General features: G+C 41.6%; 5 protein-coding genes across 8 annotated transcripts in view; 4 read left to right on the forward strand and 1 right to left on the reverse strand.

Moving 5' to 3' along the window:
• The window catches only part of LOC124138071 (inositol polyphosphate-5-phosphatase A-like), a 156,286-nt gene extending 139,111 nt beyond the window's left edge, over positions 1 to 17,175 (forward strand). The window contains exons 11-18 of one of the 2 annotated variants that reach the window (XM_046504589.2): positions 1,787 to 1,871; positions 2,766 to 2,855; positions 3,339 to 3,416; positions 4,140 to 4,213; positions 5,142 to 5,253; positions 6,982 to 7,047; positions 9,159 to 9,195; positions 13,005 to 17,175. In XM_046504589.2, the coding sequence (XP_046360545.1) occupies positions 1,787 to 1,871; positions 2,766 to 2,855; positions 3,339 to 3,416; positions 4,140 to 4,213; positions 5,142 to 5,253; positions 6,982 to 7,047; positions 9,159 to 9,195; positions 13,005 to 13,162 (700 nt within the window). In that variant the 3' untranslated portion in view covers positions 13,163 to 17,175. Of the gene's footprint in view, positions 1 to 1,786; positions 1,872 to 2,765; positions 2,856 to 3,338; positions 3,417 to 4,139; positions 4,214 to 5,141; positions 5,254 to 6,981; positions 7,048 to 9,158; positions 9,907 to 13,004 lie in introns of both variants that reach the window. The other variant, XM_046504587.2, reaches the window with a different exon arrangement.
• Positions 17,176 to 24,137: 6,962 nt separating this feature from the next.
• Positions 24,138 to 71,368, reverse strand: LOC124138070 (protein SFI1 homolog). 2 transcript variants are annotated; one of them, XM_048393289.1, is made up of 30 exons: positions 71,022 to 71,368; positions 68,401 to 68,610; positions 60,947 to 61,018; positions 59,947 to 60,057; positions 58,631 to 58,725; positions 58,040 to 58,157; positions 57,753 to 57,855; positions 55,517 to 55,673; positions 54,613 to 54,774; positions 53,614 to 53,684; positions 52,234 to 52,326; positions 52,026 to 52,123; positions 50,988 to 51,054; positions 43,973 to 44,103; positions 43,230 to 43,311; positions 42,611 to 42,703; positions 41,529 to 41,614; positions 40,551 to 40,626; positions 39,054 to 39,226; positions 38,217 to 38,319; positions 37,437 to 37,533; positions 35,729 to 35,889; positions 33,103 to 33,252; positions 32,389 to 32,565; positions 31,463 to 31,815; positions 31,221 to 31,322; positions 30,114 to 30,544; positions 28,315 to 28,720; positions 26,975 to 27,086; positions 24,138 to 24,504 (listed from the first exon to the last, which is right to left on the reverse strand). In XM_048393289.1, exons 1-30 carry the CDS (start codon positions 71,276 to 71,278, stop codon positions 24,391 to 24,393), a joined length of 4,461 nt encoding a protein of 1,486 aa, XP_048249246.1. In that variant the 5' UTR covers positions 71,279 to 71,368; the 3' UTR covers positions 24,138 to 24,390. The 2 variants fall into 2 exon arrangements, with proteins under 2 accessions (XP_048249246.1, XP_048249245.1); XM_048393288.1 differs by having other exon boundaries at positions 28,315 to 28,750.
• A 2,786-nt stretch (positions 71,369 to 74,154) lies between these two features.
• On the forward strand, positions 74,155 to 88,260 carry LOC124138069 (short/branched chain specific acyl-CoA dehydrogenase, mitochondrial-like). Its single transcript, XM_046504583.2, has 11 exons — positions 74,155 to 74,296; positions 75,685 to 75,859; positions 76,556 to 76,656; positions 77,481 to 77,687; positions 79,010 to 79,180; positions 80,048 to 80,173; positions 81,321 to 81,413; positions 82,460 to 82,549; positions 83,323 to 83,460; positions 84,197 to 84,296; positions 84,759 to 88,260. Exons 1-11 carry the CDS (start codon positions 74,264 to 74,266, stop codon positions 84,833 to 84,835), a joined length of 1,311 nt encoding a protein of 436 aa, XP_046360539.2. The 5' UTR covers positions 74,155 to 74,263; the 3' UTR covers positions 84,836 to 88,260.
• A 7,440-nt stretch (positions 88,261 to 95,700) lies between these two features.
• LOC124138138 lies at positions 95,701 to 97,336 on the forward strand. The gene has a single exon (XM_046504675.2). It carries the CDS (start codon positions 95,764 to 95,766, stop codon positions 97,237 to 97,239), a length of 1,476 nt encoding a protein of 491 aa, XP_046360631.2. The 5' UTR covers positions 95,701 to 95,763; the 3' UTR covers positions 97,240 to 97,336.
• Positions 97,337 to 113,246: 15,910 nt separating this feature from the next.
• LOC124138068 (mitoferrin-2-like) lies at positions 113,247 to 138,609 on the forward strand. Of its 2 annotated transcripts, XM_046504582.2 has the most exons (5): positions 113,247 to 113,503; positions 124,716 to 124,935; positions 127,662 to 127,718; positions 129,387 to 129,969; positions 134,775 to 138,609. In XM_046504582.2, the coding sequence occupies exons 1-4, from the start codon at positions 113,381 to 113,383 to the stop codon at positions 129,950 to 129,952; spliced, it is 966 nt and encodes a 321-aa protein (XP_046360538.1). In that variant the 5' UTR covers positions 113,247 to 113,380; the 3' UTR covers positions 129,953 to 129,969; positions 134,775 to 138,609. The 2 variants fall into 2 exon arrangements, with proteins under 2 accessions (XP_046360538.1, XP_046360537.1); XM_046504581.2 differs by having other exon boundaries at positions 129,387 to 138,609.
• Positions 138,610 to 144,179: the final 5,570 nt, after the last annotated feature.

The following is a 144,179-nucleotide window of genomic DNA, read 5'->3' on the forward strand; positions in this document are numbered from 1 at the left end:
GATTGGACTATGCATAGACTCGTTAGTCCAGCCAAAATGTAACTCCATAATACAAGCCTAGTTCGGCAAGGGTGGAAACTGGACTTTAATAGTCAGTTAACTCCCTTGCCTCGGGAAGATGTGTTCAAGCTGGCATTTGAAACTAGCACAACTGTAAAATTTCACAGTCCTCCCTAATTTTTGTCAGTCCCAACTTTCAACAAATAAGAAAACGTATGTAAATTACCTGGTTTCAATTCTTTCAACATCATCTTCAATGCAATGACATCACCTCTGAAGTAACTCAATTAGATCTGCACGTCATTCACACAAAGTTTTTTTCATATTTTGAGACAAAGTTGCTGCAAATACTGTAAATTGTGATCACTGGCCCCTAGCCAAAAATGCGACTCAATATGAATGCAACACCCCCTCCTCTCAAGCATCAGTAGATTTATATCTTAAGAAAATGTCCTCTGTCAGGTTTACAGGAGAATCCTCACATTATTCCATCCTTACATTAATCCAATCACACACCAAATAGCACCGCTTATTTGCGCTGAGTAGAGTACTTCCGCTAAAACAATAAATGCACGCTGGCTTGTGTCGGCCTTTGATGCAGTCGCAAAGAACAAAGACACCGTGTTGCGTGGTAGGCGTCTGTCTGGACTTGCAGGTGTGATCAGTGATGACATAAGTGAGTAGAACTCTTGTCTTGACCCCAGCGGTGACAATTCACAGGATGTAATTAGTGTTTGAATGACATTGTGTATATCTCAATAAACAGTGGTGTGGAATACATAGTTGCTTGTTTTCAGCGTTGTCTAAGTTGGTAATTCTGCTATCCAAAATGATATAAACATATTTATTTCCATAAAGTGGAGGGATTGGCAAACAAGCAAATTTTGCTTATCTGAATGCCCCTCCCAAACATGATACATATACAAATAGAAATGTATTGATAGTGACATGAGAAAAAGCATACATTGTATAATTGGCATTAAAGGTAAGTATTGTTCTGTATGTGTTTAATTACTGGATTATCTTCCATAACTACAGTTACATTATTATTTACAGTCAGCACAACATCACAGTATCATATAGCAAAGCCATCATCTCAGACAAAATCTCTAAATCGGCATGAAGATAGAATAAAACTGTGCACCGATTTCAAAATTTCAAGATTTGTTACTGTCGTTACATTTGAATTACCATTTAGAATTGAATTTAAAAGTGAGCCTTTTACGAAATATTACATGTTTTGCCCTACTGTACTGTTCATCCAGAATGTCTTATTGTTGACATAAATGCGATGTTTAATAGTGCGAGCAAAGATCAATCGCTTTTGTTGCATTTAATTCACGCTCGCATTAATTTCAAGATTTACAGTATATAATAACCTCGAAGCAAAGGGAAATGTTATTTCCTTGCACTAAAAATAGACAAGGGAAAACCCCTTGACAAGCTAACAACAGACAAACTGACTTCGAATAATATACTTATATGAATATCATTGAAGTTTTGTCCAACAACAAAGATTTTTCAGGTACTTTATTTGCCGGTCCCCAGGGACATGATTTACCAGTCAGGGGCATGACTGCTCTGTTCCAATAAGAATGGGGGCGGTCGGGTAGTCTAGTGGTTAGAGCGTTCGCTCGTCACGCCAAAGACCCCGGTTCTATTCCCGACATGGGTACAATGTGTGAAGCCCATTTCCGGTGTCCCCCGCCGTGATATTGCTGGAATATTGCTAAAAGCGGCGTAAAACCATACTCACTCACTCCAATAAGAATGTGGTTGTTTCCAGGTTTGAAGGGGACAAGTATGACAAGGTGCCCATGTTACTATTCGGGGACTTCAACTTCCGTCTCGACACAAACCTTCTGATAAAGGTGAGCTGATAGTCAAGGCTGACAGATGTTTATGCCTGAAATACCACTGTCTGAAAGTATTTTAGTCTGCTGTAAGGACGCCATTGGGTTGTGTCTGTATTTAAACTTTTTGTAAGACAGATGTTATCAAAAATCTGATTGTATAGTCGGAGGAATACATAGAGTACGAGTGATTGTCCTTTATTGGGTTGTATAGGTATGGTTGGAAGAATGCTCTTCTCTGTCCATGCAAAGTCTTGGTGTGAATCCTATGGAGGTTAGCAGTTAAACATGTTATGTCAGATGCAACTGAATATTTGATGCACAGACATTTTAACATTCGCAACAATTATATCTTCCAAATGATTTCAAGGACATCTGATACTCCATAAAGTCCTGATATCATTGCTGCAATGGCCATTGCATCCTGCAATGGCCATTGCATCCAGCAATGGAAGAGACACTTTATCATCTTTTTACTAAGAAAAGATGCGGGTAGAGAATAGGTCTTCAACAACCCTTGTCTTGTCTTAAATTAAGAGACGACTATGCTTGACGTAAGAGGCGACTAAGTGAATCATGTGGACAGGCTCGCTGACTTGATTGATGCATGCCATCCTATCCCAACTACATGGATCGATGCTCATGATGTCAATTACTGGATAGTCTGGTCTAGACTTGATTATTTACAGACTGCTGTCATATAGCTGGAATATTGCTGAGTGTGGCATTAAACAACAAACAAAGACCCAAACTGCCCCAGATATTCCTAATTGCCTGAAATTGGACTCCCAAGGGGACACAACTCAATGTACAGATACCATCCTTTAGATTTCACCCTGTCGTGATCCTAAATTGGTCTGGCCATGTGGACTTCAAACAAACATATTGTGTTCACTGATGGTGTCTGTGTAGGCCCTGACAGCCAAAACAACGTCCGAGCAGACACTGGGCAAGAAGGACCAGATCAGTAAAATCGTCTACACCGAGGAGGGCAACGAAAAGGTGATGATGATGATGATGATGATGATACAGTAGCATTTTTCCTGATCATTCAGACACTTTAATCTTGAACTCGGCATTTTCAACTTCGAAATAATCAGAGTGTTTGTGTCCAGTGTTGTGAGACTTTGTAACATTTGTTCGTCAGATTGTATGGTACTTCAGACACAGATAATTATTAAATTTTTCACTCCATATGTCCCTCACTCGCGGACCCCTTCAGATAAGCTGCAAATTTGCATAAAATACACAAAATAAATCACAACAACTCAATTAACCGTGAGATGCTTGTGTACACGTACACAGTGACAGTTTCAAATTACAACCACACTATGCGTGATTGCGAAATTACCCTATGTAGCCTTTTCAGCCTGCATAACCAACTATATTTACACATCATTATTAATTTTACTGATCCAACGCAGGTATCACCTTTGCCAGTGTTATCCCAGATAAAACATTTGTGACATTGTGTTGATGTTTCAGGTCGTGCTGACTGTGGAGGCCAAGGGATTTGACTACCACGACAAGCATGAAGATCTGTTCTTCAACACCATCAAGTGGGTAGGTGCCACTCTGTCAGCCCAGGAACATTACAAGTTACAGGCTCGGAACAGAAAATTAGACATACAAGAGCCAAGATGGAGGGCGCTACTTGTTTCTATCCAACAGGCTGCCATTGTTTTTTTTAAGGGAATTTTGTGATTGCTGACACACTCAGTGACAACGTAACTTAAAGAGTGAAGAGAGAAGTAATTGTGACATGGTGACTATCAGATACCTAGTAGGGGTGAAACGCTACAGCAAGGTCACATTACGATACATATAATGATACGTCAAAATGCTTGGAAACTTCTTTCTATAGCTATTTCAGAGCCGGTTTAAAAGGAAAACCTAGCTGTAGTCACATGTTCATAGATCCTCCTATGCATGTTGTATGTACTGCTGTATTCGACGTAATAAGCCCCCAGGGCGCTCCAAAAATTAGAAATAGGGGGCTCTTATTAGAATATTATCTTGGTGAAAAAAACAGTTGAAAGAAATTTCGTGGTTTATGCTGACAGCCTGTTTATGTACGGCAGAGAGCGTATTATGCACGAATAAATAAGTCTTGTGTACATTGATCAAGCGGAAGGGTTGCTAATTGCGATCATTCACTAGCCGATATATTAGCAAATATCGCCATGGGCGCTTATTATGTCGAATACGGTATTGTTGATTTGAGAAAGAAATGATTATGTTTACGTTCTCCTGTTTATATCAAGCTCTTTGTTGTGTGTTGTTCAGTTGAAGCAGTATGACACCGAGATGACGCCATTCAAAGAGAGGTTGTCTGAATATGAAATCAGCTTCCCTCCAAGGTAAGTAAGTCCACTATATCAGGCCTTGATAAAGTAATCATTATCCCCCACCCAACAAAGTTGGTGGGGGATATAGAAATGGGCTCCGTCCATCCGTCACGTTTCGTTTCCGGAGCATAACTTAGAAACTGTTCAATATTTTTTCATCAAACTTTGCAGGTCTGTCAAGTACATGCTGAACTGGTGCCTTTTGCTGTTTAGAAATTTTTGAAATTTTTAGTTTTTACGTTTCTATGGCAACAAGATGGACTTAGGTTCTGTGAGGGTAGGGTTCGTTTCCGGAGCATAACTCATAAACCGTTCAATATTTTTTCATGAAACTTTGCAGGGCTGTCATGTACATGCTGAACTGGTGCCTTTTGCTATTTAGAAATTTTAGAAATTTTTATTTTTTACGTTTCCATGGCAACAAGATGGACTTAGGTTCCAAACTCTTCTTTTTTTTACAATTTCCATGACAAGTTCCACCTCGGTTAAAAAAGGTTAGGGTTTGTTTAGATTTAATTATGTCTTATATTCTGCAACAGGGGCGGGGGATATGGCCACGTTAATGGCAAACTCTTGTTAGAATTTAACCCCCACCTGCTCACCACCACCCATCCTCATTTTGGCATCCCATGAATCTACAGATGAAGAATATTGCTGGTGTGGTTCTTTTTTCCATTGCTTGATTCAATCCACCAAATGTGTAGTCCTACATAAACTCACTACCAAACATTCATGCTGCCTTTGAAAACACATCTGTCGACATATACATAGATGCCTTGAAACAGGTTGTTTAAAAAAGAAAAAGGTATTCATTACAAAATTATAATATTATTATAAAATAAAATAAATATAAAGCTGTTTTGATACAATGAACAGTAACAATTCTGGGATAGTGATCCAACAGACCTTGTTCAGCTGTTTCTTGTCTTTGTTTGGTCAGCTACCCTTTCAGCGAGGATGTGAATGATGGGACGTCGTACATGAAGACGCGCTGCCCCTCCTGGTGTGACCGGATACTCATTTCTCACAGTGCCAAAGATGTCATCTTCCAGGTGAGCTACAGCACAGAGAGTGTTTGGAAATATGTTCTCTTTTGTTGTGACACAGGATATGTACAAAAGATTCACGCCAGGCCACTGTTATTTATTTTCCTTGTTTTTTGGATTGTAATACTAAATTGGATGGATGGAGGCAAGAGAAATTAAATTCCAGATCAATGACAAAAACGTTTATTGGGCCATCTTCATTGGCTGGAGTAGAAAAAACACAACCTTGAAAATATTAATTTGTCCTGACTTATGTGGTAACTTCCGTTCTTTCTGACCGCCTCCGTGGTCTAGCGGTAGAGCGTCTGCCCGGAGAGCGGAAGGTCCTGGGTTCGATCCCCAGCCGCGTCATACCAAAAGACATTAAAAGATGGTACTTGTTGTTACCCTGTCTGGCGCTCGGCATTAAGGGGCTAAAACAAGGACTGGTCGGCTCGGGGTCAGTATACTGTGTCTGAGTGGGGTATTCATGTTAAACTGCGGCATGGTATCTCAGTGAACTAACACTTTAAATCGGCATCAGTCTGGACTAGTACAAGCAGCCACACAAACACACACACGTACATGCACGTCGCTATATAAGTGCAATAATCTTGGACGCGACGTTAAACCCCATTTCACCTCACCTCACCTCCGTACTTTCTTGTGTGCAGTGTTCCAAAAAACGATGCTGTGTAAAGGAGGGTACATTTAACACAGATGTACAATGAGTTCTGGTGTGTTTTCCCCAACACAAAGACACTACAACCGAATACTGATCTACAACAATACTGAATCTGTACCGAAGTGTAAAAGTTGGTTATCTTTTTTAATTAATTTTATTCAAATATCATTCAATGTAGTTCACATTACTTGTGTTGAAATTGTGTCTGAACTGATTGTGACAACTAACTGTTATTTACAGCAACCATGATCAGATTCCCGCTATTGATGCCTTGAAAGGGACAAAGAAATAAGAAATACAATTAAAATTGTAATGTCTACAATATTTGAAAAACAAGAAATACAATTGGAATGTAAAGCAGAACGTTTTATCGCTAAGTTCACATTTTCCGTTCGTTCATCTAAACCAATAACACTCAGTTTTTTACTGTGCACAATACACGAAATAGCATCTTTCCCAAAACTTGCACCCACAATGGGACTGCACATTATACACAAGTGTGCACTCATGAGTTCTCCCTTTCATGATGATTATTCAAGTTAGGAACTTTTGTCAGAATAGGTCTTCATATCCCTTGCTTCTCATAAAAGGTGATTATGCTTGTTGTAAGAGGCGACTTACGGGATCGGGTGGTCAGGCTTGCTGACTTGGTTGATGCATGTCATCATATCCCAAGTGCATGGATTGATGCTCATGAAATCAATCACTTGATTGTCTGGTCCAGACTCGATTATTTACAGACCGAGGTCATATATATAGATGGAATATTGCCGAGTGCGGCACTAAACAACAAAACAAGCAAACAAACCATGTTTAGACCCAATCTGTCCCAGATATTCCTAACTGCCTCACATTGGAGACCAAGGGGACGCAACTCTCTGTACCGAGACCATCCTGCAGCTCACCCTGTCATGACCCTTGGTCTGTCAGCATGACGATCCCCATCAAACTGGTAGCATGTCTGTGACCCATGTGGTGATTTAGTTGACAAGCTGGGAATACTGTTCAAAGCAGTGTTAATCCCAGATAGATTACTTATACTGTGTGCAATTTATCTTGTTTGTTTTCAGGATGAAAAGTTTCACCGGCCCGAGTACAGCTTAATAGGAAAGGAAGTTTGTATGGGCGACCACAAGGTTGGTGACACTCGATAGAATGTATATAGTAATTGTTTTTATTTTATTTTCAGTTTTATCAACTTATCAACTTACTCATGTGTGTATATTTACACCAGGAGCAAATTTGCATCATGTCTGGAGCAGGTGCAAATGTAAATGTAGATTTGCACTGTGTGTATATGTTGCAATGTGAACGTTTTTGTTAACGTAAGGGGATGATCTAATTAATATCTGTTCTTTTGCAAACACCAAACAAATTGTCAACAGTTGCCAACTTTTATCCGTATATACAGAGTTGAGCAGACGGTGTTTTCTTTTGGTTTCGAGGAGTCAAAACTTTGTGTACAAATTAAATCAAACACATGCTGCTTCATGCATAAATTTTCGGTGAAGTAACTCTCTTCCCATTTAACTTTGATTGGAAAACAACCTGTTTTGTGTTGGAAGTCGTAAACAGACTGACCAAAATGTGTGCATTACACAATTTACATACTTTATTTACACAGCTAAGTTGATTTTCATGTGAACGCATAGTAAATTTACATATACACAATTATGTATAGTTACACATGTGCAAAATAACTTACGTTAGTAAATGTTGTGCATGTGAACGGGGTATATGCCAGGTGTGTTGACATGACAAGCTCTGCGACATAGAGAACCTTACCCTTGTGTCTTTTTATGTCAAGTATATCAAGGCAGGTCTATACAAGTTTATAACTTTTAGCGACAAGTATGTTTTGATATCAAATGTATCAAAACGTGTCAATACAAGTTTTAAACTTTTATTGACTCACATTGATATATTTGATTTCAAAAGCCACTTATGTGTGATTCCATTTATCTTCCGAAATTATTCTTCCAACCTAACCATCTTCAGCTGCAGAAGGATGAGTGATGTCATGTGATTGTGGCGTCATTGTAGTGTTACTGCCATGGATTTATCGTTGATCCCACCCAAGTAATATGTCCCTTAGTGGAAGCCAGAGTGTATGATCATGCAAGAGCTGTTCCATTGCTGTGTCACGTGGGATTCCAGGGCAGGATCGGACCCCATGTCCAGTGTTTGTCAAAGAGGCACCAAAAGTGGGGAACAAGTCGTTACAATGTGTGACTCATAGCATCTGTTACGTCGCCAATAGGAACCACCCAGTGTGGATTCTGGGTAGAACTAGTCCCCAGCAGCCTTTGCTGGTCGTTAGAGGCGAGCAAATGGATCGGTGGTCAGCCTCCGTGACTTGGTTGATTGTATGTCTTCATACCCCAATGGCGTGGACTGGTTTTCACTTTATCAATCACTAGATTATCTGGTCCAGACTTTATTTTTTACCGACACCATCATATAGCATGAATATTGCTGTGTCAGGTGTTAAACAACAAACAAACAAACAAATCTAATTAGAACCCCTACCCTTGGATTTCAGTTGGTCTTCAGTACCCTATTGATTGTCTTAATAGGCCTCTATAAAGGATTGTGTTGTCTGGTTCTTTTACTTGACTGATTGTGGGTCATCTTACCCTATAGAGTAGATTATTCCACAGTAGAGACTGCAGATCTCTACTTTAAACCCCAAATTAAAAATATGTTTCAAGTTTTCCACCCTTATCTGGAACCCAAATCTGAATCATTTTTCTCTAGTTGAACCACAGCTTTTATCACCATCCTGTTTTTGTTCTAAATATAAATTTGATAAATTTTATGAAATAATGAAAAAAAAGACTTCTTTTTCTTAAAAATATAAAAATTATTAATTTGAACATTATCAGTTAAGTTGTAATTTATTATGGGGAGGAAGCTCATGAACAAATGTTACATGTATTGAAGAGGGGCGGATGGGGAGGTCGCAGGTCAAATGAATAGGATACAGCCTTGACACAAATCCCTTATATTCATTTGAAAGCCGACTTTTAATTTATAAAAGCCTGCAATTAATCTTTCAAGGCAAGAATAAATGAAAAAAATTGTTTCAGCTAACAATTATTTTGTTGATGGGCTGAAATAGAAAACCTAAAACCTATTTTTTAGCCTGATAACAATGCAGTAGTTAGGAGTGTAATTGTGAGTGTAATAGTGAGTGTATTGTGATGTAATCATGTTAATATGTGTATCCATCTCTCTGTTAACGCAGCCAGTGTACCTGTCCTTGCATCTGAAGCCAGGAAAAGGTAATCTCAATGAGTCGTCCCTCTCGTCCTCCACTAAAACTCCACGCAAAAAGGTGCTATCCATAAATGGGGAACATGTTGAGAGTGATGACATTACGGACATCAATATACATGACTATGCTGTATTTGAGAAAGAGAAAGATCTTGTTCCTGAATTCCGTACCAGTATTCGGACCCGCACAGAGTCTGGGACATTCATTCCTGATTCCTTGAAACCTGAACAAACTAGGGTACGCAGGAAATCTTTTCAGGAAATAGCCATGCAAGTTCGAACTTGCCAGAAAATATTAAGGGAATGGCCGCTGATTCGCATGCGCCATCATAGTTCGTCCTCGGAGGATTTCAGTGATGATGAGGAGAACAATAATGCTGAGGAAGACAAAAGTCCTAGCACCGACATCAAATCTGTTACAACTGACGTATCTCAGGTGTCTTTAGAAGTTGACGACTCGGTCCAAATGACATCTGTCTCCACCCCTTCAGCTTCACCTAGTAGTGACAATGCTAACATTAGCCCGTTGCATGGCAGTGTTACTGAGCATGCTAGGCCCAGCTTCCCTCCCAGCCAATCGTCTGGTAGCCCAACCTCGCCAGCACATGAGTGCTCCAAACTTGTTGGCAAATCGAAGGCGGACTCCGGCTCCTGCTGTTCTTCCTGTGTGTTGTTGTGACCTGATGGTGTTTGTTGTTCGTGCCTCTTCTGTTGTTATCGTGAGTTACTCACCTCTATACTTATTCCTTCAGAACAACATTCACAATGCTACACACTGTCCATACTTACCAATGGCATAGTAGGACCGCTCCAACAGCTCAGTAGATGGTGCGTCAGCTTGTCATACTGAGGTCTGAGTTTGATTCCATTTCGGGATAATTTCAAATTCTGTGCTATCCCGAGAAGCGTCTGTAAAGAGAACTATGCTCCTCAATTTCCAGTCTCTGTAAGTAATTAATGCCATAATAGAAAATTTGCCATTATCTTTGAATAAATTGGGTAATCATTACCTGCTAAGTGTATACTACTCAAAAGACACTGAAGAACACCTGATTCTTTCAAAATTACTATAGTTAATCTGTCATGCCAGAAAAAGTTGGGGTATCCTTAACTTGTTTTGAGTAGTATTGATACCTTCCACATACATGGGCATTTCTCTGTGTGAACAGTGTGTAGCAATGTGGATAACCTCTAGGAAGATATGTGGCATGTATACAGCTCAACGTGTGATAGGGATACCGAGTGTTTATTCTAGTACAATACTGTTTGATGTATCATGGAATAAGGACATCCCTATCAAGAGTTGAGTGTTATATCACCTTCTATTATACATGAATTCGCTGATGCTTTGTTTGAGAAAGCAGTTTGGAGATAAAGCTTGCTGTATGAAGCAAAGTGGAATTCTTATAATACACGACCATGTATCTTCCTAGAAGTGCAAGAACTGTAGAAATTGATGCTAAGTGAAACTGATTTGATACTTCTACAGTTCTTGTCGACAATATTCTGCTTGATTTTGATTTACTATGCAATTCAAATCTTGTGTTTGCTCAACTTTCGTGTGTATTTTCATTTCCTGCCATTTTGATTCTTTTGTCTTTTTATATGTGAGTTGTCTTTTTATTTATTTTTTATTTATTTTATATTCTATTTTTTGTATTTTATACTATATGTTACTATATTGGAGCTTGCTGAATTCCAGCTGACATATATATAGGCTGAGTTTAAGAGTTTGACATACTGGAATGACTGGCTTACTCACAGAGCATGTCTGATGTGTTGGCTGTCAGAAGGTGTGGTGGCACAGGGGGCAGTGTGGTCACTTATCATACACGTGTCCTGGGTTCTATTCCCCACATACATTGTGTAATGTTACCTTGGACTCCATTGCGATACGACACATTAGCAAGAATTCAAACATAACATTGTATCCACATACATTCAGCATTTTAGAAGCTGTAGTATCAATGAAGACAATTTACTTACAGATTTCAGACCGCCTCCGTGGTCTAGCGGTAGAGCGTCCGCCTGGAGAGCGGAAGGTCCGGGGTTTGATCCCCGGCCACGTCATACCAAAAGACGTTAAAAGATGGTACTTGTTGTTACCCTGTCTGGCGCTCGGCATTAAGGGGCGAAAACAAGGACTGGTCGGCTCGGCGTCAGTATACTGTGTCTGAGTGGGGTATTTATGTTAAACTGCGGTATGGTATCTCAGTGGGCTAGCACTATAAATTGGCATCAGTCCGGGCTAGTACAAGCAGCCACACACACGTACATGCACGTCGCTATATAAGTGCAATAATCTTGGACGCGACATTAAACCCCATTTCACCTCACCTACAGATTTCAAATTTATTCTTTCAATGAGATTGGTACAGATAATAGTAACTTTGTCACGGAAGAAGCGCTGAGTCGACTCTGGTTTAAGGTTTAAACAGTGGGGTTTCAATAGATTTGGACACAAACTGTATTAGAGTGAAGGATAATGGTCCCATTCTCAGGTTTGAAATAATTAACTCTGTTGTGATCCTGATGTAGTTAGAGCTATTTCTTTGCATGGGGTAAACAATATGGTACCATGTCCAAGACCTGTTTGTGTCGTGTTTATAGAATGTGTTGTAATTCCTTCATTTTGTCTTCCCCCCATTATCCCCAGGCTAATGGTCAACACCTGACTGGACATGACAATTTGACTCAACACCTGACTGGACATGACAATTTGACTCAACACCTGACTGGACATGACGATTTGACACTCCATCCTAAATTTATTTAGAACAAAAAAGGTGATTTCAGTATTCGTTCATCACACCAAAGACTTTTGTTCAAAGGTGCATGGGCACAGTTGGCCCCGTCGTCTAAGGCACCACATTTTGCTGTCCAGAGTTATCTCCCTTTGTCACACCAGAAGCCTATCATCATGGGTTCAAATCCCGTATCTGTCTGAATTTGTTCCAAGGTTTGTCAGCACCATACCAGTGCTCGTGGGTTTCACCTGCATCCTTTTGGGTTTTCCTCCCACATTAAGCTGACACGCCATGATAGAACTTGAATATTGTTCAAAGTGTGGTTAAACCCGCTTCACTCACTCACTCACTAACTCACTCCTACATGCAGTGCATGAATTCCAGTTTGTGTCCCATGAGCTGGAATATTGACAAAAGCAGTGTCAGACTTCTATAACTATTCCAATATTAGACTGGAAGGGTACATTGATGCTATGTTTCTCTCTCCACAAGTCTCGAGTCTGTTTGGCTGGGCTGGTATGTTATTATCTCCCTTGTGCTGGCTGTGGCAATACATTTACACTCATTAATTCTTTCATTACTAATGGAATGATGGGATGAGCGTGATCTGCTCGTAGTTTGGCTGGGCTCTTTGGCATGAGGCTTTGTAAATCTCTGCAAATCTTGCTCTACTGCCAGTGAACTGACAGTGTAATGTTCTGATCCTGGCCAGCACAGGAAGTGAGATTCCACAGACACACCAGCTACAGGTGAGACTTCACTATCTTCTCTATGTAATAAGGGTGGCCCAGTGGTCTTAGGCTATGCTATTTGCAGGGCAGAGTTGTGTCCCTTACCCCTGCCAGGATTTGCTGATTTGCCCTTGAGTAATGATCCTTGCTCTGTCAGCACCTTACTGGAACATGTGATTTACTCACTTACACTCTAGTACAGCTGAGAAATGGCTGAATAATGCTTAAAATCAATTCCTACTTGTCACATGTTTTGGGCAATGATACCTTGCACACAAGAACTTTGTTTTTCTTGAAGTTAGCTTCATGATTGTTATCCAGAGATAATGTCTGTTCCAGTTCCGACACCGAAGGCGGAGTTGGTGCAGCTCCCCGGGGCGGGGGATATCATCATTCCCAGTACACAGGTGAAGATCTCAGAGGTGGACACCACACGCTACATCCACATCAGGCAGGGGGACAGCTCCACGCGCGTCTTCCGGGAAACATCCGTATGACGGCAGAGTCTCTTGGTGTCACACAATTGTTGGCAGTTCTTTGGAGTGAGGTCTGTATGACAGTATGTCAAGCTCTTGGTGTTCTACAACTGTCATTCAACTTACAGATGTCGGGAGCCATGTCTGTATCTCCCATTCAAGTCGTTCAGTGATCTTTGCGAGGGATGTCTTCATGACTTTGTCCTTGACTACAACAACAGTGTCATGTAATCAAGTTTAGATGACCCTCTGACATCAGCAGGAGAGGCGATCTTCTGAAATCTACAGGGAAGACGACCTTCACATCTGCAGTAGAGAAAGGCCTAGTTTTGACTTATGCTGTAGATGGCAGCCAAGCTGGACTGTCCAACTATTGAGCACTTTCTGTGGGTCAGCATGACAGTGTTTTTGTGTATGACATTTTATACAGTGTCATCAAGTTGAATGAGATCATTGGCTGATCCAAAAGACAATACCTGTATGACAGCATAGTGGAGTTAGACAATCGAAACATGGACCTGTATGACATCATAGTTAGGTCAGCCAACAGAAGTAGGACCTGTATGACATCAGAGTGGAGTCAGCCAATAGAAGCAGGACCTGTATGACATCAGAGTGGAGTCAGCCAACAGAAGCAGGACCTGTATGACATCAGAGTGGAGTCAGCCAAGAGCAGCATGGACCTGTTTGACATCCATGGATGTCCCAGTTTTGATTCTTTGTGGAGCAAGCACCTGCTCTGGGGCTGTTACAGATTGTGTTGACATTGTACATGTAAGCAGGATTGGAGCCAGTGTAGTGTTTGGAGCCGTTCTGGGCAAATACTGTGGCATCCAGATCATGCATATTGTGAGAGTGACTCCAGGTCGTGTAAGAATAATTCAGATAAAAACAGCTCAGGTGTTTAAGGTACTGTGGTGAGTATACTGATGAAACAGTTTCACTTGCATATCTCTTAAATGAGTTAAAACCCAAGAAGTTGAAAAGCATCTCTTTACAAACTGAGACGTGATTGAAGCATTTGAAGGTCAACCCGGACGTAACCATGAAGGCAGTTCAAGGTTAATCCTTGTCACACTCGGACGGAACCCTGAAGGCAGTTCAAGGTCAATCCTTGTCATACTCGGACGGAACCCTGAAGGCAGTTCAAGGTCAATCCTTGTCATACTCGGACGGAACCCTGGAGGCAGTTCAAGGTCAATCCTTGTCATACTCTGACGTAACCCTGAAGGCTGTTCAAGGTCAATCCTTGTCATACTCGGACGGAACCCTGAAGACTGTTGGAGGTCAACCCTAGTTGTTTTTACACCATACATAGTGCCATATAGGAAGTCTTGTTTCTGTGCAATCATGTCATCTGAAAATTTGAGTATTGTAAAGAATGTGGTCATGTGTTTTTGTACTCCAGAAGGAGAAAAGAATTATTCATCTTTCAAGTAATGATCAAAATTAGCCTGTTGTCCAGAAAGCACCTGCTGTGTTAGGAAGGAGGGTCTAGTGTGGTGTGTACTCTCAGTGGACCAACGGTGAGTCATTGCAGTATACACCTTCCCAGCATAGGAAACATACCTAAGTCCGTTCTGGCAAATCAAGTTACACCACACATAGAGATGGGCACAGTGGATTTCTAGTCAGGTCTGTGTATCATGCCATGACAAAATTACTTCTATTTCTCAATTAAAAATATCATAAATTTGAACATTATTTAGAGTCTGGTCATTTATTAAAGGGGGAGGAAGGTGTTCATAAAATTATTTTTACATGTATTTTTTTTTTTTTTTTTTTTTTGCAGAGGGGGGTTGTGGTTTTGAAAAATGTAACTTAAAATTATGGGATGGGGGTGGGGTTGGTGTCAGCAAAATATGATACAGTAATATATAGCCCAGCAAATCTGTTAATCTGGTCTGAACATGGAATACCATAGCTTGCAACTTTCATTGTCATGTTTCTATAAATACAAAATGAAATGTACAGTGGTAGAGCGGCGCCGTGTATCACTCCACGATCTATACCAGCCTGTAATACTCCGGGTGTAAAACTTCACATCGTATACTCTTCTGGGTGTATAAACCAGCTCAGGTCATGTGTATATATATAATTTAGTCGTTTAACCATCCGTGTTGTTCATGTTGTTGTTGTTGTTGTTGTTTGTATATATGCTGTTAAAGATTGTTGTGTATTGCGGCCTGTTTCAGACTGGTCAGTAGCAGGGATGTGGTTGTAGAGCGGCAATTAATTAATGGCAAACATTTTTATGAATTTTTAGAGGGTCGACAAAACTAGAGGCATTTAGCCTGAGGTAATATATTGAAAGATCAGTATTTCTGTTGTTTACAATGGTTATGAAAAACAGTTTTTGTTAAGCATTCAAATATGTATTTTTAATACATACACCGTTAATATACTGATGGAAAGAAATTAGGGAACAGTAAGGGAATATTAGTTTCTCCTTCTTTTTTCTTTCTTTTCTTTTTTTTTCTGGGGGGGGGGGGGGCATTTGTCTGCTTGTCTGTATTTATCAAAAGGATAACCAGAGGTTGTTTCACTAATAGACTAATATATATACTATAGGCCAATATTTCAGTGATACTTTTTAATATGAAGAATCTTTATTGAAGTGGCAGTAGACAACCTCCTGTGATATTGTTGTGTTCCCTTATTTCAGATTCAGATTTTTTCTATTAGGGCTGGGGCAGGTCCAGGTTTACTACCTGGATACCCCGCCCCCCTATTGCCCGACCCTACCCGGGTACCCACCCCCCTATTACCCGACCCTACCCGGGTACCCACCCCCCTATTGCCCAACCCTACCTGGGTACCCACTCCCCTATTACCCGACCCTACCCGGGTACCTGCTGTAGGTCTCAAGACATAGGTACAAAATAGCCGATTGGGAAATATTTGACCGTACTCCTGTCAAAATAAATATAGATACACGTATAAACCGATCTGGTCATGCATACACTGAAGTTGACTGAAGTTATATCATTATGAAGGAAATTGTGTATAGTCTGAAAGAAATGTGAACATTTGTCGCTTATAATGTAACCATAGAGATCTCGATAATTTTTGCTTTTAAACAATATATCACGTGACTAACCATGGGTCCGGGTAGTCCTGTGGGTACCTGTGTCCTACTCAGTACCCACCTGACCCGAGTACCAGAGTTACCCGTCCCAGCCCTAGTTTCTATGTATATTCAGTATATTTCCAGTTCTGTTTATTCCTGCATGTGTAAAGTACTGCAGTGGGTTCTTCCTCTATACACTGACGCCTTGTTCAGTCAGTTTATTGGGAATAAACAAATCAATTTTTCTCTCAATCAATTTTCTGATAGATCAATCAACATGTGCAATGCATTTTGCCTTTGATATTCAATCTGTAATTGCATTCTTATGTGGATTTATTTTGATGAATGTATTACTACAATCAGGGCTAGTATTATGGCATGTTCAATAGATATTTTGTTTTTACTTACATACATGCACATACATATTTCTAAAATCAAAACCTTTTCATTTATTGTCCATGTGTTTCATATGCTTTCGGCATACCAAACCAATATTCTCATGTGTGTTATGCTGCCTGTATATACCTGTTTTATTGTGTTATCTACGGTTATATATTGTTGTTTCTTGTATACATCATCTCTCCACACCAGTGCATCACAAATGTGATACTAAATTGTTCTTTTCAGGAATATAACTAAAATAAGTGTGATCGAGATATTATGGCCATTATTTTGTTCAGTAATTACTCCCTTGATCACACTGCAGGAAAACGAACCGATTTTAATGTAAATTTAATGAAAGCTATATAAATATATAAAGTTGAGTTAGGCTAGTGATTAAAATCTTGCCTTGTCACGAAGACCCCAGTTTGATTCTCCATGTGGGTGAAGTGGGTGAAGGTCATTCTTCATCCCCCAATAGGGGGCACGGGTGGCCCTGTCGTCTAAGGCGCCGCGATTCGCTGTGCAGAGTTGCGTTCCTTGGGCACGCCAGAAACCTATGATTGTGGGTTCGAATCCCGGTTCGCCCCAATTATGTTTCTAGGTTTGTCAGCACCATACCCGTGCTCGTGGGTTTCACCGAAGTGGTAAACGTCTGAGACCTGCATCACTTCGGGCTTTCCTCCCACATTAAGCTGACACGCTGTGATATAACTGGAATACTGTTAAAAGCGGCGTAAAACCCAACTCACTCACCCACTCATCCCCCAATATGGTTGGAATATTAAGCAGCTTGATACCAAACTGAGTCTCCTGAAACTCTGAGAACACCGGTGATGGCTGTTGGAGCTGTTCAAACTGGTCCCTTCAGGTACAGGGGACGAGGTAGCCTTGTGGTTAAAGTGGTCGCTCGTCACGCCCACAACCTATGTTCGATCCCCCACCTGGGTACACGGTGTGATGCCTCTTTTGGGTGTCCTGCCATATTGCTGAAATATTGCTTTAAGCCGAATAAAACCATACTCACTCAAATACAGGGAAGGACAGATTACGAAAGACTTGTTATGTTTCGGCCTGGAGCTACATAGATTAATCAAAGGTTAACAGTGTGTTTCATCTGTATGATGGGTCACTGTAACTTGGCAACCCCTGAGGTTGTTAGACTGAGATTACAACACGGCCATGTTAGTCTCTGTTGTCTGGAACAGTGGTCCATAATTACTCATTGTCTGATAGTAATGATAGCAATCTCATGTCAAAGTGTTTTCGAACATGCGGATATTTTTACTACATTTTTTAATTCAGTTGTCATTATTCATTTTTGAGTTTTGATCAGCAAACATTTGTAATTGTATCCTGTACCCTAGCTTCAAGACTAATGAGACTAAAACTACAAAACTATAACCCAATTATTAATCAAGTTTGTGTTAACCATTATGTAGACACCACTCACAGCTGTAAAGTAGTTGTACAGAAAAATGTATCATTAATATTTAGGGAAATCCATTGGCAAAGAATACAATCTCCATCAAAGATCCAGGCTGTGGATCCTGATAGGGATGCTTAGTAAATCTAAGTACCAATAAACACTACATTTCTTCATTGAGTTTCTTATTAAGTTCCATCCTTGGATTTCACCAATGGATAATTCATCTGCTGGCCAGCTGGCCAGTGTGGGAGATGTCACTGCAGGAGGCAGGTGCTGCCCTCTGGAGGCATGTGCTGCAACAAGCTGTAGAGTTGCCTCCACTTACCTGCGAGTTGGTGCCAGGTTTGCAGTATGGTGCTTTGTCTATGAAGACTGTACCAGTTCCCCGGGATTGTACCATATCTGCAACTCCCTCCAACACTAAGATGACATGATGACTACCTGACACACTGTTCAAAGCAGCATTATTATCTCAGAAACCTTCGATTCATTGCTTTGTTAAACTTCCGTTCAAGGCAGCATATAGTCTGTGTCTTCAGTTGGTGTCAACATTTTAAAATTATCACCTCAATAAAAATCACTCTATCTGTTCAACTGACCAAGTTTGTGTCATTCTTTAAGATGATGTATGTATGTTTCCGGACTTGCCTGAAAGGGTTGGTCATTCAGAAAGGAGTCGAGTATGAGTGTACTCAGTTATGCTACACATAAATATCCTTACCTTTTGAATATATCTCTATCTGTTTTGCCACTAAACATGAAGTTCTATTGGTCTGGCAAGATCTTGGAATACCATAGCTTGTACTATCAAGATCATGTTTCTATAAATTTCAATGGATTGTACAGTGTCTGTTTTTTTGTTTTATTCATGGCTCCCACGTGGAAAAATTGACAAATTTGGGGCAGACAAACCATCCTCTAAACTGTGTGTCCCATCCCTTTAATCCCCCCCTTCCACTCTTGGCCAAACTCTTAGTTTTGTTCCAGTGGTCAGAGTTACCTCCCTTAGCTGCCAGGATCTATTGGTCGATGGTTCAAATCCCAGATCCATCTTGACCATGGATCAGAATAAATAATTTCCTCAAGTTTGTAACAATTATTTGAACCAAGTTTAATCATTATTGCCCTGAAATTTATCACTGAAAACAATTTTAACTTGTGTATGGTTTTAATAATTGACCCTTTTTTCAATTTTCTAAACGCTCAGGACATATATTACAGCGAATATGGGAAGTGAAATACTTTTCAGTGATGCTAGACCACACTCACTCAAGCTATATATGAACATTCAACTCCTAACACCTCTTACAAGTCACAGGGGCCGTCGGGTAGCCTAGTGGTTAAAGCGTTTGCTCGACACGCAGAAGACCCGAGTTTGATTCCCGACATGGGTACAATGTGTGAAGCCCATTTCTGGTGTCCCCCTGGCGTGATTTTGCTGGAATATTGCTAAAAGCGGCTAAAACCATACTCTTACAAGTCATGTATATCACTACCTCGACATGATTATCTCCCCTGATAAACGGTGGAGATTTCCTTGTGTGATGAAACAAAACCTGAATCAATAGATTTTAGGAAACCTAAGTTAATCCTTTCGCTTAGTTTTTCCTTGGTTCATTTTGGGGGGGCAGTTTACCTGTTTTTCTGGGGCCTATTGGTTAAAGCGTTTGCTCGTCACGTCAAAGACCCCGGTTCGATTCCTCACATGGGTTCAATGTGTGAAGCCCATTTCTGGTGTCCCGCGACAGAATTTTGCTGGAATATGCTAAAAGTCTTGTAAGACCATACTCACTCACTCACTCACCCGTTTTTGTAGCGCCAGATTGATATTCCAGAAGATGTCTGCATTGACTGTCCACTTAAAAACCTGGAAGCAAATTCAGATTAATCCCTAAACTGGGCTAGGTCATTAGTTTATCAGTTGGTACTAAAAACATTTTGTATATTTTGTTCATATGTACTTCTTATTTTCATCCATCTACATATACTACTCAAAAGAAGTTAAGGACCACCCAATTCTTTCATATTACAATAATTTATCATGACATTAACTGAGTAATATGAAAAAATCATGTGGTCCTTAACTTCTTTTGAGTAGTATATGTAGATCACTTTAAGTATGTATAATTTGATTCAAGTTGATGGCGTCCTGTTCAGGGAGTGTTGAAGTGTATGTTTCAGAGTCTGTGAAAGGGTAAAGTGTGCTGTTGTGTACATGTCATCAATTGTTTGTCCTTTTTTGTGCTCATCCTTGTTTTGCTTGTATGAAAGTTCCATTTGGACATAATATGAAAATGTATTGCATAATTAGATTCTCATTGTCATATAGAAACGAATGTCACAATATTGGACTGTGGTGATATGTCAGAGCTGACCCTGTTCCATGATTGTCAGAGGAGCTTATTCAAATGAGTTGTGGACGTCTTGGTTAAGCGCAATCTCATTAAAATCAGATCTTAGTTCTCGCTACTGCTAAACAAAGATCTGAGGACACCCTATTACGGGTCACGTCAGACCGACCTTTCGCGAACTTTGACCGACCAATGGAATGACTGACAAGAATTTGACATTAGCCAATCAGAAAGCAGCTTTCTCGTGCTTTACGGCACTAATGTCTAATTGGCGACTACGCTTAGAAACATATTTTGACAAAGTCTCGATTAAAAAATTGAAACCTGAATAAAAGAACATTCTGGAATGGCAAATAGAAGGTCTAGCTTGTATGGATTCAGTCGTATTAAAGCCTGTAACTATTGTTCGGAATACCCGTGTTAAAGTTTTCGAGGCTACATGATTAGGAATCACATTCCGACTGTCACTTTATGATCTGGGAAGCAACGCTCTGATTGGTCGGATGAAAGGTCGCTCTGACATGACCCCTCATGGGATGTCCGCAGATCTTTGTTTAGCGGTAGTGAGAACTAAGATCTGATTAAATGAGATTGGGTTAAGCGTTGCGTGGATTGTTGCTCATGCAAACCATGTTTGCCAACCAGGACTCATTTACTTACAGGCCGCTATGAATATTGCTGGACACCAGTGGTAAACAATAATCACTATACACTTGCACTTCTGGTCAAACCCCAATGAAACCACTTGAAGATCCGGGGTAGAATAGGTCTTCAGTAACCAATGCTTGCCATAAAAGGCAACTATGCTTGTCGTAAGAGGCGACTTACGGGATCTGGTGGTCAGACTTGCTGACTTGGTTGAGGCATGTCATCATATTTCAATTGCGAAGATCGATGCTCATGATATCAATCACTGGATTGTCTGGTCCGGCCCGGCCCAATTATTTAAGGATCGCTGTCATATAGATGGAATATTGCTGAGTGTGACGTTAAACAACAAACAAACAAACAAACACTTGTTTTACTTTAAGAGACAGCTTCAATAAACGGGTTCTCAGTCTCCTAGAACTGTGACAGACCATCAGTGTGATAAGTGACTTTGTAACCTACAGCAGCATTAGTCACTGTGAAGAGTTGCTGAGTCAGCATCATAGGTTAAAAAAATCTCAGCTTCCCTGGGAATACAAACTTCAGGACATATGTACTCGAGTTTAACCATGTAGTAATAGGTATTTCTTCCACATTTAGCTGGCCTGTCATGATATTACTGAAATATTCTTTTTACAGGAGTGTTTAATTCCCCTCAATTCAACAGATTATCTCTGCAGAACTCTCTGGGTATATTTGTGTCGATACGCTACGATATCCTCTAAATACAACTTGTATTGGGTGGAAGTGCCTGTAGGCTAATGCACTGGCTTGTCACGTCCTCGAACCAGACTGGTTGCCCCACATAGGTACAATGTTGGTATCCACCCCTTCACGTATTATTCATCTTGATGTCATGTTGGATATTTCCTCATGTCCTAGACCCTATTGATCAGGTTGTCCACTGCACAAACTGGACGACTGTGAAGTTTTGTCAGTTTCAGTGTTAATCTTTGACCATTACTGTAAATGTTTTTTGGCATGTGTGTAGCATGAGTTATGTCCCTTGAAGGTGAGATTGTCTTGGAGATTCTCTGTCCCAAGATGTTATGTCCCATAATTTAGTGTATGACATCACACTATGGGACGGATTCTGTGTGTCAGCAGGTTTAAATTTCCTCTTTTCTCTTGATGTTTATTCAAATTATCACTCCAATCTTGAAGTCCTGTTTTTTAATGTCAGTCTGTAAATTGCAGTTTGAGACTGAGGTAGAAATTTACACTTATGACACATTGAACATTTTGTATGCATTCATGACTTTATGTATAACATAAACATAACGTCTTTTTCAAGCCATCATGATCAAACCTGCAGTTACTTCAGTGTGTTACCATGGTTACTCGTGGCAGCACACATCTCCCTAACCTAAGTGCGAGCCACCATACTTTGTCTACATCAAATGGAAAGTAAAGCTTCTGTTAATACATTAACTTGTGTTGTGTCTTTTGTCGATTTCTAATATTACGTTTTATTAGACATGGAGAATAAGTGACTGAGGTCCTTGATTATCCATTGTATTACACCTCCATAATGATGAATACATGCCTGGACCCTTTCCCTACCATCACCAGTAGCCTGAACTATCATTGTGATGTAGCCTGACACAAAACTGACCATAGCTACATAGCCCAATATAAAACCTTTCAGAGCGACATAACCTCATACAAAACCTATCAGAGCAACATAACCTCTTACAAAACCTACCATAGCGACATAACCTCTTACAAAACCTACCATAGCGACATAACCTCTTACAAAACCTACCATAGCAACATAACCTCTTACATAACCTACCATAGCGACATAACCTCTTACATAACCTACCATAGCGACATAACCTCTTACAAAACCTACCATAGTGACATAACCTCTTACAAAACTTACCATAGCGACGTAGCATGATATAAATACTACCATAGCAATGTAGCCTGAAACAAAACCTACCATAGTGATGTAGCCCTCTTACAAAACCTATCAGAGCGACATAGCCTCATACAAAACCTACCATAGCGACGTAGCATGATACAAATACTACCATTGCAACGTAGCCTGATACAAAACCTACCATAGCGACGTAGCCCATGACAAAACCTACCATAGCGACGTAGCCTGATACAAAACCTACCATAGCGACACAGCCCATTACAAAACTTACCATAGCGACGTAGCCTGATACAAAACCTACCATAGCGATGCACCTGATACAAAACCAACCACAGTAACATAGCTACACCAACCATAGCCACCACCAAAGTTACATTGATGTGAGAGAGAGATCCTGTGCTAAGATACCAGGAGCACAGATGGAGACCACATTTCCTGAAACATAGCTTGTGAATGGGTCGAGTGTATTCATCATTATACAATGGAGACATTATGAACTGGTTAATCAAGGATGGCAGATGGAAGGAGAGAGTGTAGCTGACTCTGCTTTGAGCAGTTTTTCAAGGATGTCATCGTGTATTGCCTTAGTCACGACAAGAAAGCAGTTTGATCTGGGATTCAGACTCACAATCTGTAGGTTCCTGCCAAGGGACATAACTCTACATATGAAGTTCAGACAACTGTCCAAGCTATGCCCAATGTTAGTGGATTGTTCATGTAACCGTGAGCAGGTGGAGTGAGTCCGTGGGTGACTTGGTGAACGCCACAGGTGGTAACATATTCCAGCTATACCATGGCACTCTGTAAATATTCACCAGAAAAACCAGTGACTTGGAGACCAAGTAATATATCACCTACATCAGCACATGACAGGAAATCAGCCAAGTCACTGAGCCGGAGACCCGTGACGATCCAGTGGAGAATAGGTCTTCAGCAACCCATTCTTGAAGGAAAAGGCAACTAACAGGATCAGGTGGTCAGGCTTGCTGGCTTGGTTGATGGATGTCATCATATTTCAGTTGTGTTGATCGATGCTCATGATGTCAATCACTGGACTGTCTGGTCCAGACTCGATTATTTACACACCGCCGTCATATCCTCTTTAGTTGTTCGGTACCACAAGCATAGGATTATGCAAACTTTGCTTCCAGAATCAACACATGGCAGCCACAAGTCTGGTTAGACAGGACTAACACCAAGTTTCTGAAAGGTATGTCCCACAAGATGTGACAGATGCTTGAAGTCGTATTTGACATGTTTATTAATGTACAAGTATCTACAGAGATATACAAGTACCTCCCTATGCAGTGATTACTCTACATGGAAGACCAAGTAACATACATTCTGGTTACTACTCTTATCAGTATGTTGTCAGTTCTACAAAATATAGGTATTATTGTACTTTTAGACATGATTCTTAAAGCTGTTCATCCAGAACTTTGCTGTCTTCAGCTGGTTCATGTCATGTTAGATATTCGGTGACAGCTATGAACTGTTGTCCAGCTGTTGCACCAGCTGCTTGGCTCTTCCCACCAGCTGTTGACACACCCCCTTCTGTCCCTCAACTGCCACCTTCAGCTCCTCCATCTCACATGACACCTGTAACATATGACATCACTTGACATCTGTAACACATGACACCTGCAACATTTGTAACACATGACATCACATGACTCCTGCAACATGACATTCACATGACACCTGTAACATATGACACCTGTAACAGATGACACCGGCAACACATGACATCAGATGACACCTGCAACACAACATTCACATGACACCTGCAACACATGACACCTGCAACAGGACATTCACATGACACCTGCAACAGGACATTCACATGACACCTGCAACACTTGCCATCACATGACACCTGCAACACCACATTCACATGACACCTGCAACACTTGCCATCACATGACACCTGCAACATGACATTCACATGACACCTGCAACACATGACACCTGCAACACATGCCATCACATGACATCTGCAACACATGCCATCACATGACACCTGCAACACGGCATTCACACGACACCTGTAACATGACATTCACATGACACCTGCTAGGGTTGCGACCGGGCACGAAAACTGTACTCGAGTACCCGGCAGACAATACCCGAACCGGACTCGAGTACCCGTAGTTCAATGTTGTCCCACTTGTTTGTAATGCTTTTGCGAAAAAAAGGTCATCAAACATCTATTGATCTATTCTAAGGTATAATGGGTTTTTTTAAATGCCTGCATGGCTTACCTAAAACCACAAGTGACGCAGAATATCAAAGTAAATGCTCTTGTGTTTAAAACTTAGATGCTTTTTCATGGAACTCGTCGAACTACCTGCGTAGCTGATACATATGCCACAGAGACGGCATTTGGTCTTTTTCTTTGTGTCATCAAGGTCAAAATACACCCAAACATTCGAACGTTTGTCTGCTTTGTCGTCCATTTTGAAGTGACTTACGAGTTATCTCCCCTGAACGGGTACTCGAGTCCTGAAAATTGGACTCGAGTCCTAGGCTACCCGACCCGTTATCGGGTACTTGAGTACCCGTCGCAACCCTAACACCTGCAGCATTATGAAGCCTGAAACAAATGACCAGAACACACAGTTGGGCCATCTTTTCAATACACTACAATCATCTCATCTAAGACCACCCAGTAGACTTGTCTCTTCAGTCCAAGTATAGTCCTCTAACACAACCTAGTAGACCAGTCTATTCATTTCAAGAATAGTGCTCTAAGACCACCCAGTGGAGCAAACTATTCATTCCTACTATGATACTAAGACCACCCAGTATAGCTGTCTATTCTGTCCAACAATAGTCCTCTAACACCATCCAGTACATCAGTCTATTTAGTTCATGTATAGTCATCTAAGAAGGCCTAGTACACCTGTCTATTCAGGCCAAGTACAGTCACCTAAGACCACCCAGAAGGCGTGTCTATTCAGTCCTAGCATAGTCATTTACTATACATCTAAGACTACCCAGTAGAGCCAAATATTCAGTCCTACTGTAACATCTCAGATCACCCAGTACAGCCAACTATTCAGTCCTACTTAACACATGAGACCATCCAGTAGAGCCAACTATTCAGTCCTACTACAACATCTGACACCACCCAGAAGAGCCAACTATTCAGTCTAACTATGACATCTAAGACCACCAAGTAGAGCCAACTATTCAGTCTTACTATGACATCTAAGACCACAAAGTAGAGCCAACTATTCAGTCTTACTATGACATCTAAGACCACCAAGTAGAGCCAACTATTCAGTCTTACTATGACATCTAAGACCACTCAGTAGAGCCAACTATTCAGTTTTACTATGACATCTAAGACCACCCAGTAGAGCCAACTATTCAGTCCTACTATGATATTTAAGACGACCCAGTAGAGCCAACTTGTTTGTTTGTTTGTTGTTTAACGCCGCACTCAGCAATATTCCAGCTATATGACGGCGGTCTGTAAATAATCGAGTCTGGACCCGACAATCCAGTGATTTATATCATGAGCATCGATCCACGCAATTGGGATCGATGACATGCATCAACCAAGTCAGCGAGCCTGACCACCCGATCCCGTTAGTCGCCTTTTACGACAAGCAGAGTCACCTTTTACGGCAAGCATGGGTTGCTGAAGACCCATTCTACCCCGGAATCTTCACGGGTCAGTAGAGCCAACTATTCAATCCTACTATAACATCTGAGAGCACCCAGTAGAGCCAACTATTCAGTCCTACTATAACATCTGAGAGCACCCAGTGGAGCCAACTATTCAGTCCTACTTAACACATGAGACTATCCAGTAGAGCCAACTATTCAGTCCTACTATAACACCTAAAACCACCCAGTAGAGCCAACTATTCAGTCCATGCATTCAGCATTAGAAATTGGCACTAGTCCTTTAGTCCTTGTCAAACGGCACAATAGTCAAGGTACCATAAGGACTAGTTAAAATTTGCCATTTTTAAGGGTTTTGCTACAAATTTTATCAAAAGCGAAAGTAGACTTAAAACTTTAGTTTCTATCACTGGCATCACAGGGAAAGGTGTCTTACATCCTGTAGTTCATGTTTGGCGTTGACCACATCCTCATCAGCTTCGCCTCCAGCCTCTTGCAGCTGGTCCTTCAACCAGCCAGCCAGCTGCCGCTGTTGCTTTGTCAGCCTCCTATAAAACAACAAGGCGGAGATATAAAACAACACAGTGTACATGGAAACACTTTGTTTGTCTGTTGTTTAACGCTGCACTCAACAATATTCCAACTATGATGGCTGTCAGTAGATAATTGAGTCTTGACAAGACAATCCTGTCATTGACATCATAAACATCGATCTAGCTATTGGGATACAATGACATGCAGCAACCAAGTCAGCAAGCCGTCAGGCCCGTTTGTGGCCTCTATCAACAAGTATGGGTTGCTGAAGACCTAGCCTAACCTGGGTCTTCACAGGTGTAAACAGTAACAATGCAAGGTGAGGTGAGGTGAAATTGGGTTTAACGTCGCGTCCAAAATTATTGCACTTATATAGCGACGTGGATGTACGTGTATGTGTTTGTTCGGCTGCTTGTACTAGTCAGGACTGATGCTGATTTATAGTGCTAGCTCCCTGAGATACCATGCCACAGTTTAACATGAATACCCTACTCAGACACAGTATACTGACCAGTCCTTGTCTTAGCCCCTTAATGCCGAGCGCCAGACAGGGTAACAACAAGTACCATCTTTTAACGTCTTTTGGTATGACACGGCCGGGGATTGAACCCCGGACCTTCCGCTCTCTGGGCGGACGCTCTTCCACTGGACCACAATGCAAGGAGAAGCTCAGGAAGTATGACTAAGTGAATGTTGCTTTATGCAGCAATCAGCAACATTGGGTATGATGACACACAATCAGTCATACACACATTGTGACCATACCGTCTTCATTTCAGTATGCATTTTATGTATATTAGATCAAAATTGTCTTCCAATCACTTCACATACGATTTCACGGAAATGAATGTAAACAATATTGAATGAAATTTTTAATAAAATTAATAAAATAGATTACAAACTTAAGTCCAGAAATTCAATGAACATTTTTTATAACCAGACAGTGTAATTACATGATTAGTTTGCGTACTTCAGTACAGATTTGTTGACATGGTATTTCTGGTGTTACGTGCTCACAGTAATGTCTTTGTGTTGGGGGAAAAACATCAAAACTCTTCAACCCTGTGTACAAGATGACCGACCATGAAAGACCCCTAATTCTAGGTACCAAAAATCTTATACACAGCAATATACAGTACTCTTTGCAGTTACTTCATATTATCATGTAGTAACTATACTGGAAAAGGGTCTCTAGCTCTACATTTGGAACAGAAAATCACATGGTATATTTTAATAACCAACCTTAGCCTCTTCTTCATCTCATCAAAAGATTTCAACCGATCACGGATCTGAACAATTTCCTCTGCTGGAGACAGGTTGACCTTGACCTCTGACTGCTTTAGGTCCATGACAGTGGAGAGGTCAAGGTACATGTTGGTCCCCTTGTGTCTGTCTACGTTCCTGGCGCTGGGAGGGTGTGTGTCCGACGATGTGTCCAGGTGATACCTGTTCTGGGAGGAGTCAAACGACACTCTGTCCCCATTCCTGGCTGGGAACTCCTCCGGTCTGTCCGACTTCTTGATGAAATCATCTGGGGTGAGGAGCATGGGTTTCCCGGGAGTCAGGTCGTCAAGGTTACCGCTGATGATGTTTCTCTCCGGCCTCCATGACTGATCTGTGTGGTGCTCATGGCGCCTGCCGGCCTCACCTTTTGGGGAGGAGTATAGGAGAGGGTTACCTGTCAGGCAAAGATTGCTACCATCAAATCATAGTGAGTGTTGATTTTAGCCTGCTTTGAACACCTTTTTAGTTATGCAACAGCTTGTCAGCTTCATGTGGGAGTGAGTGAGTTGTGTTTAACACCACTTTTAACAGTATTCCAGTTCTATCGCGGCATGTCAGCTTAATGTGGGAGGAAAGCCCGAAGTGATGCAGGTTTCAGACGTTTACCACCTCGGTGAAACCCACGAGCACGGGTATGGTGCAGAGAAACCCAGAAACCAGGATTCGAACCCACGATCATAGGTTTCTGGCGTGCCCAAAGGACACAACTCTGCACAGTGAACTGTGGCACCTTAGACGACTTGGCCACCCGTGCCCCTGCTTCATGTGGGAGTCATGATTAAAACTGGATCAGAATTCTGTGAGCACTTTTCAGAGTTATCACTGTTGGGATCATACATACAAAATTTCATCCCTATCAGCAATGCGGTTTCAGTGATTTTAAGTGAGCTAAACATGACAGATTATTAAAGAGTACATAAACAGTGTTCTTGTTTACTAGTAATTACCAGTTTTTTACCAGTAAATTAGGCATGGACCAGTAATTCATGTAACTGTCAGTCTCTGTGGACTGGGAAATAAAGTACCTTATAAATCTTTGTTGTTGAACAAAAACATCAGCGATAATCAATAAAGCATATTTTCGAAAGATGTCAGCTTGTCTTTTATCATCAGGCCTTCGTGTTCTCTATTTTTAGTACAAGGAATTGACATTTCGCTTTGCTTTGAGGGTAAATATCAATATGCAATGACTTAGTCTCGAACCACAGTGAAACATTGTAAACGTAAAGGGAGAAAACTGTGACTATGTGAATGACATGAAGATCTAACTCAGCTCCTTTAGAGATGACGCCATTGGATTTGTCAGCCAAGAACGTACACTGCATTGAGCATGATGTTGAAAGAAATAAAACCAGAAATTTTCATATGTTTTTTTATTTGTTCAAAGTTGGGACTGACAAAAATTGAGGGGGACTGGTAATTTTTAGAGTTGCCAGTCCACTTTGGCTGGCAGTTTCAAAAGTCATTGGGAACACTGCATACCTGCTGCTTCTGGTATGGGACCAGTGTGGTGTGGGACCAGTGTGGTGTGGGACCAGTGTGGGATGGGACCAGTTTGGTATGGGATCAGTGTGGTATGGGACCGGTGTGGTGTGGGACCAGTGTGGTATGGGACCAGTGTGGTGTGGGACCAGTGTGGTATGGGACCAGTGTGGGATGGGACCAGTGTGGGATGGGACCAGTGTGGTATGGGACCAGTGTGGGATGGGACCAGTGTGGTGTGGGACCAGTGTGGGATGAGACAGTGGTTGACCTACCTGATGGCTGTGATCTCTGTGTGCTACAAGTGGGAGACACAAAGTTGGCAGGGGGAGCAAAGTCTGTGTCTGAGGTGCTGGAGAGATGAAGGTTGTGGACTGGGCCCTGATCATGCGGCCCCACCCTGGGGCTGTGTCCTGGGCCCTGACCCTGGTGGCCTACCCTGGGGCTGTGTCCTGGGCCCTGATCATGCGGCCCCACCCTCGGGCTGTGTCCTGGGCCCTGACCCTGGTGCTCCACCCTGGGGCTGTGTGAGTGTCGACTGGGGAAGGACACCTCGTCCTGGGCCAGCATCAGTGTGGCGTGTGGTTGGGATGTGGGTACTGTAGGACCAGGCACAGTTGAGGCATGAGGGGTCAGTTGCTGGGCTGCGTGGAGGTGAGGAGGTGGTGATGCAGCAGGTGGTTCTCTCAGCTCAACCACATCAGACCTGGACAAAGATGTACATGTAATCATCATACAAAGCAGGATGACACATCTAAAAACATATTGATCAATCTTTTATAAACATTTAAAAAAAAAAAATCATGTAATTTTTCTCAACATACCAGGTACCTTTGCACAAGAAATCTTAACCCTATGATTGTCATAAGCCCATGTTAAAGTATGGGAGTTAGACACTAAGATCCCCATGCATAACTTGGCCCAGCATATTTTGGACTGCATGAGTGCTGTTTACGCTAGAGGTCAGCCATATCATGACCTGTAATCAAATAAAGGGTCAATTTAACTTCTGGCCCATGGCCCATGACCAGCAAAAATTACAAAGGGTTTGCTGAAATGTAAAGTAGATGACCTGCCTGGATAGTCAAAATTTCACCCCTTCTCCGTGTATTATTTAATTTTTTGAATTGGATCATCATAGAAGAATGACAACTGACCACCATTTTGTAAATCTCAATGAAATGAGGCAAATGGGAACCAAAATTTAGTCACAGAGTGCAGGAAAAAACGTTTTAGGGGTGAGGAGTTCTTAAATCTTTAGAGCCTTTTAGTTGTAGGCCAGCTAGTTTCTAGAAGGGCCAGTAACTTTCAAAAGGAGCAAGCCCTGCTAGCAACACACAAATCTGTTGTTAAATATACCCCTGTGTCGGAACAATACTCACGTCTCATACACTGAAGCATACAGCCCTGCTCGCTTCAGGGACTCAATGAGGAATGCAGGTTGCCTTGGCCGCGCTCTCTCCCTCCGAGACGAAGGTGCAGGCCTGCACAGCAACACATGCATAAGAAGATGAAGACTTGACCGCAACACTATTCAGTCTGATTTTGAACATTTTCAATAATGTGTTATATCATTTATCTTTTTAATGTAATGTCTCATTGAAATTGTTGTAGTTTTACATACCCGTCACCTTGTCCTATCTCCGGTCTGTGGTGAGGTCTACATGGCGACATGGTCTGTGTCAGGTTTGGTAAGGGGGCACCTGCTCTCTGTACCGGAAGGGGAGGGTGGGGCACTGAGGCCTCTGGGGCGTGGGGATTAGGCTGGAAGGGTAAGGAATGGAAGTCGGAAAGGTGTTGTGGGAAGCTGGTCTGTTGAGAGGAATGCTGGACGTGGGGCTGAGAAGAGGGGTGGGGCTGAGAGGAGGGGCGAGGTCGAGGGGGCAGGGGACCACCCCTCACTTCCCGCCTACGAGCTGTCATGTATTTCCAGTGTAATGCACACTTCTGCACAACTTGGAAGGTGTCAAATACACTCTGAAAGAAGGAATATTCCAATTACAATAAGAAGGCAATTTTTTGATAATTTTATAAAAAACAAACAGTTTTATCCATAATATTACTGTCATGATCATACAACTTCTATATGTCTATAAGGTGATAAAAAATAATAGTCTTGGTTCTCAGGCACTGCCTACATCATCATAAAGTTCATTACATGTTTCGGTTTTGTTTCCATTTTCAATTTTTTTTATGCATTGTGTTTAAGTATAAGGATTTTTTGATTTTTTTTTAATGGAAATGAAAACAAAACGTGCAGCAGACTTTATGATAATGCGGGTGGTGCCTGAGAACCAAGACTATTATTTTTTTTAGCCTAAAGACTCTCATATATATTTACTGTGAGTCTGTGACACAAAAACAACGAATACCGTATTCAACGTAATCAGCTCTAATAAGCGTCCACGGCAATATTTGCTTATATATTGAATAGCTAGTTAACAATCACAATTAGCACCCCTTCCAATTGATCAATGTACACAAGACTTATTGTCTTGTACGTAAGTACTGACAAGGAAACTATGCTGCATGTATGTGAGCTGAACCTACCTTGGCTTGTTGTTGTGCTGCAAACTTGGCTCTCATGTCCGCCAGGTCATTCGAGACCCGCAGCCACTGGGCAGCACCGTCACGTAGTAGACGGAGTCGTCTCCCCTCCAGAGCTACCACAACCCTCTGCTTCTTTCTTTGTCTCTCCTGACTGTACACGTACCACGCCACCACAGACTGCAGATAGGAAGTCATGGCTATAGAAGTGTAAAACTGTTTGTTTGTTGTTTAATGACGAACTCGGCAATTTTTCAGCTACATGACAGTGTAAATAAATAATCAATTCTGGACCCAACATTCGATACTGTGAGTAACAATCCACACCTTGGAGGCATGATGACACACCAACAACGTCACCGAGCATGTATGACCACTAATCAAATTTGTAACCTCTAACAACCAGCGTCGGATGCTTGGGACCAATTCAAACCCAGAAACTCCCAGGGTTGTAATAGTAGGTGAGGTGAAATGGGGTTTAATGTCACGTCCAAGATTATTGCACTTATATAGCCATGTGCATATTTGGCTGCTTGTACTAGCCTGGACTGATGCCAATTAAGAGTGATACCATGTCGCAGTTTAGCCCCTTAATGCTGAGCGACAGACAGGGCAACAGCAAGTACCATCTTTTAACATCTTTTGATATGACAGCTATTATTACATGAGAGAACGGACTGTTGACGTATGCATGCACTTGTACAGTCATCCACTCACCTTCTTGAGAAGCACAAGGCTCCAGTGCCACAGAGCAAGGCCTGTTTTCTGTTTCATCTCCCCCGACTCGGCCATCCTCTCCTTCCACATCAGAAACGACTTGGCCGTCAGACGGACATTCAGGAACCAGGTACTCTGTCTCCGGAGAAGCTGAGGAGAGGAGCAGGGAGACTGACCACATGCCTGGACATCAACTCACTCACTCACACTGACCACATGCCTGGACATCAACTCACTCACTCACACTGACCACATGCCTGGACATCAACTCACTCACTCACTCACTCACTCACACTGACTACATGCCTGGACACTCACTCACACTGACCAGATGCCTGGACATCAACTCACTCACTCACTCACTCACACTGACCACATGCCTCGACACTCACTCACTAACTCACACTGACCACATGCCTGGACATCAACTCACTCACTCACACTGACCACATGCCTGGACATCAACTTACTCACTCACACTGACTACATGCCTGGACATCAACTCACTCACTCACTCACACTGACCACATGCCTGGACATAAACTCACTCACTCACACTGACTACATGCCTGGACATCAACTCACTCACTCACTCACTCACTCACACTGACCAGATGCCTTGACATCAACTCACTCACTCACTCACACTGACCACATGCCTGGACATCAACTCACTCACTCACTCATTCACACTGACTACATGCCTTGACATCAACTCACTCACTCACTCACTCACTCACACTGACCAGATGCCTTGACATCAACTCACTCACTCACTCACACTGACCACATGCCTGGACATCAACTCACTCACTCACTCATTCACACTGACTACATGCCTGGACATCAACTCACTCACTCACTCACACTGACCACATGCCTGGACATCAACTCACTCACTCACTCATTCACACTGACTACATGCCTGGACATCACTCACTCACTCACTCACTCTGACCACATGCCTCGACACTCACTCACTAACTCACACTGACCACATGCCTGGACATCAACTCACTCACTCACACTGACCACATGCCTGGACATCAACTCACTCACTCACACTGACCACATGCCTGGACATCAACTTACTCACTCACACTGACTACATGCCTGGACATCAACTCACTCACTCACTCACACTGACCACATGCCTGGACATAAACTCACTCACTCACACCGACTACATGCCTGGACATCAACTCACTCACTCACTCACTCATTCACACTGACTACATGCCTGGACATCAACTCACTCACTCACTCATTCACACTGACTACATGCCTGGACATCAACTTACTACTCACTCACACTGACTACATGCCTGGACATCAACTCACTCACTCACACCGACCACATGCCTAGACATCAACTCACTCACTCACACTGACTACATGCCTGGACATCAACTCACTCACTAACTCATTCACACTGACTACATGCCTGGACATCAACTCACTCACTCACACTGACTACATGCCTGGACATCAACTCACTCACTAACTCATTCACAATGACTACATGCCTGGACATCAACTTACTACTCACTCACACTGACTACATGCCTGGACATCAACTCACTCACTCACACCGACCACATGCCTGGACATCAACTCACTCACTCACACTGACTACATGCCTGGACATCAACTCACTCACTCACACTGACCATATGCCTGGACATCAACTCACTCACTCACTCACTCACACTGACCACATGCCTGGACATCAACTCACTCACTCACTCACACTGACCAGATGCTTTGACATCAACTCACTCACTCACTCACACTGACCACATGCCTGGACATCAACTCACTCACTCACTTACGCTGACCACATGCCTGGACATCAACTTACTACTCACTCTAACACTGACCACATGCCTGGACATCAACTCACTCAACTCACTCACACTGACTACATGCCTGGACATCAACTCACTCACTCACTCACGCTGACCACATGCCTGGACATCAACTCACTCAACTCACTCACACTGACCACATGCCTGGACATCAACTCACTCACAACTTCAATACATTGCATTGCCTTCATTAGTCATCAATATATCTTTGAACATAATTAATAATTTCACAGGACACAAAGTGTGTGTAGATGAAACTGTAATTTTATGAGTAAAACACAGAGTCCTGCTCTCTGTGCCGGAACCCAGGATTGAACCGGGGGCTTTTAGACCTGCAGTCTAGTGCTCTCCAAACTTAGCTATTCCAGACGATCAATATCACATCTACTACTTCTTTAGAAGTGACATTACACATGTACTGCAATTTATCAGAATGAAGTTACAGCCACATCAACTGGCAATGATCAATCACCACCTCACACAATTTCACTCAACTTTCACTCACACACACACAGACATGCAGACAGATAGACACACACACACACACACACACACACACAGACAGACAGACAGACACACACACACACACACACACACACACACATGCAGACAGATAGACACACAGATGCAGACCTCAAACACACACAGATAGACTCACTCACACACACAACACGCACATACACACACGCACGCACGCACACACACACACACTCGCAGATAAATACACATAGACTCACAAGGACACACCGACTACTCACAGTTTTCCTGATGTTCAGTTTGGTGTAATCCCTCCACTGCAAGACAGCTGCTCTCATGACAACATGTTGGTGATGTTCCACAGCTTGCTGCCACCGGAGTCGTCCAATAACAGCCGCATCTCTGGCGTCACACCATTGCTGCAGGTACCGCCGCAGCTTACCTAATACACACCAAGATAAACGCTGATGGGGGATACAAAACAACGGAACCGCTATAAATATAGGATACCTTGGAAAAACTACCCATTATTGTTCCTATAAAAAGAAAATCACAGAATCATCCCCACTAACCGAGTTCACATGCCCCATGGAGACTATTTTTCAGCTACTGCTATTTCAAAGATGTTTGCATGTCTGTATTCACAGAAGATACTAAGATATAGTATATCAATGAAATATGTTGAACGTTTTTCAAGTTATGGCACGGAAACGAACCCTACCCAAGTTTGAAACAAAGTCGAATTTGTTTCCATGGAAATGTAAAAAATACAATTTGGAAAAATACAAAATAGCAAAAGGCATTAGTTAAGCTGACAAGTAAGGCATATGCCAAGTTCCGTAGAAAGACATTGAATGTTTGTCAAGTTATGGCTCGGAATAGGATGGGAATGCCGACGCCCACACCAACGCAAACAGGAACCGAGCCAAAAGCTCCCCTTCGGGTGGGGAGACATAATTATCAAGGCAAAGAATAGTGAAATTCAACTGAAGTAGGTGATGTAGTCTGTGTACATTGAAATAAGGGTGTCACTTGGTGCTTGGTGCACTCATTAACTACCGCCCCAAATTCAAACTCCAGCTGGGAGGTATATATATGGAAATCAATGACAGAGTTAACAGTAAAAAAAATTCAACCATTTATATCTCAGAAAACATCCTAATGTCTATATGTTAATGTTTTAGCAAAACACATACTTTCACTTTCACATGCTGCCCTCAATTTCTAATGTGCTCCAACATTCTGTTGATGATGCTACACAATTCCATGATGTCATGCATGCGGTGACAATACAGTGACATTAAAGTTACATTACATTACATTACATTACATTACATACACAAGCACACAGACCAACAGACACATGCATGCACGCACCCACGCACTTGCCGACTACGCATAGCGCTATATATAGCACTAAATTTCCAGCTCACGCTGCTTAAAAGCGCTGTCCTACACATTACACTCGACCCGGGGTAGAATAGGTCTTCAGCAACCCATGCTTGTCGTAAAAGGAGACTGACGGGATCGGGTGGTCAGGCTCGCTGACTTGGTTGATGCATGTCATCAATCCCAATTGCGTGGATCAATGTTCATGATGTAAATCACTGGATTGTTTGGTCCAGACTCGATTATTTACAGACCGCCGTCATATAGCTGGAATATTGCTGTGTGCGGCGTAAAACGACAAACCAAACCAAACACATTACACTCATTCACTTCACCATAAGCAGTATGTGACTTGTCCTTAAATGGGAACTTATTCACATACTCACATATCCTACATTGATTATCGTGCGTGAGTATGGTTTTACGCCGCTTTTAGCAATATTCCAGCAATATCACGGCGGGACACCAGAAATGGGCTTCACACATTGTACCCATGTTGGGAGTCTAACCCGGGTCTTCGGCGTGACGAGCGAACGCTTTAACCACTAGGCTACCCGACCGCCCCCTACATTGACTATCAGTACAATCCACACTTCTCACTTTTATTAAGTTCTGTCCTGGCGTCTTCCTCCAGGTGCCTAGCCTCGGACTTCTTGTATGCGTGGATGGCAGCAAACCTGTGCCATGTCCTCAATACCTGGAACAAACAACTACCCAGTATAACATGTCTGACATGTCGGAACGATGAAGCCTAAACTGAAGAAATGTCAAATCAAATTACAAAGTAAAAAAAAAAATTTCATTTTCTCCCACAGTCTGTTATCAAAAATTAATAAAAGACTCCCAATTTAGTAAGCAAAGAAGCATCTCTTGCCAGGAAAGATTTAACAACAAATTCGTATGTAGCCAGCAGGGCTTCCTCCTTTCAAAAGTTACTGGTCCTTCTCGAAACTAACGCGTACTACTAAATGGTGGACGCCACTAAGTGGCCAAACCTGAGGTTGTTTAGCCACCTTGCAGGGCTCTGAAAAGTTTAGAACTCTTCACCCTGTAAACGTTTTCTCCTGCACTCTGAGATTAAATCTTGGCTTCCATTTGCCTCATTTCATGGAGATTAATGAACAAATGAAAAAAATATTGTACACAACATTACAAAATGGTGGGTGGTTGTCATTCTACAGAGATGATCAAATGAAAAAAATGAAACTAACACGGAGAAGGGATGAAACTCTGACTAGCCAGACGGGCCATCTACTTCACATTTCAGACAGCCCTTTGTAATTTTAACTGACCACGGGTCAACGGACCAACAGTTAAATCTCCCCCTGCCCTTGAGCATGTTCCAGACATCCTTCCTCCACAATGACTCCTGTAGCTCACCTTCACCAGCAGGTATCTGTTGTGATGGACACTGGCCTGGCTCTCACGATGTCTCTCTGCCACTTGGAGTCGTGCATTCTCTCCCCACAGACAAAAAGCCCACCTGAACACAAATATTGAAGTACATTCTTTGTTTATGAGGCAGGGGACACCAGAAATGGGCTTCACACATTGTACCCATGTGGGGAATCGAACACTGGTCTTTGGCTCGACAAGCGAATGCTTTAACTACAAGGCTACCCGACTGCCCACAACGTTTGTAAGTGTCGACAATCGCTTAAGAAAAGTGTTTAATTAATTTCACATGTCAAAGTATCAACTGTTCCACTATCTATTAATTCTACACAGTAATAAACAATGAAGGAACAACAAATTAAGATTGTCAAAGCCTCAATTCATGATAAATATGACAAAAGTCTGTCTATATTTACTTGTGAAAAATGAATACCGTATTGGACGTAATATGCGCCCCGCTCTAATAAGTGCCCATGGCAATATTTGCTAATATATTGGCTAGTGAACAATCCCAATTAGCACTTATTTATTCGTGTATAATACGCAGTCATGTGTTATTTGCACCCTAAATTATGGGCTATTAAATTCTGGAAAAATATATCTATATAAACATTTCAGGCTGTCAGCATAAACCACCAAATTTATGATCCTTCAAAACTGGATTTTCAATAGTCAGTTAACTCCCTCACCTCGGGGAAGAAGTTATTTGATGATTGAACAGTTAGAACAGACTGATAAGAATATTACAGGAAACATTCCAGCCAATCGCCAACAGTATTTGTGATTCCTGCTCATCAACCCAGTAGAAACTCTCAAACTGACCTCAGATGTTCGCCACATTTGTGTTGATACCGTTCATCAGCTATGACCTTGACCTTCTTTGCCTTGTCAACGTATGACCTCCATTGTGTAATGGTCGTCTTATACAGTTTTATCTTGAGGTGAGAGAAAGCCCTCAACTTGAGATGATGTTTTTCCTTTCGATGCCCATTGTACTAAAATATAAACAAAACAAATAATCAATGCTTCTTGTCAATCTTCAATCAACAGAAACAACTCTTCTTGAACGAATTGGAAAGAATGTTGTAATTCGCTTGTATAGAGCGTAATACACATGCAAGTCTTGAAAATATGACATTCGTCACGAACTAAATCAGAAAATTGCTCAGCGCCATGTGAGCCTTGAGCTTGGATGTCTCAATTATAGAAAGTACAAACAGTGCTACGCACCAGACAGTGCTGAGTCATTGTCAGGACAGGTTCTAGGTGAGGTGAAATGGGGTTTAACGTCGCGTCCAAGATTATTGCACTTATATAGCGACGTGCATGCACGTGTATGTGTGTGTGTGTGTGTGTGTGCTGCTTGTACTAGTCTGGACTGATGCCGATTTAAAGTGCTAGCAAACTGAGATACCATGCCGCAGTTTAACATGAATACCCCATTCAGACACAGTATACCGACTCCGAGCCGACCAGTCCTTGTTTTAGCCCCTTAATGCCGAGCGCCAGACAGGGAAACAACAAGTACCATCTTTTAACGTCTTTTGGTATGATGCGGCCGGGGATCAAACCCCGGACCTTCCGCTCTCCGGGCGGATGCTCTACCTCTAGACCAAGGAGGCGGTAGGACAGGTTCTAGAAGACTATATGCATACAAATACTTGTATGTACCCATTTGTAGGTTTTATGCAAAGTGTGTGTGCACAGGTTTCTATACATCCATAAACGCAAATTAATATTGAAGTCCACTTTTGTAAATAAATATGTCAACAATAATAACTTCATAGACTGCTTTCTAAATCATTGGGGGCGGTCGGGTAGCCTTGTGGTTAAAGCGTTCGCTCGTCACGCCGAAGCCGGGTTCGATTCCCGACATGGGTACAATGTGTGAAGCCCATTTCTGGTGTCCCCCGCCGTGATATTGCTGGAATATTGCTAAAAGCGGCGTAAAACCATACTCACTCACTCACTCTAAATCATTAACATAAAAAACTGTAGACAGCTATACAAAATCAGTGACATCAATAATCACAAAAATACAACACAAGCCACACCCACTCTGTTATCAGCCAATCAGGAAACAGTAGTCTGCTAGAGGTCATGGCCAATTTTTTATAAAACATAAATGCAAACATAATTACTTGGTTAGCCAATCAAATGCCATGGAATTACTTGAAATTTATTTATACACTTTTAACAAAACAGGTACCCCAAATTTCCAAATTTGTACCTCAATAACCAAATTTTGTGTTTTGCATAAGCACATCAGACTGACAGAATGTCACAGCCCTAACACCAGTGACTGAAGATCCAACTCACAGATTTCCACTTGGTGAAGCCCTTCCTGATTACAGCCAGATAATCGTGTCTCATGGCCTTCACCACATTCAGCTCACTGCAACAACAGGATGAAATAAGGTGAGTGCAGGGTTGACACAGACTGTCATCAACACTCTGGAAGGTTCCAGACAAAGTATCCTATCACTGTAGCTCACCTGGATATGTAGAGACTTAAAAACAGTTGCTGTCATCATTGATGTTCAAAACTTTCATATGTGGCTCAGATCGTCAACATACCTCTTCCATGCCCTGAGATGTGTCATATCTCACCTGTGTTTCAGGTCATCTATATGCCTCTTCCATGCCCTGAGATGTGCCATATCTCACCTGTGTTTCAGGTCATCTCTTTGCCTCTACAATGCCCTGAGATGTGTCATATCTCACCTGTGTTTCAGGTCATCTATACACCAATTCCATGCCCTGAGTAGTGTGGCATATCTCACCTGTGTTTCAGGTCATCTATATGCCTCTTCCATGCCCTGAGATGTGTCCTATCTCAACCGTGTTTCAGGTCATCTATACACCAATTCCATGCCCTGAGATGTGTCATATCTCACCCTTATTCAGGTCATCTATATGCCTCTTCCATGCCCTGAGATGTGTCATATCTCACCTGTGTTTCAGGTCATCTATACACCAATTCCATGCCCTGAGATGTGTCATATCTCACCTGTGTTTCGGGTCATCTATACACCAATTCCATGCCCTGAGATGTGTCATATCTCACCTGTGTTTCAGGTCATCTATACACTAATTCCATGCCCTGAGTAGTGTGGTATATCTCACCTGTGTTTCAGGTCATCTATATGCCTCTTCCATGCCCTGTGATATGTCATATCTCACCTGTGTTTCAGGTCATCTATATGCCTCTTCCATGCCCTGAGATGTGTCATATCTCACCTGTGTTTCAGGTCATCTATATACCTCTTCCATGCCCTGAGATGTGTCATATCTCACCTGTGTTTCAGGTCATCTATATGCCTCTTCCATGCCCTGAGATGCCGAACACAGAGTGAGACACAGTAGTGCTCCCCGGCCAGCTCCTGTAGGATAGAGGCAGTTGTAAGTACATGTTAAAACTTCTCTATTCTCTTTCATCACTTCTTTTCTTTACATGACATCATCATTGGTGAGTGAGTGAGTGAGTGAGTGAGTGAGTTTGATTTTACGCCGCTTTAAGCAATATTCCAGCAATATCACGGCGGGGGACACCAGAAATGGGCTTCACACATTGTACCCATGTCGGGAATCAAACCCGGGTCTTCAACGAGACGAGCGAGCGCTTTAACCACTAGGCTACCCGACTGCCCCGACATCATCATGGAATCACGAAGCAATATACATGTAACATGTATCATTGAACCATCCTTCAAATCCACGATCATAGGCTACAGGCACACTGAAGAGATACAACTCGGTAAGCAATTTGCATCACCTTAAATGACAGGGCCACCCATGCCTCTGTTAACACCCCGAAACAATGGACTGTGTTCAGGAGACACCCCGCTGTGGGAACTGGGTTAGATTTAACAACAAATTTGTATGTAGCCAGCAGGGCTTGCTCCATTTTTACTGGCCCTTCTCCAAATTAACTGGCCTACAACTAAATGGGGGAGGCCAGTGAAGTGGCCTACCTGAGGTCGCATAGCCAACTAGCAGGTCTCTAAAACACCTTTTCCTGCGCTCAATCATTTAAAATCATTTCAAAGTTTAAATCATGGCTTCCATTTGCCTCATTACATGATAATTTATAAGCAAATAAAGACGTTGTGCACAACATTCCAAAATGGCGTCCGGTTGTCATTTTATCAAGATGATCGACACATATCTTTCTTCGAGTTAACCATTCACACGACCTCATCCCCCTAAATATTTTCTCATCAGCAGTGTCCAATTAAAAAAATTAAACATACACGGAGATGGGTGAAATTTTGACTAGCCAGACAGGCCATCTACTTTATGTTTCAGCAAGCCCTTTATAATTTTAACTGGCCATGGGCCAATGGGCAAGCAGTTAAATCGACCCCTGGGAAACTCACTGTTTTCTTATTCTCCTCCAGTCTGTCCACTGTACGAGCTCGCCACACGCGGAAAAACCTGTGTGCTGTGTTGTCCTCATCATGAAGAATTGCCTAGGAGTGAAATACACATCACTGTCACAAATGGAGACTTAAACTGTAAATATTTATCCAGGATTATCTCCCATTGTCTGTGATCATACAAAAATATGAGTAAGTGTGATTTTTGTTTAACCCTGCAGTCATTCCCAAGAATACCTTGGGCATGTGTAATATAATTCAGAATAAATCTCTAGGCGTCAAAGAAGTAATGCCTGGTAATAAATTTGTTATACACCCAAAGGGGATGAAAATGTACTCAGTACCCGAAGCATATAGTGTCATGTCTACATTTGGATACCAACAATTTTTCCCCATTTATCTTATATATTCTTTTGCAAAACAAATGCAAATTCAAATCTAGCAATCTAAATGTACAACTTGGCATTAACTTGGTGAATGGAACCTGTCATTGGACATTGTTGGACATTATTATCATCACCACCACCACCACCACCACCACCACCACCACCACCATCATCATCATCATCATCATCATCATCATTATTATTATTATTAAACTGTGTGCAGGCTGACTCACCATCCTCTCCAGCATACGGTGCTCCCTGCTGTTGTCCAGAGCCTTCTGCCACTGTGTGAAGAACTTCACCGCTAAAGTCTCCCTGGAATCATGGGAAACAATACTAATGCCACTAACAATTAAATAATTCCTATGGATGGTATCTATAAACCTAGTAACTGCATGTCAATAGATCAAGAATAATTGCAAAGCTACTTCTACCTTCTAAACTCACCAACCCCTCACCTCACTAAACTCCACCAATCAACCCACCAACACACCAACACACCGACACACCAACCAACACACCAACACACCGACACACCAACACACCAACCTACCAACCACAACCAACCACCACCCCCAAAGTTATTATCCTACTCCCTCTGAATCATCACCATATCATCTGAAATCTGGATACAATACCGGACCATTGGAACTCACTACCCTACCATCGGAGCTCACTACCCTACCATCGGAACTCACTATCCTTCCATCTGAACTCATCACCCTACCATCGGAACTCACTATCCTTACATCTGAACTCATCACCCTACCATCGGAACTCACTACCCTACCATCGGAACTCATAACCCTACCATCGGATTTCACTACCCTACCATCGGAACTTTACTTTATCATCTGAACTCATTCTCCTACCATCAGAACTTATTACACTATCGTCTGAACTTATTACCCTATTGTCTGAACTTATTACCCTATTGTCTGAACTCACTACCCAACCGTCTGAACTCATTACCTACCGTCTGAACTGGCCAGCCTTCTCCTGATTTTCCCGGTTGTTCTTCTCCATCTGCACAAAGACTCTCATCCTGAACACACACTGGGGCATGATATGGAGGTAGAAATGGGCGTCGGCTTGACTGTACTGGTTCTGTCAAACACAATTCCATGTGATTTGATCACAAAACCGTTTGAGTTCACCCTAACTCCAACATGTCACAGCTATATCTGATAGTAGCCTGTGTAGTAAGTAGGTTGGACCAAGCAGTGGTCATCTGTCATTGCCGCAGGGAGACTTATTATAACTCCACTCCCAGACATCCATGAAATATCAGTACCTCGCAACAACTGTGAAGAGGGCACAGCAATTGTAATCACCTGATACAACAGGGGCTGTAAATAATTGAGACTGGACCAGAAAAAACAGTGACAGATATTTTGAGCCACGTCCCAGAGTGTCAGGGGAACTGTCAGTCATCCAGGCTTACCACGCTTCTCACTGAGTCGCCCATGAAGACAAACATAGGTTACCGGGGAATTATTCAGACATGAATCCCCATGGGGAACCTCATACAAGGCTGTACCAATTTACCAAAGTATTTTGTAGAATTTTCCTATTCGGAATATTCTATAAGTAATACGTTACCACTGTTATACCGAGGCTGTTGTCTCCCACAACTGCTGCTATAGCGAAATCTACCACAGAGATCTCAATTACCTCATGCAGCACGTGCGTAGCCACCTAGCTGCCATGTGACACCCTTCACTCTTGTCTCCTGCGAGAGCAAGTGCTCGGGGGATGGACGGGCGGGCAGCAGCCCAGTGGTAACGTATTACTTATAGAATATTCCGAATAGGAAAATTCTACAAATTACATTAAGTAATACGTTACCACTGTTATACCGAGGCTGACTACCACAGTAGGCGGTGGGGAGCACCTACAACCCGAATCCTGACTGCTAGCGTTCCTTCCGACCAGCGGAAGTAAACACCAAGGCGGAAGCACTCGATGCGCATGCACCTAGCTAGGCGTTACCCTATAGGAATACCAAAGCACTGTCAAGCGCATACCGTAAGGCTCAATCGTCATTGCCAAAACGATTGGTGACTCCAAACGGCCCCACTGGATAGGTATTTCATCGCCGCAGCGGATGAGAACACTGTATCCGCGTGAGCTTAATCTTAGATCAGGTTAAACAGTCGAAAAGAGGGAAATTAATTTCATTCAGACCGTATATCCCAGAGCAAGCCTACTTAAAGTATGCATTAGGCGCGTGACCTAATTCCAGTATTTGTAAGCATGCATCACAAGGTTGGGATACACGACAGACAATTAAAGACATAATTGTCAAAATACAAATAAGGACAAAGCACACAAAAAGCCGCCCTCACCTGTGGTGTGAGTGCGCTGGTTTGCGGGACCCCAACTCCTGTACCCATGGCAGTGGGAACATTGGAGTCGACCCAGATTGACCACCGTGCAAGGTCAGACGCCTGAGGAGTTTGGAATTGCGCTGGGCACACCCCTTAGGTGCCCACTTGCGCCGCGATCCGCGGGCCAAGACGGTGCCCACTCTCCACGACGGCATCAGCGACCTGTTTGTGGTAATGATTGGCAAAAAACGAGTCAGAACGCCAGTAACAACCTCGTCATATTCTGCGAACAGAGATATTCGAGTGTAGGGCAAATGTTGCCGCTAGCGCCCTGATCTCTTGCGGGTTTGACCCCGCTACCGGTAACCCCCGAGACCGGTACGCCAGATTGATGACAGAACGAAGCCACAACGCAATCGAGTTGCGAGTTATGTCAACCGTGCGATTAGGGTTACACGATATGAACAGACGGTCACGCCCTTGTCTACGTTCATTCGAAGCCTTAAGATAATACTTAAGGGCCCTAACCGGACACAGCGCTCTGTCCTCAGTATCAGCAGGATGTAAGATTTCTTTGAGTGATCTTACAGTGAATTCTCTCTCCGTTTGCCCGACTCTCTGATTCTTGGTGACGAAGCCCATGAGCAGGCCCAGGCGGACCGCTCCTTCGTCACCCCTATCGAATCGTACCTTGGCGACATCGAGTGCATGAATTTCGGATACACGTGCCGCCGTGGCAAAGGAGAGGAGAAATGCTGTTTTCCAAGTCACATGCCGGAACGAAGCACTATGCAAGGGTTCATACGGATCTTCCGTAAGTGATTGCAACACTAGGGAAAGATCCCAGGCCGGTGCCCGAAGGCGGCCCTTCTTAAGATCGTGCTGTTTGAAACCCTTGATAATACCCCGTATCACCGGCTCTTTGGAGAGACTGGTACCCATAGCAACGTCCCGTACCGTAGCAACGGACGAGACATAGTTGGCAATGGAACCCCCGGAGAGTTTCCGGGTCTCTCGCAAGTGAGACATGAAACGAGCAATATCCTGCACAGATACCTTATCTGGCGAATGAATGTGATGTTTACAACACCACTTCGTGAAAATAACCCAACGTGCATTATACACCTTCTGGGTAGAATCACGATGCATACTAACGTATGCCCGAGACGCCCGGCGAGAAAAAACTTTACTCCTCAGACGCTCGGTGACAACATCCACGCGTGCAGATTGAACTGCCCTGCGTTTGGATGAAGCTGACGGGTGTGAGGGTGGATCAAGAGATCCGGTCTCACAGGCAGTGGAAGTGGCGACTGCGTGACCTGGGTCAGCAAGTCGGGGTACCACGATCTGTTCGGCCACATGGGCGCGATCAGTAACATTCGACAGCGAACTCCTCGGAGCCGGCTTAGAATGTGTGGTATCAACGCTGTCGGCGGGTAAGCATAAGCGACCAAGCCCGTCCAGTCTAACGCGAGAGCATCATGATCGATGGCCCTCGGGTCCGGGACTTGATACAAACAACGGGAGTTGATTGTTGAACCGCGTTGCGAACAGGTCGACCATCGGACGACCCAAACGTTCGCACAGCCACTGAAACACTACTGGGTTCAGCATCCACTCTGTGGGGCTCGGATCCTGAGGCCTCGATAGAGCATGGGCCAGTACGTTCCGCACACCTGGGATGTGACGGGCGCGTATCTGGCACGGGACACTGTCCACCAGAGCGTAAAACTCGAACGTGAGATCGAGTAGCGAGTGACTGTGGGTTCCCCCCAGTTTGTTCACATAGGACACTACCGTCGTGTTGTCGGTCGCCAGCATGAGCCGGGCGTCGACGAGACGATGCTTCCAGTGATTGACTGCGTTGATCACTGCCTTGAACTCGAGACAAGTGATGTGAAGACCTAGTTCGTCTACGCACCACAGCCCCGAGCTCACCTCCCCCTTTAGATGGGCGCCCCAGCCCACTAGAGAGGCGTCTGTATACAGGGTCAACGTGGCCCGGTAGGGCCGCATAGAGACTCCTGATAAGACAATGTAAGGGACCGTCCACCACTCCAGATGCGGTCGGAGCCGATCCGGGAGGGCGACGGTCGCACTGTTCACCTCCGTTGCTAACAACTGGATTAAAAAACGTTGCAGCGGGCGGAGTTGGAGACGACCCCGTGCGGTGCAGTCCTGGGCTGATACAAGTAGCCCTAACAGCTGTTCCCAAAAGTGAACAGACTGTTGCACCGCTAAGACTTTGGCAATCATCGCCTGAATTTTGTGCCACCGGTCTGGGGGGACAAAGAGGCGATGGGACACCGTGTTGAACCGACCTCCGATGAACAGCAAGTTCTGAGAAGGGGTTAACTCGCTCTTGGGGAGATTGATAATCCACCCAAATTGCTCCAAGAGCCGACGTGCGAAATCGAGATGGCGTGACAGGGTGTCCGTCATTCGATTTGCTACTAGCGAGTCGTCCAGGTACGCGAAGTACCGGACACCCCTCCTGTGGAGGAACCCTACTATGGGGGTGGTTAACCGGGTGAACAGCCAGGGAGCGGACGTGTGAATCATTCTGAGTTCGGCACTGTCCTACTTGGGAACGAGAAATATCCTGGAGGAAAACCCCGGTGTTATTTCTGGTAGAGCTAACTCCCGTACTGCCCCTTCTCCACCAACCTGCCGATGGCATAGGCGAGGATGGGAAGATCGGTTTCCGAATCGAAACCTGCCAACGGGGCAACGGTGAGCGGCGGATTCGCTTTGAGATCAAGCCGAGAGCCGTACCGAATCGTGTTGACCACCCACGGGTCGTCGAACACTTGTTCCCAATTCTCCCAGTAAGTCTGGAGTCTGGCTCCCACTGGGGAAGGAGAGGGGGCCCTGACAGGTTGCGGCAGGCGCAACTGTCCAGGGCCAAGTGACTCGGGTTCGCCTAAGGGCCAACCGAAGTTGGCGCTGTCGGCATACGAACCCCTCCAATGAGAGTCACCTGGAGGGGCCCTTGCCGTCCGTCGACGACTTGGGCTTCCCCCAGTTCCCCGTCTTCCCGCGAAAGGGCAGCTGATTGCCCATACCGGAGCCCTCAGGGCGGGGCTACTTCCCAGAGGAAGAAGAACCCGACCCCTTAGACCTACAGGCCGCAGCAGCCTGGGGCGCGCTCCGGTTAGGAGCGGCACCCAGGCGCCTATGCAGGGACCCAACAAGAGCAAGTGTGTGCCGAGAGTCCTCGGCAACGAACTCCAGGGAAGCATTTAAACTGAGCAGGCAGTTGTAAATGCGCTGGTCACGGTCCGTGGGAGAACCTTCGACCAGACGGGCCGCTGCAGCCAAGTAAGTGTCTCCGTGAGACATGGAGTGCCGAGCGAGGGCGTCCAGCTGGTGCAAGGTAGCTTGCGTTACCGTAGCAGCCGGTGGGGCACGGACACCCAACCGCTCAACATGGGCCTCCGCGGTAGGACCAGCCTCGGGAAAGGCAAGGTCATGTACTCGGAATAAACCCTTTCTCCACGACGTCGGAGGCAACGGGAGACCCCGACCGGAGGCCGCCGCGAAGGCGTTCTCCAAGGAAGGCTTGAAACCGCGCAGCAAGGTCGATGCGGGGAAAGCCGTGTCGGAAGACTCATCGTATACCTCGGAGGAACCCACAGTCGTGGATTCCCCGCGGTACCGGCCGGGGCATGTCCTCAAAGAGGTCATAAACCATGGCCACGCGGTCCTAAACCGATAGCGGGAGCAACGGTTCGGGGGAAGGACCGGTGACCACGGGAGCCGCTGCCGTACCGGTGGACCCCGCGGCCACCGAAGTGGCCGGGGACGGAACAGCCAGCGGCCTATCCTGAGATAAGGCCGCCAGCTTGGAGTCCACAAGTTATGCAAGTAATGCAGCGACGGAATCCCCGGACAGCACACGGGCCGCCAAGAGATCCGCCGCTTTACCGGTGGACCCCGCGTCCGACCCCGCGGCCACCGAAGAGGCCGGGGACGGAACAGCCAGCGGCCTATCTTGCGATAAGGCCGCCAGCTTGGAGTCCACAAGTTTCGACAACAATGCGGCGACGGAATCCCCAGACAGCCCGAGGGCCGCAAGGGGATCCGCCGCAGCCGAGGAGGTGGTACCCGCACGGGGACCCCGACCGGACGAACCGGCCACCACAGGGGTGGAGACGGACTGTATGTACAGCCGGTACCGCTCAAACTCTGCAGGCCCCAGACCTTCGCACAGGATGCACCGGGTGTCCCCGCAAGGAACCCTGCACCGCGGGCAACGATCGTGGGGATCCCGGGACGACAAAAACTTTCTGCACACCCCACAACTCCGAGGAGCAGGGGTAGAGGGGGTGGATACTGGGGACATATCCATGTCAGACATTGATTGTTTGCTATAAACAAAGAACAAAACATGGTTACAACGCACGCACCACAATGATTCACAAACGAACATTTTCACAAGAAAATAAACGAGCAATGTGAACATATAACATACACATATAACTTTTATTAAAGAAATAAGTTATGTTAACCCCCAAAACATACAAGAACAGGGGAAACGTAAAACACAACGTGCATACGCGAACCCCGCAAGTATATAGAAAAAAGGGCGGGAAAAATTTTCCGTTTGGCGGGAAAATTATAACCAAGCGTAGCTACCGCAACGACCCATAAAAGCACAGTTTATTAGAGAATAAACTATAATAAATATCACCAAATCTTCAAGGAACGCTTCAGCAGGAGAAAACACGTCTTGCTAAGCAGACGAAGGAGACAAGAGTGAAGGGTGTTACATGGCAGCTAGGTGGCTACGCACGTGCTGCATGAGGTAATTGAGATCCCTGTGGTAGATTTCGCTATAGCAGCAGTTGTGGGAGACAACAGCCTCGGTATAACAGTGGTAACGTATTACTTAATGTAATTTAATGGACTGACTGTTTTTGTTTTTCTTTCTGATTGTAGTAACAAAGGATATCAAGCCACTTTAGTAACACTGACCAGTTTTCTTAAACCTTTTGTGCTGGGTCTCTATTAATTTCATTTGATGCTGGAATCCAGCTGCTTCACATTACTCTGAGTGTTTGTTGTTTAATGTGGCACTCAGCAATATTCCAGCTGTATGACAGCGGTATGTATATAATCAAGTGAGTGAGTGAGTATGGTTTTACGCCGCTTTTAGCAATATTCCAGCAATATCGCGGCGGGGGACACCAGAAATGGGCTTCACACATTGTACCCATGTCGGGAATCGAACCCGGGTCTTCGGCGTGACGAGCGAACGCTTTAACCACTAGGCTACCCGACCGCCCGTATATAATCAAGTCTGGACCAGACAATTCAGTGATTGATAGTGTGAACAACGATCCACATCATAGGAGCACAAAGATACGCAATCAACCATGTCACTTAACCAAACCATGTCACACTGAGGCTGTATCTAATATTGATGACCCCCCCCCAATCTTTGTAACATTTGTTCACGACACCCCACTATAATATATGACCAATCCCTAAATTATGTACAAATTTATAAAAAAAGGTATTTGTAATAATAGAACTGTAACATTTCATGTACCCCCTCCTATTGTTGTGATACATTTAGCATCTGCCCCCCCCCAGTCCCTTAATTTGTGCATTTTGCCAAGTATTCATGAGCTAGGGAGTTGTCTCCCTTGGACTGACCTTCCTGTGGTGTCGCCACCGAGCGTAGTTCAGCAGGGCCTGGAGACTCTTCCCAAGCAGCACACAGCTACAACCAGGAATAACAGCAGATCAGTGCATGTAGTTAAACAGTCAACTATAATACAGTCATATCACAGATACAGTTGTGGCCAGGCAGACCAGTGATTGGCAGCGATCTACATTGTCGGTGTTGTATGATGGCAAAGCAAAATTGGTTACACATTGTGAGCATCCCACCATCATTTTAGTCTGCATGTACAATATATATTGGATGCTTTGGATTTATTGTGCTGATCCCAAGGGGACACCATTCTTGGATACTGGAGACCTAAACTGCCCTGGTATTTCCACACTGAGACAAACTTGAGGTGCTGGGCCCCTACTGGAATCCGGAATCTTCATAGGGGGGCCAAGCAGCAAACATACAATGGTTAATATGCTGAGTCTTCCAAATGTTTTCGAAGTGTATTTGTATCAATATTCCCCGACCGCCTCTGTCGTTTAATGGCAGAGCCTCCGCTCGGAGTAAAGAAGATCTGGGGTTCGATCCCCAGCTGCGCCATACCAAAAGACATAAAAAAGATGGTACTTGTTACCCTGTCTGGCACTCGGCATTAAGTGGCTAAAACAAGAACTGGTCAGCTCGGAGACAGTTTACTGTGTCCGAGTGGGGTATTCATGTTAAACTGTGGCATGGTATCTCAGTGTGCTAGCACTACAAAATTGGCATTGGTCTGGACTAGTACAAGCAGCCACACACACACGTGCATTCACATCCCTATATAAGTGCAATAATCATAGACGCAACATTAAACCCCATTTCACCTCACCTCAATATTGCCCCTTCAGAGTTATTAACAGTATTTCTATACTGCTTAATGACGACAAAACTACATTAACAACTTTGGAGAAACACATAAAAAAGCATATGGTGCTAACAAATTTATGATCTTGTTCAGCAAGATTGAAGGATCCTGGCAGACAAAGGGATGCAACTCTGTACAGTCGTGCCCCCTGATCAATCCCATATCTCCCTACCTGTAATGCTTCCTGGCTTTCTGTGTTTGAGGCATCATCTTCAGCTCCTCGTGTGTTTCACATCGCATCAGCCATCGGCTCCACACTCCCCTCATCACCTGGAGCACAACAACTAGGATACAGACACTACACAACATCCAGGGACTCACACTGTACAACATTCAACAGGTCAGATGAAGACACTCACTGCCCATGTGGAGATACGCACCTGTCTGTGATGGAGCTGTTCGGCCATCCTGTGTCGCATGGCCTGAAGCCTCTGCTGTACCACATACAGCCGGAATGAATTGAGACCAACAAGCTGAAACATAGAATTGTCACTATTCATCTCATTGCACACAGTATGTTCTGTAAATAACAGTCCACAAAGTAACACAGGCAAGGTAACTGAGGGACAAACAGCTGAGAGTAAGTGAGTATGGTTTGACGCCATGTGCAGTCATTGATGTCCATGTGCAGTCATTGATGTCCATGTGTAGTCCATGATGTCCATGTGTAGTCATTGATGTCCATGTGCAGTCAATGATGTCCATGTGTAATCAATTATGTCCATGTGCAGTCAATGATGTCCATGTGTAATCAATGATGTCCATGTGCAGTCATTGATGTTCATGTGTAGTCATTGATGTCCATGTGTAGTCAGTGATGTCAATGTGTAGTCATTGATGTCCATGTGTAGTCATTGATGTCAATGTGTAGTCAATGATGTCCATGATGTCAATGTGCAGTCATTGATGTCCATGTGTAGTCATTGATGTCCATGTGTAGTCCATGATGTCCATGTGCAGTCATTGATGTCCATGTGCAGTCATTGATGTCCATGTGTAGTCCATGATGTCCATGTGCAGTCAATGATGCTGATGTGTAGTCCATAATGTCAATGTGTAGTCCATGATGTCCATGTGCAGTCAATGATGTCAATGTGTAGTCCATGATGTCCATGTGTAGTCCATGATGTCCATGTGTAGTCCATGATGTCAATGTGTAGTCCACGACTTCAATGTGCAGTCATTGATGTCAATGTGCAGTCATTGATGTCCATGTGCAGTCATTGATTTCCATGTGTAGTCCATGATATCCATGTGTAGTCCATGATGTCCATGTGCAGTCATTGATATCCATGTGCAGTGCATGGTGTCAATGTGCAGTCAATGATGACCAGGAAGCACTGCCGCCTGAAATGCACTGATGTGACATGCCCCTTGATACAGAATGGCATCTTGATAAATATTGATGCCATTCATGACAATCCAGTGATCAACATCACATAACTGAAAAAACTTAAGACATCATGGAAGCATTTTCAGGGCCTGGACCTGGTCCAATGTCGGGTGGTGTAGTACCCCCAGTGTCTATACTACTTGCTTCTAGGAATATTCCACCAATATTCCACCAATATCACAGCAAGGGACCCAGGAATGTGTTACACATTGTACACATGAGGGGAATAGAACCAAGTCTTCTGCATGATGAGCAAAAGCTTTCAACCCACAGACCAACAGCTGAGACATAACACTGCTACATAACAAAGTCATGCACAAGGGAAGACATTCCTTAGTTATCTGATTGTTTAGTCTAACTAACTGACCAGCAGGTGGTGTCTGTAGTGTTGGTCAGCTGTCTTCCCTTTCTCCCTGGCCGCTCGACACCCATACACATCTGTCACCGGTCAAGGGGAATGAAGTGATATGAGAGAAAGGGTTGGGATAACAGTCTCGAAACATTTCTTACTCCAACTTGTCCTGCAGAGCAAGATGATATTATTTTGTCCTCATCCTGCCATATTTTACTTGCTCTTTTAAATTTTATGAAGTTTAAAGTTCACAGTCACTGCCATCTATGTTCATCTCTGCCCATTTAAATTTGTACAGTTCATGTTCCCTTTTTTTCAATCTTACTGTTTTATCTTTTTTCAGCATGTTTAGTAATCAAATCATGTTTTTTCTCGTTGTCGATTAAAAACGTCTGTTTATCAGCCATTACCCTCACAAAATCATTCACTTTCACTTCGAGCGTCAGCAACAAGTCTCCTTCAACAAAAATAATAAACAATTACCTCTCTCTAAAAACTAGTTTCAAGACAACTTGGTTTTTTTTCTTTCTTTTTTTTAACAGGCATTTTTCCAAGTATGCCATATAGTTATGATATGAAGGACATGTATTTCGTAATTATTACTAAGAATGTGCGAGAGATTATCCTGCACATCTTATACAATTGAAATATGTACTCGCCTGGTAGGACAAGCATTTGCTCACTTCTTTCTCACCCTGCACATGCTGCCAGGGCATCTTGAACAGTTTCAATGATCAAACCAGCTACTAGTAGTGGCAAACCCGTGAAGATCCGGGGTAGAATAGGTCTTCAGCCACCCATGCCACCCGTAAAAGTCGACTATGCTTGGGTTGTCAGGCTCGCTGATTTAGATAACGCATGTCATCGTATCCCAATTGCATAGATAGATGTACACAATGTCGATCATGGATTGTCTGGTACAGACTCGATTATTTACAGTCTGCCGTATTGCTGTAATATTGCTGAGTGAGGCGTTAAACAAGAAACAAACAAAACTAGTTGTGACAAGGATACATTGTTTCCAGTGCTGAACCGAGCGTCGCAGCCTGAACCTGTAGGCCAGGTGCTGCATGTGGTCCTGGTGCCGGGCCAGCGACTGGCGCAGTGCGAGATGCTGATGCCACGTGTGCAGGTAGCGGGACTTCAGGACGGTCTGGTACAGCCTCGCAGCATACGCTGAAATGGAAGATTTATTAATATTGGTGTTTCTTCCTCCAAAATGAATACAGTAAATCATGAAATTAACGTATCATTGAAATAATGTCAGTAACCCTGCCATTGGGTTTTACAGGCAACTGCCTTGTAATCCAGTCAAGAGGTAATATACCATGGTAATTCTTGTTGAACGTTGTTTACAGAGGACTTTGATAAAAGATATGTCATTGTTATGCATGCAAAATAAAGAGACGAGATCAATTTGGTGTGTTTTTCGACAGCTGTTTACGGTATAATCATAGGCAGTAAACCTGATGGGACAATAGGCATCATCTTTTTATTGCAAAGCGGAAACTGGACTTCAATAGTCAGTGAACTCCCTTGTCTCGGAAAGATGCAGTATTCTTATTATAGGTAAAAGCTGCTTTTGTGACAATGAATATCAGTACAAAGACCGACACAAGAATGTGGAGGATGAAATGCCCCATTAATAAGGGATTAAGACCAAGCAGCCATACTGCTATGTAAATGTTCAGTCAAACCCCTCCAAGAACCTGATCATGTCAGTGCTTCCTTGTCTTCATCCAGCCTTTATTTCTAACCCTACTCACCGTAGTGTTTCTTCTTCTCCATCCTCATCCTGGAGTACAAGATCCTGGACCTGCCTTTATTTCTAACCCTACTCACCGTAGTGTTTCTTCTTCTCCATCCTCATCCTGGAGTACAAGATCCTGGACCTGCCTTTCTTTCTAACCCTGCTCACCGTAGTGTTTCTTCTTCTCCATCCGTGTCCTGTAGTACAAGATCCAGGCATGCAGGCAGCGGGTCGCTAGGACCGAGTTCTGGTGCCGATCTGCATGGAGAACCTTCTGCTTGTCCAACTGACGCTGTTGGAACGCCTCATGCCACAACAACCAGTGCTGTAACAAGTGTTACCATGTTTGACGTTAAGGTGCTACTACAAGGGGTTTCAGTAAATCTGTAACTGTTTACATCATTGACATTATCTATGACACATATTTCCCGTTTCATTCTACACATTGGTTCATTTATCATGTTCCAAATAGCTACCTGATAGTCATCCCTTGGCCAGACAGACTAGTACTTTCAAGCCTCAATCCTACTTGTCTAATACTATATCTTATGTGCTGTGAACATGGTTATCACTGCTTAAACATGAAAAACATTAAAGTATAATGATACTAAGTGCTTGCCGTAAAAGGCGACTATGCTTGTCTTAAAAGGCGACTAACGGGATCGGGTGGTCAGGCTCGCTGACTTGGTTGATGCATGTCATTGATCCCAATTGCGTGGATCGATGCTCATGATGTCAATCACTGGATTGTCTGGTCCAGAGTCGATTATTTACAGACCGCCGTCATAAAGCTGTAATATTGCTGAGAGCGGCGTTAAACAACAAACCATCCAAAACCAAAAGCTTATTGTATAACATTGTATAACATTGTACGGCAGTTTTCATGTCATACCCCATATCAACCTGAGACCCCATGTCAGAGTGCTGAAGGCCAGGGGGCTGATGAAAGGTCAGCATGGTAACATGATTGATATGGGTGTATGATATGAAAACTGTGATTAATAACTTTTTTATCACATATCATATCATCAAATGGTAAAATGTATCTATTTGCCAGTAAATGCAATACATATTCATCTTGTCCGGAAGACATTGTCACAGGAAAGCTAGCTGAGCAGACGACGTACTAAGAGATGCAACTCATTGATCACATATTCAAAATGCATTGTTTGTTTGTTTTGTTAAAGCCGCTCTTAGCAATATTCCAGCTATATGACGGCAGCCTTTAAATAATTAAGTTTGGACCAGACAATCCAGTGATTGACATGATGAGCATCGATCCACGCAATTAGGATCGATGACATGCATCAACCAAGTCAGCAAACCTGACCACCCGATCCCTTTAGTCGCCTCTTACGACAAGCATAGTCGCTGTTTACAGCAAGCATGGGTTGCTGGAGACCTATTCTACCCCGGATCTTTGGGGAGTAATACAGGTCTGATTATTACACTTAGAAAAGCCTGAAGTGATACAGGTCTCAGACGTTTACCACTTTTGTGAAACCCACGAGCACGGGCATGGTGCTAACAAACCAAGAAACACAATCAGGGCAAACCGGGATTTGAACCCACTCATAGGTTTCTGGCGTGCCCAAGGGACACAACTGTATACAGTTGTGGTGTAACGATAACAATATTGTATCACGATATGAATCCCATGATACAATACATCAATTTACAACCCCTGTATCACGATACATACGATACAATACATTACAAGTTGTATTGTTGTAAAACATTAATGATAACAGAAACTGTTCAACAACCAGCTCATGCAGATGCTCTGGTATTTCCCGGTTGGCTAAAAACAGCATAACCTTCACAGTGCCCTCTTGCCAAAATTTGTCTGCCCTACAATATCCCATCTTTGATCTTTGAAATTTAAAAACAAATGATTCAGGGTTGTGCTTCACCATCAAAAAAAAAGGATATCAACTTATGAAATAGTAGTCCTGATAACATGTCAGTCCTAACTACATTGTGTGGTAGGTTTACATTCGAGAGTACTGGAAGTGACCTCTGAACTTGACTACGAGTGCGCATGCGTGAGCGGAAGCTGAGGTGTTAGATGGGCAAACACAAGAGGAAGTAGCGTGGTTTCGGATGGCGGGGATTTGACATGAACTGTCAGTGGTGTGTTGAGAGAGAAGGACTAACAGTGGAAAGGGCCAGAAAGGTAATTTAACAGTCCTGTATTGTATAGGAATTGTATCGCACAAATAGCATAAGGGTAATATCATATCACAACCCTGCCATATCATTCCACCTCTACTGTGCACCGAGTTGACACGGCTTAGGCAACTTAGGCGACTTGGCCACTCATGCCTCCTCAGAACAGTAAGCCACAAACACTGCATCGATCTAACCAGAGATGGAAATGACAATGTTTTGACAAAGCCTTTACCTGAGCTTGTATTCTGTATGCCCAGAACTGAAGAGCGATGCCATCCATTTCCTGTCTCTCATGGGAGAGGGCCATCTCCACCTGCCACTGCTGCCACGCCCACCTGTACACAAACACAGGAGGAGGACTATATCTATCTACAGCATGGAGGGCTCATCAGAAGGCCCCATAACACATGTATTGATGTCTCTCTTAATAAGTTAACAAATTATCCGAGGGATATAACAAATCAGATAGTTGTAAAGAAATTTGGTAACAGCAATAGACAATTTTATGCAATCCTTGACCTTAGTTGAGAGCCCCTCCGGAAATTGTTGGCCTGCTCCTGCAGTTGCTTGATCGCCCTTCTCTGATGCACGTACTGCACCCAGCAGCGCATCACCTGGCTCTCCCGATGCAGAACATCTACAACATCACAATCATCATCACAATCACAATACCAATTGCATCATCATCATCATCATCATCATCATCATCATCATCCCCATTTCCCTCTCATCATCTTCCCCAGCTAATTTTCATCATCATCATCATCATCATCATCATCCCCATTTCCCTCTCATCATCTTCCCCAGCTAATTTTCATCATCATCTCAATCACAATCGCATCATCATCATCATCATCATTTCCCTCTCATTATCTTCCCCAGCTATAATTTTCATCATCATCATCATCATCATCATCTTGTTTATTACCATTATCTTATAATCACCAGTATTATGGCTGTCAGAATAGAAAGACCACAATACTGATTTAGAATGAAATGATGTCATTATAATAAGAAGGACAAGGAAGAAATAAAGAGCTGGACAATATTATTACTCTAACTGGAATACCATTTTTCAATTAGATAAAGGTAATCCTGACTTCTACTCACAATGTCTCTGTGCTCTGAAGAACTTTGCTTTCTTCACTCTCTGGATCTGCACAAAGTCTTTCCAGGCTTGAAACCCATGGCTCCACAACACATACCTGACACAGAACAATATTATCAAAAATAGGTTCAAGTGGGAGAGAGTAACACTGAGCTGTGTGTTGTACATACGTGATTGTCATTCGTGACCAACTTGTGTTAGTCCGGGACAAGCCGAATAGCAATTCATGCCCCTCTCGTAGCCATTTTTGTGACTAGGTTCTGTCTTAGTGCAAACAGGCATAGTTACAAGTTACAACTCCTTACGTACTGATTCACGTAAATTCCCTCCATATATCATTTTATTCCTCATGCTATTTAAAACACATCAGGACTTTTTTATCAGGTACATTATGGTATGATTGAACACGTTTTACTGTATCTTGGGTATATTTTTATATGCAAGACATAAGTAAAATCAAAAGTTGTTCTTGAGGGATTCTTTGACCGAAGTACTTGAACTCATACGCGCAATGTGATTGGTTTGTCATATCTTCGCACATAGGGGGACAAGTCTTCTTGACGGTTATGGAAAGGGACGAGTAGTTTTGAACGGCTGATTGTGTATACTCGCATAAACAAATCACACATTAACTAAATCAACGGGTGATATGTTTTCAACACATATACAAAACTAACTACATTGCATGAATGAGCCGAAAAAAAATATTGGCCAACACATCTATCTTCTTTGATAGGCATTTAGGAGTTGGAGTACTAAGTAAGGACAAGAATTTATGGAAGAACAACTTGTTTATTACAATTAGAAGCGACGTTTCGGTGTAGGTTCTAACACCGTCATCAAGCAAGTGATATACAGAGTGTGGTTGACAAGTATATACAAGTAGGAGGCAATGTTTATACAGTAGAGTAGATATTGTTATACTGGAGTAGAGAGCCTGTTATGTAACATCTATCGCTGAGAGCATGCAAATCAATACAGATAACTATGTTCTACTAGAGGCAATAGAGGTCACTGACAGTGATAAGTTCATGGAAACAACTGGGAGCATGTGTGAAGACAAGAAATTAAGGACCTAAGTGAAGGGGCCCTTGTCATGGGATCAATGTTAAAAACTATACAGTATATCCGAAATGAAAATATATATCTGAAAGAAAACTAAATAAAACAAAGTGCACAAAATGACAAAATGCCTTCACCATGTACACACATTGGTTTAATCCTAATATCGTAAGTGTGATTTTATTTTTTCAATTTTATCTTCAACCATTGTTAAAAGATGGACGTTTGACAAGGTAGAGTTGCATGTATGAGGTACCTGTGATGACACTCTGCCCGGACCTGCAGTCTCCATTCCTTCCTCAGCTCCCACCACATGTCATACCACACACAAAATGTCACCTTCAGCAGGTGCTTGTTGAAATGGGTTCTGGAAAATTGCAAAGTTCATATCAATCCTGGGCTTACAATAGAAGCACATAATTAATCATATTACAATATTGTGTTTGCATTTCGTTACTTCCTAAAACATGTTTATCTACATCACTCGCCATTCTAATAATGCAAAGAAATCATATCACACTTAACGAACAACAACATGTTCGCTCAAGAGAATGACATCTCATACTGCTGTCTATTTCTAAAAACATGATAAAGATGCAAGCACTATCGCCCACCATGGCTATGTCATAAGCGAGTGAGTTGGGTTTAACGCCGCTTTTAACAGTATTCCAGTTATATCACGGCGTGTCAGCTTAATGTGGGAGGAAAGCCTGAAGTGATGCAGGTCTTAGAGATTTACCACTTTGGTGAAACCCACGAGCACGGTTGCTGACAAACCTAGAAACATAATCGGAGTGAACCCACAATCATAGGTTTCTGGCATGCCCAAGGGATGCAACTCTGCACAGCGAATTGTGATGCCTTAGACCACTGGGCCATCCGTGCCCAGTGGCTATATCATGAGTGGGTTGGGTTTAACACTGCTTTGACCAACATTCCATTATATTACAGCATGTCCGCTTGATGTGGGAGTTAATCCTGGAGGTTATTGAACATAGGAAACTCCAAAATGACTTATCCAACTGGGTTAAACCCATGAGCACAGGTATGGTGCTGACAAACCTAGAAACATAATCAGGGTGAATGGTGATTTGAACCCACAATCATAAGTATCTGGCACGCCCAAGGGACGCAACTCTGTGCAACTTAGACGACTTGGCCACATGAGCCCTCGACCCAAACTTTCATAAACATGGACACTTATCATGCTTATGCATTTGCAATTGGTCCTTGTACAAGTTCCTGTTGTTACTCACCTTGCCTTGGAGAGAGTTACTCTTCCAAAAACATTTTTAATCCATAGATGTAGGAACTTTCTTGCAATACACCTGGAACAAATCAGACAGTGAATAACTGAACAGCTTTAGAAACTAACATTTTTAGTCCACTAGTCCTCATAACGATAACATATAGTAAATCCCTTTAAAATGGCAAAGTTCTACTAGTCCTTATGATACATTAACTATTGGACCGTTCGGCAAGGACTACTGGGCTAGTGCCAATTTCTAACGCTGTGCCACCACATCCTAAAATACATTTTCCTAAACCATCATAGCTACAGACTGTAAATAGTTGAGAGTGTGTTGGAGAGAGTGGCTGCATTCTAAAAAACAAAAACTTGTAGAATTTTCCTATTCGGAATATTCTATAAGTAATACGTTACCACTGTTATACCGAGGCTGTTGTCTCCCACAACTGCTGCTATAGCGAAATCTACCACAGAGATCTCAATTACCTCATGCAGCACGTGCGTAGCCACCTAGCTGCCATGTGACACCCTTCACTCTTGTCTCTTGCGAGAGCAAGTGCTCGGGGGACGGACGGGCGGGCAGCAGCCCAGTGGTAACGTATTACTTATAGAATATTCCGAATAGGAAAATTCTACAAATTACATTAAGTAATACGTTACCACTGTTATACCGAGGCTGACTACCACAGTAGGCGGCGGGGAGCACCTACAACCCGAATCCTGACTGCTAGCGTTTCTTCCGACCAGCGGAAGTAAACACCAAGGCGGAAGCACTCGATGCGCATGCACCTAGCTAGGCGTTACCCTATAGGAATACCAAAGCACTGTCAAGCGCATACCGTAAGGCTCAATTGTCATTGCCAAAACGATTTGTGACTCCAAACGGCCCCACTGGATAGGTATTTCATCGCCGCAGCGGATGAGAACACTGTATCCGCGTGAGCTTAATCTTAGATCAGGTTAAACAGTCGAAAAGAGGGAAATTAATTTCATTCAGACCGTATATCCCAGAGCAAGCCTACTTAAAGTATGCATTAGGCGCGTGACCTAATTCCAGTATTCGTAAGCATGTATCGCAAGGTTGGAATACACGACAGACAATTAAATGCATAATTGTCAAAATACAAATAAGGACAAAGCACACAAAAAGCCGCCCTCACCTGTGGTGTGAGTGCGCTGGTTTGCGGGACCCCAACTCCTGTACCCACGGCAGTGGGAACATTGGAGTCGACCCAGATTGACCACCGTGCAAGGTCAGACGCCTGAGGAGTTCGGAATTGCGCTGGGCACACCCCTTAGGTGCCCGCTTGCGCCGCGATCCGCGGGCCAAGACGGTGCACACTCTCCACGACGGCATCAGCGACCTGTTTGAGGTAATGATTGGCAAAAACCGAGTCAGAACGCCAGTAACAACCTCGTAATATTCTGCGAACAGAGATATTCGAGTGTAGGGCAAATGTTGCCGCTAGCGCCCTGATCTCTTGCGGGTTTGACCCCGCTACCGGTAACCCCCGAGACCGGTACGCCAGATTGATGACAGAACGAAGCCACAACGCAATCGAGTTGCGAGTTATGTCAACCGTGCGATTAGGGTTACACGATATGAACAGACGGTCACGCCCTTGTCTATACGTTCATTCGAAGCCTTAAGATAATACTTAAGGGCCCTAACCGGACACAGCGCTCTGTCCTCAGTATCAGCAGGATGTAAGATTTCTTTGAGTGATCTTACAGTGAATTCTCTCTCCGTTTGCCCGACTCTGATTCTTGGCGACGAAGCCCATGAGCAGGCCCAGGCGGACCGCTCCTTCGTCACCCCTATCGAATCGTACCTTGGCGACATCGAGTGCATGAATTTCGGATACACGTGCCGCCGTGGCAAAGGAGAGGAGAAATGCTGTTTTCCAAGTGAGACATGAAACGAGCAATATCCTGCACAGATACCTTATCTGGCGAATGAATGTGATGTTGACAACACCACTTCGTGAAAATAACCCAACGTGCATTATACACCTTCTGGGTAGAATCACGATGCATACTAACGTATGCCCGAGACGCCCGGAGAGAAAAATCTTTACTCCTCAGACGCTCGGTGACAACATCCACGCGTGCAGATTGAACTGCCCTGCGTTTGGATGAAGCTGACGGGTGTGAGGGTGGATCAAGAGATCCGGTCTCACACGCAGTGGAAGTGGCGACTGCGTGACCTGGGTCAGCAAGTCGGGGTACCACGATCTGTTCGGCCACATGGGCGCGATCAGTAACATTCGACAGCGAACTCCTCGGAGCCGGCTTAGAATGTGTGGTATCAACGCTGTCGGCGGGTAAGCATAAGCGTCCAAGCCCGTCCAGTCTAACGCGAGAGCATCGTGATCGATGGCCCTCGGGTCCGGGACTGGTGATACAAACAACGGGAGTTGATTGTTGAACCGCGTTGCGAACAGGTCGACCTTCGGACGACCCAAACGTTCGCACAGCCACTGAAACACTACTGGGTTCAACATCCACTCTGTGGGGCTCGGATCCTGAGGCCTCAATAGAGCATCGGCCAGTACGTTCCGCACACCTGGGATGTGACGGGCGCATATCTGGCACGGGACACTGTCCACCAGAGCGTAAAACTCGAACGTGAGATCGAGTAGCGAGTGACTGTGGGTTCCCCCCAGTTTGTTCACATAGGACACTACCGTCGTGTTGTCGGTCGCCAGCATGAGCCGGGCGTCGACGAGACGATGCTTCCAGTGATTGACTGCGTTGATCACTGCCTTGAACTCGAGGCAATTGATGTGAAGACCTAGTTCGTCTACGCACCACAGCCCCGAGCTCCCCTCCCCCTCTAGATGGGCGCCCCAGCCCACTAGAGAGGCGTCTGTATACAGGTTCAACGTGGCCCGGTAGGGCCGCATAGAGACTCCTGATATGACATTGTAAGGGACCGTCCACCACTCCAGATGCGGTCGGAGCCGATCCGGGAGGGCGACGGTCGCACTGTTCACCTCCGTTGCTAACAACTGGATTAAAAACCGTTGCAGCGGGCGGAGTTGGAGACGACCCCGTTCGGTGCAGTCCTGGGCTGATACAAGTAGCCCTAACAGCTGTTCCCAAAAGTGAACAGTCTGTTGCACCGCTAAGACTTTGGCAATCATCGCCTTAATCTTGTGCCACCGGTCTGGGGGGACAAAGAGGCGATGGGACACCGTGTTGAACCGACCTCCGATGAACAGCAAGTTCTGAGAAGGGGTTAACTCGCTCTTGGGGAGATTGATAATCCACCCCAATTGCTCCAAGAGCCGACGTGCGAAAACGAGATGGCGTGACAGGGTGTCCGTCATTCGATTTGCTACTAGCGAGTCGTCCAGTTACGCGAAGTACCGGACACCCCTCCTGTGGAGGAACCCCACTATGGGGGTGGTTAACCGGGTGAACAGCCAGGGAGCGGACGTGTGAATCATTCTGAGTTCGGCACTGTCCTACTTGGGAACGAGAAATATCCTGGAGTAAAACCCCGGTGTTATTTCTGGTAGAGCTAACTCCCGTACTGCCCCTTCTCCACCAACCTGCCGATGGCATCGGCGAGGATGGGAAGATCGGTTTCCGAATCGAAACCTGCCAACGGGGCAACGGTGAGCGGCGGATTCGCTTTCAGATCAAGCCGATAGCCGTACCGAATCGTGTTGACCACCCACGGGTCGTCGAACACTTGTTCCCAATTCTCCCAGTAAGTCTGGAGTCTGGCTCCCACTGGGGAAGGAGAGGGGGCCCTGACAGGCTGCGGCAGGTGCAACTGTCCAGGGCCAAGTGACTCGGGTTCGCCTAAGGGCCAACCGAAGTTGGCGCTGTCGGCATACGAACCCCTCCAATGAGAGTCACCTGGAGGGGCCCTTGCCGTCCGTTGACGACTTGGGCTTCCCCCAGTTCCCCGTCTTCCCGCAAAAGGGCAGCTGATTGCCCATACCGGAGCCCTCAGGGCGGGGCTACTTCCCAGAGGAAGAAGAACCCGACCCCTTAGACCTACCGGCCGCAGCAGCCTGGGGCGCGCTCCGGTTAGGAGCGGCACCCAGGCGCCTATGCAGGGACCCAACAAGAGCAAGTGTGTGCCGAGAGTCCTCGGCAACGTACTCCAGGGAAACATTTAAACTGAGCAGGCAGTTGTAAATGCGCTGGTCACGGTCCGTGGGAGATCCTTCGACCAGACGGGCCGCTGCAGCCAAGTAAGTGTCTCCGTGAGACATGGAGTGCCGAGCGAGGGCGTCCGTTGACGACTTGGGCTTCCCCCAGTTCCCCGTCTTCCCGCGAAAGGGCAGCTGATTGCCCATACCGGAGCCCTCAAGGCGGGGCTACTTCCCAGAGGAAGAAGAACCCGACCCCTTAGACCTACCGGCCGCAGCAGCCTGGGGCGCGCTCCGGTTAGGAGCGGCACCCAGGCGCCTATGCAGGGACCCAACAAGAGCAAGTGTGTGCCGAGAGTCCTCGGCAACGTACTCCAGGGAAACATTTAAACTGAGCAGGCAGTTGTAAATGCGCTGGTCACGGTCCGTGGGAAATCCTTTGACCAGACGGGCCGCTGCAGCCAAGTAAGTGTCTCCGTGAGACATGGAGTGCCGAGCGAGGGCGTCCGTTGACGACTTGGGCTTCCCCCAGTTCCCCGTCTTCCCGCGAAAGGGCAGCTGATTGCCCATACCGGAGCCCTCAAGGCGGGGCTACTTCCCAGAGGAAGAAGAACCCGACCCCTTAGACCTACCGGCCGCAGCAGCCTGGGGCGCGCTCCGGTTAGGAGCGGCACCCAGGCGCCTATGCAGGGACCCAACAAGAGCAAGTGTGTGCCGAGAGTCCTCAGCAACGTACTCCAGGGAAACATTTAAACTGAGCAGGCAGTTGTAAATGCGCTGGTCACGGTCCGTGGGAGAACCTTCGACCAGACGGGCCGCTGCAGCCAAGTAAGTGTCTCCGTGAGACATGGAGTGCCGAGCCAGGGCTTCCAGCTGGTGCAAGGTAGCTTGCGTTACCGTAGCAGCCGGTGGGGCACGGACACCGAACCGCTCAACATGGGCCTCCGCGGTAGGACCAGCCTCGGGAAAGGCAAGGTCATGTACCGGGAATAAACCCTTTCTCCACGACCTCGGAGGCAACGGGAGACCCCGACCGGAGGCCGCCGCGAAGGCGTTCTCCAAGGAAGGCTTGATACCGCGCAGCAAGGTTGATGCGGGGAAAGCCGTGTCGGAAGACTCATCGTATACCTCGGAGGAACCCACAGTCGTGGATTCCCCGCGGTACCGGCCGGGGCATGTCCTCAAAGAGGTCATAAACCATGGCCACGCGGTCCTTAACCGATAGCGGGAGCAACGGTTCGGGGGAAGGACCGGTGACCGGTGACCGCCGTACTGGTGGAACCCGCGTCCGACCCCCCGGCCACCGAAGTGGCCGGGGACGGAACAGCCAGCGGCCTATCCTGAGATAAGGCCGCCAGCTTGGAGTCCACAAGTTATGCAAGTAATGCAGCGACGGAAACCCCGGACAGCCCACGGGCCGCCAAGGGATCCGCCGCAGCCATGGTGGTGGTACCCGCAAGGGGACCCCGACCGGACGAGCCGGCCACCACAGGGGTGGAAACGGACTGCACATACAGCCGGTAGCGCTCGCTTGCGGCACACCCCGCAGCTCCTGGTTGCGGGGGTAGAGGGGGTGGAGGACGGCGAAACATCCATGTCAGACATTTTGTTTGTACTATGAACAAAGAGCAAAACATGGTTACAACACACGCACCACAAATAGTCACAAACGAGTATTTTCACAAGAAAATAAACGAGCAATGGGAATATAGAACAGACACATATAACATATAGAGGAATAAGTGATGTAAAAAACCCAAGATATACTAGAACAGGGGAACGTAAGACGCAACGTGCATACGAGACACCCCGCAAGTATATAGAAAAAAAAAGGGCGGGAAAAATATTTCCAAGCGTAGTTACAGCATACGCCCCGTAAAAGCACAGTTTATTAGAGAGAATAAACAGTAATAAATATCACCGAATGGTCGGAGAAACAGGAACGCTTGAGCAGTTTATTGTACGTCTTGCTAGAGCAAGCGAAGAGACAAGAGTGAAGGGTGTCACATGGCAGCTAGGTGGCTACGCACGTGCTGCATGAGGTAATTGAGATCTCTGTGGTAGATTTCGCTATAGCAGCAGTTGTGGGAGACAACAGCCTCGGTATAACAGTGGTAACGTATTACTTAATGTAATAAAGTGCTGGATGAAAAAGTCGGTGGCTCAACATGTTCTACAGTCTTTGTAGATGATCATTCAACGTTACCATGGTTACTTGTTAACAGGTTAATGGAAAGCTTAAAACATGAAAATAGTTTGTTCTGAGGCAAGGGTTTTTGGAAGGTTGTGACTATCATGAGTATGTGGAAATATTTTTTCATTTGAGAAAGTATGCGTGGTGTGCAACTTTCAACTTGGGTCAGACTTAGCAATCAAGGGACACAATTCTGCATAGCAATACAGTAGACATGGTTAAATGAAATGGGGTTAACGTTGCTTTCAAGGTTTTTGTACTTAAATAATGACATGCATGCACCTGCGTATCGTTGCATGTACTATTTCGGATCTATGCGGTTTTATAGTGCTAGCCCCTTGAGATATTGTGCCGCAGTTTAACACTGATACCCAACTCAGACACGGTACACTCTGACCCGACCAGACCTTGTTTTATCCACTTAATGACGAGCGCAAGGCAGGGTAACAAAAATGATCATCTTTTAAGGTCTTTTTGTATGATGCGGATGGGGACTGAACCACTGACTTCCTGCTCTCCGAACAGACACTCTATCAACTGGACTACGGAGGGGTCCACTCCTTGGACGACAGTGCTCCAACATGGATTAAGCCATCTTCCTGAGGCAAGTGAGTTAACTGATTATAAAAGTCCAGTTTCCACACTTGCCAAACTAGGCTGGTATTATGGAGTTACATTTTGGCTGGACTAACGAGTCTGTGCATAGTCCAATCAAAATCGCATGACGAAAACGAAATCTGGTTGGAAAACTGTCATGCAGATTTCGGTCAATTGCAGGATTTGCAAAGCATGTGCACCGCCAACTCGTTGTCAACAGATATTTTCTAAATCTTTTCATATTTTTTATCAAGGTGCTCACGTGATTTGATGTACTTCACAATATAAGACTCATTTTAGCACAATATAGATCTTGATTATCGACCAGATCATCTTGACTTTTGTTTGAAGCAAATGCAAGTGATACAAAAGGTGGAATCTAATTGGTCCATAGGCATGATAGGAGAGGCATGGAAGGGACATAACTCGTTATAGCCATAGGTGTCACTATCATCGAGCCAAGGAATTCCAGCCTAGTTTGGCAAGGGTGGAAACTGAACTTTAAAAGTCAGTTAACTCTCTTGCCTCGGGAAGATGAGATTGAACAGGGTATTCCAATACCTTATTCTCAGTTCTTTAACACGTCCTCCTCTGTTCCACAAATAATCCGGCCTGTAGTTGTGAATGTTGATGTTGGATTTGGGCTGCTTGTTCAAGACTCTCTCCTTCTCCCATCGCCTCTGTCTGGCCTGCGACACTGGGATCCTGGTCGGGCTGCTGACGACATCCCGGACACTCTGGACACCTGGTACCAGCTGTGTAGCTCTGTAACTGATCACACAGTAATCTTCACGCATCACACAGATTATTTAGTTTCTCGGTATATCAGTCTGTACCAAAAAACAGTTGGGTCTACTTGCCTAAACCTGTCAGTTGACTTCTTTTTCAGCAGATCTTTGTGTTAACAGTTAAAATGGCTAATGTATGGACTTTTATTTGCGTAGCTTACTAGACCGAATTCTTTATTAGTCTTGGGCTTTGGACTGGTGGCTAAAGTCACAGAATGCCATACTTTATTACTTTTTCAAAGTTTATGAATGCACCTATCCTACATTTGGCACAGTGCAAACATTATATAACAAATAAAAGTGTGTTAAAAAAAAAATAGAAGCTTATTTAGTAGTTTGGAAAGGAAAGAAATGCACATTGTTGAAACAATAAGGAAGTAAAAGGTTAATAAACTCCTCTGTAGAGAAAGAAGAGAATACTACTGGTATGTCCAATTACAATTTACCGACAAACCCTTTGAATATGATCATTTTATAAGAGTGAGTGAGTGAGTATGGTTTTACGCCACTTTTAGCAATATTCCAGGAATATCACAGCGGGAGCCATCAGAAATGGGCTTCACACCTTTTGTATCCCCCTGTGGGAAATCAAATCCAGGACTTTTGCGTAACGAGCACACTTCAGCCACAAGGTTACCCCAGTGTCCCTCATTTACTAAGACAACATGGCCATATAACATGGTGGAAGTGTGGAGGTAATAGCAACGAAATCAGGAAGGGCTAAAGAAGTCAAAACTAGAATCAAATTCAGTGTAAATATGGTGAAACTTTATGTTAACCATGTTAACATGATATTCTTTCCCTCTTCTGCAACATGTTTTTTGTGATCCCAGACAAACGGATTACAGGCGATTGGACATGCTGCTAATCTGTGCCTGCTTTTCTGTCAACCACCATATGGCAAGTATTGCAGACAAATGGAGCCACAAGGCTCTGTAGTTCACCTCACTTAATAAGCGATAATTTTATGTCACTTCAATCTTGTTTGGGTAAACATCTATGGCGAGAAAGAGAAAGATTGGTTAAAACAATCGTAAAAAAAAATATTTATGGAACTTTGTCTAGAATGATGACGTTGAGCATTTTGTGTGCAAATAGTGATGCCTTGAACAAACTTGCATTTTCTTCTTGTCATTTCATTCACATAGTTAATCTTGTGTTTCTTAAGAAGAAGATTTCAAACTATTTCGTACAATTAGATTTTTAAAATATTTTTTAAAAAGAGCTTACAACAAAATCACATCGGTATACTCAAGATGAGATGTTTTCATAAGAAGGAACCTTCAGATTTCAACTTCATCAGTCAAGAAGTATCAGAGAAGATATTTCACATGTTTAAAGGCATGGTAAAAGGGCAAAGGTCTTTCAACTGCAAAGATGAGTGGAAGGGTTACATGAGGTCACATGATCACAGGGTCATGAACCACAGTGGCAGGCCTGTTTGCTCTGGTTTCCAATTTTGCACCTACTTTGGTTGTAATTACCCATGGCAGCATTTTCACTTTGGTGAAACCAACTAGTTGGCAGTAAAGGTTAAATCAAGGTCAAAATTTGTATCTCACAACATTTAACATACATGTTAGGCCCCACAACTGACAAAACCCATGCCAAATTTAAATACATTTTGAAAAACGATAATTGGCCTAAGTAGGTTTCTAAATATGTCCGTCACAGTGGCCATGTTTAATTTGTTTGTTTGTTCATTGTTTGACGCTGCTATATGACAGCGGTCTGTAAATAGTCGAGTCTGGACCAGACAATCCAGTGATTTACATCATGAGCATTGATCCACGCAATTGGGATACGATGACATGCATCAACCAAGTCAGCAAGTCTTACCATCCGATTGCATTATTTGCCTCTTACGACAAGCATAGTCACATTTTACGGCATGCATGCATGAGTTGCTGAAGACCTATTCTATCCCGGATCTTCACAGGTCTCCTGCTAATTTAAACATTCTATTTTTCTGCACTAATAACATATTTGCCACCCCTTACTATGACTGGCTTAGTTGCTGATATAAGCATAGCTGTCAATTTTACATCTCACATTGGCGGAGCCTTCTAACAGGTCAATGTGCTGCCACCAATTAGTGACACATAGAAAGTTTGGGAGTCAAAGTTTTATATGAAACATTATGAACGGATGAGGGGATATGGTAACTGCAGCTACTTTACTATCATACTAAATTACGATTCTTAGAGTTCGGATATGACTAAAGAACCTGAAAACAATGACTCGTAACTAACATGCCCTGCTCCCATTTGATGTGTCATTTCACTCCCCAACCAGGAATATATGTTAAAACTGCTGAAAACGGAACCACTTTTTAGCTTAACCATGTTATGATTGTAATGATAACTTTTGCAAAAATAAATAAATAGTGCGTACGTTTCATCATTGCGTTTTTCAGTTCCAACTTCCAGGATACTATTGTCGTGTCTCGTAGAACCATCGCTTAGATTTCGTGTCTTTAATCGCATTCTTTCTGCACGTATTGACAGATCTGTGCCAAGTTCTTGCAAAATTGCCCGCTTGGCCTGGACGCGGTCAGCATTTTGACCTTGTGCTGAATATCGTTCTGCTTTCATCACTGCATTTGAGAAACCATTTTCGCTGGTAACTTTCTTAAAATTTCGTCTATCCATTACTGGATAATCCTTCAAGTTTCATGAATGCATGTAAAGAAATGTAACCATGGGGCAAGACTAGGCTCGTGTGCCGCCATCTTCCAAACAAACCTCAATTAAACATTCATCAGCGGTCTAAGTAGCTAACAGCATAGGCTGGATAAACGGCTCAACAATTGATTTATTCCAAAGGGAGGTAATGCCAAGACACGAATCACTAAGAACACAGCTACTTTCGAAAGTACGTGCTCAAACCCCGTTCACCGATGATGATTTTATTTGTTGAAAAACATTTGCACGTTTGTATGTTGCAGAGATAGGTGTACTTGCAATCTAGGAGAAGTTCATTGACGTGAGCTCATGTAAAACTCGGAATATCGGCTATGAATACAGCTTGGAGTTTAGAGTAGGCCTAACAACTGTCATGATCGCCGAATGTTTCAACAGAATATATTTGCGTTGGAAGTATGTTTTACCTCTGAAAAGATGTTTGATGTTTAACGCTGCACTCGACAATATTTCAGCTATATGTCGGCGACATATAAGTAATCGAATCTGGACCAGACAAACCAATGAATGCTATTGTGAGCACATGATGAACACAACCATGCAAGTCACCACGGGCCTGACCATCCGATCCAGCAAGTCACCTCGTACGACATGCATAGATTGCTGGGAATTATTCTAACCGGAATCCACACGGGAGATGAAGAGAAATACTTATCAGTGGAGTAATTGCTGGTTATAGATAAACTGTCCATGGAACTATATCCGTCTGAAACTATAGTTGATCCTGGCGAACACGATACAATACTCTCATATACTTCAAACGTTGATTTGGTTCTGAATTAATAAGGATAAAGCATAAGTATTGCGTGTTGTAATGTTACTTTGATAAAAAAAACACACACAAAAAACAACAATATGGATATATATAGTTATTCAGACGCAGCATAAATGGTTTGTAAAGTTTAAGATTGACTTTTTAAACATGTCAAAAAGATGTTTTAAGTATATTTTCGCTATGTATATAATGCAGTGTTTGGGACATGAACGCACAATTTCTTTCAACGACATAACTGTCTATGATATTTAAAGAACGTTTATAATTTTGAGTGACGTCGTTAAACACATAATCTTCATTTAATATCGTATTCGTTGTCGTTTTACACTGACCAAAAAAAGTTAAGAAACATAAATAGTGTGGGGAATATTGCTTATATAATTGTAAATTAATCATAAATATACAATTCTTTACTACAAAAATAATGTTCCCTAAAAATATTCATGTTCTTTAACTAATTTGTATATTTACGAGTGGGGTCGCTAAACTAAAAAACATAATAGTTTGAAATAACACATTAATAACCAGTCTTCAAAATGATCTAACAATGTTAGAGAGTAGCTTGCTTCTTTCTTGATTCAACTATGACCCATGGATGATCATGTTGACTAACTCTGCAAAACATGCTGTTCCATCTGTGTAACCATGGACCCTAAATATGGTATTTAAGTGTCCATGGTGTAACATAGGCTCAATCCGCCATGTTCTTGATAAAGGACCGCCTCCGTGGTCTAGTGGTAGAGCGTCCGCCCTGAGAGTGGAAGCTCCGGCCGCGTAATACCAAAAGACGTTAAACGATGGTACTTGTTGTTACCCTGTCTGACGCTCGGCATAAGGGGCTAAAACAAGGACTGTTCAGCTAGGAGTCAGAATATACTGTGTCTGAATGGGATATTCATGTTATCTCAGTGAGCTAGCACTATAAATCGGCATCAGTCCGAACTAGTACAAGCAGCCACACGCACGCACGCACGTGCATGCACGTCGCAATAATCTTGGACGCGACGTTAACCCCAATTTCACCTCACCTCACCTCACCTCACCTCTAAATATAGACCGCCTCCGTGGTCTTGTGGTAGAGCGTCCGCCCGGAGAGCGGAAGGTCCAGCGTTCGATCCCGGGCCGCGTCATACAAAAAGACGTTAAAAGATTGTACTTGTTGTTACCCTGTCTGGCGCTCGGCATTAAGGGGCTAAAACAAGGACTGGTCGGCTCGGAGTCAGTATACTGTGTCTGAGTGGGGTATTCATGTTAAACTGCGGCATGGTATCTCAGTGAGCTAGCACTATAAATCGGCATCAGTCCGGACTAGTACAAGCAGCCACACACACACATACACGTGCATGCACGTCGCTATATAAGTGCAATAATCTTGGACGCGACGTTAAACCCAATTTCACCTCACCTCTAAATATAGACGCCACTGACACTTACAAAAAACGTCAGAGTTTTCTCGTTTGGACTACTGTAACCGCTTGCTGAAGGTTAACTCTGGCAATACAACTGGCGAGGCTCAAGCAAATTCGAAATACAGTCTCATGCATTGTTTCAAAGACTAAAGAGCGATTGCGATCACAGCTGAGTGTAGCGCCAGCGCAGCATACACAGGGAACCAGGCCATTGCGATCATCGCACTGAATGCACGTGCATGAACGGATATACTTTAAATGCTGTCTATTCTGTCCGATATCACTCAGTAAACCGAATTGCTCCTGTAATCCTCAAGAACTGACATCAAAATATGTAACTTTTCCTTGATGTCCCTTCTACAGACTAAAACCGTTTGGAGCAAATAACCCAAATATTTCCATTCGTCAGCTGCATCTCTGTGGAATTGTTTTCCACTGACTACTGACTTTCTGACTCTTTGCGCTTAGAGCATGGCCTCTGTGATATGGACTATAGCGCTTTTTATATGGCCTTATTTTTGTTTCACTCGGAAAGGACGTCGGGTTTTTATCTGATTTGGTCTCCTGTCTCGTCACATAGTTATTCATCGGTTGACATTAGACATACTTGGAGAAATATAAATAGATAACAAAAGTCACGCGTTTTCCGATAACAACAACCCGTTAACATAGTGTAATGTGCTTGTTCGAATAGAGCTTGGTTGTGTGAATTTTATTTCTCTCACGGTAAATACTAGACTAGTTTCCAAAATGGCAGCCACCATAAGCAGAGCTGCAGCGAAGGTATACATAATTCCTCTCATTTCTTAATCAGTAACACGTGTGACCTATACTAAGGTGTGTTTTGTAACTAACAACCAAATACCCATGTCTTCATAAAAATGGATAACTGACACCCTTTTCACTTCGAATGAATTGGTCGTACTCCAAAGTCGACCTTCACATTTTCTTATTACACAATGTCTCCAAATCGAAGGCGATTGGATGTAACTGTGGGTGTGTTCGTGGTATATAGGGAACTGATGTGACCTATGAATTTTAGGCTGTCTTTCATCCACGTAATGAACGTGATAAACGTAAAGTAAATCATTTTAATTTTATTGTTAACTTGTTAACGAGGAAATATTTGTTTATATGAAAATGATAATTTTTCGAAATGAAATCAGCAGATTTACCATTTTCACCGTTTTTTCGCCGTTTCTGGGCTAAAATGCAATTTCCCAGGAGCTTCACCCTCTAACGACAGCTCAATACGGAGCTATAGTGCTACCGCTGTCACGCTTTATTGCTACCATGGTTCACTCTCGAATGGGAGCTGACACGCCTTGGCGATCAAACACCCCTTTAGGGCAATAATTAGCCAATCCGGTAAGCCAGTGAGGCGTGTTCGAGTCCACTACCGGGTAAAAGGATCTGAAAATGTGTGCCCGGTAAAGTGCACTACTCCACATTTCTGTTTCCTAAATCTTGACCACAAATATAACAAATAATTGTTGAACATTTGTGACGCATCTCAAATAACAGCTCCAAGGAATCAAACAATTTGTATTCTTGTAACATGTCTCAATTATGTAACATAATTTGTTTGACCATGTGACCTTAACATGAAAAAGGTGGATACTAATTACCAGACTAAAATTGGAGCTCCTTTCGAATACAGTACCACAACTTCACGTGAGGATGATCATTGCCGTAGATCCCATGTCTCAAAGACAAGCAACCATATTTGTGAGAATCCTTCCTACGTGAACTTGCGACCTTCAGATTGTTAGCCCGACAGCTACCCGACTGAGCTACATTCACACTGTTAAACTAAAAAATAAATTTACCAAGTCATGTAGAAGTCTTTACGGGACTGAGCGGAAAGGCATGTTGTCTCGTGACTTTAGTCTTTAGACATCATGAGTGATCCCGATGCCATTTGGCACACTCGTCCCATTCCATAATCTACAAGATACCGAGTGGTGAGGAATGAGACAATATGGTGGCAACCAAACCGACTTACATTCAGTTTACATGGAAGAGGTTTTGGCAAGAACAATTTGCTAACACGGAAATGTTGGAGAACTGAATTTGAGGGGGCAGTGCAGGTTTTGGCTGATTTATTAAGATGTTAACATGCCATTTTAACTTATATCATGAATATAGCCTATCATTTGTTTTATGACTAGGTTCTTCGGTCAGCAACAGTTCGAAGTCTGTCCCAAACTAACAAAAGATGGTTTTCACCTTCTGCGTCCCACCTGCGGTCTATGTCTGCAACAGACCTCTCCACCTTGCAAGAGGGCTTCCGGGCAGCACCTCTCACCATCCTCAGTGATGAAGAACGCATGATGAAGGAAACTGGTAAATACAGACAATAGCAGATCAAGTTAATTAAAATTGTCTTCCACTTTATTGTCAGTCACAAATCCTTCATCCTTGCTTCAACAGTCATTTTGTCTCTTTCGCAAAACTACTGTTACTATCAGGACAACAAGAGTTTGTTTGTTGTTTAACGCCGCAGTCAGCAATATTCCAGCTATATGACGGCGATCTGTAAATAATCGAGTCTGGGCCAGACAATCCAGTGACTGATATCATGAGCATCGATCCAAGCAATTGGGATCAATGACATGCATCAACCAAGTCAGCGAGCCTGACCACCGGATCCCGTTTGTCGCCTTTTACAACAAGCAGAGTCGCTGCGTGGGTTGCTGAAGACCCCAGATCTTCACTGGACAGGACCACAGAGAATTATCTCGGGTTCCAGATGTACCCTTGGCAGGCAAATTTGACAAAAATAGTTACTTTTGCTCACATTCAGCTTTTTTAAAGTTCTTATTTTCCTATATCCAGAGGTGTTTCAAAATTGAATTTTAACATTGCATTTAGGATTTGTCTGTGTAGGCTTTCCGCCTTAAGTAGAAATAACTGCTGTGTTAAACCCCAACTCACTCACTCAAGCTGACCAATCTGACTGTAGTCCATCTATCTGATGTAAGGTTAAGTTAATGGTGAATTTGTGGTGAAAAATATGAAAATGTCTATTATTTCTTGTAGTTGCACGGTTTGCGGCTGAGAAAATACAACCGCTGGTGAAAGAAATGGACGAGCATGCCGTTTTCGACCGATCTCTTGTTGCTGGGCTTTTTGAGAATGGGGTGAGTTACAATAAATGTCATTTAGATCACTTGAGCATGTTGGTTAAACATGAAAAGATTTGGAAAATATCTGTTGATGTCAAGTTGGCGGTACACAGGATTTTGCAAACCCAGCAGTTAACCAAAATCTGCATGGCAGTTGCCATGTCATTTTGTAAACCTGATGTCATTTTTGTTACGCAATTTTTGATTGGACTATGCATAGACTCTTTAGGCTAGCCAAATGTAACTCCACCCGAGTTTGGCAAGGCAGGCCTCAAAGTTTCAATTTTTACCAAGTAGTCCTATGGCTACAAGTCTTTTTTTCCAGGTAGCCAGTGGTAAAATCAAGAAGTCAAGCCAATATTGTAGGTAGCCAAAAGCATTTGAAATTATCTTTTATCAAATAACTATTATATGTGCAAGTCATGGCACTAGTCTTGGAATTTTTATTAGTGGAAACTGTACATGCTGTACTTGAGTTTTGTTATTTGTGACTCGAACAATGATGCATTTTATATTACTAGATTATTCAGGTATATCCTTGCTTATCCAATAAACTATCAACTAAAATGAAATATACTAATTACATTAATATGTATGCATTTCGGCTCATTGTTGACTTTAGGAGGAATTATTTGCAAGTACAATCAGTAGTAGACATGTTTATTTTTGTGTCTACATATGTGTAGCAATAATTTAGTCACCACAAGATATTTTTGAAGGTAGTCATTTGGCTACCTCTGAATTTTAGTCGCAACTTTGAGGCCTGCAAGGATGCCATAATCATGACAACTTCCAAATGACTCTGTCCCACCAGAAATAATGGGTCTTTCCCTCTACAGTTGATGGGCATAGAGATCCCTAGTGAGTACGCTGGAACAAACTCCACGTTCTTCGTGGCCAATCTCGTTGTTGAGGAGATAGCCAAGGTGGATCCGGGAATCTCCCTGCTTGTAGACATCCAGAACACTCTCATCAACCGTCTCATTGATGACTTTGGAACCAAGGAACAAAAAGAGAAATATTTGACAAGACTTGCTACGGACACGGTGAGAATGTTTTCTTGTATTAAAGGTATTCTGAACTGATATGAATAGTTTTCATATCAGTCAAACTTATTTTGAAAATAATTAAAAATTCTTAGTTAAAGCCATGGAGTTTGTTGTGATATTTTGGTGGTGTGTTTTAAATTTTGAGGTAGTCTAACTGTAGATTTGATACTTCTTTATTTTGATTTGAAGCCGAGCGCTTTCTCTAAAAAATTTAATTTGTGTGCATACTATACAGCTTCGTTAAGTGTTGTCATTTCATAATCAAACCAGTCAGGGTTTTGGTGTGGAACATCAAACTTGTAACCAGAAACATCCCATAATGTTCTGATATCGAACGGGGCGGTCAGGTAGCCTAGTGGTTAAAGCGTTCGCTCGTGACGCTGAAGACCCGGGTTCGATTCCCGACATGGGTACAATGTGTGAAGCCCATTTCTGGTGTCCCCTGCCGTGATATAGCTGGAATATTGCTAAAAGCGGCGTCAAACCAAACTCACTCACTCACTCACTCTGATATCGAACATACACAGTTCCCATGGGTTAGCGGCAGCAATTGTTTTATGCAGTGATATGTAGGCTATTGATGTATTCATGCGTACAGATTATTTTAGAAAAGATGTTTTGTAGAGGTATTATAATGGTATCTTGAGGTAATTTTGTTCTGTCTTGACCAATCAGAATCAAGCTTTCTTCAATATCATGGTATAAATAGAGGATATTTCATGTGTCAAGTGAGATATGTTTCTCTCATCGAGTGATGAGGGAAAGGAGATATTTCTTTATCATACAGTTGGATATGATTATATAGAAAATCAACTCCCAACAAAAAACTATTCTTCAAACCTACTCAACTTCTCAAATGACTGTCTGTCATTATTTTGCCTTGTCAATGTGGAACTAACGTAAAAAGGAAGTCAACAGTTTCTATACCGACGGGACAATATACGATAAAGGGAGACAATTTGTGGGGAGGTAACTCTTGACAAAAGTTCCATCAAAGTGTTATGTTGACTGGAGTGGCACATCAAGTGTTACGTTCATAGCAATGAAAATATCCCTTTTCTCAACTTCAGAAAACTCAGTCTTCCACACTGAAGTATATGATAATAACTATTATGCTGTAGTCCATAGATGCAAGTGTGGAAATATCAGTTCTTAATCTAATTGTTTTAACATTATTTGAATGCATAACTTATTAAATATGTTCTTGTTGCTTAAAGGCTATTATGTGTCTGTAGTATGGTGTACATTATATGACATGCAATCTACACATCTTGCAATGGAATCGCTTGCTTCTAAATTTAGGTTGACTTTGTTTTCAGGTTGGCTGTTTCTGTCTCTCAGAGGCTGAGTCAGGGTCCGATGCCTTCGCAATGAAGACGTCAGCTGTGAAGCAAGGCAACCACTTTGTTCTAAATGGCGAGAAAATCTGGATATCCCACTCCTCCTTTGCTGGCCTCTTCCTTGTATTTGCCAATGCTAAACCCACCGATGTGAGGCATTATCTTTTACGCCTCAATTCCTCTTCTTTTGACTTAGTCAATACATTACCCGTTGATATTAGGCACAGTCTATAGGATCCTACTTCCATGTATTCGCTAATTGCAAACCCACTTATGTGAGGGATAATCAACAGCTTCCCTGTATTTGTTAGTGCTATTTCCACCAATGTACTCAATGAGATAATTGGCACTGTTAGGCAAATAGCTGGGCAGAGTTGTGTCCCCTAGTTCTCCCAGTATCTGCTGATCATGGCTTCAAATTCCAGATTATGATCTTAAGATTTGTCATCACACTCCTCAGTCCTTGGTTTGTCATGGAAACATCTATGACATCTACTTCTGGCATTCCTCCCACATTAAACTAAGGTTAGATATTAACACTGGCCTGCTAGCCCAGGGCTAGTACAAATTCCTGCGGGCTAGTACAAATTTCCCAATGTCCCTATGGTTTTAACATTACAAAGACAATTTATCTTTACCCGGGCTAGAAAAACTTTTGAGTTTACCGGTAGTTCTAACACTGATTAGGGCTGGTCGGGTAGCCTAGTGGTTAAAGCGTTCGCTCGTCAAGCCGAAGACCCCAGTTCAAGTCCCGACATGGGTACAATGTGTGAAGCCCATTTCTGGTGTCCCCCGCCGTGATATTGCTGGAATATTGCTAAAAGCGGCATAAAACCATACTCACTCACTCCAAAACTTATTAAACCACGAGGTAACTGAAGTATTATTAAACCATCCTACTAACATGATGTGGGGGTATTCCACTAGAGAAGTGTTATTGTTGTAACATGGTGTACATGTCTTATACAGACAGGCTAGTTAATAAAATCAAGATATGATGCATTGATTTGACTTCAGGGCTACAAGGGCATCACATGTTTCATCGTGGACGCAGACTCCGAGGGCATCACCATTGGAAAGAAAGAGAACAAGGTCGGCATCAGGGCGTCAGAGACATGCTCAGTGCATTTTGAAAATGTCAAGGTGAGATTCTGACATCGAACATCGGAACATTTTCCGGTGTTGGTAAAATGTTAGAAAATAATGTGAGATATGTTTGGATGTCAAAGTGTGAAATTTTAAAAATTTGGTTGAATCATGCTTGATTTTAGAACTTCTTGAAGAATGATCATGATGCTGTTTGGCTGAGAGAGTTCTCCTGTCAAGACTATCTCACAGCAGTTTGTTTGTTTGTTTGATTGTTGTTTAACGCTGCACTCAGCAATATTTGACATATGGCGGCGGTCTGTAAATCATCGAGTCTGTACCAGACAGTGTGATAGATATGAAAATCGATCCACGCAGTTGGGATCAATGACATGCATCAACCAAGTCAGTGAGCCCGACCACCCAATCCCTTTAGTCGCCTCTTACTACAAGCATAGTAACCTGTGACAGCAAGCATAGGTTGCTGAAGACCTAGTCTACTCCGGTGGACTCACAGCAGTGATAAGATGGCATCCATGACTCATGGTACCCAAGGGTGTTGAACGGTGTGCTTACCACCAACCATTTAGATCAATTAAGGTTAACCCTTAGGGTGTGGACTGTCTCTGTGGTCTAGTGGATAGAACGGAAGGTCGTTGGTTTAATCCCTGGCTTTGTCATACCAAAAGATGTTAGAAAAGATGGCATTCGGCATTAAGGGGATAAAACAAGGATTGGTCGTCTTGGTGTTGGTATACAGTGTCTGAGTGGGAGATCCATGTTAAACCATGTAAACTGTGGCATTGTATCTCAGGATGCCAGCACAATAAAAATAGGACAAGACCCTGCTAGTACAAGTAACCACACACACATCCATCACACTGCTTTATAAGTGCAATAATCTTGAACGTGACATTAAACCCCATTTCACCTCACCTCAACTTTAGGTACAGAATGATATGTTTGTTATCAACCGTTTGATTTGACCAATGTGTAGTTTTTCACTTAGGATGTGGAGCGAAGTGTTTATAGCCAACTGCTTTATTTGGTTAATGTTTAGTCTTACACTTAGTCTTTAACTTTAACCATTTTACTGTATCATAATTTATATACACTGTAGTTGCATCTGGGTAAAACATTTGACAAAAGTGTGGAATATACATGTATTCATGAATTGATGTCTATTTCAATAATGTTTTCTCAGGTACCTGAAGAGAATCTCCTGGGTCAGTTTGGCCATGGGTACAAGTATGCCATTGGTGTGTTGAATGAAGGAAGAATTGGAATTGCATCCCAGGTACGTGGTCATGTTTCACAGGATTTAAGAGTTCCTACATTACTTTGGTGGCCCAGTTGTCTAAGGCGCCGTGATTCGCTGTGCAGAGTTGCGTCCCTTGGGCATGCCAGAAACCTATGATTGTGGGTTCGAATCCCGGTTCGCCCCTATTATGTTTCTTGGTTTGTCAGCACCATATCCATGCTCGTGGGTTTCACCGAAGTGGTAAACGTCTGAGACCTGCATCACTTCGGGCTTTCCTCCCACATTAATCTGACACGCCGTGATATGACTGGAATAATGTTAAAGCAGCGTTAAACCCAACTCACTAACAAACTCACAAGGTAAGGGGGTGGGGGTTAAGGGGGAGGTGGGGGGGATGAGATGGGGGTGGGGGGTGAAGTGGAGGGCACAGGTGCCCCAGTCATCTAATGTGTCACAATTCGCTGTTTAGAGTTGCCTCCCTTGGGTACACCAGAAACGTGTGTACGCCAGAAGGTACGTTTCTAGGTTTGTCAGCACCTTGCTCATGGGTTTCATTGAAGTGGTAAACATCTGATACCTGCATCACTTTGGGCTTTCCTCCCACATTAAGCTGACACGCCATGATATAACTGGAATGATGTTAAACCCATCTCACTCACTCACTTACAGAAGTGGTGTTAAACTCGCTCGGTCACTAAGTGTAAGACCCACAGACAATTCAGTGAGGATGGAACTGTCCCCCATCAGTGCAAACTTGTCATGATGGTGTTACACAATTTGGTACTGCCCAAAACTGAAGCACATGTAGCACATGTGGCGTTGTTTCCTTAGGTTTGTTAAAAATATGCCCATCTTCACCCAGTAGGATGACTGTTAACCTTCTAAGGCCTCACAGGCAGCTTGGTTTGTATGCTCCCCAGGGAGTTGAGAATGAAGATCAGGCACACGCTGATCCATTGACCAGGGTAATAGTGTGGCACTTTGAACATGCTTTAGGACGTGGATTTGCTGCATTCACATTATGATTATTGTTATCATATGTTGTACATGATGGTGGTACACATGTTGTTGTCATGTTGCAGATGCTGGGTCTGTCACAGGGCTGTTTCGACCATGCAGTTGCCTACACCCGGGAACGGAAACAGTTTGGACGTAGAGTTTGTGACTTCCAGGTTTGTTTCCAACAATGTTTGTTTGTTTGTTTGTTTGTTGTTTAACAGCTCACTCAGCAACATTTCAGCTATATGACGGCTGTCTGTACATAATCAGTTCTGGACCAGACAAGCCAGTGATCGATATCATGAGGATCGATCCACACAATTGGGATATGATGACATGCATCAACCAAGTCAGCGAGCCTGACCACCCGATCCTGTTAGTCGCCTCTTTCGACAAGCATGGGTTGCTTAAGACCTATTCCAACCTGGTTCTTCACAGGTCGTTTCCAACAATGAGTCATGTGTCACTAGCAAGGTGTACAGGCTTTTATTGGGTGGCAGGACCATGTACGTGAATGTTCTGTAGGGCTGGGACGAGTCCAAATTTACAGTCTGGGCACCCAACCCACGATTACCCGACCCTACCAGGGTACCCACTGTAGGTTTGAAGAGACGTACAAAATGTCTGATTGGGTATTGTTTGACTGGAGCCCTGGCAAAAAGTATTTTGATACACATATGAAATGATCTGGCCTTACATACAGTGACTGAAGCTTCCTAATCGGGTCCTACTCAGTACCCACACAACCCCAGTACCAAAATTACCCTTCTCAGCCTTATTGTTCTGTTCGTAAAATCATGTACTCCACACAACGGACACATGTAACACATTGTATTGATGTATTATTGATGACCATAGCGTGCAATACAAACACTGACTCAGTTTCCATTGTCAACCTTTTTGTTGTTGGTATCTTTGTTTTATCATGTATCCCACATCCCCTCAGGCTATGCAGCACCAGATCTCCCACGTGGCCACCCAGATCGAGGCTGCCCGGATGATGATCTACAATGCAGCTCGCCGCAAGGAGGCGGGGCTCCCCATCATGAAGGAGGGGGCCATGGCCAAATACTTCGCTTCCGAGGTACGGCACTCAGGCAGGGATAATGATGTTCCCAAAAATGTGCTTACTTTGTAAACATGAAATGCAAAATCAGTTTTTCAAAGCACTCTTTGGAGTGAGTGAGTGAGTCAGTTGGGTTTAATGCCGCTTTTAACAGTATTCAAGTTATATCATGGCGTGTCAGTTTAATGTGGGAGGAAAGCCCGAAGTGACGCAGGTCTCAGACGTAAACCACTTCGGTGAATCCCACAAGCACAGGTAACATAATCGGGGCGAACCGGGATTCGAACCCACAATCATAGGTTTCTAGCGTCCCAAGGGAAGCAACTCTGCACAGGAAATCATGGTGCTTTTGACGACTGGGCCACCCATGCCCCCCACTCTTTGGAAAAAATATTAACAAATATGTAGAATATGAAATACTTTACTCACCTGAAATGCCCATTCTTTTGCAAAAGATTTGAAATACAATCCAATATTAGGTTACAGATATGTTCTTGAGGCACCAGATTCTCAGTAAAACCATGAATATAAACTTCTTTTCAGTGTTTTTGCTTTTTTCTACAAATAAAGGTCACCAATCAGTACTGATTTCTAAAAAGTCATTGCTCTGGAACCATTTGTTTAAATTTATTCGTCGTTACTGTGTCGTTCATTGAAGTTTAAATATCTTTTTTGTTCTTTAAGTGTAGACAGGTTGTATGCAACAGCCGCCCTACCCACCCTGTTGTATGGTAGTTTTATGTCTGTGCTGCAGGTGGCCACACTGACCACGTCCAAGTGCATGGAGTGGATGGGTGGCGTGGGCTTCACCAAGGACTACCCCATAGAGAAGTACTACAGGGACTGCAAGATCGGTGAGTCTTCCTTCTTCTTGTTTACAGCATGTTGGTTGATATTAGAACTGCTTTGTGTGTTGCCATTCCGTCAAGACCATGTGAGCTGTACAACCATTTATTGTTCTTCCATTTTGTGGAAGCCTTGGTGGTGGAGTTGGTGAGTCTCTGTCTCTTTCTGCTGGCGTTTTGTTGCTTTACTCTGAGAGTGAGGGTTCGAATCCCGGATGGGAATCCACCCAAAATAATACTAGAAGTTAGACTCTGTAAATAATCAAGTCTGGACAAGACAATGCTGTGATTGATATCATGAGCATTGATCCACGGAATTGGGATCGATGCTCCGTTAGTTATAATGCTGTTTTCTACTACTACTACTACTACTACTACTACTACTACTACTACTACTACTACTACTACTACTACTACTACTACTACTACTACTACTACTACACTGTACTACTATTGTTATTATTATTTCAGGTTGTATTTACGAGGGAACGAGCAACATTCAGCTGAACACGATAGCCAGGTGCTTGGAGCAGGAGAGCCAGCAGTAGACGGCTCCAGATTGTGGATTCATGCGGGTATCGTCTCCAGAGATGGAGTAACGGACTGAGATGTTTGCATTGCGGCCCCGTCTGTCGTGCACATAGTTTACTATACGTGCTGCAGTCACTGTGATGTTAAGGCAGTCTCATGCTGGCACTAGTTGCAAGAATTTATAACAGATCAACTCACTGCGTGATAATGATGGAGATATCCATGAAATATAAAAAAATATTCCCAGTTAGACAAGATTGTACAACAATGTTTTGGGAGTAAACAGATAATCTATGTGTAGAATCAAAAGTATTGAAACATGTTCAAGCTTGTTTCACAAATCTTTTATTGATGTTTTTGCTAAGTTTGCCCTTATTGATAATATTGAAATATTTACAGCATTTGTGATCTCTGATATGTAAACGTAAGGCAGTAACCGGACTCTGATATATGTTGAACATATTTATGAATGTTTATGGAAGGTAGCAGTACAATTATCTTAATAGTTTTGTGAGCACTAGGACAAATGTGTGACAGTGTTGATTTCTACCACTTGCAGTGAAGTGACTGACTGTACAGATTATAGTAGGATGTAGGGGTGAAACGACTCAGCAAGGTCACGCTACGATACGTATCACAATACACTTGGGTATGATTTGCATTATTATGTCAAATCACATGGAAACTTCTTAACTAAATATTTTAGAACAGGGTCAAAGGGAAAAGCTTGCTGTAGCTGGTGTTTTCAGTCGTAAAATTGTAGCGCTAATTACAACTCTTATTGACAAAAACACTTGGGGGTCATTAAACAACTAGTAAGTGATATTTTTTGGTTAGTGTATTATTTCGTATCAATAAAGGTAATATGTATTGTGTATCGTATCGTCTCATGAAAACCCACGACCATGTTTCATACCCTTAACTGGTATTTATTTTTAACATTTTAAAGCTTTTTTCTTTTTATGAAGATGTTTAATGTTGGTTATTCGTTGTAATTGTTTTCAGTGGGCTGTTAGTTAACCGACAGATAAAATTTGGCCATGTGTTCTCAGAAACATGCATGGCTCAAGTACGTGAATGCTACAGTAGCCATAACAGTCAAGGGGGCTGTCGGCTAGCCTAGCGGTTAAAGCGTTAGCTCGTCACAACGAAGACCTGGGCTTGATTCCCCAAATGGGTACAATGTGTGAAGTTAATTTCTGGTGTCCCCCGCCGTGATATTGCTGGAATATTGCCGAAAGCGGCGTAAAACCATACTCACCCACTGTAACAGTCGAATCAATCTTGAATCTCAGCAGATGTAACTTATAACATGGATGTGTAAATATGTAAATAGTAGTGTGTAAAGATTATGTAGTGGTATGTTTGTAGAATACTACTGACCGTACCACTGGTTGTATGATTTGAAGGAACAAGTTCTGTAGTGTATCATGCCAGCTAATTAAGGATATCTGCACTGTTCAGTTTGATGGAGATAATGATGGCATTTCATTATCTGTGTCCTATGTACCCAAAATTATGTATGTTATCATTTTCAGAATTGGTATTAAAAATCAATGTTAATAATCAGGGATGAGAATTTTCTGTGGATCCGCGAATTTTAGTGACCACAAATTTGTTAAAATCTGATAGCTTCCCCCATAAACACTCCCAATTTATGGACCATGCTCCATTACAAAGGAGTTTCAGCTGAAAAGGAAAATATAAATTCTCATCCCTGAATAATGTGTACATTAATAAGGGTAAGCTATTTCATAAAGTATGTAAAGATTGTTGATAGATTAGATCTCAGTCCCTGTTTGTTAGCACTCTCATGACAGTAAATTTAATATATACATCAAGCAATTTATTGTTTGAGATATACCTGTAGTACTAACGGGAGTGGTATTTGTGTGAGTGCTAGATTTTCTTGTTAATTGATGAGAGTGGTAGACCTGGGTTGATGGTGTTTGTGTGAGTATGTTTGTGTCTTTGTTGTGTGGAATATGTATTCAAGCACTAGTGGTCAAGCAGTGTGATATGATGTCAACATGTTTCTCGATCATTCGTCACCACTTGCCCCTTTCTGTAACCTGTAAGAGGACTTGTCCCCCTTTCGATGAATGTTATGTACGGCAAACCAATCAGAATGTGCGTATAAAGTTCTTCGGTCAAAGAATCCCTCAAGAATAATTTTTGGTGTTTTACATGTCTTGCATCTAAAAATCTACCCAAGATACAGTTAAATGTGTTCAATCATACGGTATCAAACTGCATGTCCCGGTGTTTAAAATAGCATCTGGAATATATATGATATACGGGGGAAATATACGTGAATCATTACGCAACAAGGTTGACAATTCTTTTAGCTATGCCAATTTGTGCTTAGACAGAACACGCTCGCAAAAATGGCCGCCAGAGGGGCACGAGTCAATATTCGGCTTGTCCCGAAATAAACATGAGTTGGTCACGAATGGTTTCCCGATTTGTGTACGGTTGTTTATCCTTTAGTATCAGAATTGTCAAGAGTTAATGAGTTCTTCTGTTAATTGTGTAGCCACTATCCATGATTATTTACCACAGACAAGAAAAAGCAGTATGACCTTGTGGAGGGCATGGTTTGTTTCGGTAAATCTAAACTTTTTTTCATTACAATAGTTTATGTAAGTTATCATCGATGACAACAATTTCATATCAAAATCATTAATATTTCTTCCTATCGACGATAATTCTGATTATCAATCTTTTTTACCAGCCCTCGGACTCACTAACATTTGTGATGTGGCAATGTTGGGGATACCAAGGTTAATTAATTCTCAGAGGGACTAATTGTGTACTTGCTATGTATGATTGTTCACCACTGACACAAAGGTAAATCAGTATTACAATATATTTCTTGTGACGAGAAAGTAGCTGGGGATGTAGTATTATTACAGATGACGGAGCACAGTTATGTCTGAGGGATCAGAGAGTCGTTGGAGAGAATCCAGGAATGGTACAGATATCAGCTTTAGAAATTGGCACAGGTCCTGTTGTTCTTGCCAAAGTGCCCAATAATTAAGGTATCATAAGGACTAGTAGAAATTTGCCATTTTTTAGGGTTTTACTATGTGTTATTATAAGGACTAGTGGGCTGAAATGTTAGTTTCTACAGCTGAATATATTATGGATTCTTGGTCTGTCTGGACTTGACCCACCTTCGTGGGTTTCACGAAGTGACGTGGTAAATGTCTACACCTGCGTCACGTCACTCTCTCCTCCCACACTAAGCTGACACTCTGATGACTGAAATGCAGTTTGAGGCAGTGGTAAGCCCAATCCACTCACCAACAGACTGATGCATCTTGACAAGTCTGTCACTGTAATGGCTGCTTGTCTCCTGCGACAGGGTACAGTGAAGTGTGTCAGTCACTCATATTTTTCACATATTAAGGGTGTGGTGGCAATAAAGATATAAACTGATGGAGAAAGTGTTTGTTACCTATGTGACCTATATTAATAATTAAAAAAATAATAATAATGATAATAGTGAGTGAGTGAGTTGGGTTTAACGCCGCTTTTAACATTATTTCAATTATATCACGGCGTGTCAGCTTAATGTGGGAAGAAAGCCTAAAGTGATGCAGGTCTAAGACGTTTACCACTTCGGTGAAACTCACAAGCACGGGTATGGTGCTGACAAACCTAGAAACATAATTGGGGCGAACCGGGATTCGAACCCACAATCATTGGTTTCTGGCGTGCCCAACTCTGCACAGCGAATCGCGGCGCCTTAGATGACTGGGCCACCTGTGCCCCCCAATAATAATAATAATAATAATGATGATGATGATGACTGGGCCACCTGTGCCCCCCAATAATAATAATAATGATGATGATGATGAAGATGATGATGATGATGATAATAATAATGTGCACTTATAATGCACAAGACTCCATGTAGCAGTTCATGCTCAAAGCACTTAATTCAAATGTCACTCTGGAAAGCGTTTTTGAACAAATGTGTCTTTAGTTTTGCTTTGAATGTCTGAAATGTTGAAGAAAGTTTAATCTCAAGTGGAAGATCATTCCATAACTTTGGGGCAGCCACACTGAAAATCTTAAGGCCATAGCTGGAAAGTCTATACTGAGGAACACGTAGCAGGTGTTGATCGAAGAGTTCTTGGTGGATTATGAAACTGGAGCAGAGTGGAGAGATCACTGAATTTGACTTTTTTTCTCATTTGATGGATTGAGAGCTTAATAATTCTTATGAGAAGACATTTGTTTTGGAATTGAATACCCATAGAGATTTCTGGTTGGAATTGTACCCTGCAACCTACAAGGTGACTTAGGTGATTGGGTGGTCAGGCTCGGTGACGTCGTTGACAGTGAAAGATGCAAGTGACCCGTGAAGATCCGGGGTAGAATGGGTCTTCAGCAACCCATGCTTGCTGTAAAAGGCGACTATGCTTGTCGTAGGAGGCGACTAACCGGATCGGATGGTCAGGCTCGCTGACTTTGTTGATGCTTGCCATCAATCCCAACTGCGTGGATCAATGCTCATGATGTCAATCACTGGATTGTCTGGTCCAGACTCAATTATTTACAGACCGCTGTCATATAGCTGGAATACTTCTGAGTGTGGCATTTAACAACAAACAATCAAACAATTTGCCATTAACAATGAAGAGTTGTGTTTTCCGGGGAATTGTCTTAGCACCCTATAACATTACTCTTCCACCTCCCAATTTGACGATGTTGAATGACGCAAGCCTCTCTAAAATGTTCTCCTGGACGCCTGTAGACCCTTGCACGACCACCAGAGTAGCCCAGATGAAACCTTGACTCATCTGTGAACAGTATGCTGTCCTGGTCTTGTCTCCTGAATATCAGATGCTGTATACACCAAGCTAGACATAGCTGGTATATACGTGGGATCAAAATTAGGTGTATCGCTGGATGTCAGGTCTGGATGTTGTGCTCCCTCATCGGGTTGCGTATGGTTGTGCCACCAGGCACTCAACCCAGTAATAATCACTGGTTTGTCTTGCCCAGACAGGACTGTTGGCAGTTGTCATGGAAGCTGGAATATTGCTGATTGCAGGGTCAAACAAACAAATGTTCACTGGTCTTATGTGAGAGGTTACCTTAATCATAAGTACAAATGTGGAATTGATCCTTCAGTTCATGCTCCGTGGTCCAGAGGACATCGTCTGCCGGACAGGGGAAGCTAGGTTAGTGGTTCGATCACTGAGATTCAGGGTTGGAATAGGTCTTCAGCAACCCATGCTTGCCGTAAAAGTGACTATGCTTGTCGTAAACGGGATGGGGTTGTCAGGCTCGCTGACTTGGTTGATGCATGTCATGGATCCCAATTGCGTGGATCGATGCTCATGATATTAATCACTGGATTGTCTGGTCCAGACTCGATTATTTACAGACCGCTGTCATATAGCTGGAATATTGCTGAGTGCGGCGTTAAACAACAAACCACCCAACCAACCAAACCAACCATCACCGGCCAGGTCACAAAGACGCTAAAAGATGGTATACTGGTTGCCCTGCCTGGCGCTCAGCCTTGAGAGGATAAAACAAGCACTGGTCGGCTGAGAGTCTGTGTAATGTATGTGAGTGGGGTCAATGTTTGAGGTGAGGTGAAACGTCGCGTCCAAGATTATTGTACTTATATAGCGACGTGCATGCACGTGTATGTGTGTGTTTGGCTGCTTGTACTAGTCCGAACTGATGCCGATTTAAAGTGCTAGCACACTAAGATACCATGCCGCAGTTTAACATGAATACCCCACTCAGACACAGTATACTGACTACGAGCCGACCAGTCCTTGTTTTAGCCCCTTAATGTCAAGCGCCAGACAGGGTAACAGCAAGTACCAATCTTTTAACGTCTTTTGGTATGACGCGGCTGGGGATCTGAACCCCGGCGCCGGACCTGACGCTCTACCATTAGACCATGGAGGCGGTCAGCCATGTTTGAACTGGGCATGGTATCTTAGTGGGCTAGCATGCACTGTTGTGTGTCGATTTCCAAATTGAAACACTAAGTTAACCAAGAAAAGAATACGCAAAAGAATTTAGTTTGAAACCAACAAACAACAGAGAAATGGTATAAAATTAACAATTGTATTATAAAATTAACTAGGTTTACAAATCAATACAAATTACTGAAACATTATTACAATGGTCATACACATCAGAGTTGCAATACAAAATTCAATGGCAATACAATTCTTACTGCAGTATAAAAAATGATAGCAATAAAGACAAAGATAGTAATATTCACCTAGCAGCAACAGTGGCCAAGCTTCCAAAACAGGCCTAGGCTGGATATCCAGGGTGAAAATAATGATCACACAACCGCTGATGTTATGTGAGATGCCATCTTCGAGAAGGTTCTATACAGTGCTGGACTAGTCTAGCTGTCCTAGAATATTCAAGATTACACTTGACACCACTACTTCGACAACACTACTTACATTAGATAGTACTACATTCCTGACAACTACTTATTGTCGATGGGCGGTCAGGTAGCCTAGTGGTTAAAGCGTTCGCTCGTCACGCCGAAGACCCGGGTTTAAGTTCCCGACATGGGTACTATGTGTGAAGCCCATTTCTGGTGTCCCCCGCCGTGATATTGCTGGAATATTGCTAAAAGTGGCGTAAAACCACACTCACTCACTCACTCACTTATTGTCGAAACACAATGCTACAAAGTAATTTGATCCCCAGGATCAAAAGGATGCAAAGAAATGTTGTAGCATACCTACCTATTGATGCAAGTACCTACACTGTCATAAAGCGCACATGTGTAAACCAGAAGGTAAACAAATTGTAATTTGCATGTGGTACCTTCAGTATCAGGAATGAGAATAGGGCACATTTCAGTTTCAATATTTATGTAAAATAAAAGTAGAAAACAAACATATAATGAAAACAAAACTTGTAATAAGTTTCCACAACAATGACTTCCTGACACATTTTTGATTGTTTTCAAGGAACATGGGGTATTAAGCTGACTCAATCATAGTGGTATCCATGATGCTGTTCACATTGATATATCTACAATGCTAAAGTTATTTATATTCTTTAATAATTAATCTTTTCAAAGTAATAGTTACTTTGTTGAAATATTATTGTACAATGAACGAGATTAGTGGTGACATGTATGGAAACCCTTTAGGGCCATTTGTTATTTTTTTCATTTTTTAAGTTGCTAAGTTGAAATTTCAAGATGCTAGGTTGAAATTTCAAGATACTATATTGAGATTTCAAGTTATGATGTTAAAATTTCAAGTTAATATCTTGGAATTTCAAGAAAAAACAACAAAAAACAAACGTCCCTGAAAGGCTTCCGTAGACAGGCTGTCCAAAACTACTGTTACATCGCGACACGGAAACTGGGTCAACGTATATACAGCAATATGCTGTACAAATAAATAAACTTCTACTAAATCTTAACAGAAACAGTAATACAATTACATTGTCATTTAGCAATTAGCATTTAGCAATATTTCAGCAATATCACGGCGGGGGACACCAGAAATGGGCTTCACACATTGTATCCATGTGGGGAATCGAACCCGGGTCTTCGGCGTGACGAGCGAACGCTTTAACCACTAGGCTACTCCACCGCCCCGTTATACAATTACATCATTTAACAATAAATTACACTTCCATATAACAGCACCTTAAACTGGTATTATTCCGAGCTTGTACAAAGCAGACACGCACGCACGCACGCACGCACGCACGCACGCACGCACACACACACGTGCAATAATCTTTAACGCGACCTGAACCCCATTCTCCTCACCTCGACAACAGTTCATGATCTGTGCTGGGAATATATCGGTCACTCTCAGCAACGTGTTTCACAGCAGCTGTTTCAGCCTGAAGGGATGAGACGCTACTTTGACATGATGGGGTAGGTGAGGATCTAGGACTGGCCCAGATTTTACACTATGCATCTGATTTAAACCATTATGATGTCACGCTACTGTTGTTATACTGGGCCAGCGGGGCCAGGAATTCACTGGCCATTCCGAACGTGTATTTTAAACAAGTAAAACTAACTATCATTATGCAAAGTTATAGAGAAATAAAATACCAACCATAACATGGTTTTAAGTCGGAGAAACCACTCGAATCTTTTGATACCGGAAGAACGATTGTCTTGCCCCCTTCGAGGCCCGTTTTACTTTTGGAATAAACGGATTCTCCATGGGAGCCTTGTCAATTTACACTTGTGAGAGGGGTACACAAAGTAAGTGATCTGGACTACCAGTGGTCGGACTTTCATTTCTTTGTGGAAGACTCGGTGGCTGAGTGGGTTAGATCGCTGACTTTGTGTGCTGGCGATTAGGTGCCTCACTCTGGCAGTGTGGGTTCGAACCCCGGACGGGATTCAAGGCAAAAAAGTACGAGAATCTGTACTCAGAAAGTGCTATCCAAAATATAACATTTGTTAAACAGATTCTCATGATTTCTCCATTACGTAATTGACAGACATTAGTTTTACAAAGGTAAATTCACTGACAATGAAAAAAAACCCAAAATAATGAAATAATGTTAATACTCCAAACCGAGGACTTTAGTAGCCCTTTAAGCAACACATTACGAAAGAGGCTCCAAACCGAGGACTATAGTAGACACATTACGAAAGAGGCTATAAACCGAGGACAATAGTAGCCCTTTAAGCAACACATTACGAAAGAGGCTATAAACCGAGGGCTATAGTAGCCATTTAAGCAACACATTACGAAAGAGGCTCCAACCCGAAGGCTATGGTGGCCTTTTAAGCAACACATTACGAAAGAGGCTCCAAACCGAGGACTATAGTAGACACATTACGAAAGAGGCTATAAACCGAGGACTATATTAGCCATTTAAGCAACACATTACGAAAGAGGCTATAAACCGAGGTCTATAGTAGCCCTTTAAGCAACACATTATGAAAGAGGCTCCAAACCGAAGACTATAGTAGCCCTTTAAGCAACACATTACGAAAGAGGCTCCAAACCGAGGACTATAGTAGCCCTTTAAGCAACACATTACGAAAGAGGCTATACACCGAGGACTATAGTAGCCATTTAAGCAACACATTACGAAAGAGGCTCCAAACCGAAGACTATAGTAGCCCTTTAAGCAACACATTACGAAAGAGGCTCCAAACCGAGGACTATAGTAGCCATTTAAGCAACACATTACGAAAGAGGCTCCAAACCGAGGACTATAGTAGCCCTTTAAGCAACACATTACGAAAGAGGCTATAAACCGAGGGCTATAGTAGCCATTTAAGCAACACATTACGAAAGAGGCTCCAAACCGAAGACTATAGTAGCCCTTTAAGCAACACATTACGAAAGAGGCTATAAACCGAGGGCTATAGTAGCCATCTAAGCAACACATTACGAAAAAGGCTCCAACCCGAAGACTATAGCAGCCTTTTAAGCAACACATTACGAAAGAAGCTAAAAACCGAGGACTACAGTAGCCATTTAAGCAACACATTACGAAAGAGGCTCCAAACCGAAGACTATAGTAGCCCTTTAAGCAACACATTACGAAAGAGGCTCCAAACCGAGGACTATAGTAGCCCTTTAAGCAACACATTACGAAAGAGGCTATACACCGAGGACTATAGTAGCCATTTAAGCAACACATTACCAAAGAGGCTCCAAACCGAGGACTATAGTAGCCATTTAAGCAACACATTACGAAAGAGGCTATACACCGAGGACTGTGGTCGCCCTTTAAGCAACACATTACGAAATATGGTCCGAACCGAGGACTATAGTAGCCATTTAAGCAACACATTACGAAAGAGGCTATAAACCTAGGACTCTAGTAGCCCTTTAAGCAACACATTACGAAATATGGTTCGAACCGAGGACTATAGTAGCCCTTTAAGCAACACATTACGATTGAATACCAGAGGAAGGTTCTTTCACTATTAACGAATATGTTGCTGTCGGAATAGAAACATTTCCACGTTTTAGAATGTAAACGGACACTGAAAAAGCGTTTACGACGATGACAGTTGAGCGAGTGAGTTGGTTTAACGCCACTTTGAACATTATTTCAGTATTGTGACTGCGCAGTAGCTTAAGGAAGAATGAAAAAAGCAACGGCTTGCGGGTTACCAACTAATCTGTCATAATGACACGAAAACATATATATGCAATACGTATATTATAGTCTTACTGCAAATGAAGAGAGCCCCTTTGATTATATTATGAAAAGATAATTTAACAGATGTTTTTCTATAAAACATTTTCATTCCAGAGACTAGATGTTAGTCTAAAAACCTTCCTCCAAGGGTATTGAGCTGACAGAGTATGGGTAATTATCTGGACGTTTCTTGGTGAGACTAAGTGATGAACCTCTGTGGCGCCTTATACCCTTCGCCCCACCCTGAGAGCGGAAGGTCCGGGGTTCGATCCCCGGCCGCGCCATACCAAAAGACGTTAAAAAATGGTACTTGTTGTTACCCTGTCTGGCGCTCGGCATTAAGGGGCTAAAACAAGGACTGGTCGGCTCGGAGTCAGTATACTGTGTCTGAGTGGGATATTCATGTTAAACTGCGACATGGTATCTCAGTGAGCTAGCACTATAAATCGGCATCAGTCCGGACTAGTACAAGCAGCCACACAAAACACACACACGTACATGCACGTCGCTATATAAGTGCAATAATCTTGGACGCGACGTTAAACCCCATTTCACCTCACCTTATTCCCGTCTCCCCGTCTAACGTATAAGCTATTGCTGGACCCAAGGCATGTTGCGCGCTCTTTGTCTTATCTGTAGTATCTGTCGGAACAACGTCCTATCACATGTCCAGAAATATAATGCCTGAAACCAAGGTCAAGGTCAGACATTTCAGATAACACATTGTTCCAGACTCTGAGTATTGAAACGTGGAAGTTTGGACTGGCTTATTGTCCCGTTTTATAGAAACGCTTTCATGGAGAACAGTGGCAAAGTTTCTCTGAGAAGGCAGTCTTCATTCAGCAGACAACCCGTTCTGGCGGTACCAATGGTCGGATTCGCAAGATGTAAGAAAATAGTGTGTATTGGCGTTTTCTTCGCTGCCGGTGTGTTGTGCGGACATATCTTTACGCTGCTTGCCAACAGGTCAGGCATGTCGTCTGCTCACACAGAACACGAGCAACCCGCTGCAAAAAGAGCTGCCCTTATTGCAGAAGCAGAGAAACGAGGAGCCGAAGAGGCGCTACTCAGCCGAAAGAAAGACATGAGTCTACAATTCAGAGATTATCAACCTCGACATATATTCATTAACTGTGGGGGCACTTTTCCGAAAAATGTGGATCTCTTTATTGACACGTATCCATCGTCACATAAATTCGTTATATTTTCGTTCATCCCCGACGCGACCTATGCTCCGCTGTACTCGGTGTACCCGTCCCATACTCTGGTGTCACCGGCTGCGTGCGACTCCGCGAATGGGTCGACCAGGATGGAACTAAAGTCTGTGACCGGTGAGTCGAGACAAAGGTCTGTTCCAACTGTTGACATTGGACAATGGGTCAAGGACAATACTCATACCGACGAACACATCGTGCTCAAAATAGATGCATCGGTAGATGTTGAAAAAAGCATTGCAAAACGCCTAGCAGAGACATCAGCTATTGAATGGGTAAACAAGTTCTATACCGCTACAAAAGATCAAGGTGTTGTTGACTTCTATCATAAAGAGTTCCAGAAACGAGGCGAGGAGGTTATGACCTGGGACGAGGTCAACGGCACATACGGGGACTACAAGGGCATCAACCCCACTCGAAACCCCCCGTCTGGAAACTCCATCGTCAAAGAATGTGGAAATGCTAAACTCAAGCAATTCCCTCTCTTCCTCTACGCCGCAGAAACCACACCTGCTCTCAACCGGACGTTGACCTTGCTTAAAACGTTGTCCGAGTCCCGAAGCAGACGACTTCCGGTTGCTTTGTTTCTCCCTACCAGCTTCATCAAGACATATCGTCTGTTGCTTGAGTCCCTGTTCTCTAACATGGACGGGGGTTTGTACATCAATCAGACAGTCCCATTGACAGGCAAAGAGGAAGAAGATGATGTCATATTTTCACCAATCCGAAATCAAGTGGTCGCAGCTGAGAACCGCTTTAGCAGTGTTGGTTTGATACTTCAGAACGTGTTGGCGGGAAAGGCAGTTCAATCGCCCGTCGTGGAGAAATTAGTACGAGAGAGACACTACAATATTTTCGTAAAGGTTTTAGAAATACAACAAAATCAAAACGACGGTGCGAGTCCGATAAAGATCCCCACTATTACAGACTATGAGGCGCCTGTTCTGGACATCAGCAGGCCTGGTACAGAAGCAAGTGTTCTATTCCTGTTAAACCGATATTCGAAGGACATTCTCCCTCTGACGGAATGTCTCAAATATGTACACAGTGCTGGATGATGGTGAATAATGAAATATTGTGGTTATGTTGGACTTTGAATGATCTTGTAATACCAAATTGCAATCTCATTAAAATAATATCTTTTACCCCCATTCGATATCTCTCTGCGGCAAGAAAGGTCAGAGTAAAAGATTTCATGTTTATGATATTGTAGATGACGAAGACATGCGATCGCGTTTTTTGTTGGCAACCCTTTGCCAGATGCGTCGGATTTTTAGAGCGGACTTGTAATCAAAGACTATGGTATTTTCAGAAATGGATACACGTTTATTTAAGGATGTACCATATAACAGAAATGGATACACGTTTATTTAAGGATGTACCATATAACAGAAATGGATACACGTTTATTTGAGGATGTACCATATAACAGAAATGGATACACGTTTATTTAAGGATGTACCATATAACAGAAATGGATACACGTTTATTTAAGCATGTACCATATAACAGAAATGGATACACGTTTATTTAAGGATGTACCGTAAAACAGAAATGGATACACGTTTATTTAAGGATGTACCATATAACAGAAATGGATACACATTTATTTAAGGTTGTACCATATAACGGAAATTGATACACGTTTATTTAAGGATGTACCATATTACAGCAATGGTTACACGTTTATTTAAGGATGTACCATATAACAGAAATGGATACACGTTTATTTAAGGATGTACCTTAAAACAGAAATGGATACACGTTTATTTAAGGATGTACCATAAAACAGAAATGGATACACGTTTATTTAAGGATGTACCATATAACAGAAATGGATACACGTTTATTTAAGGATGTACCATATAACAGAAATGGATACACGTTTATTTAAGGGTGTACCATATAAAACAAATGGATACACGTTTATTTAAGGATGTACCATAAAACAGAAATGGATACACGTTTATTTAAGGATGTACCATATAACAGAAATGGATACACGTTTATTTAAGGATGTACCATATAACAGAAATGGATACACGTTTATTTAAGGATGTACCATATAACGGAAATGGATACACGTTTATTTAAGGATGTACCATATAACAGAAATGGATACACGTTTTTTTAAGGATGTACCATATAACAGAAATGGATACACGTTTATTTAAGGATGTACCCTATAACAGAAATGGATACACGTTTACTTAAGGATGTACCATATAACGGAAATGGATACACGTTTATTTAAGGATGTACCATATAACAGAAATGGATACACGTTTATTTAAGGATGTACCATATAACAGAAATGGATACACGTTTATTTGAGGATGTACCATATAACAGAAATGGATACACGTTTATTTAAGGATGTACCATATAACAGAAATGGATACACGTTTATTTAAGGATGTACCACATAACAGAAATGGATACACGTTTATTTAAGGATGTACCATATAACAGAAATGGATACACGTTTATTTAAGGATGTACCATATAACGGAAATGGATACACGTTTATTGAAGGATGTACCATATAACAGAAATGGATACACGTTTATTTAAGGATGTACCATATAACATAAATGGATACACGTTTATTTAAGGATGTAACATATAACAGAAATGGATACACGTTTATTTAAGGATGTACCATATAACGGAAATGGATACACGTTTACTTAAGGATGTACCATATAACAGAAATGTTGAACGAATTATTCCATTTCTTTCTTAGCTTCTTACTCCATTCCTACAGTTTGAACTCAAGGACCTGTAATATGTCATCTCAGATGACCGGAACAGTGATTCCTTGGACTGTTCCAGGACCCCTTGACTGTAAATGCGATGTGATCTTTGGTTTCTAAGCATCATTCGTTGTTCGTGTATTTGTGTGTGCGTGTGCGTTGTTTTATACGGTGTTGTGTATGTTGTTCATGTTTGTGTGTATGTTGTTTTATATTATGTTGTGTATGTTGTTCATGTATTTGTGTGTTGTGTCATATTATGTTATGTATGCTGTTCATGTGTTTGTGTGTGTGTGTTGTTTTATCTGGCGTTGTGTAGGTTGTTCATGTATTTGTGTGTTGTAATATATTATGTTGTGTATGCTCTTCATGTGTTTGTGTGTATGTTGTTTTATATTATGTTGTGTATGTTGTTCATGTATTTGTGTGTTGTTTTATATTATGTTATGTAAGTTGTTCATGTTATTGTGAATGTTGTTCATGTGTTTGTGTGTGTGTTGTTTTATCGGGCGTTGTGTATGTTGGTCATGTTTGTGTGTATGTTGTTTTATATTATGTTGTGTATGTTGTTCATGTATTTGTGTGTTGTGTTATATTATGTTATGTATGCTGTTCATGTGTTTGTGTGTGTGTTGTTTTATCGGGCGTTGTGTATGTTGGTCATGTTTGTGTGTATGTTGTTTTATATTATGTTGTGTATGTTGTTCATGTATTTGTGTGTGTGCGTTGTTTTATATGGTGTTGTGTATGTTGTTCGTGTATATGTATGTATGTTGTTTTATCTGGCGTTGTGTATGTTGTTCATGTATTTGGGTGTTGTAATTTATGTTGTGTATGCTGTTCATGTGTTTGTGTGTATGTTGTTTTATACGGTGTTGTGTATGTTGTTCATGTATTTGTGTGTTGTTTTATATTATGTTATGTAAGTTGTTCATGTTATTGTGAATGTTGTTCATGTGTTTGTGTGTGTGTTGTTTTATCGGGTGTTGTGTATGTTGGTCATGTTTGTGTGTAGGTTGTTTTATATTATGTTGTGTATGTTGTTCATGTATTTGTGTGTTGTTTTATATTATGTTATGTAAGTTGTTCATGTTATTGTGAATGTTGTTCATGTGTTTGTGTGTGTGTTGTTTTATCGGGCGTTGTGTATGTTGGTCATGTTTGTGTGTATGTTGTTTTATATTATGTTGTGTATGTTGTTCCTGTTTGTGTGTATGTTGTTTTATCTGGCGTTGTGTATGTTGTTCGTGTATTTGTGTGTGCGTTGTTTTATACGGTGTTGTGTATGTTGTTCATGTATTTGTGTGTGTGCGTTGTTTTATATGGTGTTGTGTATGTTGTTCGTGTATTTGTATATATGTTGTTATATCTGGCGTTGTGTATGTTGTTCCTGTTTGTGTGTATGTGTTTTTATCTGGCGTTGTGTATGTTGTTCGTGTATTTGTGTGTGCGTTGTTTTATACGGTATTGTATATGTTGTTCATGTATTTGTGTGGGTGTTGTTTTATCTGGCGTTGTGTATGTTGTTCGTGTATTTGTGTGTTGTGTTATATTATATTGTGTATGCTGTTCATGTGTTTGTGTGTATGTTGTTTTATACGGTGTTGTGTATGCTGTTCATGTATTTGTGTGGGTGTTGTTTTATCTGGCGTTGTGTATGTTGTTCATGTATTTGTGTGTTGTTTTATATCATGTTATGTAAGTTGTTCATGTTTGTGTGAATGTTGTTCATGTATTTGTGTGTGTTTTGTTTTATATGGCGTTGTGTATGTTTATGTTTTGTGTATGTTGCTAAAGTGTTTCGTTTATGCGTGTTCTTGTGTGAAGTACAGTTGTTAGCAGTAGGGGTAGGTGATGAAACACAGATGAGCAAGGTGTTCGGCCGCTGTAAGCAATGTTCCAGCAATAGGTTGGCGGCGGACATCAAGGACTTCACACTCTGTGTCGAGGTGGATCCAAACTGAGTCTACAGCATGGAACGTGCTTTAACCCCTAGACTCTCCACCCGACCCAGTTCTGTTCAGCTCTGTAACACTCAGAACCTTATACAGTAAACTACGGTTATAACGAACACGCTTATAACGAACTGACGGATATAACGAACTAACTTTTTAGTCCCGACTATTTGCTGTAGTTATGCTGTATATATGCTTATAACAAACTACGGTTATAACGAACTAAAAATAGTAGTCCCTTTGAGTTCGTTATAACCGTAGTTTACTGTACAAATAAAGTCATATTTTAAATAGTGCAAACATATAATCAAGTTATTAAAAATGAAACGGTATATAATGTATATATTGCAGTTAATGGTTGCCCTGACAATGTCTTATCATCAAACTAATCAGGTCTTGTCCTAAACTGTGTTTTTTAAGGTCAGACGCCGTCGCTTCGAATGTATCCTTACAGATCTTGTACAGGTGTACCGTGTGTCAACGAAATGTACTTGATCTGTCCTGTTCTTGGGCGGAGAAATCAGGTCTATTTTTGATCTCACAGTAAACGTTTGTGAAGTAACGAACATTGATGGCGTAGCTTATTGAAGTGTACTGTGGGAGGAGTTTATGTGATCACGTGAAACTATCTTCGGCAAAACTGGTTGACGTCTAAAGAACACCTCGCTGGGGCTGTCATTTCGTGATAAGATGTCTCACGCACTGTCTGCATAGAGGTATATTGCAGTTCATGTGTCGTTGAAGAATGTGCTGTACTGTATTTTCAAGCTCCTACTTCAGATAGGTCGTAACTCACAAACTTCACGCGACTTGCCTGTCTCAGCGACATTGATCAACATTTACAGTAGACCTGAACATTGACATGTCTGTGCTATATCCTTACTTTTCACAGCAATTCGCCTCCTCCCCACTCACTAAAACCACACGACCCGTGAAGATCCGGGATAGAATAGGTCTTCAGTAACCCATGCTTGCCGTAAAAGACGACTATGCTTCTCGTAATGGGCGACTAACGGGATCGGGTGGTCAGACTAGCTGACTTGGTTCATGCATGTCATCGTATCCCAATTTCGTGGGTCGATGCTCATGATGTCAATCACAGGATTGCCTGGTCCAGACTCGATTATTTACAGACCGCCGTCATAAAGCTGGAATATTGCTGAATGCGACGTTAAACAGAACCCCCCCCAAAAAAAAAAACCACAAAAAAACCCAACAAAAAACACAAAAAAACACACAACAAAACAAAACAAAAACAACAACAAAACAACAACAAACTAAAATCACACTTAATTATTTTGGACAATGCGTTCATATGACGTCACGTTGCTGGTTGCCTCTTCCATCGGAAGGAACTAGCCAGTCGGATTGAATCAGGATTGAGAATTACTGAAATTAGTTTCACCTCTATCCGTGGCCCTACAAGTTATAATGTTTAATGTTAAGTGCAATAATGACATTTATATTGCCATATAGTCATATTGTGGAAGCGGGAAGAGCATACAGATGTATGACACTCTGACATAGAGGTTTATAACTACAAGGCGAATCTTGGATTCGAATCCACAGTCATTGGATCCTGGCACGGATAAGGGACATAACTCTGTACAACGAAATGCGACGCCTCAGAAGACAAGGTCTGTCCCCTGTCATGTGAAATCAAACAAACAAAAGGCAACAAAACTAATAAATTTAAACATTGAAAAACTGATAATAGAGTTTGTTCCCGGATTTTTTAAAACATTTTGAATACTAGCGATTTTGATATTTTTATTTTCAAGAAGGCTTTACATACAGTCTACATCCATCCAACTGCTATACCATGTACCGCCATAAACCCCCAAGCAAACTCTCGTTACACGTCACTCGGGGTCGAGAAGTGTGTTACCTTTACACAACGAAACGCAGTCAATATTTAGTTCAGCCTGTATCCTGTTGTATAACACGTATTAGTTTTTTATATGTAAGCAGTTCACGGAGCGTGACGACTCCTTCTCGCAACGTGGCGAGATAAGGACAGTTGTTCTTGTGTTGACTGGAAACGTTATTTTTGTAACTGGGGTTTGACATGGCTTTGCAAAGGATTGTGTGTAGTGTGTGACGTCAGTGCGCCAACTGTGCAAGAGGATAAGGTTTTACTTTAATAATTTCTAACTTTATATTTCTTTTTGCTTATCTAATTATGTAAGTCTGTATGTACATTTTGTAAACGTATACACGTGAAAGTAGCTGTATGGCTGTTTTACCGTGTGTCGGTATAACTGTTCAGGGAACGCCTGAGGGGTCGTAGATCTAATTGAGTACAAACAACTGTGGGCAAACCCACGGCCATGTCAGTGGTGTTGATAAACAAAGAATCATTATAAAAGAGAATTCTTTTGCATAGAATGTCAATTTGATTATAATCCTATGTCTGAACAAAAGGTTCATTCATATACTGTGCACGACGGTGACATCCTCTCAGATGTTTTCATGACAAATCTCAAGTATTTGTTTGCCAGAAGTGTTTTAAACAAATACATTTATATTATTTTCAAAATATAATATACACCGATATTAGAGATTCAGGTTTTGTTTACAATAAAATGTCTGCCAGTGATACATTTAAAGTTCTTAAAAGAGGATGAGTGAGTGAGTGAGTATGGTTTTACGCCGCTTTTAGCAATATTCCAGCAATATCACGGCGGGGGGACACCAGAAATGGGCTTCACACATTGTACCCATGTCGGGAATCGAACCCGGGTCTTCGGCGTGACGAGCGAACGCTTTAACCACTAGGCTACCCGACCGCCCCTAAAAGAGGATGAACCGGTATAGTTAACGCTATACTTATTGTGCTCATAGTGAGTGAGTGAGTGAGTGAGTGAGTGAGTGAGTTTGGTTATGGCCGCTTTGAACAGTATTTCAGGCATTGACTTCCGAGGTGATTCAAGTCTTAGACGTTTCCTACAATAAACAACGGTTATAGCGAACACGCTTATAACGAACTGACGGATATAACGAACTTACTTATTTGGTCCCAACTATTTGCTGTAGTTATTCTATATATATGCTTATAACGAACTACGGTCATAACGAACTAAAATTAATAGTCCCCACGAGTTCGTTATAACCGTAGTTTACTGTTTTGTAAAAGCCAACCGGCAACATAGAAAGACAAGGTTACTTTGATCCAGAGGATCAACACGGCGCAAAGACATTTTGTAGCATATCTGCCTATTGATGCAAGTACCTATACCATGTGGTACCTTCAGAATCAGGAATGAGATTTTGGCATATTTCAGTTTATTTTTTTATGTAATATAAAAGCAGAAAACAAACATGTTATCAAGTCAATACTAGTTATATGTTTTCACAACTATGACTTCCTGAAACCTTTGTTATGCTTTCAACACGTAGGGTGTTCAGTTGACATATAAATATATCTACAGTGGTAAAGTTATTAATATTTTTCATAATTAATCTTTTCAAAGTAATAGTTACAATCTTGTACTATTATTTTATAATGATGTAGATCTGCACATGGAGATATGCGGATATTGTTAAGATACCCACAACGTTGTGAGTGCGTTCGTTATTTAAACCATGAACCATACTTCTTTGCGCTAGTTACCTCCCTTATGAGAATATGTTTTCTCCTGTAGCCTGACACGTCAATCATTCACATTGTCCAAAAGTGCTAATATCTCGCTACATGGAAACAGAAACGTTTCCTGCCTAGCAATATGCTACAGGCCTGTTCCCGACCCTCTCGACAGGCAGAACTCGCTACAAGGAGATGGGTCAACGTTTCACCGCAGCGAAATGCTGTATGGGGAAAGAGGTCGGATAGAGCAAGACTGGTACCCAGCTGCCCTTCGCCTCCTAGCGGCTGCAGACGAGGAGCGCAAGCGCTCTAGGACAGGTAAACCAGTCAAGGGCAGGACGTAGCTCCCTATTATGATTGTTGTCGAATAACATTAACATCTTTAGAGTAACGTGATCAGTGGAGACATGCAGACATTGTCAAACTTTTACAACCACAACGTTGTGTGTATTTTTCATATAACCATGAACTATACTTCCCTATAAGAGTTACCTCCCAAATGCTAAGCATACTGTATGTTTCATCCTGTCCAATATGGAATCTTGGGTCAACGTTTACTCGCCTTTCCCCGTGACAGACCTTGACTCACTTCTATCATTGTACGGGGCAAACATAAACGATTTCATTGTAATAATTTACAGTTAGCTTTGTTTTAAAAACATATTCTCATAATTATTTATTTATTTCGTATGTTATTACACATAGACTACAAATCCTGACCCCTGACATTTTAAAGGCAAGTCGGTTTGAAGTCCAAAGAGTGGGCACGGACAGTCCAGTTGTCTGAGGCACCGCGATTCGCTGTGCAGAGTTGCGTCCCTTGGGCACTCCAGAAACCTATGGTCGTGGGTTCGAATCCCGGTTCACCCCAATTATGTTTCTAGGTTTTTCAGCACCATACCCCTGCTCCTGGGTTTCACCAAAGTTGTAAACGCCCAAGACCCGCATCACTTCGGCCTTTCCTCCAACATCAAGCTGACACGCTGATACATCAGGAACACTGTTCAAACACAGCGAAAACCCAACTCACTAAAGTCCAAACATACGTACCGTCAAACATTCGCTGTGTTCGGTCGTTCATTCTTGTCAGTGATGCATGCAACGTTATAGTCACACGTCTTCTCAATACGTGGCAGATCCTGTTATCGGTTATTTCACAGTGTCAATATACATGTTCCCCAGCAAGGGCATGCCCCATATAATATTTTATTATGTTCGTGTACTTTTTCATATCTATCAATTCATCAATGTCAATAACACACATTTACATCAATAGACGAATGTTGTAATGGGTTTATGCATAGTGAAATCTTGTGCTGACATTGCCACTAATTCACTGTTGGGCGTGGCTGGTAAAACCCGCGCCACACGCGATCAAGAGCTACATCGTATATCGCATGCATTCAAGAGGGTAATTATCAATTCATAAATGATACTATCAGTCGTTTATTTTTTAATAATAAATAACTTTGAAAATAAAATGCAAGTTACTACTTTGACCTAGTTTCACCATACGCCCGTTCGGTTTGATGTAACAATGACTCTGCAGTTTCCCGACAAGAATTGAGAAACTTCACGTCGGTTACGGGGACCTGTTTACAGTGTGGGGCTTCACCAACGCCCGTTGTCCGTGGGATAGAAGTCGCATAGTAACTTGTAGTGTGAACGTAAATAAACCTTATGCAAACAGCCTGTCTTGTCATGGCATTCAGTCGCCGTCGGTGATATTTAGCAGCGTTTGAAATGAATAAATGAATGAATGAATGAATGAATGAATGAATGAATGAATGGAAAATAAAAACATATACTACGGTTACAACGAACTCAAAGGGACCACTAATTTAAGTTCGTAATAACCGTAGTTCGTTAAAGCATATATACAGCATTTATGCAATAAATGGCCGGGACTAAAAAATAAGTTTGTTGTAACGGTCAGTTCGTTATAAGCGTGTTCGTTATAATCGAACGTACAAATACACAACCTCCAAACAAGAAGAAGAAGGCCATTTACAGTTCGTAGTATTTTTTCACACCATACAGGGCCACGCTCAAAGAGCTACACCGCTACCCCGGTCAATAGATAAATGTGCACTCGATACCATTCCCAACTCCCTAGGGAGTATACAACCTAAGCTGCCGGTGATGCGGTAGAGGGTTAAAAGTCACGCTACCACTCATCCTACCGGGTGCGTATTCTCTGCTGTGTGAACAGAGGCATCTTTCGAACAAAGTCACTTGCCCAAGGGGAGACATCACCACAAAGCATGGTTTGAGCTAGGGGCGTAGGGTAGCCTAATGGTTAAAGCGTTCGCTCGTCACGCCGAAGACCCGGGTTCGAATCCCGACATGGGTACAATGTGTGAAGCCCATTTCTGGTGTCCCCTGCCGTGATATTGCTGGAATATTGCGAATAGCGGCGTAAAATCAAACTCACTCATGGTTTGATCTGTATGTCCAAATGTGTACATGTTCTTGGTTGTATGATCAAAGGCACTTCATATACGTAGCTTGAAATATATCGTAAACACGCTAGACACTGTCATTATGTACGATCAAAGACGATCAAATCTCCTGGAATGTATGGTGAATACATAATCTGTCCCAATCATGTCTCCTTCCGTGCAGCCCTTTTTGTAATGCAAAAGCCCTAAATGAAGCAAGTCTAGCTTTTCCTCAGGTTCAGGAATCTACCATCTCATTGCGGACCCTTTTCAATTTAAATGGAGTTATTTGTTTCTATTGAAATAATATATTTTCAGAGACTAAGCGTTAGTCTATAGGTACATACACTGTAGGTAAATACACTGCATGTCAAAGACACTATATGTATCCTAGATTGTATGATAAATACACTGTACATGGTCTATCTGCATTATCAAAGACTCTCTATGTATCCTAGAATGTATGGTAAATACTCTGTACATGGTCTGTCTGTATGTCAAAGACACTCTATGTATCATAGAATGTATGGTAAATACTCTGTACATGGTCTGTCTGCATGATCAAAGACACTCTATGTATCCTAGAATGTATGGTAAATACACTGTACATGGTCTGTCTGTATGGTCAAAGACACAATATGAATCCTAGAATGTATGGTAAATACACTGTACATGGTCTATCTGCATGAACAAGGACATTCTATGTATCCTAGAATGTATGGTAAATACACTGTACATGGTCTGTCTACATGATCAAAGACACTCTGTATATCCTAGAATGTATGGTAAATACACTGTACATGGTCTGTCTGCATGATCAAAGACACAATATGTATCCTAGAATGTATGGTAAATACACTGTACATGATCTGTCTGTATGTCAAAGACTCTCTATGTATCCTAGAATGTAAGGTAAATACACTGTACATGGTCTGTCTGTATGTCAAAGACACAATATGTATCCCAGAATGTATGGTAAATACACTGTACATGATCTGTCTGTATGTCAAAGACTCTCTATGTATCCTAGAATGTAAGGTAAATACACTGTACATGGTCTGTCTGTATGTCAAAGACACAATATGTATCCCAGAATTTATGGTAAATACACTACACATGGTCTGTCTGCATGATCAAAGATACTCTATGTATCCTAGAATGTATGGTAAATACACTGTACATGGTCTGTCTGTATGACAAAGACACAATATGTATCCTAGAGTGTATAGTAAATACACTGTACATGGTCTGTCTGCATGATCAAAGACACAGTATGTATCCTACAATGTATGGTAAATACACTGTACATGGTCTGTGTTCAAGATCAAAGACACTATATGTATCCTAGAATGTATGGTAAATACACTGTACATGGTCTATCTGCATTATCAAAGACACTCTATGTATCCTAGAATGTATGGTAAATACACTGTACATGGTCTGTCTGTATGGTCAAAGACACAATATGAATCCTAGAATGTATGGTAAATACACTGTACATGGTCTATCTGCATGAACAAGGACATTCTATGTATCCTAGAATGTATGGTAAATACACTGTACATGGTCTGTCTACATGATCAAAGACACTCTGTATATCCTAGAATGTATGGTAAATACACTGTACATGGTCTGTCTGCATGATCAAAGACACAATATGTATCCTAGAATGTATGGTAAATACACTGTACATGATCTGTCTGTATGTCAAAGACTCTCTATGTATCCTAGAATGTAAGGTAAATACACTGTACATAGTCTGTCTGTATGTCAAAGACACAATATGTATCCCAGAATGTATGGTAAATACACTGTACATGATCTGTCTGTATGTCAAAGACTCTCTATGTATCCTAGAATGTAAGGTAAATACACTGTACATGGTCTGTCTGTATGTCAAAGACACAATATGTATCCCAGAATGTATGGTAAATACACTACACATGGTCTGTCTGCATGATCAAAGATACTATATGTATCCTAGAATGTATGGTAAATACACTACACATGGTCTGTCTGTATGATCAAAGACACTATATGTATCCTAGAATGTATGGTAAATGCACTGTACATGGTCTGTCTGTATGACAAAGACACAATATGTATCCTAGAGTGTATAGTAAATACACTGTACATGGTCTGTCTGCATGATCAAAGACACAGTATGTATCCTACAATGTATGGCAAATACACTGTACATGGTCTGTGTTCAAGATCAAAGACACTATATGTATCCTAGAATGTATGGTAAATACACTGTACATGGTCTATCTGCATTATCAAAGACTCTCTATGTATCCTAGAATGTATGGTAAATACTCTGTACATGGTCTGTCTGTATGTCAAAGACACTCTATGTATCATAGAATGTATGGTAAATACTCTGTACATGGTCTGTCTGCATGATCAAAGACACTCTATGTATCCTAGAATGTATGGTAAATACACTGTACATGGTCTGTCTGTATGGTCAAAGACACAATATGAATCCTAGAATGTATGGTAAATACACTGTACATGGTCTATCTGCATGAACAAGGACATTCTATGTATCCTAGAATGTATGGTAAATACACTGTACATGGTCTGTCTACATGATCAAAGACACTCTGTATATCCTAGAATGTATGGTAAATACACTGTACATGGTCTGTCTGCATGATCAAAGACACAATATGTATCCTAGAATGTATGGTAAATACACTGTACATGATCTGTCTGTATGTCAAAGACTCTCTATGTATCCTAGAATGTAAGGTAAATACACTGTACATGGTCTGTCTGTATGTCAAAGACACAATATGTATCCCAGAATGTATGGTAAATACACTGTACATGATCTGTCTGTATGTCAAAGACTCTCTATGTATCCTAGAATGTAAGGTAAATACACTGTACATGGTCTGTCTGTATGTCAAAGACACAATATGTATCCCAGAATGTATGGTAAATACACTGTACATGATCTGTCTGTATGTCAAAGACTCTCTATGTATCCTAGAATGTAAGGTAAATACACTGTACATGGTCTGTCTGTATGTCAAAGACACAATATGTATCCCAGAATGTATGGTAAATACACTACACATGGTCTGTCTGCATGATCAAAGATACTCTATGTATCCTAGAATGTATGGTAAATACACTACACATGGTCTGTCTGTATGATCAAAGACACTCTATGTATCCTAGAGTGTATAGTAAATACACTGTACATGGTCTGTCTGTATGATCAAGGACACTATATGTATCCTAGAATGTATGGTAAATTCACTGTACATGGTCTGTCTGTATGACAAAGACACAATATGTATCCTAGAGTGTATAGTAAATACACTGTACATGGTCTGTCTGCATGATCAAAGACACAGTATGTATCCTACAATGTATGGTAAATACTCTGTACATGGTCTGTGTTCAAGATCAAAGACACTATATGTATCCTAGAATGTATGGTAAATACACTGTACATGGTCTATCTGCATGATCAAAGACACTCTATGTATCCTAGAATGTATGGTAAATACACTGTACATGGTCTGTCTGCATGATAAAAAAACACTACATGTGGCAAATTATGAGTGTCGCGAGTTCCGTCCATGGTATCCGGTGAGTGAGTGAGTGAGTGAGTGAGTGAGTGAGTGAGTGAGTGAGTGAGAATACACATATACAGAGTAACCAATCGCATGACTTCTCTGTACTGAATGTCACTCCCCGTTTAATCTGTAATTATACGTGTAATTATTTTTTAGGGCATGTTATATTATATTCTTATGATTCTTCGAAAGGGTTTATTCAGCTTAAAAGCATTTCTGGATAGTATACACACCGCTTATGTTAATTTAACTGGCGAAAAGGGTCTTATCATCACGTTATTGAATTTATATCCTAGCCAGACGGCAACAAAAATCATAATATGACTAGATGTTTGATTTTGCGTAAAACATGTGCCTTCAACAATATACGTTATAACCAATAAGGCTGATCGTATATTGAGATGTAGGAGATATACGTATCAGTGATATTGGTCTTATTTAATGGCTATGTCTTCTTCCCGAGGCAAGAAAGTTAGCTGACTCTAAAAGGCAAGTTTCCACCCCTGCTGAACTAGGCTGGATTTCTGGGCTCGATCGTAGGGCAACCGGTGGCTATTACGAGTTATGTCCCTTCTATGTCCCCCCTATAGACCAATCAGATCCCCCGTCAAATATCCCTTGCACTTTAAATAAAAAGCATGGCGTCGCCCAGAGAAGACGGTCTGATCGATAATCAAGATCAATATTGTAATAAACGTGTCTTACTTCGCGAAATGCATCAGGTCACGTGAACACCTTGATTAAAAACATGAGAAGATTTAGAAAATATCTGTTGGCGCTAAGTGGTCGGTACACATGCTTTGCAAATCCTGCAATCGACCGAAATCTGCACGGCAGTTTACGAACCGGTTGTTGATTTCGTAACGCGATTTTGATTGGACTATGCATAGACTCGTTAGTCCAGCCAAAATATAACTCCAAAAGTCAAGATTAGTTCGACAAGGATGGAAACTGGACTTTTATAGCCAGTTAACTCCATTGCCTCGGGAAGATGATGGCATGTAGAAGTAGGAGGTTTTCGCATTGAGGTTCTGTATGTGGGCCAACCTCTTTATATGTTCAGGTATGACACCCGCTACACCCGTTGCATATTCTGTGAGGATGACAGCCACTGAGAATTTCAGTGCAGATGGTTTGCAGCAAGTAGATGCTAATATTAGCAGCGTTACTCGTGCATACTGAGAATATAAAGATTTCATATACAATATTGACACATACATTGCCAGTACGTGACACAGCGCGCGTCAGAAGAGTCTCCCCCGAGTTAATTAAGTCAAAGCCTGTCCCCAGTATGCACACGCACTCCACCGCTCATCAGATTAATTATAAAACATGTCAGTTCTCAAGTGTACATGGTAATATCTCGAACAGGGGGTCAGTATTTAATATACCTCGATCTGTAATTTAAACATTATAAAGATGAAGTTTTGACGTTCTGTAAAATTTAAATATACATGTTGAACAGGTTGTATATATTCAAACATAATATACAACAGTTTATGTCAAAAGTTAGCTTGCAGATTTTGTTCCCTTCATTTTTCTTTGCAAATGTCAGTGTTCTGCATCTGACAGGTAATTTTTAATCTTCAGAATTCATTTAAAAGAATGCATAATTTATAGTTAATTGATTAATATTTGAGTCTTATACCATGTAGAGACAAATATTCTCTGTTAATTCAAATTCATATGATTAACTCACCATAGCTGCATGGTCATTGAAAAATAGATATGAGATACACAATTTACTTGGTTCTAATAGTTTCTTTAAGGCGTTCAGTAACTTTGATATACTAGCTGCAATAATGCATATCCTGGGTAATTTATTGAGTTCGTTTTCGCCCTATGAAATTGCCACTACATTTGGCCGAGACACAATCCTAATATGTCATTAATGTCGCCTGAAACGTCGAGTGAAGTTATTACACGTCCCAGTTAGGGACACTCGTATCAGAAAATGTAATGACGTGAAAGAAAATATCCTCCTCACAACTACCCTTTAGTTCATAACTCGCCTTGCCGCTTTTATCTGACGATAAGGTCCTAGGATGCCAGTGACTGCTTGTTAGATGAAAACCAAAGAATATAAATTATTGATATCATTACTCCTTTGTGACTTTTGTCGATTTATGACTAGTATAAATACATCTCAAATTCATAGAATCCAATTATGTTGTCCTATTACATTGACAAGCTCCAAACAAATGTATTATGACTTTAACGGAATAAATACGAAGATATCAAATACAGGAGCAATAGTTGAACTATTAGAGAATGATCTCTACCATGCGATCAAAGAAATTGTCTGATGACATTATTTTTTGTTACATACGGTAATACCCTTTTTAGGACTCACAATTAATGCTTAATGTTTTTTTATTTAAAAAATCGACCTTCATTTCTAAAATTTTGATTAAAAAGAATTTTCATTACCAAGCTGTAGTGTATTCCTACAAGATAAATAAATATAAATAAATCCAAATCCGATCTACTTAATAAATCCCGTTAAAATGGTCGGTCCAATCACTTCTGACAAATAGTCGCAGCTCTTTCCAAGCGCCATGTGATATGCATATCCCTGAAAATGGATTATGAGCACAGAGCTATTACACAGTCTCGAATAACCTGACAGGTGTTTGGCTAAAACGTCAACTAATATGTGGTCTCTACCGGACCGTGACTGATGCGAGTTTTCATACATATATAATTAGTCGGTTAGAAAGTAGTACACTTCTGCCACAGCGCAAGCATGGCGGAGTTCGGCTAGCGAGCTCCGCAAGGGTACGTGTGTGTATTTCAGTTAAAAGCAGTAGCGTGTTAAGATCGGCGTGTGAAACAGTCTAGGATTTGAGCATTATATTACCTACAATGGAAGAAGACGATCCTTATGAAAGCTTGCCAGCATCATCAACTATGGTTACCCACATGGTGGCAGGGGCGGCGGCCGGAGTCATGGAACACTGCGTCATGTACCCTGTTGACTGCGTGAAGGTAATACATGTGGCCTACCCAGGGGAAGACAGGGACGGGTGTGGGAGGGGCCAACTTTCACATGTCACGCCCAAACATCGGTGTTGATGATGAACTGTACACGTGTTTGTGCCCATCGAGTTAGGTAATCAACTTGCCAAGGTGCACGTGAGGTAGGATATGTTGTTATGCCGAGCGAGGCGAGGAGGTGAGGGTCTTGACGTAGCGTCAGCAAACACGCAGGCAATGACAAGCACTTTTTCATATTCTAACTAATATTGTGTTCTATGGCGGTAGTGACAATGCAGATGACAAGCTACATTGTCCGCATGGGGGATGTATTTTCAGGGATTCATTCAAAATACGTTTGAACATAATTAGTGCCCTTGATACAAATCGGATATCGTTTAGGACCGTGACATGTCATGTGGACGCGTATTTTGTATGTGATGTCATGAACTTGTGTTCGACCAAGAGGGTTGGGGTGTCATTAAAACCCAAACGTTGATATGTAATAGCGTGTGTGTCTTCAGGAACTGCTATTTTCTATTCCCAACTAGAGCCTATGCATTGATTGCAACTCTTTTTGAAGACATTAACACCTACTTGACTGAAATGACTTGCCTTTTATGTAACTGAAATAGGGGGCACGGGTGGCCCAGTCGTCTAAGGCGCAGCAATTCGCTGTGCAGAGTTGCACCCCTTGGGCACGCCCGAAACCTATGATTGTGGGTTCGAATCCTGGTTCGCCCCGAATTATGTTTCTAGGTTTGTCAGCACCATACCCATGCTCGTGGGTTTAACTGAAGTGGTAAACGTCTAAGGCCTGCATTACTTGGGGCTTTCCTCCCACATTAAGCTGACACACCGTGATATGACTGGAATACTGTTAAAAGCGGCGTTAAAAACAACACACTCACTCACTGTAACTGAAATACTGTTAAACCAAGACGCCCTCACTCAATAGTTTGCACTGCCTCTGTGGTCTAGTAGATAGGTTTCTGCCCAGAGAACGGAAGACCGGTGGTTCAATTCCCATCTGCTTAAAAGACGTTAAAAGATGGTACTTGTTGTTACCCTGTCTGGCGATCGGCATATGTGGGATAAAACAAGGACTGGTTGGAATCAGTATACTGTGTCTCATTAGGGTGTCCATGTTAATCTGTGGCGTGATATCTCAGTGGGCCAGCATAAAACCGGCATTAGCATGATCAGTCCAGACAAGTACAAGTAGACATAGACGTACACATGCACGCACCTCGCTGTGTAAACGTGACATGACAATATTTTAGAAATCTCATTGAAAAGAGTTTCAGCTGATCATGACAGGAGGAAGGATCATTTCGCCACCCATCATTTATTGGAAAAACGGATAGCGCTAACTGTTCTCATGTTAACACCTATGTTAAGAGCATATACAGCAGCAGAGTGTTTTCAATGGGAGAAAAATAACATCTGTATGGATCCTGGGTTAGAAAAGGACTCCAGCAACCTAGTTGCTTGTCATAAAAAGTGACTAAATCACTGGTTTGACATTATTTACACGCTGCCCACAAACAGCTGTTGTACGGCTGAGTGTGATGTTAATGTTAAAAAGAGATGACGTGTCCTGGCAATTACAGGTCGGATTCAGGATCAGTATCAATAAATTGAAATACCGTATTCGACGTAATAAGCGCCCCACACTAATAAGCGCCCACGGCGATATTTGCTAATATATAGGCAAGTGAACAATCCCAATTAGCATCCCTTCCGATTGATCAATGTACACAAGACTTATTCATTCGTGTATAATACGCACTTGTGTGTTATATGCACCCTTAATTATGGGCAATTAAATTCTGGAAAAATATATCTGTCGTATATAAACAGTTCAGACCGTCAGCATAAACCACAAAATTTATCTTTCAACTCTGTTTTTTTTTCAACCAAAATAATATTCTAATAAGAGCCCCCAATTTCTACTTTTGAGAGCGCCCTGCACGCTTACTACGTCGAATACAGTAATATCCATCTCTGGCCACAGGAATCCACATTCTGCAATGTCAGAGCAGCGAAAGAAACACACACATTAAGTCCACTAGTCCTTACAATGATAACATATAGCAAAACCATTAAAAATGGCAAATTTCTCCTTTTCCTTATGACTGAACTGTTGGCCAGTTTGTCAAGAAGTATATGACTAGTGCCATTTTCTAATGCTGCCAGAGGTTTTCAAATCTGTGTGATCCGATATGGATCATGATAGCTTGTTCATGATCCGATACATCATCATGATCATGACATATCACGATACTTGCATGTGCTCTTTGTTTGTGGTGCGTAACAGTGTTGGAAATAAGCACCTGCCCGTAGCCTCGAGGCAGGTAGATCTCACGGGGGGCCCAGTCGTCTAAGGCGCCGCAATTCGCTGTGCAGAGTTGCATCCCTTGGGCATGCCAGAAACCTATGATTATGTTTCTAGGTTTGTCAGCACCATACCTGTGCTCGTGGGTTTCACCGAAGGGGTGAATGTCTGAGACCTGCATCCCTTGGGCTTTCCTCCCACATTAAGCTGACACGCCGTGATATAACTGGAATACTGTTAAAAGCGGCGTTAAACCCAACTCACTCACTCACTCATGTCGGGCTGGTAGTTTCAAATTTGTTTGGGTCCTTACGGCCTTCATTAAATTTACATGTCAAATTATTTGTCACAATAAGATGCAGTTTTTTAAATAAATGCCCGAGGAGTTTAGTCGGGGCCTGCAGCTTCTAAAGTTGGTGGGTCCTGATGGCAGCGTGACATTATGTTTTATTTCTAACATTGGTGCTGAGCCATCTTTTTCATAGACAGGATGGAGAAATACCTGGCACACTGGCGATTTTCAGTCGGCAGTTGGCATTGTCAATTATTTTCACAACAAATTAGTGTTTGTTTGATATAACGGTTATAAACATGATTAAAGCAAACATATAAGGTAAGAATGGGGATATTTATTACAGTGATCCATTCTTGTATCGGGAAGTAAAAAATCGTGATGCGTCTGTGTATTGTCCCACCATTATCAAATATTGCTTTCATGATCTTCTGGTTGTGATCAAATTTTCCCTGCAATTTCCAAGGTGTGTTGCACTCCTTTTCTATGGACTTGTGTGCTACTGGATACTATTTCAGAAAGTCGCAATAATGTTCTCTTCCATTTTAGTAATGTCAGTAGTGAGTATATTAAAGACCAACTCTCAAAGTAATTGTGTATCAAGGGCAAGGTCATCTGGTGAGTTGTAACATATGACCACATGAAACTTTTGCATTTCAAAGTGTATTCTGCATTTTTCATTTTTATTGGATAATCCTACTTGACATACTCAATAAATTATGCAAAGTCATTAGCTTTGTCTGTTTGTTGTTTAACGCAACATTCAGCAATATTCCAGCTTTATGACGTCAGTCTGTAAGTAATAAAATGTAGACCAGACAATCCAGTGATTGACATCATGAGCATCGTTCCACGCAATTGGGATATGGTGACATGCATCAACCAAGTTGGCAAGTCTGACCACCCAATCCCGTTAGTCGCCTCTTACAACAAGCATGTTCGCCTTTCATGGTAAACATGGGTTGCTGAAGACCTACCCTAACCCGGATGTTCATGGGCCTAAAGTAATGAGCTTGTCATGAGAACCAAGGTCATAAATTTCTACCCGTTCCAGCCATAGTAGTGAACTAACTGTAAGAGCATCAGGTTGTTACATTCCTTACATCGGCTGAACCCCATTCTTGTTTGTGGATATTTAATAGTTATGGTAGTAACATTAAAAGTCTAATAAAGTAAGTAAGACAACACAGGCAATAATAGAATAAAATAAACATGTAAGGCATCATGAGTTGTTGTTTTCATGCCTTATCTATAATAATATACGGACTCGCAATCACCTAGTTGAATAAACTATGTCATGCCTTATCTACAGTGTTCCTGTTTACCGGTAATTACCAGATTGTTACTGGTAAAGTTAGGCTTGGACAGGTTATTATTGTGACTGCCAGTCCCCGTGGAAATAACGTATCTTGTGAATCTTTGTTGTTTAACTAAACATCGTCGATAGTCAAAAAAGTATATTTTTCAAATGGTCAACTTTTCTGTTATCAGGGTTTTCCGCTGTCTGTTGTTCGTGCAAGGAAATAATATTTCGCTTTACTTCAAGCTTAAATATCTATTTGTAGTGATTTAGTCTTGAATCCAAGTGAAATATTCAGAAAAAAAAGAGAAAATTGTGATTGAACTTTGTGTGAATGACGTGTAGATCTACATAAGTTACTTCAGAAATGACATCACTAAATTTTCAGCCATGAAAGTACTCTACATTGAAACTTATGTTTCAGAAGAATAAAAACCAGGTAATTTTCTTACAGTTTTGTTTGTTCAAAGTTGAGACGACAAACATTTAGGGGGACTGATAATGTATATAGTCGCCAGTCCAGCGGGACAAGCGGTTTCAAAAGCCAGCGGGAACACTGATCTATAATCTGGGGCCAAACAAATCATCTAGTTGATAAAATATGTCCAGGGACCTTCATGACTTGTGATAATTTGGGGGCTAATATATGACCTGTAAAGTGTTTGTTAAGCACAAGAAATCAAATTCAATGATGGATGATTGTCAGACTTTATGTGACAAGCACTGATACACCATACTTGAGAGTAAGGATCACAAAAAACTCTGTGGTTCCACTTCTTTAAATGACACATTTTTTTATGACCCACTTTTTCGCCTTAGTGGGCTTGAAGACCCTTCCTTCATGTCAACTAGAAAGATCACTGATACTGTCCTTCTAAAGACCCCTTATCAAAACTATCCAGGAATACTTTTCTCCCCTTTCCTGCTTTGAGACTGTCCCTGTCCTTAAATAGACAATGCCAGACACATGTGCCTTGCAAATTCTCTGATATCTATAGTGTGTCACAACTGACAAGGAGTGGGCCTACCTTGGTCCTTTTCTTTGACAAGGTAGTAGTGTACGATTATACAAACATACACTTTGAGAACCATGTTGTCACAATGGAAATCGTCAGCTCCATTCATGTGTATTGTGAAGAGAATATGTAATGATATCCGTAATGTGAAACGTTTGGTTTGGTTTATTGTTTTACGCCACACTCAGCAATCTTCCAGCTATATGATGGCAGTCCGTAAATAATCGAGTCTGGACCAGACAATCCAGTGATTGACATCTTGAGCATCGATCCACACGATTTGGATCGATGACAGGCATCAACCAAGTCAGCGAGCCTGACCACCCAATCCCTTTAGTCGTCTATTTTGACAAGCATAGTCGCCTTTACGGCAAGCATTGGTTGCTGAAGACTTATTCTTTCCCAGATCTTCGCTGTGAAACATGTTATACCACTATGATAGATAAATGAGTTGTGTCATTGTGTCTTTTGGTATTCTGTAAATTTTGCTATGTTTTATTTACCCAAGGCTATTGCATAAGTTATTGTTTTCTTTTCATATCAAACAACCTACCAACTATATATATATATATATATATATGTTGACCATCTTACATTCGACCCGTGAAGATTCCGGGGTAGAATAGGTCTTCAGCAACCCATGCTTGCCGTAAAAGGTGACTAAGCTTGTCGTAAAAGGAGACTAACGGGATCGGGTGGTCAGGCTCGCTGACTTGGTTGATGCATGTCATCGATCCAAATTGCGTGGCTCGATGCTCATGATATTAATCACTGGATTGTTTGGTCCAGACTCGATTATTTACAGACCGCCGTCATATAGCTGGAATATTGCTGAGCGCGGCGTTTCACAACAAACCAACCAACCAACCATCTTATATTCAACTCTCATGTAATCTGTATATTCAGTCTTCACGACAAAAAACTATCCCCAATAATGTTCATGATCCCTATTATGTTTTATTCAGTATATATGATGTGGTTGATAACTTGTCATCATTCCCGCAACAACGTGAATTGGTGCTGACTACTGGTACCAGTAATGAGGGTTATATGGTGTGATGTGTACCCTGTGCTGTGTGTGAGCCTCACTGCTCGGGGAACATAGGCTCACGCACAGGGTACATCACGCCATATGCCCCGAGGGGTTGGTTGGGAATGAATTTGTCTCACCCACATTCATTCATAGAGACCCGGAATACATGTCTGAAGTTTCACTGAGTAAAATGCTTTGACTCTGCCATTTTAGCAAACGAACTTTACCCAATGCATTCGGATAAACATCGGTTCATTTCTGCTTAACGATACTTATACTTAACTAAGGTGTGTTACTATTGATTTCTCAGCGGGCGACCTGAAAATTATTGACTGCATCTTAACCAATCAGAAGCAACCTGTAGTATTTATATCATGTATATGTCAGGTGAGGTAAAGGTTTATATAAGTCAGTCACATCCTTTAGTGATTGTTAAATATGTTGTATTCATCTGTCCAACTTTGTTACCATGGTTTTGGAATCATCAACAAAAATGTAGTAAATTGCAAAATATGTTTTTAAATTTTAAAATTTAAAAAAAAAATCAACTTTATTTCACCAGCTTTTGGAGTTTGGAGCTACTATGTTTACATTTTCTGTCAGTTTTATTCAATTTCAAATGGTAGCAAAATGGAAACATTTAGAATTGTTAATAATTACAGTTCTGAATTCCTACTGGCCAATGAGGACTACCACCATCAGTCGTGTCAGATGTTAACTTTTCCTCAGTACAATTTAGTAGTCTCTGGCCAGCAGACTAGCATGAATTTCGAGGGCGAGTGAGGTGTATCGCCATGGCTACCTGTGGATGTTCAAAGTGACACCAATCACCACTCTATCTTGTCCTTTCACTGCACCGCATGACCACAGGATTATTGATTTCAAACAGTTTTATACACAACCTTGACAGCCTGCCACTACAATATACATTGTTGCTGGAAACATGCCAGTCATTTATATACTTCCTGTTAAAGCTCTGTACCAGGCCAATTTCTTGGCCAGCATATATTCAACACCAACAGAAAATAGGGTTGAAAATTAGGTTCATCATCATGATCATGTTCATTACTGTGAGATCGACCTTTGTGATGTCAGAAATAACAAAGTGGGTGATGCAACTAAGTTTTATCGAGCTGGCTGCGTTTTCAGAACAAACTAGCTCAATGTGATTACAAGATTGGGTAAATACAAATTAGGGAATGAAAATAGACAAAAAAGATGAATCTCATGTTTTTTCACATATAATTAAACATGTTAAATTTTCGTTCTGTTCTTTGAAATTCCTGCATTCTGATTAGCTGAATTGGTCACATGTTATTGCATTCATTTCCTAATGAATGTACAAAATTAAGCCACGCTCACCAAGGCGCACTACTTTTATTACTGCGGAGTGTCGGGGGATCCCAATATTACAGTCGAGGGAATTCCCTTTCTGCTCATGTGTATCGTCATGCACAGGACATTTAGCGACTTTCATGCATATTCATTGTCCAAACTACCCTTTAAACATGTTAAAACCGAAGGCCGAGAATAAATGAAACAGCAAACGTGCAGGCTCGCTCGCCTGTTTTTTTCCCCGCTCTCCTCAGTTCAACTTTCATGTCTTCAGGTTTCATTTCTAACTAGCATTTTTCCAACTGTGTTTTACCGTAATTACTAATCAGGGAAGTAATGTTTGAATCTGGCGGTAACTGACCATGTTATTTGAAACAGTCGCCTTCTCCTGGACATATTTCTTCCGGTTTGTTGCAGTCTGACTGTTGCAGTTGTTTTCGCCTCTTGCCTTAATTGACAGGTACAAATGAACATTGTTTTGATCCTGCTCTCCGTTGATTGGCTACTGACTGTGTATGTGTGTCAAGTTATGTGCATAAATCAAACGATCACCTGGTTTATCTCACGCCACAGAATGTATTCCTACACCTGGAATGTTTATCAAGCTTGTCATTTTAGTCTGTTTTGATATATCCAACTGTTTTTGGTTAAACTATTGTAGATAAAACATGTTTTACGTTGTCAAATTTAATTATAAGCATTGGCTGTGTATTTTTTCCGGTTCATTGAGGTATGAATCGAAAAACTGATATGCAAACTTTTGTAAGAATCCGGATTTATACAGTTTGCACATCAGTTTTTGGATTCATACCTCAATGAACTGGAAAAAAAATACACACTCAATCCTTAAATAACAATCTTTAACAATTTGTATCACAGTTTGAACACATGTTTAGCATGTTTAGTACAGTTGTCAGAGTTCATGACAATTCAGGGGGCACGGGTGGCCCAGTCGTCTAATGCGCCGCGATTCGCTGTGCAGAGTTGTGTCCCTTGGGCACGCCAGAATCCTATGATTGTGGGTTCGAATCCTGGTTCACCCCGATTATGTTTCTAGGTTTGTCAGCACCATACCCATGCTCGTGGGTTTCACTGAAGTGGTAAACGTCTGAGACCTGCATCACTTCAGTCTTTCCTCCCACATTAAGCTGACACGCCGCGATATAACTGGAATACTGTTAAAAGTGACGTTAAACCAAACTCACTCATGAAGCCTCACTCATGACAATTCAAGCAGGTTGGAGGCAGCACCAGCATACTGAAAGGCATCCATGTCAGCAGTCTGCAGTTTGTGTTTAAGTACATTCAGGCTTCTGTTAATGTTTGTGTATATCTTTTTCTTTGGTGGCAATTTTTGTCCATGGCATCAAGTGTTCCTGTTTACAGGTAATTATCAGTTTTTTTCCCCGGTAAGATTAGACTTGGACCGGTAATTCATGTGACTGCCAGTGCCTGTGGACCGGCAAATAAAGTACCTTATGAATCTTTGTTGTTGAATAAAACATCAGCGATATTCATATACGTGTGTTTGACGAACAAAGTCAGTGTGTCTGTTACCATCAGGGTTTCCCCTTGTCTATTTTTAGTGCAAGGAAAGAACATTTCACTTTGCTTCGAGGTTAAATATATATTTGTTACAACTTAGTCTCAATATATTATAACAAAAAGGAGAAAATTGTGACTGAACTATGTGTGAATGACTTTTAGATCTAACTAAGTTTTTTTGGAGATGTGTTTGTTTGTTTGTTTGTTGTTTAACGCCGCACTCAGCAATATTCCAGCTATATGATTGTGGTGGTCTGTAGATAATCAAGTCTGGACCAGACAATCCAGGCAGTGATTGACATCAGTAGCATCAATCCACGCAATTAGGATCGATGACATGCATCAACCAAGCCAGTGAGCCTGACCACCTGATCCTGTTAGTCGCATCTTACGACAAGCATAGTCGCCTTTTATGGCAAGCATTGGTTGCTAATGATCTATTCTACCCCGAATCTTCATGGGGCGCGTGGCTATGTGAGTGAACACATATCATATACTAGTAGTTGAAGTCACTGGTTGTTTGTGAGTGAGCTCAAACTCAAATAATGTAAGCTCTATTTCATGTTTAAATAATTCTTTCGGAACACAGTTGCACTTTTCAACTTGCCCAGTGTTTTAATCCCTTATAACACCTCACATTGCCCGCAGGCAACATAAAAATATCACAAAGGTCGCCACTGGTAAGAAACCGAAAATAAGACTTGTTGCCTGAGTTTATTGTCATTGGAACATTTAATTGTACATTTAACTCCACAGGGTTTTAAAGTTTTTTTGTTACCTCTGAGAAGAAGGGTTTCACACCAGTAAGGGATCTGATTTTAATGAGGATATTTTTTATTTTATTTGAAGTGTCCTGGACAATATTATGATTATGTTGATGAGAGATGTGACCTTCCTACAGAGTGAAGATTTCATGTGTTATGCATGTTCAAAATATAATCATGATAATAGACACGTGATGATCGGTAAAAATATGATAGACCCGTGATGATCGGTGGTAGAATAGGTCTTCAGCAACCCATGCTTGCAATAAAAGGTGACTGACTATACTTGTTTTAAGAGGCACTTACGGGATTGAATGGTCAGGCTCGCTGACTTGGTGGATGTATGACATCGTATCCCAATAGCGTGGATCAATGCTCATGACATTACTGGATTGTCTGGTCCAAACTCGATTATTTACAGACCACCATCATATAGCTGAAATATTGCTGAGTGCGGCATTAAACAACAAACAAACAAACAAGTCAAAATATAATGCAAGTAATATATTCTTTTGTGTTAACAGATACAATTTGTATACAATACGAGGTGGAAACGAAAACAAAACTTGCATCAAAATATTGCAAGCAATCATTTTGAAATCTAATAGGTTTACACTAGGACTGCAACGAATACACTATGACAGTATGAGGCGAATACAATACATGTCACGAGTATCGAATATCGGGTCATGCATATGAATATTTATTCACGAACAATGCGAGGAAATACTTTAATAACGTTTATAATGTTGAGGTATTCAGTTAAGCTGACACAGCTTGTTGTCCCCCGCCGCGCGGAAGCGCGAAGCGGGGGATATAGTACTCACCACCGTCCGTATGTCCGTCCGTCCGTACATCCCACCTGTTTGTTGCCGCGATATCTCAAGAACTAAACACTGGATTGTCTTCATATTTGGAACTATGGTGTATATACAGATTCCGCAGACACCAGTCGGTTTTGGTGACCTTGACCCCATTTTCAAGGTCACAGCAGGCAAATCTGCCTTTGGATTTAGAAAACGGTGTTGCCGCGATATCTCAAGAACTAATTGCTGGATTGTCTTAATATTTGGAACTATGGTGTATATACAGACACCGCAGACACCAGTCGGTTTTGGTGACCTTGACCCCATTTTCAAGGTTACAGCAGGCAAATCTGCTTTTGGAGTTGGAAAACGCTGTTGCCACAATATCTCAAAAACTAATCGCTGGATTGTCTTCATATTTGGTACTATGGTGTATATACAGGCGGGGGACATTTCGTCACTTTGTGACAAATACTTGTTCACTCATTAATTCCATTCCATGTTATGGTGTCATCTTTGTACATTAAGCCTCCGACCAGTGAAGAACAGGTCTTCAGCAACCCATGCTCATGATGTCAATCACTGGGTTGTCTGGCCCCGACTCAATTATTTACAGACCGCCATCATATATCTTGAATACTGCTGAGTGCGGCGTTTAACAACAAAGAAAATAAACAAACATTTGATTATGAAAAGCATGCCTTCAGTTTTTAGCTTGATTTTGAACACTGTATATGATGTTTTGGATCAGTAACTGTGACCTACCCTGCTGATAATTGCCTCATTTTGTTTTAGACTCGGATGCAGAGTATCGTGCCTGACCCCAATGCCAACTATCGCAGCCTGGCTGATGGCTTCGTGAAGATCTTGCGCTACGAGGGCATCAAGAACACTATGCGGGGGATCAGTGCCATGGTGGTCGGGGCTGGACCTGCACATGCTATGTACTTCGCCTGCTACGAGAAGATCAAGTCAGAGCTCAGTAATGGGAAGCAGGGCAACCACTTGGCAAATGGTGGGTTAACTTCAACATTGATTGGAGAGACTTGTCTTGGTTAAATTCCAACACAGCTTTGAGGGTTGGGCTGAACTTTAACACCGCTGAAAGAGGGGGGTGGACTAGTGACACATGGAGGGTTAACTTTAACAAAGCATGAAAGGGTGGGGTGTACTAGTGACACATGGAGGGTTAACTTTAAAAAAGCATGGACGGGTTGGGTGGACTAGTGACACATGGAGGGTTAACTTTAACAAAGCATGAACGGGTTGGGTGGTCTATTGACACATGGAGGGTTAACTTTAACAAAGCATGGGGGTTGGGTGGACTAGTGACACATGAAGGGTTAACTTGAACAAAGCATGAACGGGTTTGGTGGTCTATTGACACATGGAGGGTTAACTTTAACAAAGCATGGATGGGTTGGTTAGTCTATTGACACATGGAGGGTTAACTTTAACAAAACATGGACAGTTTGGTCGGTCTATTGACACATGGAGGGTTAACTTTAACAAAACATGGAAGGGTGGGGTGGTCTATTGACACATGGAAGGTTAACTTTAACAAAGCATGAAACAGTGGATGGTCTAACACACTTGGAGGGTTAACTTAAACACTGCTGGAAAGGTGTGAGGCTACTGACACATGGAGGGTTAATTTGATTGTGTTGGTAGGGGGGGCTGATCAGTCTCTGGTAATGTTTAACTTCTACACCATCACTACTGTAGCATGTAGATAGCTGGAATAAGAATGATTTTCAGAATTTATGGGGAGGTGTTCGACTAGTCTTTGGACAATACAATCTATCTACCTAGAGAGCATTTTATACAATCTAACCAAATCTGTGAAAATATATTAATGAAGCCTATTTGATAGTTGCTGCAGTGATGGATTCAATGTTTCAAAGGCTTTATTGAAATACATGGTTATCTGTTGATGTGTCCTGTGTTTGGAAAAACCAAAGCAGATTCATATACAAGTTTATCATACAGTCTGATAATACATGAATCAGGTAATATAGCAATTACATGTATAACACAGTTTATCACCAGCTGTGGTGCTCGGAATATAATAATGTCATTGTCCAGCTTTGTATGGGGGCCAGTAGAACAATGTTTGATAGTGTTTCACTCTATAGCTCACCTGCGTGGGATAAGTATTGATATCCTTCCATTAGTGTGTGGTATTGACTGGTATTATCCTGTGGCATGGCACCAGGTGGTGTGGAGGTTGCACAACACCAGGATCAATAACACCATTGTTTCCCTCAGATGGCTTCTTATAATTGATAGTGTCAGATGTAAAAAATATTCTTGGCAAAGGCATCTTGTAATTATCCCCCGCCCAACAAAGTTGGCGGGGGATATAAAAACGGGCTCCGTCCGTCCGTCCGTCCGTCACGTTTCGTTTCCGGAGCATAACTCATAAACCGTTCAATATTTTTTCATCAAACTTTGCAGGTCAGTCAGGTACATGCTGAACTGGTGCCTTTTGCCTTTTAAGAAATTTTAGAATTTTTTATTTTTTACGTTTCCATGGCAACAAGATGGACTTAGGTTCTGCGAGGGTAGTGTTCGTTTCCGGAGCATAACTCATAAACGGTTCAATATTTTTTCATCAAACTTTGCAGGTTTGTCAGGTACATGCTGAACTTGTGCCTTTTGCTAGTTAGAAATGTTAGAAATTTTTATTTTTTTACGTTTCCGTGGCAGCAAGATGGACTTAGGTTCCAAACTCTTCTTTTTTTTACAATTTCCATGACAAGTTCCACCTCGGTTAAAAAAGGTTAGGGTTTGTTTAGATTTAATTATGTCATAAATTCTGCAACAGGGGCAGGGGATATAGCCACGTTAGTGGCAAACTCTTTTTTCAAACTATACTGAAATCCATTAGAAACGCATCACAAATATAAATCTTTGTATCTCCCTGATAAATGAAGAAATGAACTAGTCCCTACTGACATTTAAATTGTTAATCAAGATGGAAACACAAGAAAAAGCCAAAGCAATCATTCAGTGCAGCTGTATATAAACAATAATGATGGGCGTCAAATTGAAATTTCATACATGCTCAAAACGAGTATGGCCACCATTTTGCATAGAGCACAATCACTCTTCTTTGTCTCATTGACAAGATGACCCTCCTCATGAAAGCTTGCGGTATCTCACGCCGTATTAGTTGCAAAGCGAGTTCCTACTCATAGACGTTATTCAGTTGTGCCCGTTTGTCATAGGAGCTACGATAACCTGACAAATGTTGAATTGTGACAATTAAACCCTCTGGCCACTTGACATGTTTAAAGTCCAGCCTCGAGAAACCCAACGGCTTTTTCTCTCTCGACAGCTGATAAACGTGGCATCAATTAAGCGCTGTTTGAAATTAAGGTGTGATTTGGGTATGCAGTTGAATGATCTCTCAGTGTGTTGTGGAACCACAGTGTTTTATGCATTTTCACATGATTTGCACGAGAAAGCGTGATTTTCAGCAAATGATGGGTTCCTTTTACTGGAGTTAAAACGGGTAATGAGTTTTTGACGTGCTGCACAATTTCAAGGATTGGGCTGTGCCCACTCTGCATAGTGGTTTATTGAGGGTCTTCCTTCTTGTCCAGGTTATAGGGGGAGGCATAAAAAATGTACCTGAACATATATTTTATAGTAAGATAATAGACAAAAATACATAAGAAAATAGTCTTGAGAGAAATTAGTGTGTTGTGTTTTGATTTTGTGTATGTTGTGTTGCAGGAGCTGCAGGCTGTGTTGCCACAGTGTTGCATGATGCTGTCATGAATCCTGCTGAAGGTTAGTGTTGTATGTATGATGTTATGTAATAAATCCTGCTGAAGGTTAGTGTTGTATATGTGATGTTATGTAATAAATCCTGCTGAAGGTTAGTGTTGTATATTTAGTTATATCATGAATCCTGCTGAAGGTTAGTGTTGTATATATAGTTATGTAATGAATCCTGCTGAAGGTTTGTGTTGTATGTATAGTTATATCATGAATCCTGCTGAAGGTTAGTGTTGTATATGTGATGTTATGTAATGAATCCTGCTGAAGGTTTGTGTTGTATATATAGTTATGTAATTAATCCTGCTGAAGGTTAGTGTTGTATATATAGTTATGTCATAAATCCTGCTGAAGGTTAGTGTTGTATATATAGTTATATCATGAATCCTGCTTGAAGGGTAGTGTTGTATATATAGTTATGTAATGAATCCTGCTGAAGGTTAGTGTTGTATATATAGTTATGTCATGAATCCTGCTGAAGGTTAGTGTTGTATATATAGTTACATCATGAATCCTGCTGAAGGTTAGTGTTTTACATATAGTTATGTCTTGAATCCTGCTGAAGGTTAGTGTTGTATATATAGTTATAACAGGAATCCTGCTTGAAGGTTTGTGTTGTATATATAGTTATATCATGAATCCTGTTGAAGGTTAGTGTTGTATATATAGTTATATCATGAATCCTGCTTGAAGGTTTGTGTTGTATATTTAGTTATGTCATGAATCCTGCTGAAGGTTAGTGTTGTATATATAGTTACATCATGAATCCTGCTGAAGGTTAGTGTTTTACATATAGTTATGTCTTGAATCCTGCTGAAGGTTAGTGTTGTATATATAGTTATATCAGGAATCCTGCTTGAAGGTTTGTGTTGTATATATAGTTATATCATGAATCCTGCTGAAGGTTAGTGTTGTATATATAGTTATATCATGAATCCTGCTTGAAGGTTTGTGTTGTATATTTAGTTATGTAATGAATCCTGTTGAAGGTTAGTGTTGTACATATAGTTATGTCTTGAATCTTGTTGAAGGTAAGGGTTTTATGTATAGTTATATCATGAATCCTGCTGAAGGTTAGTGTTTTACATATAGTTATGTCTTGAATCCTGCTGAAGGTTAGTGTTGTATATATAGTTATATCAGGAATCCTGCTTGAAGGTTTGTGTTGTATATATAGTTATATCATGAATCCTGCTGAAGGTTAGTGTTGTATATATAGTTATATCATGAATCCTGCTTGAAGGTTTGTGTTGTATATTTAGTTATGTAATGAATCCTGTTGAAGGTTAGTGTTGTACATATAGTTATGTCTTGAATCTTGTTGAAGGTAAGGGTTTTATGTATAGTTATATCATGAATCCTGCTGAAGGTTAGTGTTGTATATATGATGTTATGTAATGAATCCTGTGGAAGGTTAGCGTTGTACATACATGATGTTGTGTCATGAATCCTGCTGAAGATTCAGTTTTGTTGTTTACCTTTCAGTTAGTATTACACAACTATAGTCATGATAATATGACTGCAGTTTTCATCCTGTTAACAAATTCATTTGACAGATTTTATGCTGATCATGCATTTCCTAGCAGCACACATTGAAATGAATAATAGTAAGTGTCTTGTCGTCCGGAGTTTATTTTATCATGGGACTAACAGTGTTTTCTCTTCCATGTGCTGTTGCAGTGGTCAAGCAGAGAATGCAGGTGTATGGAAGCCCATACAGGACATGTTTTGACTGTGCAAAGACTGTAGCTCAAGAGGAGGGTTTTCGAGCCTTCTATCGAAGCTTCACAACACAATTGACTATGAATATTCCTTTCCAGTGCTTGCACTTCATGACTTACGAGTTTATGCAAGACTGCCTGAACCAACAGAGACACTATGATCCCAGGAGTCATGTTATATCAGGTGCTTTAGCAGGTGCTGTTGCTGCTGCTGCCACGATGCCGTTAGACGTTTGCAAAACCCTGCTCAACACGCAGGAGCAGTGCGCTCGGACTAAGATCTCATATGTGAATGGCATGGCAGCAGCTTTTAGGACGGTTTACGAGTTTCAAGGTATCACTGGTTACTTTCGAGGCATTCAACCGAGAGTGATCTACCAGATGCCCTCGACAGCAATATCATGGTCGGTGTACGAGTTCTTCAAGTTCACGATTTCAAAGAAGCAGAGAGAAGACAGTCGCTACCTCACGTCGCCTGTCAAGTCGATGCCGGTGCATGCTGCTACTGCCGCTTCCTCCAGATGACATGTGACCTTCTAAAGGTATTGTCATTGGTCAGTTCAGTCTGATCGATGACAGGAGATCGCAGTGGGAATGGTCAGGAAGGTTCTGATCGCTTACAGGGATAGGTTTAAGGATATGAGAAACCAATTTGATTTGGAATATCTGACACCCAGTGTACAGTATCATTTGTTAGTGGTAACATAATGTAAGGAAATGAAAATGTGAGACAGGGAAAAGAATTATGTTCTTCACACAGTTTCACTAAATATCTTTATGTTTCCATTATATAATGGCGGTAGACATATAATTTGAGAGCTATTGATTTGATTCTGCAAGTAGTTATGTTAAGGCATATACATAGTGTGTGAAATAGCTTCCTTACGAGTTAAATGTTGTTATTTTTTCATTCTTTCCAGACTAAGCTTAATATAATGTATTTATTCCATGCACTTGGTCCAGACTCTTTGTTATATCTTGCAATTTCTACAGGTGAAAAAATAGAATTAATAATCAGATTATATGTCTGGATATGTTGCCATGGGAACCGTGCCATCGGGCATGTGATGCAGTTACACATTGTATAAATTTCAAACATGTTAAGTACTGAGTTGCAGAGAGAGAGTTGCCTTACGTGTATGAACTATCTTCGTAAAGACAGTTTGAGAGAAAGTAAGTTTTTTTCATCATTGATCACTGATCATTTTATGTGCAGGGAAAAAAAGTTCTTTTCAAATTATATTTTTTCTCCACTTATGATAAATTTTTTAATGAATCAATCATATTTTTACAAAAATATCAACTTCTTTGAGTACGTTTTATCTATAGTCACATTTTTTTTGTGTGGACCATGGTAGTTTTTTAAGCTGCAGGTCTGTGAACTGGTTTTTCATTGAAGCTATTCCACACAATGTACATGACGATCTGTGGCTGCAGTCACGGCATTATGATCATTTTGTAAGCATTCAATAATGCTAAATATCAGTGAAGTCTGACTTGTAGGTAAATTTGTATAAGTAGTCTATGACTTCATTTGAAGAAACATCTTGTATTTTAATCAAATGTCAATAAGGTTACTGCAATAGTTTTCAGTGTGAGGTCTTAGTCAAGGGGAGATAATTCAACATAGGTACAACAGAGTTACCTCCCTTACTGATAGTGATACAGGTACCAAGGCATAATCAACAGTTAAAAAATTCTTCAGCAACCTGTCATTTAATACTTTGGGAGGCGGGAATCGGGGGTGGGTCATCAGAAAACATGTCCCAGGGGTCATTAAAATTGTAATTGTTTTTAGGGGGTCATGACTTTAGTAGTATATACTACATTAAAGGAGGGTCATGAGAAAGGAACAAACATTTGGGGACGTTATTTCGTAAACCCCTCACCCCTGCACCCCCTTGTAGTAAATGAGCAGTTTTTTATTGGTTAAATGTATGACCATCACATTTATTCCACGCCTGTCATGTATTGCCAACTCTGCATGACGTATCAGTTATCTCCCTTTATCATTAGAGGTGGTGGTTCTCTCCATATATTCAAGAAACTTGTCATGTGTCAGAATACTGAAACGGAAACAATCTTTGGATGATTTTTACTTTTCCAAAGTAAGAGGAAAAACTTTAAAAAATTGTTATTGTGATGAAACAATAAATATACCCTATTTTATTTATGCAACCCTACTAGAGCATTGAGTGTTTAGATTGGTTTTTTTTCAATTTTGCTGATGGATCAGAAATATTCCTCTTTGCTATTGAAGATACTTCTTGACAAAGAGGCTATTTCATATTGCCCGCAGTTGGTAAAATGTTGTGTTTGAAACTGATTAATGGGTGTGTGGGGTTTTGAGGTTTTGTAGCATGCTCTACTAGGGGTGTATGAGATAAAATATCAATCAAACAGATTGTAAAAAACATTTTGGACTTTTGGACGTTTGGACACTTGACCTATTAGATTTCCTATGTCACTCATTTCATCACATATAGCCAATACTGGAGTGTGACTTTCACATTATTGCTTTTCCTTGTTAGCAGGACACTTACGTTTTGCTGGGGCGGTCGGGTAGCCTAGTGGTTAAAGCGTTCGCTCGTCACGCCGAAGACCCGGGTTCGAATCCCGACATGGGTACAATGTGTGAAGCCCATTTCTGGTGTCTCCCGCCGTGATATTGCTGGAATATTGCTAAAAGCGGCGTAAAACCAAACTCACTCACTCACTCACTTACGTTTGCTGGCCTTCATCTCAGTTGTAAGGTCTATTTTATCATTGGGATATATAGCATCCATTTTACTTGTAGCCGAGGCAATATTGATTTAGACAGTGCAACCTTTCTCAAGGATGGTATGGCATAGGGCATGAACTAACTTTGACATTTTATACACCAAAGCGTAGAAATAAGGGTTAGAAATAATTATTGTCTTCAAGAGGTTTTGACATAATAAAGAAAATTAACATCCCAAGCATATTTAGGAACACTGGCAACAAAAGGTCCAAAAATATAGGATTATTAAATTATTTCACTCACCACCATCTATGCCATGTGTGCTGTCGGTCAATATTTTGCAACACATATTAATGATATTTTCAGGGGTGTTGGGGTAGCCTCATAGTTAAAGCATTTGCTCGTCCTGCCAAAGGCAGGAATTTGAGTCTCCACATAGGTTCAATGTATAGAGGGGGTGGTCGGGTAGCCTAGTGGTTAAAACGTTCGCTCGTCACACTGAAGACCAGGTTTCGATTCCCGACATGGGTACAATCTGTGAAGCCCATTTCTGGTGTCCCCCGCCGTGATATTGCTGGAATATTGCTAAAAGCGGCGTAAAACCATATTCACTCACTCACTCAATGTATAGAGCCCATTTCTTTCCTCTCCTGCTGCGTTCACGGGAATACTTCTGAAAGAGGCGTGAAACCCAATTCAGTCATCATCATGCTGTGATCTTTTTAGTGAAATAAAGTCTAGTGACAAACAACATGGGAAACAACAATAGAAGTATTAATTCCGCAGCTTATCTCCTTTACAAATTGTTTGATAGGCATTGCTTAGAAGTTGACGGATGACAAAGTAGACACAATTTATGGATAACAACTTCGTTAATTACTGTAAAGGCAATGTTTCAGTATAGATCCTTATACCATTGTCAAGCAATACTGAAGGAGAAGGATCTAAACTGAAACGTCGCCTTGGTAATTTGAGAAGTTGTTATGCATAGATTGTGTCTACTTTGTATCTATTTTACGGTTCATGTTACTTGGAATTGTGGCACAAAGTCATGCATTGACCCGAAACTTGAATGAATTGTTTCACAACCATTTTGCTGTTAGTGTTTAGCAGGGTCTTCCCTATGGCAGGTTAAGTCTACTGTGAAACACACACACCAGTTTATCATATCATGGTTCAAGGTTGAACTTTAGTTTTTTAGAAAGTGGGTGAGCACCAAATGTGTATGGCTTGCAGATGATACAGACATACCTCCACAACTTCTGAACATCAATGACTGTGTGACCCTGTTATATTGAACACATGGAAATGAGGGGTGTCTGTATTTTCTAGATAATTAATGGATTTTTGTGACCATTTTTTTTTTGCATAAGGGTGTTTACAGAGTTCAATTTATTTCTTTTGAAGGGAAATGTTATATTTCTACCAGGTAGTTCATAACTGTCAATTTACATCCAGCATACATATTTTGTCTTAAGGTAGCTGGTAGACATCAGGGTGCAGTTGTACACAGCGATCTTAGTGCTAAGGTGATCGTAACTCACATCCCTTAACACAGAGTGGTGCTAAGGTTGTTTTGTACGACGACACCCAGGACATCATTGATGCAAGGATCAGCATGAAATTTATGCTGGCCAACTAGATAAATGTTTGTCCAATTTTGTTTCTACTGGCACAAATGCAAGTTCAATAGATAGAGGCCATGAAAAGTACCTTTTAAAATTATTGGTTGAATTGAGGGCTGAAAGACACTAGTTGACATGACAACTGTTGGCCTTAAACAAATACTAGTTCCATATCTTTTGGATAATTATTATTTTTGGGTTGTGATGTAGAATTTCTTATATAATGTTCAGTATGGAATAAACGTTAGTATGTGTACCATAAATAAATTCAAAATTTACTAATATGCTGTGGAATAAATGTCAGTATGTGTACCATAAATAAAATCAAAATTTACTAATATGCTGTGAATGACGATCAATCACTGACTTAATATGTAACTACCTGGTTCAAGTATCATGATGTTCTGCTTTTCTTGAGAGATTTCAAATGTTTGAGTTTATTGTTATCCTCGTAATTGTTTGGGATGTGGAAAACATTTCTGTTTAATTGAAAGTATTGATAACTGAAAATAGAATTATTTCAAAATTCTCTTTTTGTATTTATTTACATTCTTTCCCTCTCTTCATTTGATATCAATGTGATGAAATTGTAGATATGCTGTACAGTGTTTTTTGCCAAGAAATGTGTTGATGTTGAACAACATCCCCCTTGCCTTCAATTGTGTTTCTGGATGTGACTATTTGGACGTTATAATTCAATATTTTGTAACGCTTCTCTTTATAAGACTCACGGGATGACAAAGACTATCCGTTTGATATTATTTTCTTGTTATGATGGAAGTTTTACAACGTTATAAGATGCTCTGAAACTACCTTTGAGCAGTATGTTGAGGGAAATGTTATTCAATTGCAGTAATTAATGCTGTGTGGACACATTCTTGGCAGAACACTACAACTGCTTTTGTGTACAAATAGTAATGTTTTCCAAACCCCTATTCATAGCTTTTATCCTATTATTGCATGGCCTTTATCATATTGTCTAATTACGGTGTATTTTAAGTCATTCCAGAGCTGAACAACTAGTCAATGGGGACTATCCTATACACACAGCTTCACCTTAATTTGCCACAGTGTGGCCGGCAATTGTCCAATCATTGCCTCTGATTCTAATCATGTGACCTGCATCTGGCCAATACTAGACATGGATTCAATATCGTCAACCTCGTCGTCCATCCAAGCCATCGATTGCGTGCGAGCCGACATATATGATCCACAGCTGATCAAGGAGTGCTTGTGGCTTGTGGCTGAATCTCTCTGAAATATTCCACAGAGTTTACACAACTGATAATATTCCAGCCAACATCATCAACCATTGACAATGTTGCTGTCCGAGAGTAAATGCCAAGGAAACATCAGGTCATGTGACTGTTGCCTAGGAAACATGTCATATGACCGTGTTACTAAGGAAACATGAAGTCATGTGACTGTTGCTATACATTTCCTGCTGCCTGGGTGTCAGAAGAGAGACTTTTACACGCAAGCAGTGCAATAATATTTTAGTGCTTTATTCCTTAACTAGATCTGGCTTTCCCTTTTGTTGGAAGAAGAACTTCACATAATGGGGGATTTTAATGACATATTCTTCACATGGGCATTTTGCTGAAGGAAGAACTTTTACAATGTGTCCACTGTTTTTTTTACTGCAGTATCCAGTGAGACGATGGTGCTGGATTCATGTCCCTGACTATTCGTTAAGTGTTGAATGACTTGTGTGAGTGCGGTGAATGTGATTGTGGAAAGAAGAACTTTCCCAGTGCAAACCAGTGGAAGAAGTCCAAAATGGCTGCCATTTGTAGAAAGCAGACTTTCTCAGTGTCGACCAAGGACGGGGGATATAGTACACCTGACCTTGGCCTACTAGACGGAACATTACCAATGTGATGAGGAACATGACTGCATATGTGGAAAGATGAACTTTCTCAGTGTTGTCAGTATTTATTTTACACAAATCATGTTGACTGCACATGTGGAAAGACGAACTTTCTCAGTGTTGGTTGATCTGAAGAAACTCCAAAGATTGTGATGTAAACACATTGTTTATCTTTATGAGTCAAAATTTATTGTTAATAATTTGAAGAAGTTAAAATAATATCAAAGCTTGTTGCAGAATCAGATCTATTTGATTGTTACCAATTCTGAGGTGCGAGATGACTCACTGTAGATATTGCTAGAAATGGATGCTCTTAGTGAAACATTGTAGGTCATTTTTTAAAGGAAAAGAGGTCTGGGTAAATGAAGGTTATTTGTGGTAAAAAACTATATACTCAACAACAAATGTTACATATCAATTAAGTGAAAACTGAAGATGCATGACATATATATTGTATGATCACTATGGTGATATTGACTAAATGTCTTGACAAATTTATCAATTTTCTATCAATTTTATCTTCAGAACTGACCATTTGCCAAGACTGATTCCGTTTTGATTAGTATGAGGATGAAATACAATTGTTACATTTCAGGTTAGTTTTATGCTTCAGCCTCCATTACATCTATAATGGGATACTATGTATATATCATGATATATCCAGATATTACACAATAACCAAACACAAATTTCCAGGCAACATTTCAATTTTGAATTTGTATAAGTTCAAATTTAAGAAGATATACAAATCTTTAGAATGCCCTAGGGTTTCATTTCAGCCCAGATAAACAAAAGCACATTTGTAATCTTCAAAATAAACTACTTGTCATTTAATATGCTGGAAACAAGCACAATATGATGAATAAGAACACAATCAAAATTCGTTTTCACCCCTCCCCTCTTCCGTTTGAAGGGGGCACGGGTGGCCCAGTCGTCTAAGGCGCCGTGATTCGCTGTGCAGAGTTGCGTACCTTGGGCGTGCCAGAAACCTATGATTGTGGGTTCGAATCCCGGTTCGCCCCGATTATGTTTCTAGGTTTGTTAGCACCATACATATGCTCGTGGGTTTCACCGAAGTGGTTAACGTCTGAGATTGTGATTTTTAAATGGAATTTAGTTGTTTCTGTATTGGGCATGTTACAAAAAAATAATGAAAAATATTGCTTGTATATCACGTATACATGATCACGTGATCACTTTTAATTAAGATTTGAGTTTCTAACCTTTTTATAGCTGACATGCTTCGTGACTGTTTAGTGAAAATGGTATTTCACTTTATTCATGCTGAGCATTTGAATTTATCGTTTTTGTTTTCAGTAGTGCAAGGGGGCGATGGGTGAGCCTCGTAGTTAAAGCGTTCGCGTGGTCACGCGGAAGACCTGGGTTTGATTCCCCTCATATGTACAATGTGTGAAGCCCATTTCTGGTGTTCCCCGCCACCATGATGTTGCTGGGATATTGCTAAAAGTGGCGTAAAACCATGCTTACTCACTCTCTCAGTAGTGCATTGCTGTTATTGACTTTTGAATGCAGATTTGACTTTTGGAGATTCTCATCTGAAAGTCATCTCCTCTCAAATATATCAAGAAATGTACATGTGTAAACGTTACAACATCTGGGGCTAGCTGAGGATCGTTTTGCTTCCATCAATGAGTTTTGATATTTTTGAGTTTGCTGTGACACCAGGGTGTGATTCCATTTATCATCCAAAATCTTTCTGCAAAATTGTTAAGTTGGTAAACAGTAATAGCCCACGTTTGTGTGTGTGTGTAAGACATACAGTGAACAAGCTTAAAAAATGGCAGATATTGATGTCTTTTAAATTGTGACGCCATGGCAATGAGGCTCTATTTACAGATAGTAATAAACTCAGGACCTGGAGTAAATACATCACAACGACATTCTACACATTCCAGCTGTACAACAGTTTGATAAAACTATCATGCAAACGATACCATTTATTTGTGTAAATATAGTACCACTGTGTCTTACACAAAGCTAAAAGCAAACCCTCTGTGAAATGGCTGCTTGATGCCCCGCCCCCTTTATCTGGTTCACAAGAATGATTCAGCTTGATGTCAAGTCCAGGAAAGATTGCAATACCCGACAGGAAGAGACAAGAGGAACCTGAAATGCAGTAGCTCTCAGTGAAATCGCCCCAGTGATTGTAACAGTATTCTTAAGAAATATCAAACTGAAACATTATCTATGACAACATTATTATTGTACTGTGCAGTTTCTATGACATGATTATTATTATACTGTGTCTTATACCCCGTTGACATGCACACCATTTACTAACGTAAGTAATTTTGCACATGTGTAACTATACATATGTGTATATGTAAATTTAGTATGCGTTCACATGAAAATCAACTTAGCTGTTTAAATAAAGTATTAAATTGTGTAAGCACACATATTCGTCAGTCTGTTTACGGCTTTCAACACAAAACAGGTTGTTTCCAATCAAAGTTGAATGAGAAGACAGTTACTTCACTGAAAATGTTCGCGTGAAGCAACACGTTTGATTTAATTTGTACACAAATTTTTGACTCATTGAAACCAAAACTCTGTATATACGCATAAAAGTTGACAATTTGTTTGGTGTTAGCAAAAGAACAGGTATTTATTAGATCTTCCTCTTACCTTAACATAAACGTTCACATTGCAACAAATGCAAACAGAGCAAATTTACATTTACATTTGCACCTGCTCCAGACATGATGCCAATTTGCTCCTAGTGTAAATATACACACATGAGTAAACGCGTTCACATGACAAGTATACTCACGTATGTACTTCTACACAAGTATGCACAAATACACACATATGTATAGAGGCGCATGTGAACGGGGTATTAGAGATTTATTATTATTGCAGTCTTTCAGCAGCATTTGTGTTTATGGTTTATCTCGCACCTCAGAACCTTGTTGTACGCTGAATCATCACATAAGCCAATACCATACACTCTGTGTTCTGTTGTTTATTTGCCGTGGGATGAGTGACGGGGTTGGGTGGGTTTTGCATGGCTTTAGAGTACATCTGTGCGACGCTAGGCAACAATTCTGACTTTTCTAATGCAAATTGCGTGACAGGCGTTACCGGTAGAGCAAGTCACGCTTACCCTTTTTGCGAACACATGGCGTCATCTAGGATTTTCAGTTAACCATTCATATAATTTAAAACATTACTACTTTTTACGGCCATGTGATCTGGCATTGGTGTTTTATATTTGTGACACTATGTTTTACATAAGATGTGCATCGGCCCGTGAAGATCCGGGGTAGAATAGGTCTTCAGGAACCCATGCTTGCCGTAAAAGGCGACTAACGGGATTGGGTGGTCAGGCTCGCTGACTTGGTTGATGTATGTCATCGATCCCAATTGCGTGGATCGATGCTCATGTTATCAATCACTGGATTGTCTGGTCCAGACTCGATTATTTACAGACCGCCGTCATATAGCTGGAATATTGCTGAGTGCGGCGTTAAACAACAAACAAAACAAAACAAAATAAGATGTGCATCAAACATTAGTAGTTGTCGGGCGGATCCAGGATTTAAAAAAAGGGAGTTGGGAGTGGTTCCACTTTGACCACTTGTACCAAAAATCACAAACAAGATATAGATAGTGTTGTATATGTATTATTAATTAGTCCTTTAAGAATACATGTTCAACATAATCTGGAGTATTATTACCAGTGAACCCGTGAAAATCCGGGTTAGAATAGATCTTCAGCAATCCATGCTTGTCGTAAAAGGCTACTTACGAGATCGGATGGTAAGGCTCGCTGACTTGGTTGATGCATGTCATCGTATCCCAATTGCGTGGATCAATGCTCATGATATCAGTCACTAGCTTGTCTGGTATAGACCGTCATATAGCTGGACATATTGCTGAGTGCGCCGTTAACAACAAACAAAACGTATATTTTCTACAATACATATGGTGTCACATTCTTTAACAAGTTGATTCTTTCGGAATACATTAGTACAATAAACTTAAAAATGTTTGGTGTCTGGAACTTATATGCCGACAAATATTCAATTCGCAAATGATCATATACTGGACATGCAAAGAAAAGATGGTACCCATCTTCTTCCTGTTTATGTTCTTTTGATATTGAAGTGTATACGATGGGCATCTTTTTCCATCATATTCCATTTTTTTGCAAAAGAGGTTTCAAAGGATATTCTTCAGTTTTAAATTCAGTTTTAAATTCAGTTTAAGCTTTACATACTTTTTACACTTTTGTGATAATAATAGTGCCAAGTTCCATTTTGATGTATATACATCCTTTTGTCTTGGAGTGACTCTACCTTCTCTAGGGTATTCTACCTTCTCTAGGGTATTCCACCTTCTCTAGGGTATTCTACCTTCTCTAGGGTATTCTACCTTCTCTAGGGTATTCCACCTTCTCTAGGGTATTCTACCTTCTCTAGGGTATTCTACCTTCTGCAATACACAGGTAGGACCAAGTTCATTAATAGTTTTAAGGTATGAGACCCAATTTACGCTTCCAGAACTAACATACGGTAACATTCCATAAAATTGTCTTGGGTATCTTTAAGAAGGCATATTTAATTATTGTATCCAATACTTTATAATTGTAACCCGTGCATATATCCGTGATGAAAGTCTACCACATTCACAACTGCATTTTTAGGTCTTCAGCAACCCATGCTTGCCGTAAATGGCGACTATGCTTGTCGTGAGAGGCGACTAACGGGATCGGATGGTCAGGCTCGCTCGCTTGGTTGATGCATGTCATCGTGTCCCAATTGCGTGCGTCGATGCTCATGATGTCTGGTCTGGTCCTGTCTCGATTATGTATAGACAGCTGTTATATAGCTGGAATATTGCTGAGTGCAGCGTTAAACAAACCACCAAGCAACATTATCTGCTAATAGCAGTGAAACGACTCGTACAGTACCGGGTTGTAATTGTGTACCATCTTAACGTTAATCTTCTATTTCCATGGCTAATTCGTTAATAAAGTAAGAGAAGAGGAAAGGAGAGGGCTTGATATGCATCTTTGTCATTCTTCTATATTGCATTCAAATTTATTACTGAAATTACCGTTGCGCCGTACCAAAGCTTTGACGTCTTCATAGATACATGACAATAATTTTGACAATTTATCACTAAAGCCACGATTCTGAAATGTGAACCACAATTTATGCCGCTATACAGAACCGAATGCCTTACTAAAGTCTACAAATAATGTGTACAGTTTAACGAATGAAACACGAAAATAGTATCTATTGTAGTGAATCCTCTGGAGCCTCGAAAGGTATTTGTAGCATTAGCTGACCCTTGCGTATGAAGCGAGATAATTACGCCACGTGACCAAATCTGAGCAAATGTTGAATTAAAATAAAATTAAACAATATTTCTAAATATATTTTTTTGGTATTAAGTCCAGTTGACCTATAATTCTTTAAACTTGCAATGTTTTCCACGACGTCTTCCCTTGAAATGGGAGTGTCTTTCAAAGTGCCCACCCCCCTCCCCCCATCTGGATCCGCCACTGGTTGCAGTAGAATTTCCAATAAGCTTGGACCACTGAAAGGTCTGGACACTGGTTTGGTTTAAGCCGGTACTATATAATATACTTCTTCAAAGAAGTTAACATGAAGGCAGCAGGTGTTTTTAACTTCCTTTGAGTGCTATACATCGTATGCCCTACACATCTGTAGAATAGTAAGTGGGCCAAGCTGATATACTGGCACGACTAAGGGGCTAAACTCTGCACAATGGGTTGAAGCAAATTATTCTGTTCTTCATATAATGTGGAATTTGTATGCCATCAATGAATTAAGACATCTTTAGGATTTTGATATTTTAATGGTAATATTTTTAATTTTATTTTTGGTATCCTGTTATTGGTGACAGCGGTGCTGTCATTCCTGCTATATTTCGGACTACTCATTTTGGTCACAAGGCAGATTTCATCTCTTGTGGTGTACAGGTAGACTTTGTTAAGCACAAACCTGTATGAATTAACTTACTGATGCATGATCCATGAAGTCAGTTTTAGAGGTAACACATTTTCTACACATCGTAGGGAGTAAGCCAACATATTCCAATCGCGTACAGCAGATGTTAGAAACGATTTGTTATGCTGTAATCTCCATAATCAAATATTGTTAAAACTACTGAGTTATATAAAGCTTGGAGGATATGCCTTTGAAGACGTTATTTCAAGCTTCTTAAACAGTTGATGATTGGACCAACTTTGGCAACAAAACTGTTGATATGCCTCCGCCACTGACCATCTGCAAAGTCAGTCCAAGATGTTTGTGAGAAATAACAGATTCAATCTTGATATTGTTCATGGATCTGGCATTGTACTTGCTGTTCTCTTCTCAGAAAATAAATTGATTCCGTCTTAGTAGGATTAAAATAAACTCTCCAAGTTTTTTCCCCATTTTGCTATCAATTCTAAATCTGTATTAAAAGATATTGTGGATGAATCGGGGTCATCAATAAGTACATAAAGATATGTAGTGAGTGAGTATGGTTTTACGCCGCTTTTAGCAATGTTCCAGCAATATCACGGCGGGGGACACCAGAAATGGGCTTCACACACATAAAGAGATGTATCATCAGCAAATAATTTGATAATGCACAAAATATTTTTCACTATACCAACAATGATGATGGAACCCTGGGGCACTCCTGCGTTTACTGGTTGTATAAAAGATTTAAAGCTATTTATTAGTCAATTGTTTTCCATTCTTTAAATAACTTTCAAACATGTTTCCCACTATGAAGCAGTTTATATATAAAAGACCATTTTGCCAAACTCGATCGAATGCTTAACTTTTGTCATAAAATACAGCTCTGACTTCTTTACCATCGTCCATTGCCTTAGCTGTAAAATAATATAAATGGGTCAGTTCATACACAGTAGAATCACCAGTTATAAATCCCGATTACAATGAAGTAACTATTCCATTATCTAAGAAACAAATTGACACACATTTCTCAAACTATTGAAACACTGGTAAGAGAGACCGACTACTATCACTGGATTGATCCAGACTCGATTATTTACAGACCGCCGTCATATAGCTGGATTATCGCTGAGAGCAGCGTTAACAGCAAACAAAATGCCGGTTCATAATTAGAGTGAGTGAGTTTGGTTTTACGCCGCTTTTAGCAATATTCCAGCAATATCACGGCGGGGGACACCAGAAATGGGCTTCACACATTGTACCCATGTCGGGATTCGAACCCGGGTCTTCGGCGTGACGAGCGAACGCTTTAACCTCTAGGCTACCCGACCGCCCCTCATAATTAGAACAAGCATGAAAGTTGTTCTTATGTACTGGAGCCACAGACGAACATTTCCATATATCCATATATATACTGATAATTGTTCTGCTATATACTTTAGAACGCGATTAATTATATTATCAGGCCCTGTTGCTTTGGAAACATCGAGACACAATAAAATGTCCGTAACTTCAGATTGTTGGCGGCTTATACTCTGAAGGCAATAGTCAACGTTTTCAGATGTATCATCATCTGGAAATTCATCTTAGGGATTATCAACCGTTGCAATGCCTACGAAGTACTTTTTCAATATATTTGCTTTATCAATATCATTTTCATACACAAAATCATTTTCTTCTATGAAAGGAAAAGATACTTTCGTCCAATTTGTCTGTTTAAGATGATACTCCATAATACATCACCATGATTGGCTACCGCGATCCTTGTTAATCATTTATTCCGTTTTTCAATACATGCTAATGTCCATTTCCTTATCACGCTTGAAATGAATTACTATTTTTTTCCTCATTTTTGCCAATCAGCAGGTGAATTTCAACGTTTGGCTTTATTTAATGAATCCTATTTCTCTTGCACATGAGCTTTGTAATATTTCCATTCATCCAGGGAGCATCACTTGGTTGTTTGTTGCGAAGAGTCAATTCTTATTTGTTTTGTTTGTTTGTTGTTTAACCCCGCAGTCAGCAATATTTCAGCTATATGACGGCGGTCTGTAAATAATTGAGTCTGGACCACACAATCTAGTGATTAATATCATGAGCATCGCTTCACTGGGGCGGACAAGGACTGTGGAATATTCGTGAGTTCGGTAATAGTATTTACTAACAGTTGTATTAATATCTCCATCATTTATAACATTATTCCAATTTACCTTACTGGAATTCTGCTGAAATAAGTGAATATTAATTATAATATATTTATTAATAGTTCGCGAGTACGCGCACCTCATGGAAGGGACATAATAACTCACAATAGCCACTGGCGGGGCTACGATCCAGCCCAGAAATTGTTGCCTCGTTCGGCAAGAGTGGAAACTGGACTCGTTTCAGTCAGTTAACTCCCTTGCCTCGGGGAAGATGGAGTACGCTTTCGTTATCTGCTGTGTTGATGTAAGAGCTATGTTAACTGAACAGTGGTCACCACCAAAAGGCGGAGAAAAATCCGAGAAACATGCGAGGTCGGGTCAGGACACGAAGATTAGGTCCATAAGAGTACTCGAATAACGGCAACACGTGC

The sequence above is a fragment of the Haliotis rufescens genome, unplaced genomic scaffold (genome assembly GCF_023055435.1).
Source record: "Haliotis rufescens isolate VD_foot unplaced genomic scaffold, xgHalRufe1.0.p SCAF_12, whole genome shotgun sequence".
NCBI classification, from domain to species: domain Eukaryota; kingdom Metazoa; phylum Mollusca; class Gastropoda; order Lepetellida; family Haliotidae; genus Haliotis; species Haliotis rufescens.

Excerpts from the sequence above, each read along its gene's own strand:
- LOC124138068 (XM_046504581.2), top strand. The coding sequence starts at position 113,381 with ATGGAAGAAGACGATCCTTATGAAAGCTTGCCAGCATCATCAACTATG. Across the intron at positions 113,504-124,715 it reads ACCCTGTTGACTGCGTGAAG|ACTCGGATGCAGAGTATCGT; the intron begins GTAATACATGTG and ends ATTTTGTTTTAG. Across the intron at positions 124,936-127,661 it reads GGGCAACCACTTGGCAAATG|GAGCTGCAGGCTGTGTTGCC; the intron begins GTGGGTTAACTT and ends GTTGTGTTGCAG.
- LOC124138138 (XM_046504675.2), top strand. The coding sequence starts at position 95,764 with ATGGAGAACAGTGGCAAAGTTTCTCTGAGAAGGCAGTCTTCATTCAGC.
- LOC124138069 (XM_046504583.2), top strand. The coding sequence starts at position 74,264 with ATGGCAGCCACCATAAGCAGAGCTGCAGCGAAG. Across the intron at positions 79,181-80,047 it reads CCAATGCTAAACCCACCGAT|GGCTACAAGGGCATCACATG; the intron begins GTGAGGCATTAT and ends ATTTGACTTCAG. Across the intron at positions 80,174-81,320 it reads TGCATTTTGAAAATGTCAAG|GTACCTGAAGAGAATCTCCT; the intron begins GTGAGATTCTGA and ends ATGTTTTCTCAG.
- LOC124138070 (XM_048393288.1), bottom strand. The coding sequence starts at position 71,278 with ATGGATAGACGAAATTTTAAGAAAGTTACCAGCGAAAATGGTTTCTCA. Across the intron at positions 41,615-42,610 it reads TGGAGGAGAATAAGAAAACA|GAGCTGGCCGGGGAGCACTA; the intron begins GTGAGTTTCCCA and ends TCTATCCTACAG. Across the intron at positions 37,534-38,216 it reads ACAGATACCTGCTGGTGAAG|GTATTGAGGACATGGCACAG; the intron begins GTGAGCTACAGG and ends TGTTTGTTCCAG.